Source organism: Mesoplodon densirostris, chromosome 5 (assembly GCF_025265405.1).
Source record: "Mesoplodon densirostris isolate mMesDen1 chromosome 5, mMesDen1 primary haplotype, whole genome shotgun sequence".
Taxonomy (NCBI): domain Eukaryota; kingdom Metazoa; phylum Chordata; class Mammalia; order Artiodactyla; family Ziphiidae; genus Mesoplodon; species Mesoplodon densirostris.
Genome location: NC_082665.1, coordinates 43182624 through 43326802, shown reverse-complemented (window position 1 = coordinate 43326802; position 144179 = coordinate 43182624). Strand labels below are relative to the sequence as shown.

The 144179-nt window shown below is 36.4% G+C and overlaps 3 protein-coding genes across 5 annotated transcripts; 1 reads left to right on the top strand and 2 right to left on the bottom strand.

Annotated features, from left to right (window-relative positions):
- Positions 1 to 3661: 3661 nt before the first annotated feature.
- Positions 3662 to 56873, bottom strand: NSUN3 (NOP2/Sun RNA methyltransferase 3). Of its 2 annotated transcripts, XM_060099810.1 has the most exons (7): positions 56744 to 56873; positions 55824 to 55933; positions 47302 to 47358; positions 47015 to 47184; positions 38532 to 38686; positions 37670 to 37791; positions 3662 to 5521 (listed from the first exon to the last, which is right to left on the bottom strand). In XM_060099810.1, the coding sequence occupies exons 1-7, from the start codon at positions 56756 to 56758 to the stop codon at positions 5251 to 5253; spliced, it is 900 nt and encodes a 299-aa protein (XP_059955793.1). In that variant the 5' UTR covers positions 56759 to 56873; the 3' UTR covers positions 3662 to 5250. The 2 variants fall into 2 exon arrangements, with proteins under 2 accessions (XP_059955793.1, XP_059955792.1); XM_060099809.1 differs by having other exon boundaries at positions 3666 to 5521; positions 47015 to 47358.
- An 8011-nt stretch (positions 56874 to 64884) lies between these two features.
- On the bottom strand, positions 64885 to 140225 carry ARL13B (ADP ribosylation factor like GTPase 13B). 2 transcript variants are annotated; one of them, XM_060098634.1, is made up of 10 exons: positions 139859 to 140225; positions 124563 to 124633; positions 117505 to 117754; positions 87244 to 87349; positions 86020 to 86222; positions 82503 to 82617; positions 79113 to 79338; positions 76576 to 76692; positions 75542 to 75610; positions 64885 to 65614 (listed from the first exon to the last, which is right to left on the bottom strand). In XM_060098634.1, the coding sequence occupies exons 1-10, from the start codon at positions 139915 to 139917 to the stop codon at positions 65538 to 65540; spliced, it is 1293 nt and encodes a 430-aa protein (XP_059954617.1). In that variant the 5' UTR covers positions 139918 to 140225; the 3' UTR covers positions 64885 to 65537. The 2 variants fall into 2 exon arrangements, with proteins under 2 accessions (XP_059954617.1, XP_059954618.1); XM_060098635.1 differs by lacking the exon at positions 75542 to 75610.
- On the top strand, positions 105451 to 106335 carry STX19 (syntaxin 19). Its single transcript, XM_060100262.1, has one exon. It carries the CDS (start codon positions 105451 to 105453, stop codon positions 106333 to 106335), a length of 885 nt encoding a protein of 294 aa, XP_059956245.1.
- Positions 140226 to 144179: the final 3954 nt, after the last annotated feature.

The window sequence follows — 144179 nt, the reverse complement described above, 5'->3', positions numbered from 1 at the left end:
ATAAGAATGAGAGAGTAAGAAAGCTGGAAGAACAGGAGGTACTGAGATTAAATTTTCCTAAATAGAAAATTTTTAGATCTGTGTTGTCCACTAAGGTAGCTACTAGGCACAGTGACTATTTACATTTACATTCATTAAAATTAAAAATTATGTTCCTCAGTCACACTAACCACATTTCAAGTGCTCAATAGCTATGCATGGCCACCATATTGTCCATATTGGACAGGGTGGATAAGACATCTCCATCATATAGAAAGGTCCACTGGAGAGTGTGGCTTTAGATAATGCCAAATTCTAGGAAATTTCCAGGAGTGTGAATTGAAGACATATAGAGACAAAAGCCATTGGGGGAGAGGTAGTAAAGGCATCAGGAAGGTGGGATATTTGATGGATTTCCCACAGAGGTGTTGAATTCAGCCTGTGGCAGGAGTTCCAATGGAGAAGATATGAGCTAGATGCTAAAGTCCTCATTGAATGTAGTGGGTGTGACCAGATAGATGAACGTGTAAACTTTGTTGGGAGTTGTAATGTGCTTCCTAGGAGTATATCCGAAACCCTTTAGGCCTATCACAGTGTCCTTTGCTTTTGAAACATGCTTGACTGACTCAATCTAGACCCAAGCCCAGAGTGACGTGCCAGATCCCACCTAAACCACTCCTGAACCATTCCCCTGGTTCAAAAATCACCTCTGTTGAAACTATATCAAGTTGCTTCAGCCAACTCAATACTATGGGGTGAAAAAGGAACCTGCTGAGTTAACTCTATACAGTCGGGTTAACTAAACAGCTGAAAATAATGCATCTATGGGCATAGCTATAGCTTCAATGCAAGATTTAACAAAGACTATCTGTACGAGGATATATGACAAAAGTAATCATTTTGAAGAACATGGGTAGTTTGTGTATGTCTGTTGTGTTTGTTAAATACATTTGTTATAATCTAGGACTTACACTTAAGATTTTTTATGATCAAGAGGGATGGCTATCAATGAAGCTAGTTATATTGGCTTTTCATAGCTAAAAATATCACACAAAACAATTTCCAGTGTCATCAGAGCTAGGTGCCACCAGCCTTCCCTTTTCTTAAGAGTTGACAGCTATGAGCTACAAACCCACAGTAATCCTGCACTGCTAACATCAATTCACGAGTCAGCACAAGTTCTCTGGTCCTCTCATTCCTCTGTCCCTCACCCCAGAGATTACTGTTAATACCAGAATGGGGACAAGGTCTACCATTTTTCAAAGGTCATTAACACCTTGTTTGGATGACTAAATGAGCAAACCTCTCTATTACTTAGTAAGTGTAAGCTAAAATAGGCCCAGTCCCTCTTTTCTCCTGTCACCATTGCTAATTCCTCCTAACTCTTCTCATTCTTATTAATATCTGCAGTTTTACTCTCACTTGTTTTTAAGAACCGGGAAGAAACTGGGTGCTACTGTCCTGTTTCTTATTTTTCAATAGGCTATACATTTTTAGACTGTTGATTCTGCTAGGTTATATAGTTATTTGTATGTAATGGGCTCTTCCACAGCAATATGCAGCAGAAAATTCCTTTTGATAAGCCATAGCAAGCTTAACTGAGTCATGACGTATGCCATCAAACAGCTTCCAATGAGGCAAACAGTACTCTTCCTAAGGTAGCATATGTTTCACCCAGTTTCAACATGACTATAGGGCCTCACATGACCAAAGAAATTACTTTCTTCATTTGTGAAAAGTTACAGAAGTGTATGGAGTTAATATTTGATTGAGCTAATTGAATTTTAAAGAGGTATATGTTCTAGCAGGCTTTCTTCCTCCTTAGATCTAGTGAAACCTATTTTTTAAAAATCTTAGCACTGAATTAACAAGTCAATTTTTTAAGTTTGTTCTTTCATTCTGTAGTTTAATTACTCCCTAATGAGAATCCCAAATCAATTCTTTTTAAATTTTCATTTTATTTTAAATGTCATATAATAGGTAATATTAATAGAAATGACTGTCAAGATAGTATTTCTGATTCTCTCCCATTGACTTTGCAGCCTGAAGCCATTCCGAATTCTGACATTACTTTTAATGTTTTCAGGACAGATGCTGTTAGGGCTTTCAGCACAAGCAGTAGATAATCAGCAGACATTTAGTTAACTTGTGAAGCTTCATCTGAATATCCTTCAGTTACCCAGGGGATCTGGGTGATATTATAGCTCCAATGTCAGCCTGAAGAGTAACATCAGTAATGGGCATCATACTTACTTCCCTCCCCAATGCAGCAATAAGGCAAGGCAAAGAAGATTGTAAACCATTGATCTGAACTATATAAATGGGCTGAACATAAAATTGTGTTGTTATATTCATCCCCAAAGCAAAATTTACCTAACATATAATACAAGTAGTCCCATTCAATTGCATCAAAGGACTTCTTGGCATCTAATAAAATTGTTGCTATTGGTTCCAGTTTTCTCTTTGTACTCCAGATGAGTTGCATTAGCCTATGCAGATCATCTGATACTTATCTCCACATATAAAGTCTTCTTGGATAAGGGCCTATTAGATTTGTGATTACTTTAGTCATGTAGCAAGTGTTCTGGTGTCTATTATTTTATGCCTAATATCCTTTTATCCTTGTATAAAAGAATATTTTTCATAATACTGTTAAGGGGGGTAACATGCCATCTTCAGGATAAAGCCATATGGATATGCAATAGGATAAAGAACTGTAGGCTGCCTTGATTCTAAGCCACAGATAATGTTTGATGCTTTAAAAATTCAGTACAAACCATTTAAATGCATTACTTTTATTCATAGTCTATTTCTGAAACTAAGGGCTGTTCAGTGTGCTGATGGCAGAAAGAAGTTAATGTGTTGGTAAGCAACCTAAATTTTATAAAGCTATTTTGAAAGTAACTCAATGCCACAGAAAGTAGTATCAATTACGCCTTGCTTTTCAATTGACATTGCAAGGCTGCTCCAAATTCCTATTCTTCAGTTCAGCATCTGCAAAGAAAAGGAAGGCAGAGAATACCTCTATGGGAGATTTCTGGGTATCGCAATCACAAGAGGTACTTCTTTAAAACACAGCCTGAAATATTTCAAAATTGGATTTTTTCCCCAAGTATTAATTAACCCTTTCATGCCCTGAGAATAGAGAATTGCATACAAGGGGAAAGCTGAGCAATGGAGAATAAGGGTAAAGCCAGTTGATAATCTTGAGGGTTCCTAGAACCTGTATCTTGTGAGACAGCATAGAGTAGTGAGAAGGACCTGGCCTTTGGAACCAGTTTTAATCTTGGTTCCATTCTTTACTTACCAGAGTAGCTTGGCAAGCTAGGAGCAGCACTAAACTTGGGTTTTCTCAGTCACAAAATGTGGTCATGATACTCAGTCCTGGAGCTGTTTTAAAGTTCAGAAAAGATAACACATATATATAAAGAACTTAATCAAATATTTAACACTCAATGAATGTCAGATGTTTCATTATAGTTATTGATAATAATAAAATGAGCTATATGTATATCTATATTTGCATTTTTCAGTAATCATAGAAAGGTCTAATCCAACAGCACATTGAGTATTCAGATTAGGCTTCATGGCATTATGCTGGGAAAATAATGACATTCAACAAAGTGCACTGTGAAAATTTACTTTGTGATTAATCTACACAGAATAAATGTACTTTTTAAACCTATAGCATCTGAAGACAGGATTTCAAACTGAAAAAACAAACCAATAAACACACACTAAAAAAACACACACACATAATAAAAGTCCTTTCCGTTATTATTAATCTTCTGTATTAACTCGGTATATTTGATTGAGTCCAAGAGATCCAGCTTTTCTTCAAATATGTTGGTTAGATATAAAGGAAACAAAACGGTTAATGCAATGAAGGTATAGAAATAACATTCTTCCTAGGACTTCCCAGTTAAAGGAGCCCAGTTTTATATGCTTGCAAAAAAAAAAAAAAAAATAGTAAATGAGCCAAGATTCTCTAGTTTAAATGTATAGAATGTAATAATTCAAAAGGATTCAGCTTCAGCAGAATTTTGTATTTCTATAGTCAGAGTTTTGTTTTTTTTTAAAACTAATTTATAAGTAGATAGAATCTTTTGAAATATGCTACATAATTTTTCTTAATAGTTGGAAAAATATGTTTGGTCTCTGAGTAAAGCAATTTCTAGAGAAAACACATGATCAAAACCTGAGGCTAAAACCCTAAGTACATATACAGAAATGTACACAATATTCCCAGGATATGTATAAACAAGGAGAGCCACTTAGTAAATGGTATTGGGTTTTGGTAATAGTATAATCCACTCTCATTAGGCATCTCCCTTTTGTGCATTAGTATGTGACATCATAGTCTCAGATAACATTTCATAACGCAATGAAATAAAATGCCCCTCCAGATTGCAACTGTTAGATAATCAGATTCTGTAGTGTTCATTATGACTGCAATTATGTAGCAAAACTCTCCAAATATAGTTCAGTTATTGCGGTTATTAATCATTCTGGTTTTGTTTCAAGTACTTGCTTTATAGCCTGCTGGATAGACTCCATTATTCTACTAGCTGAATGTAGAAAGTCAAACATGTGCATGTGAATCTGCTGTTCTAATGGCCTTTCAACATAATTTACCCTTTCAATTTGTATTTGTGAATACAAAAAAAAAGTGGAGAAATAAAGCTGGTGTCAATAGAGTCACTGACCTTTGCAGTAAACAGAAGATAGTTCTTAACAAAAAACAACTTGGCAAATAAGAAATCTATTTTCCTAGAACTAGAAATAGTGCTGCTTAAGAAGTTAAGTCTCAGAATAGCAATCAGTTCTTATAGAAAAGAGGGGGAAAAAACCTCGAAGAATCTATACATTTGATAAGGAAAAAAACGATAAGAGGGCCAGAAGATGTGCATTTTTAGAGGTTCAAAGCACCAACATTACAGATAGAAGGTATTTCTAAACATTTTATGCACAAAACCATATATTCTGATTAATTTAACTACAAAATGCCAAGTAAAAGACAGATTTATTATACGGAACAAACACCATCTGCACCATCTTAAATCATTACTGTAGATGTGTTTCTAGGAAAAAAATATACCTGAGAAGTTCTGAGATGCTAAAGTATTAACTAAATAGGATTCCAACAGACCCAGGGAAAGTGACTCCATTTTATTTAAATGTTAACACGTAGAGAGCCTACATGTTAAATAAATATAATAATACATTGATATGCTATCGATGTAATGGTTCACAAAATGCACATCACCAATTTCAAGGAGTCCATGATTTTTTCAATTTGGCTACATACATTGGGCCCCAGGCTTTGCCCTTATCTGGAATCACCAATAGCCCACATTCCTGGCCAGTGGGAGCAAATGTGAAGTCTTGGGAGCAAGTCCTTGCCATTTCCTTAATGTCCACAGGCATGATGTTACTGTAGGAGTTTAAAACTTCACTGATCACATCTTGATTTTCTGCCTTGGAAAGTGTGCATGTAGAGTACACAAGCAGCCCTCCAGGACGTAAGGCCTTAATTGCAGACCTGCATGTAATCAGGAAAATGCAAAAGATTGGTTACTACATTAAAAAGGAACTATGGGGGCTGAGGGCAAGTAAGCTTACAGACTTGAAATTAACCCTATTCTGACTCTGACTGTAATAACTTTGGGTGTTTTCTAGCCTTGCAACTATTTCTTTCTAATGTATCCTTGGATGACTGGGAAAATGATAATAAGACCAATCAACATGGGAAAGACAGAGAGTATGTTTGACTGGTTCATTGTTTTGTTCTTCTAAGGACAGGAGGATGGAGGCAGAGCATGGAATAATGGGTCTGTCTTTGAATATACTGAGTGGTACTAATGGGTAGGTGGGAAGGAGCATCTGAACTTCAGGAAAGGGGTTAGGGCTCAGTGATAGATGAAGTCATGCGAATAAACAAGATTTCCCAGGAAAAGAACAAGGAAAAAAAAAAAAGTGGACTGAAGACAGAGAATGCCTATATGTAAAGAGAGCAGAACTTAGAAAAAATTTAGAAGGCTTCTCCAGATAAAAGTATAGCTTTAGGGAAAAGATGGGAAGACTTTTTTCCCCCAAGGGGAAGACTTGAACATATTTGTAGATGCAGATCCAGGAGAACAGTCCCAGGACTTCAGGCTGCAAATGGAGGAGTTAGCTTCAGAAAAGATGGGATTCCAGCTCTTCATCTGAAACAACAAGGGAGCATGAACAGGGAACCGAGACGTTCTAAGGTAAATGAAAGTTTACGATAGACAGCCTTGATAATAAGTGTGGAGGGGGAAGCAAGGTCATCTACTGAGAGAGAAAACTAGAAAAGTTTTAGTCCTGCTGCTGTGGTGATAACCCCAGAGCAATTACTGATCAAGAACTTTTTTTTTTTTTTTTAAAGAAATCATGTTCCAGAACCTCTACTGGATTTAAAAGTACAGTCAGCCCCATCTCAACCTATATTTAAACAACTAGAGCATCTCCCAATAACTAAGGTTTATAATGAAGATCCACATCATCAAGGCAAGTTCAAATTCTGTCTTCTATGTTCGATCATTAAAGTATTGAAAAATTCTAACTCAAGATAAGCAAACTGATGACGATTTTTTTCTCCTTTTTCTGTAGACATCCTTAAATATAATGTGTAATAAAAAATGTACTAACTCAAAACAATAAAGTAAAAAGGATAGAGAGAACCATTAACTAACAGTGAATTTCAACACATTACTGAAAGATGATATGCAGACAGACAAGTAATAGTGAATGAAGAGAGTAGAGACAGCACTATAGCCACAGAGGGCATAATTTTACCTGCAGAACTACAGAGGGGTTTGGGACCTGGAAAAGCCAGACGAAATGTGACAGGAGTAAAAAGTGAAAACAAAGATATTAATTCAAAGCATAGATGAGAAACCACAGATTTCAGACTCCCATATATGGCAAGTCAGGCAGCCAAGTAAAAAGTTGGAAGTTTTTTTTTTAACTGAAGTATAGCTGATTTACAATGTTGTGTTAATTTCTGCTGTAGAGCAAAGCAATTCAGTTATACAGTCTTTTCCATATTCTTTACCATTATGGTTTATCACAGGATATTAAATATTGTTCCTGTGCTATACAGTAGGACCTTGTTTATCCATTCTATGCATAATAGTTTGCATCTGCTACTCCCAAATTCCCAATCCGTCCCTCCCTCACCTCACCTCCCCCCTGGCAACCACAAGTCCATTCTCTATGTCTGTGAGTCTGTTTCTGTTTCATAGATAAGTTCATTTGTGTTATATTTTAGGTTCCACATATAAGTGATATCATATGGTATTTGTCTTTCTCTTTCTGACTTACTTCACTTAGTATGATAATCTCCAGGTCCATCCATGTTGCTGAAAATGGATTATTTCATTCCTTTTTATGGCTGAGTAGTAGTATTCCATTATATATATGTACCATATCTTCTTTATCCATTCATCTGTCGATGGACATTTAGGTTGTTTCCATGTCTTGGCTACTGTCAATAGTGCTGCTATGAACATAGGGGTGCACATATCTTTTTGAATTATAGTTTTCTCTGGATATATGCCCAGGAGTGGGATTGCTGGATCGTATGGCAACTCTACTTAATAGCTTTTTGAAGAACCTCCATACTGTTTTCCATAATGGTTGTACCAACTTACATTCCCACCAACAGTGTAGGAGGGTTCCCTTTTCTCCACACCCTCTCCAACTTTCTTATTTGTAGACTTTTTAATGATGGCCATTCTGACTGATGTGAGGTGCTACCTTGTTGCAGTTTTGATTTGCATTTCTCTAATAATTAGTGATGTTGAGCAACTTATCATGTTCCTGTTGGCCATCTGTATGTCTTCTCTGGAGAAAAGTCTATTTAGGTCTTCTGCCCATTTTTTGATTGGGTTGTTTGGGTTTTTTTTGTTGAGTTCTATGAACTGTTTGTATACTTTGGACATTAAGCCCTTGTCAGTCGCATTGTTTGCAAATATTTTCTCCCACTCTGTAGGTTGTCTTTTAGTTTTGTTTATGGTTTCCTTTGCTTTGCAAAAGCTTGTAAGTTTGATTAGATCCCATTTGTTTATTTTTGCTTTTATTTCTATTGCCTTTGGAGACTGACCTAAGAAAACATCGGTACGATTTATGTCAAAGAACATTTTGCCTATGTTCTCTTCTAGGAGTTTCATGGTATCATTCTTACATTTAAGTCTTTAAGCCATTTTGAGTTTATTTTTGTTTAGGTGTGAGGGAGTGTTATAACTTCATTGATTTACATGCAGCTGTCCAACTTTCCCAACACCATTTGCTGAAGAGACTTTCTTCCAGTTGTATATTCTTGCCTACTTTGTCGAAGATTAATTGACCATAGGTGTGTGGGTTTATTTCTGGGCTCTCTATTCTGTTCCCTTGATCCACATGTCTGTTTTTGTGCCAGTACCATGCTGTTTTGATTACTATTGCTTTATAGTATTGTCTGAAGTCTTGGAGGGTTATGCCTCCTGCTTTGTTTTTGTTCCTCAGGATAGCTTTGGCAATTCTGGGTCTTTTATGGTTCCATATAAGTTTTTGGATTACTTGTTCTAGTTCTGTGAAAAATGTCATGGGTAATTTGATAGGGACTGGATTTAAACTGTAGATTGCTATGGGTAGTATGGCCAATTTAACAAGATTAATTCTTACAATCCAAGAGCAGGGAATATCTTCCCATTTCTTTGAATCATCTTCAATTTCCTTTATAGTTTTATAGTTCTAATTATATAAGTGTTTTACCTCCTTGGTCAGGTTTATTCCTAAGTATTTTTTGGCGGGGGGTTGTGATATTAAAAGGTATTGATTTTTACATTCCCTTTCTGATATTTCATTGTTATTATAAAGAAATGCGGGGCTTCCCTGGTGGCACAGTGGTTGAGAGTCCGCCTGCCGATGCAGGGGACACGGGTTCGTGCCCCGGTCCGGGAAGATCCCACATGCCGTGGAGCGGCTGGGCCCATGAGCCATGGCCACTGAGCCTGTGCGTCCAGAGCCTGTGCTCTGCAACGGGAGAGGCCACAACAGTGAGAGGCCCGCATACTGAAAAAAAAAAAAAAAAAGAAATGCAACTGATTTATGTATGTTAAACTTGTATCCTGCTACCTTACTGATTTCGTTTATCAGTTGTAGGAGTTTCTGTGCAGAATCTTTAGGATTTTCTATATATAGTATCATGTTATCTGATATAATGACAATTTTACCTCTTCCCTGAAAGTTGGAAGCTTTTTAATCTAAGAAAGTTGAATAAACTATTTAGGGAGACCTAAGGCACCCCCCCCAACCAAAGACCTCTACATTCAGCAAATCATAAAGTGACATCACCAGGCAAAAATTATCATCCCTAAAATAAACCTCCTAGTACTTTACTGTCCCATTATTAAATAAAAATGTACAGTGAAGGATTATTAAGGGTGAGAAATGCTTACGCAATATGTGAGATCAAAAGTAAAAGAAACAAACAAAAAATGGCCTACGAAGAAACAAAATTCAGGGAGCAAAAGAGACATAACAAGACCTTATAAATGTAGAAAGATCAGCAAAAATACAGGACCTACAAAACAATAAGAGAATGTCATGAAACAGGACCAAGAAGAGGGCTCTTTGAAATGAAATACATGTTTATCAAAATAATATTTTATAGAAGTGTTTGGAAGTTAAGGTTGAAAAATCTTCCAAAAAAGCAGAACAATAGATTGACTGAAAATGACACAGGGAAGATTAATCAAGCAGGTCCAAATTTCAGTTAACAGGAGTACTGGAAAGATAGTACAGAGAACTGGGGGAGGGGGACTTGAATTAGTGAAATAAGAATTTTCTAGAGATGAAAAGAAATTTTCAGATTAAAATAACTCATCAAAAGGCTAGAATATCCATTATTATTTATTCAGCATCTATTACAAGCATTGTTCTAGATGTTGGGTATACACTGAAATAGAACAATAACGATAAAAAAAAAACCCTCAGTTTCATGAAGCTTACATTCTAGCTGGGGGAGAAAGACTACAAAAATAAGTAAGTCTGTCATGGACTGAACTGTGTTCCCCTCAAAATTCATATGTTGAAGCCCTAACCCCCAATACCTCAGAATGTGACTGTATTTGGAGATAACATCTTTAAAGAGGTAATTAAGTTATTAAAATGAGGTCATTAGGGTGGGCCCTAATCCAGTATGTCTGATGTCCTTATAAGAAGAGGAAATTTGGACACAATTACAGAGGGAAGATCAAGTGAAGACACAGGGCAAAGACAGCTATCCAAGCAGAGAGGCCTCAGAAGAAATCAACCCTGCAGACACCTTGATCTCAGACTTATAGCTTTCAGCACTGTGAGAAATATCTGTTGTTTAAGCCATTCAGTCTGTGGTACTGTGTTATGGTAGTCCTAGCAAACTATACATATGCACATACATATATAAACACATACACACACATAATATATACACATACACACACATATATACGTATGCATGTGTGTATGTTTGCACCTGTGTTTTCCCCCACCAAGCAATCCTCCAATTTTCTGCAAACACTGAATGCATGTCCTACAATTTATTTCAATTCTGACACTAACCACCTGGTCCCACAAGACTGTCCTTCGAATGCCAACTGCAAGTCCAAGTCTTCGGCACTTCTGACACACTGGTTATAAAATGGGGTTCCCACAAACCCCTCCTTGGGTTAAATAATTTTCTAGAATGGCTCTTTTACTTACTATGTTACTGATTTATTATTAAAAGATACAATGCAGTAACAGCCAGATGGAAGAGATGCACAGGGCAAAGTATGTCCTCTCCAGGCACACCACCCTCCCAACACCTCCTCTCCACCCTGAAAGCCCTGCAGATCTCTTCAGTGACATTTTTTTAGAGGCTTCATTAAATAGGTGTAATTGATTAAATCATTGGCCACTGGTGATTAAACTCCATCTCCAGCCCCTCTCCCATCCCTAAAGAGAGGGAGGGGTGGAGCTGAAAGTTCCAACACTCTAATTATACAGTCAGTTCCCCTGGCAACCAGTCCCCCATCCTTAGGGGCTGCCCCAAAGTCACCTTATTAACATAAACTCAGGTATGGTTGAAAGGGCTTGTTATGAATAATAAAAGTTGCTCCTTTCACCAAAGCCAGATATTATAACAAAAGATGTTCCTATCACTCTTATCACTTCGGAAATTACAAGGGTTTTAGGAGCTCTGGCCTGGAACCAGGAACAAAGATGAAATATATATTCACAATATCACAGTTTGCTTATTTTTTAATTTAGTGATAGGTTCTATAAAGAAAATTAAATCAAGGTAAGAGGATTAGGAGTGCCTGGATGGTAACAGGGATTGCAGTTTTTTTTTTTTTTTTTTTTTTTTTTTTTTTGCGGTATGCGGGCCTCTCACTGCTGTGGCCTCTCCCGCTGCGGAGCACAGGCTCCGGACGCGCAGGCCCAGCGGCCATGGCTCACGGGCCCAGCCGCTCCGCGGCATATGGGATCCTCCCAGACCGGGGCACGAACCCGTATCCCCTGCATCGGCAGGCGGACTCTCAACCACTGCGCCACCAGGGAGGCCCGGGATTGCAGTTTTAAGTAGGATAATTAGAATAGGACGACACTTCAAGAAGTGACATCTGAACAAAGACCTGAGAAGAGAAGGTAAGGAAGTGGGCCATGTAGATATTTGAGGAAAGAGCATTCTGCACAAAAGGAGTAGCCAGTGCAAAGACCCTCAGACATGTTTGAGGAAGGAGGAGGCCAGTGTGGCTGTAGCACAGGGAAGAAAGTGGTGGTAGGATGAGATGAGATCAGGGAGTTAAGAGGAGAGGGTGCAGAGGGTCTGACACAACACTGTCAAAACTCCAACCTTATAGTGAATGAAAAGCATCCACATTTAGATGCATTATTGTTAAATTTTAGAACTTTGAGAACAAAGGAAAAATGCTAAATGCCTCCAGAGAGAAGAACTGGTTGCCTCTAAGGGTCCAGGAATCAGACTGGCATCTGTGGAGTAGGGTACTCCAAATCCTGGGAAAAAGGCAATTTAAAGTTGATGCTATGGGCTTCCCTGGTGGCGCAGTGGTTGAGAGTCCGCCTGCCGATGCAGGGGACACGGGTTCATGCCCCGGTCTGGGAAGATTCCACATGCCGCCGAGTGGCTAGGCCCGTGAGCCATGGCCGCTGAGCCTGCGCGTCCGGAGCCTGTGCTCCGCAACGGGAGAGGCCACAGCAGTGAGAGAGGCCCGCATACCGCAAAAAAAAAAAAAAAAAAAAAGTGGATGCTATTTATTGCCACACTGTCAAATAAATATATAGGAGGGAGACAGAAACTTTCAGATATCTGATGACTCAGAAATTTTATCTCTAGCAGAATGAGGAGGTAAATCAAGAAAGAATAGAACTGTGACAAGGAAAACAGTGAACGCCACATAGGAGAACAAATGAAGGGAGTGAAGCCCCAGAATGATAACTGCATGGGAGCCCTTAGAGGGTAACTACTCCAGATTAGAAGAAGAGGGAGACTCCAGGGAGAAGTGAGAAGGGAGAGAAGAGATGAAATGACTGAAAACTGAGAAAACCTTGAAGATTTGATACATGCGCCTGGGGTGGGTGTGTAGGGGGGAGAAGAAAAGAGAGAGAGAGAGACAGTCCGTTCCATCTAATCTGATTATAAGAAAATTTTCCTCTCAGCATCATTCTGATCACAACACTGAACCAACAGAGAAGGAAATTTAATTCTAATGTATTAGTCCATTCTGCAGTGAACAATAAAACAACATATGTTGATTATTGGTCCTCAATGTTCAGAATCATTCCATAAACTTATCTTAGTAATGTTTCAGAACAGATGATAAAATCTCAGAAAGAATACTGTCAACCTTGACAACATAAACATAAAGGTGCAGGTATAAGACACTGCGAAGTAGAGGGGAGAAATGTAAGATGGGGCGGGGATGTAAATATTGTTATACTACAAAAAGAGAAACCAAGAGCTATTTCTCTATTTCAAAAAAGAAAAAAAGAATAAAGCTCAAAATGTGTTTAGAGAGACTTTCTACCACTAACAGAACAAGAAATGTAGATCTAAGTGTGAAGTACTAAGTTTCCAAGCTGACTGAGGGAGAAACTGTAACAGGGTGAGAACACAGGTTGTAGAGTGCTGTGAAGAGGTAAGGGAGGTATAAGTGAGATAAGTCCAAGCAAAAAGTCAGGGCAGGCACACCTCGGAGATATGGCAGGTTTGGTTCCAGATCACAATAAAGCATAAAGTGAATCGCAATAAAGCAAGTCACAAACTTTTTGGTTTCCCAGTGCATAAAAAAGTTATGTTTACACTATACTATAGTCTATTAAGTGTGCAATAATATTATGTCTAAAAAAATGTACATACCTTAATTAAAAAACACTTTATTGCTGAGAAATGCTAACCATCATCTGAGCCTTCAGCAAGTTGTAATATTTTTGCAATAGTAACATCAAAGATCACTGATCACAGATCACCATAACAAATACAATAATAATGAAAAGTTTGAAATATTGTTAGAATTACCTAAAAGTGACACAGAGACACAAAGTGAACAAAGGCTGTTGGAAAAATGGTGCCAACAGACTTGTTGGACGCATGGTTGTCACAAACCTTCAATTTGTAAAAACATAGTATCTGAGAAACACAATAAAACAAGGTGTGCCTGTAGTCAATGTCTAAAGTTGATAAATGAAGTAATAAAGGATAAACATATTATTTAGAGGTTTAGGAGTGACCTGAAGAATAAATAAAGTATAAATAATTGTAAGTGGTTGCTCTGAGGAGCAAAGCTAGGGGAAGATGGGGGAGTGGTAGGGGTAAATTACTTTTAACTAAAAAGTCATTTATATTTTTAATATTTTACCCATGTCATGTATTTCTACAATAATACAAATTAAAGGGCAGCTATGACAGTGGTATAAATATTAGAAAATTTCCCATAGAGGTCAGTTGTTTTTCGTTCTTTTAATTTGACTATTAAGGGATTAACTCTCTAGAAAACTCATTCCCTGAGGTCCAGATAACTAAAATTGTATGGTATCCAGTATTTCTGGTCTTCTCATATATCCACTTACTGATATAAAAAAAAACTGGGAGGTGACTACCAATTTATAGTAGCTTACCACTGTAAGCCTACTTAACCTTCAGTGTTTACGGTTAATTCCTAAAAAAAGTTTTTAAACCTGTCTTCTTACTTGTCACTGTCTCCTAAATATGCTCCACAGAAACTTTTTAAAAAGGCTCAGATCTAGACACCAGAGATGTGAACTGTTAATGGGATAACAGCCTATGGGAGGAAGAATGATGGGCCACAAAGATGTCCATATCCTAATCCCCAGAACCTTTAAACATGTCACATTGCATGGCAAAAGGGTATCTGCAGATGTGATGAAATTAAGGGTCTTAAAATGGGAAGATTACACTGGATTATCTGAGTGGGCCCAATGTAATTACAAAGATCCTTATAAATAGAAAAGGGAAGCAGGAGAGTCAGAGAAAGAAAGGTGATGACTGAAGCTAAGGCTGGAGTGACAGGAATGCTAGCCAAAGGCCACAAGCCAAGGAATGTGGGCTGCGTCTAGAAGTTGGAAAAGGTAAGGAAATCATTCTCCCTGTCTTAGTCTGTTTGGGTTGCTATAACAAAAATGCCACAGACTAGGTGGCTTAAACAATAAACATTTATTTCTCATAGTTCAGGAAGCTGGGAAGTCCAAGATTAAGGCACCAGCGGGTTCAGCCTCTGCTGAGGATACCTGCCTCCTGGTTCATAGATGGCCACTGTGTCCTCCCATGGCAGAAGGAGCTTGGGAGCATTCTGAGGGCTCTAAGGGCACTAATCCCATCATGAGTGCTCCACCCTCATAACCTAATCACCTCCCAAAGGCCTAACACAATCATCTTTGGGATTAGGATTTCAACATATGAATTTTCAGTCTACAGCACTCCCCTAGAGCCTCCAGAAGAAATCGCAGCTCTGCAAACACCTTGATTTTGAACCTATGACCTCCAGAAGTGTAAGATAATAAATCTGTGTTATTTTAAGCCACTAAATTTATGGTAATTTGTTATTAATAGCAGCAATAGGAAACTAACAAACACCTGGTGACGGCTTTTCACTTTTTTTTACAGTGACGTACTGAGGCATCGGTAGATTTTGCTAAAACTGTGCAAGTTACACCTACACTCATTTTGGATCATTTTCTACTGACTATAGCAATGAGAATAAGATTTTCTTTTAAAAAAAAAGTTAGATTATTGTGCAAGGGATATATACAATTTGAATGGGGGTATCTTTAAAAGGATTTATTTTGATCCTAGTTCCACAGTTAGCAAAACCAATGCCTAATCAAGTAAGTATGATTCTTTCTCATTACAGTTGTACAAAAGTACATAGAAGCCTCATCATTTACAAACAGTATGTTCCGGGCTGGATGCAAATTTAAATTAATTTCTATAATGTTCCCAACGTTGGCTGATTCTTCTGCTCTGTTTTCATCCCAATACTCATAATTTATCTTTCTAAAATTAGGTTGGTATAACTTAACTGGCCACATTAATTTTTTTATTAGTTTCTGCTTTATAACAAAGTGAATCAGTTATACATATACATCTGTTCCCATATCCCTTCCCTCTTGCATCTCCCTCCCTCCCACCCTCCTTATCCCACCCCTCTAGGTGGTCACAAAGCACTGAGCTGATCTCCCTGTGCTATGCGGCTGCTTCCCACTATCTATCTACCTTACATTTGGTAGTGTATATATGTCCATGCCTCTCTCTCGCTTTGTCACAGCTTACCCTTCCCCCTCCCCATATCCTCAAGTCCATTCTCAAGTAGGTCTGTGTCTTTATTCCTGTTTTACCCCTAGGTTCTTCATGACATTGTTTTTTTCTTAAATTCCATATATATGTGTTAGCATACGGTATTTGTCTTTCTCTTTCTGACTTACTTCACTCTGTATGACAGACTTTAGGTCTATCCACCTCATTACAAATAGCTCAATTTCGTTTCTTTTTATGGCTGAGTAATATTCCATTGTATATATGTGCCACATCTTCTTTATCCATTCATCCGATGATGGACACTTAGGTTGTTTCCATCTCCGGGCTATTGTGAATAGAGCTGCAATGAACATTTTGGTACATGTCTCTTTTTTTTTTTTTTTTTTTTTTTTTTTTTTTGCGGTATGCGGGCCTCTTACTGTTGTGGCCTCCCCCGTTGCGGAGCACAGGCTCCGGACGCGCAGGCTCAGCGGCCATGGCTCACGGGCCCAGCCGCTCCGCGGCATATGGGATCCTCCCAGACCAGGGCACGAACCCGTATCCCCTGCATCGGCAGGCAGACTCTCAACCACTTGCGCCACCAGGGAGGCCCACATGTCTCTTTTTGAATTATGGTTTTCTCAGGGTATATGCCTAGTAGTGGGATTTGCTGGGTCATATGGTAGTTCTATTTGTAGTTTTTTAAGGAACCTCCATACTGTTCTCCATAATGGCTGTACCAATTCACATTCCCACCAGCAGTGCAAGAGTGTTCCCTTTTCTCCACACCCTCTCCAGCATTTGTTGTTTCTAGATTTTTTGATGATGGCCATTCTGACTGGTGTGAGATGCTATCTCATTGTAGTTCTGATTTGCATTTCTCTAATGATTAATGATGTTGATTAATCTCAACGTCCTAGGGCAAAATGTTAAGAGATTCCTGTCAAATGGTTGTTGCTGTTTTGCTGCTAATGATTGCTGTTTAAATACCATTTTTGCCCTTTTGCTTGTAGTAGTTACAGATTTCAAAAATACCATAATTTTGTATTCAAAGATCAAGGAAAACAGGTAATACGGAAAAAAAAAAACTCACTCCCAGAGTTCATATAGCCAAGACTTTTCTATACTGAGAATTATTTTATTCCATAGTGTCTAGGATAAATCATTTGCTTGCATAACCAGTTATATATATTTTGAAATAGCCCATAAGAACCAAGTAATTATTATATTAATTAATTAATTTGGATAGGTTTCATCCAAGTCATGAAAAGAAGGATTTTTAAAAGGCTTTTTAAAAATTGTCCTTTTTTTAAGGACAGTAGACAGTAGGGTGTGAGAAAGGTTGTGTTACTTCAGGAGAGAAATTATGACAATCAGAACAGAAGAAATATACTGTTTAGTAGGTCTTAACAAGCCAAGTAAGAAATTTTAAATTCTGGAGGGGGAAGAACATTTAAAAGTTAGACTTGAATAATACTAATAAACTGGCAAAGTTGTGGTAATGACCATATAAAAACATAAGTCAGGATTAGAGAAGGAAAATAAAAAGTGCTGGATCTGGGATCTGGTAGAAGGCAAAAGGTTGCTCTATGCTTGTGTAAATTTTTGTGCCATGTAGTGTGTTTTTTTTTTTTTTTTAATAAGAGGAGGTAAAACTAAACAACTAACTAAGCAACATCCATTCTGGCATAATGGTATCCTCTGCTAACCTTTTTCAAATGAGCTGTGTACCTTGGCTTCTCAAGGATTACATGTTTCACAGCTTAACAAGATCCTGAATAATGGGATATTTTTCACTTGTGCTATAACACTAACTATATTGCATGAAATTACAAGTTGAATTAAGATGGGCATCCTTTACTACTGAATTATAACTGATGGTAGAGAGATGGTCAGCAGCGATTTCTAATCATACTCCTCAGTAGAAGGCAGAAAAAGATGTTATGACTAACTACAGTAGATGAAGAAAAGTATTGTTTTTATCAGATTAGGTGGAAGGCTAACCTAATACTTTAGGTATTTACTGAAATGGGAACTAGTAGACATTATCTTGGGTTTTATATATTATTCAACACACAATGTCCAGCTATAATGCAGAGCTGGGGAAGTACTTCTAAATGAAGCAGAGTTGCCACATAATACAATCCCCCTAACATTTCCCTGAAACACATATATTCGCCTCAGAAGCCTCCCACCTAAGAGCTCATCAGGCTTAACCCTACTTGAAGTATGAAATAAGATTCTATCTCACAATAGCACTGCAGGAAGTAAAGCTGATCTTGATTAACAGTATAGGATAAAATAAGAGTGGGAAATGCTTTTACCACAGCACCCCTAACAGGAAAAGAATGATGGCCTTCTTGCCACAGAATGTACACCAGATACCCTGTTGCTTTACAGCAGATACTAGCTGTACAAATTTTTCCACATCTTTGTCTTTCAGTATTATGGAATAGGCTGAAATGCATTTTGCACTTAAACCACCTAGTTAATGAAGCAGCTCAAAACAAAACATATTCTAAAAAAGAAAACATTAAACAGAATATAACGTTAAATTAAATTTTCCCCATTTACAAATAGAAAACCTTAATTGATTTTTGGCGGTTCACAGAGTAGACCTGAATGGCGCTTCAGATGTACTATCTCTTACACGCCATCGTGAAATCCAAAAAGCTCTGCAAACTACAGCTTTTTTCTTAAGTTTGTGTCAGATTCATCTGGCCTCAACATTTGACCTAAATTGATGTAAGGCTATTTATGGTCAAGACTGAGCCCACGTGGTAAAACTACTCGAACGTTTTGCTGAAAACATATTAAAGTTTGATTACAGGGTGCTGCCCCAGATCCTACTGAGGGAAGTGGGTGATGTGATATAACAAATACATACTATATCACCTTAAAAAAAAGCAGAATTCTGAGCAGAATCCATCAGTATTTTCTTATTCTAATATAAAGTAAGAAAAACAGCTGGACTGTTTTGCATTCTTTCAATACACTAAGGGTTCTTCCCCATTACCCCCTCCCAAAAGTGTTTTGTATGTCTGTATTTTTTAAAGAACACTTTATACAATCAATAATGAAACTTTTTTCAGAAGTTCATTTTGTTATTTTTTTCAGTGCTTTTCATTGCATTTCTCTATCCTTTAAAGATCTTAAGAGAAAAACAGAGAATCAAGCCCCAAGAGCCATTTATAATACTGGCTTAGAAACAAGGTGAGAACATGTTGTTTTCCCAGCAAAAAAAAGGGAAACCACATTTACATTTCCAGACTAGTTCACACAGTCTTCCAACTACCAACAAATAAAGTATAATGACCAAGGAAAAAAAAGAAAAACAATTACCTGATTTTAACACCTTGAAGAAAAGTAAGTATTGCCTTAATGAAAACAGAAGTTCAATGACCTTTAAAAACTAAAAACAAACAAACAAAACAAACAAAAAAACCCCTCAAAAACATCTTGGAACCCTGACAGTCATCAAAGTTCCAAAGGGAGGGTATTTCAAACCTAACCAAAATTGAAAACATGATGCAGGGTGTCCTCTTTTCCTCTGGCAAATCTGAGTCTTAGAGAATGCTATTTTTACAAATAGCTACTAAAGCAACCCTAATACATTTTAAAAAGATAAATTCCATTTTCTGGTCTATTCTTCTGGTCTTCGATTAGAAATTTGGCATTCTGTTGGAAGGGTCATTGTTAATTAGATCACTAAATTTAAGTGTTTTTTGCATTAAAAAAAACTGAGCCCAAACTGAGGAAGAAAACACACAGCAATACTGCCATCTTTTGACCAAAGCAAGAAAAGTGATTTTCTCCCTTTACATGAATTCCTTACGACTTACCATTAAGGGACAAGCATCGTCTTTTTATGTCTTCCGGTGACATGTTTGAAGTTACAGGCACAGCCTCTACCACAACTTCTGGTGCAGAAGTAAAACAATCACAGATGTCTGTATTCTTGAAAAATTCAGATTACAGGTAAACACTACTGTGATTAATCTACTTATTCCTCATCTTTCTTCATGACCCTTCTGTGTCACCATTAAAGCATCAAGGCAACATCAACCATTCTTTCAGATGTAAATATGGGGAAGTAATCAAGTGAAATAGACTTAAAAATCCCTTCACTGACATAATATTAGCAAGCTTGTACCCTTCATCTTAGAAACTCTAGCATTAAACATTTTTTAAAACCAAGTAAGAATATAATAATTTTTAAAACTTAAAACGAGCATAGGAGCATCAATCCTGCAATTGGTCCCTTGTAGCCATTTAATATTCAAGTAATGTTTCAGAAATTCTCTAAAAGGCTACTTTATAAGGTTACTTGCAACTTACATAAAAAAGTTATCTAATTAATAATGTGAAAAATATATGAAAACTACTTGTGGTCTTTGTATCTTACTGCCTGAATGACAAAAACTAAATCCAAAACTGAAAAAGGTGAAATGCTTCCAGAGGACATTGCACACACATATTCTCCATGAGGAAATTCTTACTCTTTCTTTAGGGTAGAATATTCCTGAATTCATGGGAATGTGGATTTGGTCCAAAAATCAAATGACATGCTGATTCCTATGTTAACCAAGTGAGGAACAAGTCATCAGCCTAATTAATAACGCTACCTTATGTTTATTTGGTGCTTAACTTAAAGAGCATTTCACAGATGGAGTCTTAATAAAACCTTATGAGGTATACAAGGTAAATAGTCTGACCCAATTTATCAAATAGAGAGTCACAAAGACTCAGTGACTTGCCTGAAGTTACACAGCTAATTAATGCACCTTAATCTAATACCAGGAAAAGGACTGCAAGCTTTACCACTGCTGTATACCCTGGAGCAAATTATTACGATTGCTAGAATAAGTATGGAATCTGGGGCAATAAGAAAGAGGATGCTACATGCATACATTTTATCATCCCAACTGCCCCAAATACTCATTGAAGGTAAAGAATAACTATAGACCTTTAGGCACTTTTAATAAAAAGGAACTAAGAATTAGTAGGTCTGAAGCTATGACTTTAGAATCTTGGCTACCTGCTCATTTTATAGAGCATGCAACCTTTACCTATTAAAGTGCTATTATTGCACTGAATTTATGATGAGGTAAATGAAAGCAAATACCTCATGCTGAGACATAATTTGAAACTCTTCATCTCAGACTGACATCAAAATCATAATTTTAAAGAATTTTAACAAATTAGACTCAATGGTTAGAAATTCAAAGGCAGTTACTCCTTCATTAAAATTTCAAATAATTTGGAATAATTTGTAGCTATTCCAAATTCCAAACAATCTGGTAAATTCCTTTAACCAAAGTTTGTTTCCAACTCTCAATGATATATTAAAATATCTGTTTTCCTCAGAAGCTTACTGATAAAATGAGTACAAAGCTAGCCTAAGTTAAGAGGTTTATTTTTGCATTCATCTCACTATACTATTTGATTCTGTCATTCATCCTCAACTTCGAGAAACTTTCTCTCACTTTGTCTTCCTGGACACTCCTCTTTCTTTGTTCATCTCCTACTTCTCTGAGGCCCCCTTTAGCCTCCTTATCTACCTTTCCTCTTCTTCCTATCCCTTAAATATCAGTCTTCCCTATAATTTTATCATTGGTTTATCTTTTTTCCTAAAGTTAGATGTTTTACATATGTTGTCTCATTCAATCTTTCAATCAAGTTATTATTCTCACTTTGCAGATGAGGTAACTAAGGCAAGAGGGTTAAGCAACTTGTATGAGGCCACTCAGTAAGTGTTGCACACACATAAGTGTCCAAACCAGGATTCAAATCCGTGCAGTAGAGTTCTACAGTTTTCCTTGACACCTTCCTTTTCTTCCCACTCCAGAGCCAATCAACCACCAAATCCTATTAATTCTCCACTGAAAATATCTTGCAAATCTGAGCACATATCTGTATTCCTCTCCCATTCACTCAGTTAAGGCCTTTGTCATCTACTTCTTGATTACTGTGAAATCTTTCAAATTGGTTCTCTTGCTAAAGGATTTTCTTATTAATTTTCTTTGCATACTCCAGTGTTATCTGATCAAGGGATTTCCAGCTTGTGACAGACACTTCTAATTGCTCAATATCTGTTCTCACTTCCTTCTATAGTAATCGAATTTTTAACTGGGTACAGCTAAGGCTAATTTCCTAAACTGCCTTTCACTAAAGGTAGTCATATGTCTAAGTCTGACCCATAACAAGTGAGTCGAAGTAATGTGAGGTGTGCTCTTTTGCTCTTTCTTACTACTTGCGATGCAGATTAAACAGTAAGAGTTGGAATTGTCACTCTGGACCATAAGGTAGAAGACAGACAGGGCCTGGATCCCTGATGATTCTCTGTCCCATCTCTCTAGATGCTTAGTAAGTTCTAATGTTTACATAAATTATTTTTCAGTTTCCTTTTGACCAGGAGAACTTTTATTCATCTTTCCAGGCCCACTTCAAAGCTCACTTAGTCTCTGAAATCTTCACTGACTCCCCATGGAATTCCTCCCTCTTCTGTTTTTCCCAAGCAGTAAATTTCCAGCTCCTTGAAAACAGGGTTTATGCTATATTCATTTTGTATTTTTTATATATAGCACAACTGGAAAGTATCTTCTCAAAATATATATTTTTTAAATAAGTGAATGAATAAATGTTACCTTAATCAAGAGGTGGGTCAACAAGAGAACTTTTCAGTGTAAAACAAAGGAATATACTGAATTGCAACTAACACTCAAAAATTTCTGAGTAGGGAACAGCTCAAGCAACCTACAACTCTTACAATATAGAACAGATAGAAATAATAGAGGCCAGAAGCTTCATTTAGGAAAAAGAATAATAATAAAGCTTTTGCCAACAAGTAATTTATAAAAATGAGAAAAAAAGATTTTTCCTCTTGCCAACAATAAACTCCTACAGAAAGTAATCTGTTAATGAAGGTTACTGCTTAGCAATTGTGCTCTCATTTCTCATTGAGTGGAAAAGTTTGGTAACTTTTAGTAAGTTAACTTGACTCTATAGAAACCATGGTCACTATTTTAAAATTGAGATATGTGGTACCAAAAATGCAGTTAAGACATATTTAAAAACAAGTATTATCCCTGACACTGCCTTTCTAGTAACATAAGGGAAATTAACAAAGGAGGCGGCGGGTGGGGGGCGGGGAGGACAGGAAGTCTGATTTAAAAGGAAGGAAAGGGAGATGCAAGAGGGAAGAGATATGGGAACATATGTGTATGTACAACTGATTCACTTTGTTATAAAGCAGAAACTAACACACCATTGTAAAGCAATTATACTCCAATAAAGATGTTAAAAATATATATATATAAGCCTAATTTGATGTACCAATAGAAATATGTTGATTACTACAAAATTTAACAAATGGTAAAACTATAACTTTAACCAACTGTTATGAGCTCCATAAAGCTTTTATCTCTAAGTTGTTTCCTTTTTGTCTGCCCCCAACCCTAGAAGTTTAATTCCACAACATTTCATATCTTTTCTTCCTTTAACCATTTTGGGGAGTTCTGTTTCATTTACTTTTTCTTACCATTTCATATATTTTCTCCCATGTTTCATTGTTGGCTTCTAGCATTCCTTTCCAATTTTCTATTTTTGTTCCTTTTCAGCAATTCCCATTTCTTTCATTTTCCCACTGCCTGTTTCTCATCATATCACTCTGTTTGTATCAGTTTACTACTTCTGCTGGCAAACAGCAGCCTGGGCAAGAAATCAAATAAAAAACCCCTACCACTATTATGTTCTACAACCAAAGAAAACATTAAGGTGAAAAGTTGAAGTTCATGTACAATTTATCAAATAAATGCAGATGCAAAATTAAGTTTCAGGTACTTTAAGCATCTAAAACACAGATATTTCTAGGTGAATAGTTACCCAGTGCTATCATCAGTTTTAAAAGTATAATTTTGCAACCCTTGAGGGTAATCTTCACTATGCTCACAGTAAGTAATCAAATTTCTAGATATCAAACTGTTTATTATCAAAGAAGTTCTGTAAATTCAAGATAAAGAAACATGACCAAGCTTGCTATTTTCAGAAACACCATATCCAGTAGCTATTCCTTTGTCAGCCTAAGAAACAAAACTATGCTGATAATTATCTTCTCCCTACTGGCAGCAAGTTTTTACCTTGAAGAAGAGATATTTTTTATGTAATACTGGTAGAGTAGAGTAATGACACTAGACACTCCTGAAATGGATTATAAATGACAAGTTTTAACATATTTATTATCAGTTTCTACTTGTACAAGATGTACAAGTTTAGCACATCTTCCCAACAGTTAATTACCTCATTTAGATGCTATGGGAGGGTGGGTTAGGAATTAAAAGCTCTCTGCTAAGACTGAACGTGAGGAATCCAGTTTCGTGTTACTTAAATTAGAGAAGAGTGACAATAGATGACGTTAGGCCTGCCAAACTTTAAGATAGGGTCTTTGATCTACTATCAGATATAGTCTCTTCACTCATACAAAGGAAAAGAATTAAAAAGCTTTCAACAAAACCAGCAGAATTGACTTGATTTTGGCCCACGGCAGATGTGTTTATGAATGAATAGAGATTGTTTATCACTGGTTTAAAAGAGTTTTTCAGACTTTTATTTTATTTTAATAATTTTTTTTTTAGTAACAAGAAACTTCTTCAAATAAAATCCTATAGGTTTAACCAGATGGAAATATCATGGCTCTACTTGGATTTGCTGTGGTGAACTAAGAGGCTCTCCTGGTCATGGCTCCCTCTTCCCTCAGGATGGCTCCAAAAACAATGCTACAGAACCCCTATATACTTACAGACTAGAGTTTGAAAACCACTGTCCTCTAAATGATTCTTTGCAGGAAAATAACAGCTATCTCCTACTAAAGAATGTTATCATTTGACTCCTGCAGTGGCCAGGTTATAAAAGAATTAAAAGCCCATAAAGTTTACTAAAGGCATTTTAGTGACTCCATTTAGGTCAATAGTGTGGCAAGTTCAGATACCTGTAGCAACTGTCAGAATGAGGCCAAGGGACAGGAAAACCCTTCTGACAGAAGAAAAAAGAGTCACAGGGACTCCTGATGGATAGGCTGGTTAAATCTTGCTTTTTCAGCCTTAGGTCAAATCCTTTGGATGGTAAAAATTATTGTTCCCAGCAGAAAGAAGATTCAGGGGAGGCGAAAATAACATAGATCACCAAGTGACAATTAGGAATACTCAAATGACAAAGAAGCACTTCCTCCTGAGTTAAAAATAGCCAGGTCACCCTCTGGTATACTTCCCAGTCACTATTTAGAAATCTTGAAAAAAAAGTTCAACATTTTTAAAATAGAAAAATTTATGTGCTCCCATTTTTCAAACACTTATTATATACTTATTATTAAACTTATCTGCTCAGTTTCATTTTGTTTGACATCCATTAGAGGCTTTTCAAGTTATCAAGAAAAAATAATTTAAATTCTTGTTAACAATGATATTTTACAAACTGAATAAACTGTGATAAGTTAATGAAATGCTTAAGTATCACTTTATTTTGAACACCTTAGTGTCCTAACATTTATCCACTGATAATCATTACTCACCTTGAAAATTTCAACAACTTCCTAATTAGCTTTCCCTTCTCTGTTTGCACCCTTGTATCCAACCTCTATACGGAATTAAGAAATCTTTCTAATATAAATGTAATCATGTCACTCCTTTACTAAAAATACTTTACCAGCTCCCCACTATATACTTAACAGTTATGTTAAGTTAAAGAATAAGCTATTCAACTTAAACATTATTCAAAAGCACAGACAATTAAAACAAATAGAAGCAGTACTGTCTAGCTCAAGACTAAGTAGGAAGAATAGAGCCCCACTTTTTCTTTTGCGGTTCACGGGTCTCTCACTGTTGTGGCCTCTCCCATTGTGGAGCACAGGCTCCGGACGCGCAAGCTCAGCGGCCATGGCTCACAGGCCCAGCCACTCTGCGGCATGTGGGATCTTCCCTGACTGGGGCACGAACCCGTGTCCCCTGCATCGGCAGGCGGACTCTCAACCACTGTGCCACCAGGGAAGCCCGAGCCCCACTTTTTAATAGCCAAAATAGGGTGGCCCCTCAGAGTTCTAAAGTTAGTAGGAAAACCACTAACAAAACAAAATTTGCATGCTACTAATAACATGGCCTTAAATATATAAAATGAAACTCGACAGAACTACAAGGAAAAAAGTACAAATCCAAATCATACACACCTCATTTAATAATTAACTGAAGAACCAGGTTTTTATAAGTAATATCATAGAGGATTTGAATAACAAATGACCTGAATGAACGTTTATAGAACACTGTACTAATAAAGAAATATAAAATTCACATTTTTCTCAAAGCAACAAAAAATATTTACAAACACTGACCTAATATGTGGCTATAAAGCAAGTCAAAATAAATTTCAGAAGGTTGATACAGCATATGTTTCCTGATCATAATAAAAATAAGAACATAATAAGAAAGATAACCAGAAAATCCCCATATGTTTAGAAATAGAAAACAAACTTACAATAAAAAATATGAACAATGTTTTGAATACTGTATCTTGAGAAAAAGTTGACAAACCTCAGGAAAGATTGATTAACAAAAATAAAAAGAAGACATTATAAATCCTACAAATATTAAAAAGATAACAAGGAGATACTATGCACAACTCTATGGCAACAAGTTTGTAGACTTTGATGAAAGGGGAAAATTACTAAAAACACAAATAAACAAACAAAATCCCTCCAAACTCATGGAAAGAGAAAACTTAAGAGTCTTGTAACCATTAAAGAAACCTTATCAATGGTCAAAATTCATCCCACAAAGAAAACTCCAGCACTACATGGCTTCAACTGCAGTTCTATCATACATATAAGGAAAAAAAATAATAACTGCAATGTTACATAAACTATTCCAGAGTATATAAAGGAGAACCCACTCCTCAATTCATTTTATGAGGCTAGTATAACCTTGATTCTAAACTCTAATAATATTTCAAGAATGAAAAATGATAGGCCAGTCTTACTTACGAACACAAATGGAAAAATCCAAAGCAAAATACTACCATACAGATTCTTGAAAAATTACATATATCTATTTCTATATATTACGTAATTATGAAAGTTTTGTTGAAAATCCATAAGAATCTATAGACAAATTTTTAGACTTAATAAATTTACCAATATCATGAAATCATGGAAAATGCCTAAACTCTCCAAATTGATAGGCTTAATGTAATTCCAATCAAAATTTCAACAAGTTTTTCAGGAAACCTGACAAGCTGATTCTAAAATATATATGGAATCTGTATGGAAACACAAAAGACCCCGAACAGCCAAAGCAATCTTGAGAAAGAAGAATGGAGCTGGATGAATCAGGCTCCCTGACTTCTCAGACTATATTACAAAGCTACAGTAATCAAAACAGTATGGTACTGGCACAAAAACAGAAATATAGATCAATGGAACAGGATAGAAAGCCCAGAGATAAACCCACACACCTATGGTCACCTAATCTATGACAAAGAAGGCAAGAATATACAATGGAGAAAAGACAGTCTCTTCAATAAGTCGTGCTGGGAAAACTGGACAGCTACATGTAAAAGAATGAAATTAGAACACCCTCTAACACAATACACAAAAATAAACTCAAAATGGATTAAAGACCTAAATGTAAGGCCAGACACTATAAAACTCTTAGAGGAAAACATAGGCAGAACACTCTTTGACATAAATCACAGCAAGATCTTTTTTGATCCACCTCCTAGAGTAATGAAAATAAAAACAAAAATAAACAAATAGGATCTAATTAAACTTAAAAGATTTTGCACGGCAAATGAAACCATAAAACAAAAAGACAACCCTCAGAATGGAGAAAATATTTGCAAATGAAGCAACCAAAAAAGGATTAATCTCCAAAATATACAAACAGCTCATGCACCTCAATGTCAAAAAAACAAATAACCCAATCAAAAAATGGGCAGAAGATCTAAATAGACATTTCTCCAAAGAAGACATACAAATGGCCAAAAGCACATGAAAACATGCTCAACATCACTAATTATTAGAGAAATGCAAATCAAAACTATAATGAGGCATCACCTCACACCAGTCAGAATGGCCATATCATCAAAAAATCTACAAACAATAAATGCTGGAGAGGGTGTGAAGAAAAGGGAACCCTCCTACACTGTTGATGGGAATGTAAATTGGCACAGACACTATGGAGAACAGTATGGAGGTTCCTTAAAAAACTAAAAATAGAACTACCATATGACCCAGCAATCCCACTCCTGGGCATATACTCAGAGAAAACCATAATTCGAAAAGATACACGCACCCCAATGTTCATTGCAGCACCATTTACAATAGCCAGTACATGGAAGCAATGTAAATGTCCATCATCAGAGGAATGGATAAAGAAGATGTCATACATATATACAATGGAATATTACTCAATCATAAAAAAGAATGAAATAATGCCATTTTCAGCAACATGTATGGACCTAGAGGTTGTCATACTGAACAAAGTAAGTCAGACACAGAAAGACAAATATATGATATCGCTTATATGTGGAATCTAAAAAAAAAGGGTACAAATGAATTTATTTACAAAACAGAAATAGAGCTGCCACGGATGTAGAAAACAAATTTATGGTTACTAGGGGATAAGGTGGGGAGGGATAAATTGGGAGATTGGGATTGACATATACACACTACTATATATAAAATAGATAACTAACAAGAACCTGCTGTATAGCACAGGGAAGTCTACTCAATACTCTGTAATGGCCTATATGGGAAAAGAATCTAAAAAAAAATAGATATATGTAAATAAATAAATAAATATATATATAGAAATGCAAAGGGGTCAAAAATAGGCAAGATACTCTTAACAAAACAGAATGAAACAAAAAAAACAAGGGAAGATTTGTACCTATTTATTATGATGCTAATATTGGGTTGGGCAAAAAGTTCCTTCGGTTTTCAAGTAAAAATAAAAGACACATCTTTCATTTTCACCAAGAACTTTATTGAACAACATATTCACCGTTTTGTTCCACTACCTTCTGACATTTTTCAGGCAACTTCATAATTCCATCTTCCCAAACTTTTTATCTTTTTGGGCAAAGAACTGTTCCAGGTGCCTTTTACAGTCTTCCAGGGAATTGAAATTTTTTCCATTAAGAGAATTTTGTAAAGACCTAAATAAATGGAGATCCAAAGGTGCAATGTCTGGTGAATATGGCAGACGAGTCAGAACTTCCCAGTCAAGCTGTAACAGTTTTTGCCTGGTCATCAAAGAAACATGCAGTCTTGCGTTATCCTGATGGGAGATTATGCATTTTCTGTTGACTAATTCCACATGCTTTTCATCAAGTGCTGCTTTCAGTTGGCCTAACTGGGAGCAGCACTTGTTGGAATTAATCATCTCATTTTCCGGAAGGAGCTCATAATAGAGGACTCCCTTCCAATTCCACCATATACATAACATCACCTTCTTTGGATGAAGACTGGCCTTTGGTGTGGCTGGTGATGGTTCATTTTGCTTGCCCCACAATCTCCTCCGTTCCACATCATTGTACAGTATCCACTTTTCATCGCCCATCACAATTTGTTTTAAAAACGGAATGTTTTCATTATGTTTCAGTAGTAGAGAATCACATGAGGAAATACGGTCAAGGTTCTTTTCGCTTAACTTACATGGAACCCAAACCTCAAAGCGATTAACATAACCAAGCTGGTATAAATGATTTTCAACGCTTGATTTGGATATTTTGAGTATGTTGGTTGTCTCCCACATGGTATAATGGTGATTGTTCTCACTTATGTCTCGATTTGATCACTATCTACTTCAACTGGTCTACCAGACCATGGAGCATTATCCAACAAGAAATCTCCAGCACGAAACTTCACAAACCACTTTTGATACATTTGATCAGTCACAGCACCTTCTCCATACACTGCACAAATCTTTTTTTTTGCATTTCAGTTGTGTTTTTACCTTTCTTGAAATAATAAAGTATAATATGCTGAAAATGTTGTTTTTCTTCTTCAATATTAAAATGGCTACACAAAAAATTCACCAATTTTTATAAGTTATTTTTAAATGCACTGTGATATGACAACTGTCACAATACAATCTAAAAAAATTGTTTCGAATGAACTTAAAGACAACTAAGCACTAGAGCCTTCTTAAGAAAAAACCGAACGAACTCTTTGCCCAACCCAATACTATGGTATTTAAGTTAATGTAGCACTGGCTCAAGGATCAATAAAGCAATTAAGTAGAATGAAGTCAGACCCATGCTAATGTTGACATTTGATTTATGACAGAGGTCACACTCAGAGTACTAGAAAAAGGACAGACTTCTTAAACAAGACACAAAGACAGCATTAATCATAAAGAAAAATATAGGTATAATAACTTACATAAAAAGTAATAACCGGGGCTTCCCTGGTGGCGCAGTGGTTGGGAGTCCGCCTGCCGATGCAGGGGACACGGGTTCGTGCCCCGGTCCGGGAAGATCCCACATGCCGCGGAGCGGCTGGGCCCGTGAGCCATGGCCGCTGAGCCTGCGCGTCCGGAGCCTGTGCTCCGCAACGGGAGAGGCCACGACAGTGAGAGGCCCGCGTACCGCAAAAAAAAAAAAAAAAAAAAAAAAAAAGTAATAACCTATCTTTGTGAAAAACAAACACAAACAAACAAAAAGAGTAAAAGGGCAAGCCACAATATGGGAGAAGGTATTTGTACTATAATGTCAGAAACTGTGAAGGGGCTGATATTTCATCTTGTTTGCAAGCTTTTTAGTTAGCCCACCAGTTTCATGGATGTTGAAAGAAGACATGAGACTACTGAATCAGAAATGATGGACAGTTAAGTACTCACAACAATAACTGTAGCCAAGTCAAACAAGGTTTGAATTTGCCCTGTTTACCACTGGTGCCTGGTGGTACTCAATAAATACTTACAGAAAGAATAAATGGTTAAAGGAAAACAATCACCATCCTTGCCTCAAGTTTCTATAAAGGAGGAGATTCCTCCTACCCTACCCACAAGGTAGCGGGTAGGCAGTTTGCTGGAGTGAACAATTCAAGAGTCTCTCTACCTATGTACTTGAGCCTCTTCAAACAAGGAGAGAAGTAGCAGCTAATGCAGTCAATGAATGGCATTTATTATTATTATTTTTACTAGTGGATAGAGCCAAAATGGAAAAAACTCACTATTCGTGAGCATCACAACCTCTGTTGTTCTCTTGGACCTGCCTGAGCTCTGTCACATTGGATCCTATCCCTTCTTCTTCTTTTTTTTTTTTTTTTTAAGATTATAGCCAAGAATTTTTATTCTATTTATACAGGATTTTCCCACATTAAGAAATTCTTAATACTTTCCCTTCATCCTCTTAATCATGTTTCTATGCAGAGTCTAAAAGGGGAAGAGCTATTACTTTCTAACAGTTGGCTGGATGAGTTGAGTTCCAAGACTTAGATGTGGGACTGGAATAAGAGCCTTGCACTTGGTACTCAGGTCCAAATCATGTTCCTCAATTTAGTTTCATCAGAGACGGCTGGCTGGGGTTTAGGGATGAGCCTACACAAAGGACTGGACTGTCAAATCAGATTCTCATGAACCAGAGATCTTACCTACTATCTAGCTTTACTAAAATAATTTCAAGTATATAAGCAATCAACTGGCACAAAAGAAGCAGGAACATCCAATGTGGCTTCCGAAGTGTTGCTTCTAACTCAGAATGTTTTCTAGCTCAGAATAAAAGATGATTTCTATAAGCAAAGTTGACAGGTCACCTCACACAATGGGGAACATTTAGGTTATATCACATCTCTAATATACCTTAGGGAGCTGAGGTATATTGGAAGACATTCTCCATTCTCCAGGAAGACATGTCTCATAAATCTACAGATTCTAGGCTGTGTTTACCACAGGCGATCCTAACCAGGGACACTCTGCTGAAAGTATGCCACGAGTAAGTGTTCTCCTCTTAGCAAAATTCATTAGTCTATTTACCAATAGGAGGTCAGTTGTCAACATGTTTAACTGGGTCACCTGCCTTCTTTCTTTCTGTGGGAATGTCTCCCTGGAAATCAAAAGAGAAATGGATCACAGGCCAGCTGCTAACTCCTTCCCCAAAGAGTTATCAAGCTCTTGCCTGGATCATTAAAAAAGCTGATGTTTTAATCCCCATTAGGATATGTTTTTGTAACTATTTCTTGCATTAGTGAGATTCCATCATTAGAAAGAGCAGTCTTTGATAGTCTTAATTACCTGAATAAATGAATGAATGAATAAGTGATTTAATATGATGTAGCCATTTAAAAAGTATGTTTTCAGAGACTATTTAATAATTAAAATGTTCCTAATAAATTAAATGGAAAAATATATCAAATTATTTATCACTATGATTTCCATTATTGTAAATACTATATTCAAAGGAAATAAGTCCAAATAATAATAGCTTCTTTCAATGGATGGCTTATTTTCTTCTTTATATTTCTTTGTATATTCCAAATGCTTCATGAGACTAGATTACTTTCATGATTAGGAAAAATTATTAGAAAAATATCTTCAGTTTAAATATTTATCTATTGCTTATTTTGTAAAATATATCTTCTTATTCCCACACCCCATCTTTAACCTGAGCAAAGTTAGGTGTCCCTCCATTTGCATCCTCTGCACCCTAACTATTCCTTCTATTACCAAATTCTTACCGTATTTTATGATAATTGCCCTGAGGATCTTGAGAATAAGAATCACTTCATATATATTTTAGTATCTTCAGTGCCTAACAAAGTTCCTGACACAAAGTAGATATTTAACAAATGTTGATAAAAGCTTACTTTCAACACTGTATTTTACACTGTCAATCTACCCTTGAAACATATTTCTATGATTTAAAGTATAATGGCTATAAACTATAGCTATGGATGTCTTCTCAACCCTTTACAACTTCATTTAATGTGGAATATTTTGATCTATCAACTCTTATAAAAAAGAAACATGTACTTTGCCCAAACAAATTACAGCTTTTTAATCTCAGCACATCTGACTCCTGCCACCTAACTTAAAGAAAAAAGAAGGAAGAGGAGGAGGAGGAGGAAGAGGGGAAGGTGAAAGAGAATTAGTAGTAGTAGCAATAGTAGTAGTAGTATTAATAGTGGTTAGCTTTTGTTTTCTGGATTCCAAACATATGACTAAGCATATGAGGGATAGTATGCAAAGTTAACTGAATTAGTTAAACTTTAAAATGAAAATATATATATTGCTGAAAGAGTGGTGGAAATCTTCCATTCTGATAGAACATTATGTCCAAAGATTACTTTTCCAATATGTACATATAAACTTTTTGGTCACTGTGTTGATGAATGATGAAGACCATGCTCCAAAGGCACAAAGTATCCCATACCTCAGCTCAAAAGCATGACAGAAGAGATGTTGTTGATTTTTTAATGTTTCTTTTAAAACATAACTCTTGTTGTAAGAGTAACACTTTTTAAGGACTCTTATCTGGATGATTTTTACAAATTTTCAAAACATTATCAAATAATCTAAGCTTCCTTTTTCAATGAGTTCACAAATTGGATTTTACTTGTCAAGTAGTGAGAAAAGAAAACCAGAGAGGGTCAGTATTTTAAATGTGATTGATTTGAAAATGGGTGACATGATACACTACTGCAATAAAATACTTATATATATATATATATTTTTTTTTTTTTTTTTTTTTTTTTTTTTTTTGCTGTACGCGGGCCTCCCACTGCTGTGGCCTCTCCCGTTGCGGAGCACAGGCTCCGGACACACAGGCCCCGCGGCCATGGCTCGCGGGCCCAGCCGCTCCGCGGCATGTGGGATCCTCCGGGATCGGGGCACGAACCCGTGTCCCCTGCATCGGCAGGCGGACTCCCAACCACTGCGCCACCAGGGAGGCCCAAAATACTTATATTTTTGTTATAAATCATACTCTTCAGTTCATGCTTTCTCACCTAAAAATCATGTAAACTTCTCTTGCACAAACTTAGCCACTTTCTAAAAAGACTATGTATATATCATTTTTAGCATATTATCCCACTTTGTTTTTCCTAATATATTTAAATAAAAATGAGGCAAGAGAATCTGATTATGTAGTGTGCACATACATAGTATGTAACAGAAATGACTGGTCTCAGAAATTATTTTGAGAAAAGATAATAAAGGTGTACTTTCAAATGGCACTTCATTAATAGAACTGGCTTACACTCAATTATTCCTTATATCCTTGTCCCACTTTTTCATCTTGTGAAGCATGTGAGAGTTGTATATAACTTATATGTTCATGTTGTATAGTTAATAGAAGATTCTAATTTTTCCATCTCTGTATGGATAAACTGAAGAGTCCCCAATAAGTGTACAATAAACTCATATGGTTTGGGATTTCCTGTCATCGTGTGCCTTCCAATACACTTTTCATGCCAAAATAAAATCAGATTACTATTTTCACAGTTATATATAATTATATACATGCATTACCTTTTTTAAAGAATTTCTAAAAAACTATTACATATCTACATTACTCCTTTTAAAAAGTTTAACATCAAGAAACTTCTATTAAAGTGTTGATTTTCACTGATGTATCACATTCATAAAAACATGTGTAAGATTAATGTTTGGCTGTAGAATATTTGGTAATAGAATATTGGTTTTTCAGAAGCTAAAATTCTGAATACTATGCAGGTTGCCTATTTAATGTAAATATGAGTGACTTCTGGTAAAGTGAATGAATAATAACCATGGAAGCTATTTTGTATCTTTGAGCACCATATCTGTCAGCAGACATGCAGAAACATACAAATTGAGTCTTCGACAAAATAGTATAAACAAAAAGCTTTCCTTATTTGCCACTCAACTATCCTTCTTACTTCTTTTCTCCCTTCTGAGTGCCATCTTCTGTCTATAATATCAAGCTAGGCAATATTTGCTTGCTTGCTTTCTAATTGTTCTTTGCAAATGCAAATAAAGATCTGCTATCAATCCTTTATACTTTTGACTAAAACTCATACACATCAATGTATTTATTCTCTTGCATGTGCTTGCATTTAAAACCTATTTCTTACTGTGGAATAAAAGGACTGCCTTTTATTAAAGGATGACAAGGCAATAACTATATGAGGAAGATTTGGAAGAAAATAAGAGAAATTTCTTTGTATGTGATATAGTAAAAGTGCTATACCTGATGAGAAAATTACTATAGTCTCTATTGTCTTTTTTTGTTTTTTTCATTTTTTGGAGTCAGGGGCAGGAGATAAAAGAGATTGTGGCTGGCATTATCGCTTTTTCCTTTATCTTTTTAACCCCCAAATTTGTAGACGTTAGGGAATTAGAACCATTATCTGTGACTATAGCTTGTGTATCACGCTTTTTCCCCTTTATCATCATAATCACACAGCCAAGGGGCTCAGAGTTTCAGCTGCCTCAAGTGACTCCTAAACCTCTCACACAGACCAGGCATCAGAGGCAGGGAATGCAGAGTAGCTGCTCAAGGAAAAGAATGGGAGGAGGCTGGTGTGAAGGTCTTTCCCAATCACATATAATTACATGAACACCTACACCCATTGTGATTGAGATGTCAATTTTTCACCCTGTTAGTATGCTACTAAAGTGATGTGATGCTAAAGCCATTTCTTTTGGGGAGTAAGATGATGGGAGAGAGGGGTAGACACTAAAGAAGAGCCTCACTTGTTAGGGCACAAGACGGTGTGGATGTGAGGTTTACTCAGATACATGATTTTTGTGATGATGATCAAAATGCTATACGATGTTAAGGGATATGTATTAAATGGGGGAAAAAACTAAACTGAAACTAAAACCATGCTTTGGTTATGTAAATGCAATACTAATCAAAATAAATCATGTGAATTGCTTTACATTTATGCCTAATTACCACGCAGTACAATGATTATGTCATTATTTTTGTCAGATTAACTTTGCTATAAATTTAATTACATGTGTAAATTCTAAATATTCAGCCCTTGTAATTTAGTGTTTTTAAACAATTATTTACTGAACCCCCTTCTACATGCCAGATACCAAATTGCATATTGGGAATAAAAACAATAAGACAATCCCTTCTCCCATGGGGCTTACAGTCTTGTTGAAGAAAGAGACAAGTACTAGGTAGATGTCCATCAGAGGAACTGACAAACAATATATTTTTAAATGAAGGTAAGGACATGAGGGGAATACCAATCCCAGTCCTAGGGAGTTAGGTACGGCTTCAATAAGGAGATCTCATAGCTGATTCCCAAAGAACCAGCAGAGATAGCCAAGAGAACGGGGAGAATGAGTTAGAAGAAGAACTCTTAAGCATAAGAAACAGGAAATGCACTGGCCTCAGAATAAGGAACCATATTCAAAGAAGATGTGAATATCATACTAAGGAATCTGAAATCTTAACAGTAACGGGGAACCACTGCAGACTTCAAACAGGAGAATGACATGATCAGATTTACATTTCAGATCAGATTTGGCTTACTGTGGAGAGTGAAGAGAACAAAGTAGGTTTACAAGGAAAAGACTTCAAGAAATATTAAGAACAAAAAGGAACCAGTTTCAGAACATGTTCACACAATAACAGCAGTTTGGTTTTTTTTTTAACATATTTCTCTCTATATATATAGTTTTCATGAGAGGGAAGAAAAATGATATCCGCAGGAAGCCTGGTTGCTTACAGCTTAAAAAAAAATTAGAGGTCACAATGCTAATAAGCCACCATAAGATTTAGTGTCTGTTGGTGTAAGGCATCACAATGGCAAAGCCCGAAGTAACAGGAATAATTAACTAAAGAGCCAGATCAAGAAAGTGTAGGTAAGAAAAAAAGACTTAGAGCTGGATCAGTGCGACACCCCAAGAGGTAGAAGGGAAAGGTGGCATAGAATCTTCAAACTATCTCAGGTTTACAGTAAATGAAAGGCTGACCTTGGAAGAATACAAACAAATAGTCTAACTGCCAGATGAAAAATGTTTAAGAACCCGCTGGTTGGTGCTACCTGGAATCACCAGAATGAGCTGAGACATAATCTGGTACAAAAACAAGACCATGTATTAGTACTGGTTGTAATACTTTGGTAATGGCATATGTTCACTGTGGTGAGTTAATCAGAAGTTGGAAGTAAAGCATGTTGTCAGCAGTGTATATAAACTGTCACTCATTCTCATTCCACATGTAAGATCATTCCACATGTAAGAAGTAATGAGTGATAAGTTATCACTTAACTATATTTTAAATAGTTCAAAGAATTTTTGTTCCACATTAAACAGTAGGAATTACTTGGGACTAGGTTGTAAGTAAAAATTTCTTTTGAAACCAGGATAGGATGTCCCAAAATGGCTCTGTTCTGAAGAAACCAAGTATCTCTCGTGGTCATGCACTTCTGGAAAATTCTTAGAGGAGAGATAAGTGCTAACAACAAACTACAACTTCCTACTCACCCAGAACAATGTGTTCATTACTAAAAAAAAAATGTGTCCTGGTCCAAAGCTACTCTTACGGGGGCTGCTCATATTCTGGTGAAAGAATATGGTGATGAATCCTACGCTCAGGATGGTCCTGATAAGCAAACAGCTTTAAACCACAGTAAAATCATTTGTGTCCTTTAAAAGACAATGCACAGCAACACTAGATTTCATTGAGGGGCTGGGGGTACAGAGGGGGCAGAGGTGACATTATAATACAAGAGCTGAAAGGGAAGAGGTTGAGAATTTTCTGGGTGCAGACTTTGGAGGATTAATTATTGACACCTACACAGGAAACCCTCCATTTGGGAGCTGCCCTGTGTCATGTTTTCTCATGCCTACTTAAATTATATTAGAAACCGAAGTAAGCTTTTATATTAATAGCCCTCACCTTAAGAGTTCTATCTGTAGAAGAGGCAAATTCCTCCTTTGGTTTATCCTACAGGCTGCATTCTGAGAATCAGAAGAGAACAACCAACTTCGATCATTTGAACACGGAGCATCAACTAACACCTACAGAAAAAAAAGGACACGTAATGCAAATATGAACTGAAAAGATATCCTCAGACACAAAGTATATAGGGAAGCTAAGTATATCATGACAAAAAGTAGCAAATAAATAAATTTATTTTAAAACCGAAAATACACCTTGGTAAGTTCTTTATGACATTTCTTCACTAATACTTGACAGAAAAATTTCCTGTGCAATTTCAGTGTTTGGGTTTTTTAGGGGGGAGGGGGAATGAGAGGACTAACAGTCTACTAATCTCTACCAATATTTCATATTTTGATGACAGCAAAAACTTTTACAAAAGTTACTCATTTTAAACAGATGTTACTATACTTCTGAATTCTCAGCATTTATTTTTAAGAATAATTCAACTTCAGTTTACTGAAATGCTTTCTTTGCCTTCAACTGTCATACTCTGATATGAAATGTTACCCAATTAAAGCAATACTGTGCACATGTTTGAGTACTGACCCAAATAATATCTGATCTCTTCCTGAGTATCTTTGAGGTACCTGGAAATAAAAAGCATTCTATAATCCCCAATCTCAATGTTTCCACTTCCTTTGAACATGCTGACCATCAAATGAAAACTGCTTCCATGTTCACTTTATCAAAGTTTCCCAGGGTATTGAGAAATTGTATGAGGCTATGTCTGGAAGCAGATGGAAAACAACAACAACAAAGCAACATAACAGTGGTATCACTGAGAGTCTATCAGTCTGTCACAATGTAATAAAAGTACCTTGTCAAACGTTTCAGGCTGGGCATCTCCCATTTCTCTGCCATCCAATTCAGATACTTTAATTACATTTACCAAAGGCTGTGGGATGAAAGATTCTAACGTCTGCCTCAGCCACCTCAATCTCAGACTATCGTATTCATTACAATGAAGATAACCTAAATGTAAAGGATTAAAAAGTTTTAAAACAAACACAACGGAATTGTTAAATTTCCACTTTTGATCAAATAAATTTCAGAAAGAAATTGGTTCATCATAATTACGCAGAAGGGCTCAGAGGTAAACATTATGATTCTCTTATGTTTAAAAACAGAAATACACTCACAAACACTTCATAAAACATTTACCATAGTCATGCCTACAGAGCCTCTCAGAAGCTCTCACCATTTACTCATTCAAATTTCATTTTGAAGATGAAAACCTTTAGAGAATTATGGATTCCTAAAGATATGCTATATAACCAATACCTCAGACACAGTTCTCTCCTAAAGCTCTTAAGAGTAAATGATATATTCGTAAGAGTACATGATATATAAAGTTCCTTCTAGGACAGAACACCTTCATTTTAAATAAACGAAATGTGGTATGTGGAAAAAAGCATGTAAAATGTAATTGGCTTTATGATAAGAAAGACATGGGCTCAAATTATGAGCTGTGAGACTTTGGGGAACTTACTTAGCTCTCCTCAAGAGTCTCAGTTTCTTATCTGGAAAATGGGGACTGTCCCTAGTGAAGGGGTTCAGAACACACCACTTCGAAGTATGCTGCTTTGACATACTGATTATTTTGAGTTAAAGGCACCTGAATAACAGCTGATGCACGAACGGCATTTTGACCTTTCTTTTTCTTCCTGAAAGCAGGAGGTGTACTCCCATGTGAAAGATACCCTGCCTATACCAAGAGGAAAGAAACTTTCTTATCACCAGAAACACAGAGTCAAGGCCAAGAGAAAAAAATCTGTATGCTTGACTCCTGTTACTCTGTCTTATGTTGGTCATAGCCAGAAGCCCTAAGAGGACACAGGAGAAATTTTACCACCTCTACCTTACAAAGTGGTTGTTAAGATTAAATGCTACACCCTAAACTTATACAGTACTGTATGTCAATTACATCTCAATGAAACTGGAATTAAAAAAGTAACTGTGATATTTTAGTAACATATCTAGCATAGGACTGCAAAAGTAGTAACAACAACTGTTTATAATAATTACTAACAATTCTTGAGTCCCTATTAAAGGATAAGCACTGTTCTAAGACTTTACATGTAGTAACACATTTAATCCTCACAAACGTATGAGATAATTTTCTTATGGTTTCTGTTTTACTGATAAGGAAACTGAGGCCAAGAGAGGTTAAGTAATTTGCCCAGGTTCACAGAGCAGGAAACCAAGACACTTGGTTCCAGAGCCCTACTTACTTTTAAGCACCATGCCATGCTGCTTCTCAGTAATAGAAGGCATTTAGCAAATGGTTCTCTCCCTAATAAAATAGTTGTTTTGTTCTTCCTTTATTTAAATATATATTTATTATGTAGTGACATAAACTTCATATAATATATATTTAAAGACAAGCATATTTTAAATGCATAAAAATATAAAGAACATCAAAAATTATCTAAAACCCATTGTCTTCAGATAAACACCATCTAACATGTTGATAAATAATCATACCATATTTCTTTATGCCTATATGCACATATAAAACTTATATAATGGAATTATATATTTTTGTAGTGTCTTTTTTTCACATTACTCTTCATCTACCCCCTCCACCAACTGCCCAACTACCCCATATACATATGCTTATATAATTGTCTACATACCCAGGATTATATTTACACACTTCTCTATCCCATTACTCTCCATATATGCCAATATTTCAAAGGCAATACCACCAAGTCAATCAGTAGATATATAAATATTTCCTTTTTTCTTTCTTTTTTTTTCTTTGCGGTACACGGGTCTCTCACTGTTGTGGCCTCTCCCGTTGCGGGGCACAGGCTCCCGACGCGCAGGCTCAGCGGCCATGGCTCACGGGCCCAGCCGTTCTGCAGCATGTGGGATCTTCCCGGACCGGGGCACGAACCCATGTCCCCTGCATCGGCAGGCAGACTCTCAACCACTGCGCCACCAGGGAAGCCCTATAAATCATTTTTAAAGGCTGCTAAATAGTACACAGAAAAAAATGTGTCCTCCTTTATTCAACCATTGCTAATTGTTGGGCATTCACACTATTGTCACTAATAATAACATTCAATAAGCATCTTTATAAAAGTGTACTTTCATAATGTGCTTTTATTATTAACAGGATATTACCAGAGGCATAGATAGGTTTGGGTAGGGGAATGTTTAGTTTTAGTAAATACTACCCTGTCCCACCACCAAACTCTCACAGAAGTAAGTTTTATTATTAGTCTGATATGGCTTGTTATGCTGTAGTATAATCCTTGCTGTCTAACACAATTCTTTTCATTTGTCTATTCATCATTTGGTTTTGCTTTTCTGTCAACTGCCTATTCTTATCATTTGACCTTTTTTTTCCCATTGCACTATTTATATTTTTCTTACTAACAGGTAAGATGTATTTTCATATTTTGAATATTAACCCTTTATCTGCCATCTGATTTGCAAATGTTTCCTAAATTGTCTTCTGAATTTATTTGTAGTGTCTTTTTAAGTACATAAGTTTCACAATTTTTTTAATAGTCAATCATATCACTTTTATAATTTCTAGGTTTTTTATCTTATTTAAGGTGGTATTTTCAACCATTAGATTTTCAGGTCTAATTCAACTAAACATTCACACAGGCCACACTGGGCATCATCCTACACAGGACAGAAACTATGCCTTTTGCCAAAAGGGCAGGTGAGACATTGCTTTTTCTTAGAAGGCCTTGTGGCAGTCCACACAGGTGGTAATTCAGGTGCAAGAAGATGAGCCTCATGTTGGGCAGGTGCAGGAGCTGTCCTGGTTTAAAAGCCTCACATCCCACAGGAGCCTATACCTCTTCTAACAACTCCACAGGCACAGCTTCCAGGGTCCCCACAAGGGACATGCCCATTTACAAGAGTCACTGCACTCAGGCCCAAAGCATGGCATCCCCATCAGGTCTTTAGGGTTTATTTACTCTTTCTCCCAGTGCACATTCATTTTACCAGTCAGAGTCATTTTTATCAAAAGCCTAGAAACAAAGTGACAATTTCTGTCAGGTTACCAGGGAAACAAATCGAGAGAACTGAAGGTGAAATTCTAATGCAGAGTAGGAAAACTTTCTGTAAACTCTTTGCTCAAAAATATCTGTGTAGGGCTTCCCTGGTGGCGCAGAGGTTGAGAGTCCGCCTGCCGATGCAGGGGACACGGGTTCGTGCCCTGGTCTGGGAGGATCCCACATGCCGCGGAGCGGCTGGGCCTGTGAGCCATGGCCGCTGAGCCTGCGCGTCTGGAGCCTGTGCTCCACAGCGGGAGAGGCCACAACGGTGAGAGGCCCGCGTACAGCAAAAAAAAAAAAAAAAAAAAAAAAAATATCTGTGTATACGTGTGTGTGTGTGTATACACACACACACACACACACATATATTGTTTTTCTGGTTGTCACTCCACTTTTAAAAACTTGTAATGGCTTCCCATCATCCACTAAATAAAGTTCAAACACCTAGCTTTAATTAAATGTCTGTAATAGTGAGACCTCAAGAGAATTGTTCAATTTTAACCACTACCTCAATTATTTCACCAAAATAGTCTGTGCTCCACCAAACTTGACTGACTCGCCTATTTCTCAAACATACTATGTACCTCTCCTATAGTACTTAACATAGTTTATGTCATAGCAGAGTCCATGTGCATTGCTTACCTTTGCCACTACCAGGGCTCCAAATTTCTATATGGAAGGAGCTCAAGAGATGGCATCAATTTTGTTAGTGGGGAAAAGAGTAGAAAATCACCTTAAAGCTGCATTTGTACAGGTAGTACATTCTTTTTTATTTAGTTTACACTGTTTTTTTGGGGGGGTGGTTTTTTGGAGGATTCACTAATGCAGCTTATGAATAGTTGTCTGAAAGCTCTTGTCTTAGCCTGAAATCCTAGAAAACAGTCTAAGACAAAAGTTTACATTATAGAAGGGGTACAGTCCCAGGGACACAAGAGTGAGAGAAAAAAGGAAGTAAATGATGCAAGGAGGGAGCACAAATATAAGAGCGTTTGTAATAATGCTAGCTACAGCTTCGGTCAGTCTCTCAGGATATGTCCATAGTCTGAAATTACTGACCCTTGTCAGAAACTGGCGTTTAGCGAAGCAGAGACGAAGAACAAATAATCTACTGGCTTCCTCCTGTATCCAGCCTCTCATTGGTTAAAGTCCATTCCAAGAGTTGATAACTCCCACACACTTCAGGTTTGTGTTATCTGGCCCCTCCGGGCAAGTACTAAGGAAGCCACAGAGTCCCTAGCCCAGGTGCAGCAAGCACTCAGGTGTGGTGACCTCTACTTGTCAGTTGGCACCCATCCAAAGGCATCCTCAATCTGTGGCAGTAGCAATAGCAGCAGAAAACTGCAGGATGGCCTGAGCCTTTGCTAGGGTTTCTCCAGTGTGGAAACAATTCAAGCAGCTCAAGCCTTAAGGTGAAGGGTAGCAGGAAAGGTGAAGCCAAACATATCTGTGATGATGTGTAAACCAGGGCCATGACAACCCCCAAAGTCATACCTTGTCTCCACCCTAACAATACTAGGAGCCTCAAAGGAAAGAATCACATCTTAATTTCATTCCATTTCTCTCTTTTTCTGATTTAGATATTTTACATTCTACTTCTATTCTTTTAGTGGTAACCCTAAAGATTTTAACATGCATATGTAGAAGAAAAATCTAAATTAAGGCAATCGCCACCATTTTTCCTAAAAGATATAAGAATCTTATAACACTTCCTCTTAAATAAGATGCTATTGACATTGTGTATTTGGGATTTGGGATTTATTTGGGCTTACATTTTTTTTTTTTTTTTTTTGGTACGCGGGCCTCTCACTGTTGTGGCCTCTCCCGTTGCGGAGCACAGGCTCCGGACGCGCAGGCTCAGAGGCCATGGCTCACGGGCCCAGCCGCTCCGCGGCATGTGGGATCTTCCCAGACCGGGACACGAACCCGTGTCCCCTGCATCGGCAGGTGGACTCTCAACCACTGCACCACCAGGGAAGCCCGGTTAAACTTTTAAAAATATATAACGTAAGGCATCACAATCCAAGATTCATATATATACTAAGACTCACTACATTGAGACAGAATTTCATGCTTAAATTGTCAAAAATAAACCAAATCTTTTTTTTTTTTTCAGCTAAGTAGAAAAGGGGGTGAATTTAAAAAATTCTTGAACAAGTCATTGTGGTTTTTCAGGAATAGCATTTTGGAGTCGTGGCTTTATGTTTTATTTTTTTACTACATGTTCCAAAATCGTCATTGCTAGTATGATTTCCAAAAAGAAGGTGCACCTAATGCAGGGAGTTCTAGGAGATGAGGGAGCAGGAAGGAGGGCAAAAGCAATTTCAGTAAAGAAAGGAGTCTTTCTAATCTTCTCTACCACCAAAGGCCAACTAGATGTAAAAAGAGTATTACTGACAGCAAAGAGAATTTCATGCCAGCCCTCAGTAAGAAAGTTGATGAAGCCACTCCATCAAGCTGGGTCATTCTTAATATGTTAATGCTTTCCTACTTAGAACTGTTTTCTCTTTTTCTATCAACACCAGGACATTATGAAGGCTATGCTGACAAAAGCAGAACAACAAAAAACAGTGGACAATCCCTCACTGTGCTGTTAGGTGGGAGCAGCCGGACCAGAAGAGAAGTAGACTAATTTTTTAATCATCCTAAAATACGAGCTTTTTAATCATTCAAAGCTGTGAGCCTCCTGGCCCAGAATAAAGGCCAGTACTGATCTAAAGAAATTCAGTGGATAAATGCACACTTAGTGCCATCATTTTAAGCTTTGCTTTTAAAAGCTTTTTTTAGATGGCTTCTGCATTCCAAATTCAAGCACTGTAGCTAACCTAATTTGGGCTTTGAGCATCAGCATGAAGACATCTGTACTTCTTAGTAAACCATTATCATTAGCCCTTCATAGATGAAAAGCTACTTTACTTGGAACACTGCCTGTAATTCATTGCCCTTGATGTAAGAACAGGACGATTCTTCTGCACTTCAAACTCCTAGAATATATCTGTTTGCCCTTGGATTCCTAATCTGGAATTTCCTTACCATAAACATGTAAAACATTTATAGCCTACTAATGAGGATAATCTAGGATCAAAATGTCTTCTTTTCAAAATGGTACCCAAATTTGGCATTTCTCTTCCATCGTTCACAATACTAAAAATTCTATATTCAAAATTGACGCAACAAACAAAATAAGAGTACTGTCAAAGAACACACAGTGAAAGTAATAACAAATACTCCTTGTAACACGATTCCATAAAATTTCACTTTCAGCTCAAATTGTAAAAATAATAAAATAACCTTACAAAATAATCTCTTTCATTGTGATTTCTTACAAAATAATACAGCAAGCTTCAATAATAGAGTCTTAACCACAATTTGAAAACACACAGTATGGTTTCACCTAAATATACAGTTAACTGATATATCTGTACCAATGCCTGGTACAACTGGAGTCACAGTTCTCATAAAAATGTTTGTAATCTATTTCAATAGGAATGTTATCAAAGGAAGATATAAAGTGGCAGTCCTCAAACTAGCATATGCATGCCCTGGGGATACATAACAACTTTTTAAGGGATAAGTAGGCTTAGATAGTTTCAAAAGAATTAATTTTCAGATCATCAACTTCTTAAAAAAGGAGAACACCTCTGGTCAGGGCTTCTCCTAGGATAATGACCCTTCACCAACTTTACAAATGAGGAGCAAGCTTCCCATCCATCCAGTATCTTATTACAAGTTGTTCCAGGGCATAGAAACCTTCATAGCCCTCCAAACAAAGGCAGTTCAGCACACTGGTGCTTTGGCTGAGAAAGTGCATGTGTCTCCTAATTAGGCAACACAGCCGTTTTAAATTGAGATGGTTTCTAATCCTTTGCCTTCTTCAAAATCAAAAACAGACCTAAAGAGTGTTCACATAGTAAATGATTAAAATAATGCTTGGTGAAAGATATCTTTGTGATTTAGAGTTGTAATTCAGGAGTTTAAAGAACTAGTGAGATTACTATAACACAATTCCCACCATCTTTTTATCTATGTGAACAGCATTTGCACTTATAAAAACAAAACCGTCAAACAAACAAAAACCAGACAGAATTGATGCTGAGCCCTGTCTTATCTAACCATAAGTAATTTTCATTCAGGGAAACCTAAAGTAATAGTTTAAACGTCCCATCGTCTCATTAAGAAAATATAATGAATGCATTACTTTTAACAAATATACATATATAAATGTATATTACATACATTTCATCATTTTTGTACTACTAATAATAGTAATGATAAGTCATTTCAGAAGAACTTTTAAAATCTTTAGAATTATACTGTCCAATACTACATCTACTTGCCACATGAGGCTAGGAGCACTTGAAACGTGGCTAGTCCAAACTGAAATGTGCTATAAGTATAAAATGCACACCAATTTCAAAGACTTTGTAAGAAAATGAGAATGCAAAGCATCTCATTAATAATTTTTATTTTGGTTACATGTTCAAATAATATTGTGGACTTATTGGGTTACAATGTATTATTAAAATTAATTTCACGGGCTTCCCTGGTGGCGCAGTGGTTGAGAGTCCGCCTGCCGATGCAGGGGACACGGGTTCGTGCCCCGGTCCAGGATGATCCCACATGCCGCAGAGAGGCTGGGCCCGAGCCATGGCCGCTGAGCCTGTGCGTCCAGAGCCTGTGCTCCGCAACGGGAGAGGCCACAACAGTGAGAGGCCCGCGTACAGCAAAAAAAAAAAAAAAAAAAAAAAAATTAATTTCATTTGTTTCTATTTTTAATGAGATTGCTCAAAAATGTTCAATTATATATGTACCTCATGTTATATTTCTATTGGACAGAACTCTCTTAGAACCTTATGGTCCAATGATACAACAATTGATTTTAAAGGTACATGTTTTTAAATGTATATTGTTTTAATGTATATGTTTTTGTTGCACAGAAGTATGACAAGGATATCAATACAAGACTCTCAAATGTAAAGGTAACAATAAATTTTAAAAATCTTTATCATTAGCTTATCAGCTAATGACATTATCTGATAGATTTGTGTTCACAAAATGTTGTAGTTTTGTTCCCAATTACCCGCCAATTAAGTAGCTGGAAAAAAAATGTTATTTACACTATTTCCTCAGCTAATATTTCCATTCTTTTCCACACTATCCTGGATTTTAGGCTTTCAAAGTCTACAAACTCAGTCTTACATTTCTCCCCGCATACTTTAAAAGTATTTTGTAACATGTGGATATTTAAAAGTTGTCAGTTATGAAAAGAAAAGTACATTACCTGGATAAGCACACTGTAGCAGAGCTATCGATTTGCCTCCAGGGCCAGCACACAGATCCAGAACCTTTTCCCCATCCCTCAATTCCAGAGCCAGTACTGGGAGAAGAGAGGCAGCATTCAGGAGATAGTATTTTTTTAGGTTTCCAATTTGGTGTCTTTCTGAAGGCATTCTGTGTGGAGTTCTGCTAAGGTAACATTTCAGTGACTTAGGATAGTAGGGTAAAGATCCTTGAAAGAGTGAGTGATAGCCCTTCAAATGTAAATCCTTTTCCAGTTCAAAAGGATAATTGAATCGGTTAAGAAGCACAGCATATTGCCAACATGATGGAGATGTTAGTATATCCCTAGAGAGAAAAAGAAAAACAGAGGGATATTAATATTATACACAGCAATACAATCTTATATGACTAAGTGAGGGAATGTGGTCCTAGTTCTACGCTTTACTTACCTGTGATTTTCAGAGCCAGGAGTAGTATTACAGACTTTTTCTTTTGCCTCAGGCTCCCATATTGCTCAACACAGTACTGTTATGTTCCTGTCTATATTTAAAACTTTTGATATTTTGTTCATCATGGGTTTTTTTCTTTTGTATCAGTTTTGGTCATTAAAATAGTATTTACCTTGGTTACCAAGCTTTAGGGGCTCTGCACCAGAGAGGAATGCCTCACTTGCCTCAGTCTAGTCCCTCCCTGCAGATTATCTTGCCAAAAAAACATGGCCTGTCTTTAACATACCTCGAAATCCATCAAAATAGATTTTAGTCGATCACTCTTTGCGCAAGGAAGCATTTTTCTTAGAGACAAAATTTAAAACCTGAGTCTATTAATATTAAAGGGAAAAGTACTCATTAAAGGGTGTTTAAAGGAATGAGTGTTCAAGTTTTGCTCCGATGAAGATAATCGTATGGAAAGCTAACTACAGTGAACACTACAGTAACAGAGTTAATAAGGCAATCAGTGGCTCAGATGATACAAAACCAAGGATGGTTTAAAAATCACTCATGGATTGATGGTGCAGGCTTTCCCTGCCCCCACCTCTCCAACAGATTTACCTTCCTAATTTTTTACTTGGGCCAACAGTTAGATTTGTTGACAATCACAAGCTCACATCAACTGACAAATGATACAGCAGGAAATATTTATTTACGAGCTGACCTTTCTAGGGGAGTTCTTTGGAAGCCTCATTAACCACGCTCAATTAAGTAAATTCCAGCTGCTACTCACCCTGGTGTGGCCTATGTGAGGAATGGCTGGATTGAAATGTAACAACTGTGACTCTGGATGTGTGCCATGTGAATTTCAGTTGAGGCTAACATGTGAAATTGCTTTCTCTTTTCACTGCCTCTTACTATGATGGTGCATCACAGAAGCCCAGTGTTTCAGCTATACCGGAGGATGACAGTCTCTTTAAAAACATGCTTCACAAACTTTAGCGTGCATCACGTGCCTGTAAGAGACTGCTGGGCCCCACCCGGGGCTTTCTGTATGTCTGAGGTAGAGCCTGAGAATTTGCATTTCTAGCAAGTTCTCGGGTGATACTGATGCGCTGATCCCCAGGACCACACTTTGGGAACCAATGCATTACACTGGACCCTAAAAGGAAATCTATGAAGGCCACGGTTGTAAACCTTATGTCAGTCCATCCTAATCTTACCCTCTAAACTGGATGAATATCTATCCAGAGTTTTGAGTCATGTAGTAACAGGGAAATAATGCTCAGAAACATAATTTTATTAATACAGACTAAAGTGTCTTGGCTTTAAATCATGTGTCCATCCCTTAGCTAACAAGGGCTAGACACTTTCAACTGGCTTTATACACTTTCAATTGGTTAATATCTGGCAGGGCAAATCTCCATCCTTTTTTCTTTTTTTCTTCTCAATTTCCAAAGCTATCTTAGAATGTTTATTGTTTCAGATGAACATGAGAATCAACTGGTCAGTTAAAAATATTTTATAAAATATTTGTATAGATAAATAGATAATAACTTTGACTAGGATTATATTAAATGCACTAAATTTGGGGAGAATTAACATTTTATTGTATTCACTCTTTCCAACTTTCACCACAATATGTTTCTCCATTTATTCACATTTTCTTTCATATCCCTTAGTAAAGATTATTAATCTTGCATATTTCACTTAACCTTACTGTATAAAAGGATTGTTAGTTTAGGAACACTACTGATTCTTGTACATTATCCAATATGTTAAATCTTGAAGGATAAGGAGGAATTAGCCACAGGATGAAATGAAAATACAAATTCCAGGGCAAAGGCCATAGCGGCCATAGCACGTGTACAGGCACAAAGGTATGACGGACAGTGCATTTGGGGAATTAAAAGTAGTCTAATGTGGCAGAAGATTATATGGGTCAAGTATAAGATAAAGTTTTAAAATATTACCGTATAAATTTAAAATTCTTATAAATGAGAAGTCATTGAAAGACTCTGGGGGGAGAGCCTCATTCGATTTAAAAACATGTACTTATGGCAGAGTGAGGCAGGAATCTTCAGAAATTATTCTATCTCATTCTTCAACTAGATAAAATAAGCCCTTGCTCAGAACAAATAAACTTTCTGATCCCTCTTAACCTACACCCAGCCTACTGAACTGCCTGAATTTCCTGGAGCAAGTTTTCTTTAGCCTTTACCAGTCTCAGCATAGACTGTTCCCTCTGCCTAGAATGACCTTTCCTCTCTCACCCCCTTCAGCCTGACTTAACTCTCCTACTTGCTACTCATGGGGCAGTTTAGGCTTTATCTCCCCAGAGAAGCCTCTCTATCTACCACCCAATCCACCCATTCCATCTCACCCTGATAATATTAATAATAATAAAAATTACTGATCAGATGCTTACTATGTGCTTTTTGCATGCTTACCTCATTTCACCATCACAACAACCATGAGGGGCAGCTATTATGCTCATTTTAGAGGTCAAGCTAACTGAGGCTGTCAGAGATTTGGCAACTTACCCAAGGTCACATCACTGTTTAAAGAGAAGTCCCTGATTCAAAATCCGCTGGCTTTAAAGCCTAATAGGAGCGTGAGGCCCTGGTACTGTAGCACAAGTGGTATATGACAGGAAGGAGAAGAGAATTTCTACTCCAACCCTCACCTAGTGCCAGTGGCCCCGTTCTCCCTGAAGCCTGACATACGCAGCCCTTGGGAACCAGCTGCAACAGATCAATTCAATGAAGTGACTGCTAAGGCTGCTCAGGCTGGTACTTCCCAGCCCTGAGAAAGCAAAGCTGTGTATTAACGTGGGTCTCAGCACCCACCTGCCAGTAACCTCGTCTTCCCCCAACACACACACACACCCTCCAGCGCTTGCATTGGTGGGATGATGCCCTGATGCTGGTGGCTACTCACTTCAAAAGCTCTGATGGATGGGCAAGTAGCCCAGCAGACAGTGGAGGAAGCACATATTAGAAGACTCAAGAAGACACTGGCCAGGCGCCACACTCCAGGTCTCCTCTCAAGAGGAGGAGTCTGAAGCTGCGTCACTTAATAAACTCCAAGGCCAGAAGTGGAAGCACACCAGCAGTCAGCAGAACGGGGACCTAGAAGATCAGTGACCTGCAAATATTTTGCTAGTACTTCCACTGATACCATTTTGAAAAAAACTATGTCAGGATGGTGAAAGTGTGACCCTTCTTGTCAAGTGGGACAAAGACAATGTAGAAGGGCAGGTTGGTAAAGGGGAGTAAGTACCCCCTTAGGCAACAGGGGAGCAGAGTAATCTCCTGAAAAAGCATACATGAAAGCCGAGGATCTGGAAGTTGATTGCTATAACTTGCCTGTGCTCACATATCCCTTGAAAATTGCATAATATATTATTTGGACAATGTTTGTTATATGATAACATGATTTTCAACTTTTCTGTGATTTTCTTTTCTCTTACTATTCTGTTCTCCATTCTACCTTCCTAACGAATGATGAGGATGAAATATTATCTTATCTACACATCACTAAGCACAACTGCTTAGTTCTGTGTAAATGCACTGATTACAGAACCCACTAAACGTTCATGGTTAAAATACAGAAATCCCTTTTGTTTTACTGCTATTATTACCCACTAGAGGGCGCTCATTCAATCATTTTAAAAGTCTGGTTTAGAAATCAAGACTAAATCAGCTCATGGAAGTGCGTGCATCAAGATATGTTTTCGTGCCATTTAATTTCTATTCTTCAGAGAGTCTAATGAGCTGATTGCCTCCTACTCTTTCTTGACATTGTTTCCTCCTTGTTTCTCATGGAAGGGTAATCTATATCCATATTTGTTAGCCACAGTACCTCACATTGGAAGTCCCGAGTGGAGGTTTATGTTTGGTGGAGACAACAAAAGGCTGAAAAGACTGCACACAAGGAGTCCTTTATGTCCCTTATATCAGGAGACGTGTCCATACACTCCCAAGACTGGGACTCCAGACCCTTCACAGCAGCACACTTGGTAGAGGAAAAGGCACAGACTTTCAAGTCACAGGCTTAGACTGGCCATAAACTGAGACACCTGGAAATTTTTCTAACCTCTGACTCTAAAAGAGGCTAAAAGTTACTACTACACAGGGTGTGCACAGATTTTGGTTGAAAATGTGTGTAAAGCCAAATAAGGGTCAAAATAGAAATCTAGATACTAGTTCATTTTTGTTTTCCTCAACCAGCCCACTCCACCCCCACCCCCCCTTCACAGATTGTGGTAATGCAATCTGGTTATACAATATTTTTTACTGCTATATGTGAACTATGTGACCTCTGGGTTAATGAGGAGAATGTTAAAATATATATATATATATATTTACAGACAGGCCAGACTTAACTATGGCTTTTTTTTTTTTGCCTTCCACAAAGTGCACACAAAATTTCCAAAGTTCATAAAGATTTCCAATTAATCCTCCCCTCATATATATTTGAGGGCAGACTATACATAATCCATCTTTGTATTCCCAATGCTTAGCACAATGCCTGGTATATAAACACTGCCTAAGTTGTGAATACATATGTAGGCCACTTGCACAAGTCTTAAGATACTGGTTCTTCAAGACCCTCCCTTGACAGGGAAGAGACGGGTCAGTAAATTATGACAATACAACCTTGAACGAATTACAACAGCTGTATCATCAAAATGCAGTGGAAACACAAAGGGCAGAACTAATTTTGCCAAGTGCATATGGGACAGCTTGATGAAGAATAACAGTAATAGTAATAAAAATTATTCTCACATGTACTGAGGGCTTACTATACGTCAAACAATATTCTAAACACTTCATTTTTATATGTAAATTCATTTTCTCTTTCCAAATAATTATATGAAATAGATACTATTTTTCCCACTTTACAGACAAGGGTAGTGAGGCACAGACATGTTAAAGAACTCTCCTAGGTCACAAGCTACAAGATGCACAGGTGGGATCTGAACCCCCACTTTAACCACTGCACAGAGGGAAAAAGGAGAGCGTCATTCCTGGCCCGAAAAGATGATGGAGCCTGTCTAGTCATGATAAGACATTTGGTCCAAATGTAATACTGCAGACAGTGGGGGAGCAGGGGAGGCTAGTATTCCAGGAGTGACACGTTGCAATACGGCAGCGTTGAGAAGCAGCATGACAGAGTGGGTAAGGCAAACTCCCAGGGCTTTTCCAAATGTGAGCTGCGTATCACTGGGCAAGTTACTTAACCTCTGCATGCCTCCGCTTTCCTATCTACAAAATGGAAATAATAATAACTACCTCGAAGGGTTGTACAGGATTATGTTATCAAATGTAAAGTGATTAGAACACTGTCTGGCATATAGTGTCATAAAAGTGGATGCTAAACTAAGCAAACAAACAAACACTAAAGGGGAGAGACTATGGAAAAGGGCTGTTGCAATATGTCAGGTAAGAAACAATGAAGGCCTAACTAAATAGTAACAGTGATGATAAAAAGGAGATCCAAATTAAGAAACTTCTCAGGTAAAAGCAAAAGCACCTGGTGGGCAGTTAGATTTTGATGGGGGCAGGGCAGTGGTGTGTGGTGGTAGTACAGAGTTAGGGAGACCCCAAGACCACCCTTACTTCTGACACCGACTAGTAAGTTCAGGTTCCCCAAGACCACTCTCAGGTTAATTATTAGCTAAAAGCTATTTTATTAGCTATATTATAAGCTATAACTCACTGTTACACTCATGGTTATGGTTACAGCTTATTACAGTTAAAATCACACAAGGTAAGAGATGCAGGATGCAGAGTGTAGGACAGTTCAAAGCATGAAGCTTCCAGTTGTCTTCTTCAGTAGAATCATGGACAAGGATAACCTTTCCCTGTAACCATGTGTGACAATATGCACAGGAGTACTGCCAACCAGGGAGTCCTGGTGTCTAGATTTTAGTGGGGCTCAGTCACACAAACATGACTGACTACCCACTCAGCTGACCTTCAGTCTCCAGCCCCTCCGGAGGTTGGAGGCAGGAGCCCTAGCTGATACGGTGGCCCAGAGCCCGCACCTCACATCACGTTGTTACACTCCCCCATGTTGCCCAAGCCCTCAGGCAAACAAAGACTTTTAGGCAGAGCATTCCAAGGGCTTAGAGATCACCTCCAAGGAGCTGAGGGCAAATGTCAGACCTACCTCTGAATAAGGTTCATTCTTCACTAAAAGGTAGTAAAAGTGTGGAGGAAGAAAAAGGAAACTGAATGGATAGTGATGCCTTCAACTGAGATAGAATATGCAAGCAGCAAATGGCAACATAGGTTTGGTAAGGGAAAATAATAATCTGCTTTTGAGTTTGCCTGGTACGAAACTAAGTAAATTATCAGGAAACACTTAAGCTTGGCAAGGGCTGCATCACTTGAGATGAGAGCACACTGAGGGAAGTTTAGAGTCATGCCATGAATGGGCTCACCTTAAGGAGAACATGTAGGTAACAAGTAGGGCAAAAGTTGAATCTGGGTAAACTCAACTTCAAAGGACTGCTAAGAGTGTGATGGCAAGAAGAGTTTTTACAAAACGATAAAATTAAAATAAACACTAACCCTACCCCACTACTACAGAAAACTAAAAGTACTGAGTAAATTATTAGCTTTCTAGATAGCACAAAAATGCACTCACCTTTCCCTGGAAGTACATAGACTCTGCAAGCACAAGACTACGTCTTGCAAATAAATAGTTAAAAAACAAAAGTATTTCTGTCCTTATTTCTCCATGCCATCCTCCATGCTCAGACTACTTTCTAAGCTGAGAAAGCCTTTATTCTGCCTATGGCAAATTTAGCGCATGTTTATGCAAAACTTAAATTACCATGAAAACTCAACAAAAAGGTAGATGAAGCAGAAGGCATGGCTTATTAAATGGACTGCTCATTTTGGTTAGGGTCAAATAATAATTTATAAATCTGTCTGAGCACAGTAAATAGAAAAATAACTCGTTACAGGGTCTGAGCAGCCAGATAAAGTCTGAAGACAATACAGCTCTTGAAATTTTTTTATTTTTTAAATCATCCATTTATGCCTAATTACATCACAGGTATGAGAGGCATATAGAATAGGGGTTAGCCGTGGGAGTTCATGAACCAGAGAGCCTGGGCACAAATCCCAGTTCTGCCACTTACTAGCTGAGTGAACTTGGGCAAATTACTTAAAAGTCTGTGCAGTTCCCTCAGGTGAAAAGTGGGAAACAAACTTCAGAGGTTTGTTCTAAGGGTCAAAAAGTCAATATTGCCTGGCACATAATAAGAATGCCATAGGTGTTTGGTTATTTGGCTATTCTATTTGAGTAACTCTGCATACTGAAAACCTCATGAATTAATTATACACTTCACTATTCATTCCTCTTTCTTCTCTGTGATAGAAGACACCCATTTAAAAATCTAGTTTTGAAATAAAACTACAACTATAAACTACATTTTCACGTTACAGTATTTAACAAGTTTCTAAAACAGTTTGTCTAAAATTATTTCAGAACCACTTCATACTTTATTAAATCACCAAGACCTGGCTTTTCCTCAGGTCTCTGCTGGCACCATCAGGATTTGTTAGATAAGACTAGGTACTCCTGCCTATTTCTATTGGTATATTTATGGAATTAGAAGTTTATATAGTTTTAATCATGCGCCTCCTCCTCCATGAACAGACTGTCTGAAAACTGGTCCTGGGGATTGTCTTGCTCTTTGTATTTCAGTGTATGGTATACTGTATCAGGCACTCAATGTAAAGAAACCATAGAGCAACATACCAACCAAACACAAAACTCACTAAACATACAAATCGAACTTCTCTCACATCTAGGCATTAAATATTTCTCATTTCTGTTTTCTATAATACATTTAAATAATTTGTGTGTGTGTGTGTTGGGGGGGCACAGGCATGTGTGTTCAAAACACAGTCAGCTATAGATATGGGGAAGAAATATGATTAGCAAATAAAGTGACTTCAGCTAAGATAAAGCAGTGTTGGCTTTAAAGACTTGTTGCATTATCTCCTGAATTTCAGAACTAGTCAAATATACTCAAAATTTTTCTTTCAGATTTTTGTTACAGTATAATTAATTTTGTAAAACTGGTGGGCAGTCCTGTTTCAAAGATCAAAGCAATTTCTTAAGGCAAGGGCATAACAACTTTTGCTTATAACAAAATTATCACTACAAAGTTTTCTTTCTACCCTTTCCATTTTCCCATGAGCCCATCTATTTCCTCCTCCTTCTCCCTTCTGAAGCCTCAGCAGGAAATGGAAACCGGGTTTAGATTCCTTTATCTTTTATCTTCACAGCACCCCTCCCCCAGATGGGTTTATTTCTTGTTCTATCATAAAGCATCAAGAGATGAATTATACTAACCTTACTGTATGCCAGGCATCTCCAAGTTCTCTGGAATATTCCTTTTCAAAATGATCCAATACAACTTTGCAAATCTGTTTTGCAACCTTCCTCTCTGATTTTGCTTTCAGCTATGATGATAAGAAAAGGTTGCTGACACACTCTGATGTTACCAATTTACTGAACTTCAACATTATCAGCACAGTCTTTTTTCTTAACAACACTTTTTTTCCCGATAATTACTAGTTCTTACAACAGGAGTTGTACCTCACACATAACAAAACTGTATTGACTATCTACTTATGAAAAAAAGGTTTCTCCAAATGATTATTGCTCAAATGTAAAGCAAAGGGTAAAGCAGAATTGCGGTGTTAACACAGGAATGTGTGTCAAAGGAACAAAATTAACTTAAATAAACCACTCTAGATGTTAACATTAGGGGAACTGGGTGAAATGGGCACAGGAAGTCTTTATTATCTTTGCAATTTTTTTGGAAATGTAAAATTATTCCAAAATGAAATGTATTTAGAAGAAAAGTCACTCTAGTTTCCTGTGGAAACGTCCTTGCAGTTCTATTTCATTTACTAAACCAAGAAAAGTTTACCTATGTAACAGATATCCTTTAAGCTTCCAGGACAGTACAGAGTCTCAGCCCTCCAAGAGCTTGCATTGTGCTCAAAGCTGAAAGGAGTGGATATTAAAGTCTGCAGGCGGGACTGCAGACAGGTTATTTGAAGCGGATGTGAGTCTTGGGAGAAAACGACAGAGAACGCTCACGAACAAGCGTCAAAACTCTCGGCATTATTCTCGAGCTTTGGACTGAAGACAGAGAAACCCAGAGATCACAAAGTTCCCACATCCCAGCCCCCTCCCTCGCCACGCCGTCGGTCGATAAAGTTTCTGGTTCAATCACAGGAACCCGGCTGGATCCCAGCCCTCACCCGGGTCAACATCATTCCGTCAGGAGAAGTCAAACAAGAAGTCAAAACCACCGGGCATCTTAGGCTTGCAGGGAACCAAAAACTCAGCTCGTCTTCCGAGTTTCGCCGGAATTCTCTCCCATCCCTCACTTTTCCGGTTCAACTTCTCGCGAGATTCTGCTTTGCCTGAGTTATCGAAATCTCGCCAAAAAACCTAGGTCCCGCGAGAGGCAAGCGCAAAGTTACTTCTGCCGGTGGCTGAAGGAGGCGGTGCCTACCTGCTCCGGGGGCGTGGCTGGGGCCCGTGGGCGGAGCCTTGGGCAGCCTGTCCTCAGAAAGTCGTGCCTCACGCTAACAGTCTCTCACTGCTGTGTGCTTGAGCCTCAGTAAAAGGATGGAAGTGTTTGTCACCATTAGGTACATTGTATGATCTTTGTTCTAAGATGTTCTCAGAAGCGAAGCTAGTTACTGTTAATCTACCAAATCCGAAGACCCCCGTTATCCCAGATATTCAGGACTCAAGATAAAAGAATGGATATGATGAAAAAGATATTGTCACGCATTTCCTAGAGATGGCCCATTGGGATAATATCTCTCTTTTAATGGGGAGGGTTAAAGGATTAAATTGATTGAAATACACAGGTAAAGCGTCTAGCATAGAGACTAGGGAATAGTAAATGCCCAAATGTTAGCTGCTACTGTGTATTATTTTCACTATCTTGATCTTCATGATTATCATCAAGTTCTGATACCAAATGCCTGACGACCAAAATGACCTTACACCCTACACTCTACACCCTAAAAAATGACCCTCCTCACCCACCTTTACTAGGGGAAGTGTTACTGGTTCTCAGGAAAGTAGTCCCTAATATTTAATGACCATCATCATTTTGAGACCCTTGATGCTCCAAATATCAGTATAGTGTATAATATAGGTGCAAATCTTAGGACCATGTAAAAAGATAAATTTCATTACCCCAAATGTGATTTGAAGCTGAATATATTTATTTATTTAAACAGGTTACCCAATAATCTAAAAATGAATTTAGATTTGGTGCAAAAGAAAATATAGTACTAAGGAGTGAGATGATTAAATGCACTATTTTGTTGAAAGTTTAAGGAAAAGTCATTAGTCTACCTTTTAGCCTCAGAGATTTTATTTATTTTTTTCTGTACTCATTAGATTGCTGCATTTAGTGAATCAGTGTGGTAGTATATTTGCAATGTAGACATAAAAATCTTTAAAGGAGGTAGTAGAAATCATATTTACTATTTTTCTATTAGGGAAAGGGGATATGTTATGCTTGGAAAGCGGTCATATTTGTTCTATTATATTGTTTTGTGACTTCTTTAGCACATTTCTGTTTTCTGAATTTTAAATAAACTAATGCTCATTGAAGAAAAAAAAAGTTTTAAGCCTATGAGAATGAAAATCATGCGTAATGCCACTAGAGATAATCACTATTAACATTTTGGTGTGTTTCTCTAATTTTATGCATTTTCAAGTTTGATAAGACTATGTATAATGTATCCTCTTTGTTTTGTTTTTTTGTTTTTTTTGTTTTTGCGGTACGTGGGCCTCTCACTGTTGTGGCCTCTCCCGTTGCGGAGCACAGGCTCCGGACGCGCAGGCTCAGCGGCCATGGCTCACAGGCCCAGCCGCTCCGCACCATGTGGGATCTTCCCGGACTGGGGCACGAACCCGTGTCCCCTGCATCGGCAGGCGGACTCTCAACTGCTGCCCCACCAGGGAAGCCCTCCTCTTTGTTTTTATAAGCATTTTCTTTATTAAAAATTCTTCATATACAGTACATAATTTCTAGAAGTTGCATAGTATTTGAAGGTATGGAGGTTAACATACTTACTAGCTATCCTATTATTGATAGACATTTTTGCTCATGAATCTTTGCATGTCTGATAATCTTTTAATTATGTCCTTAGTCTGGGTAGGTTTTCAAATCTTATTATTTTATTTCTGTTGTAAACTATCTGCTCATATCCACTTATCTAGAGCTGTCTTAGTGCTATTTATATTTATATTTATATTTGAGATGTTAACCATATCACATTTTCAACTACTTTGCCAACTTTTCTTACAAACATTTGATTTTAAATGTGAAAATAGGGCTTCCCTGGTGGCACACTGGTTAAGAATCCGCCTGCCAATGCAGGGGACATGGGTTCGAGCCCTGGTCCAGGAAGATCCCACATGCTGCAGAGCAACTAAGCCCATGCACCACAACTACTGAGCCTGTACTCTAGAGCCTGAAAGCCACAACTACTGAACCCTGAGTGCCACAATTGCTGAAGCACGCGCACCTAGAGCCTGTGCTCCACAATGAGAAGCCACTGTAATGAGAAGCCCACGCACCTCAACAAAGAGTAGCCGCCACTCGCTACAACTAGAGAAAGCCCACACACAGCAACAAAGACCCAACGCAGCCAAAAATAAATAAATAAAATCAATAAATTTTTTTAAATGTGAAAATATTTTAAATTTTTATGCAATCAATTGTTTCAGTTTGTGATTCCATTGCTTGGAAATTTCTTCCCACAGAGGGGAGATACTTCTGTTTCTTTCTCCCTTTTTTCTTTAGTTTGATCTTTCTCATTTCACCTGCTAATCTATCTAAAATCAATATCAGTGTATCATGAGAATATTAATGGATTTCCCCTGACAGCAAATAGCTACTGAAGAATAAACAAAGCTCCACACTGAGTTTTATGGAACTGCTTTACACGCAGCTCATATAGCTCAATATCAAAAAAACAAACAACCCAATCAAAAAATGGGCAGAAGACCTAAATAGACAATTCTCCAAAGAAGACATACAGATGGCCAAAAGGCACATGAAAAGCTGCTCAACATCACTAATTATTAGAGAAATGCAAATCAAAGCTACAATGAGGTATCACCTCACACCGGTCAGAATGGCCATCATCAAAAAATCTACAGGGGCTTCCCTGGTGGCGCAGTGGTTGAGAGTCCACCTGCCGATGCAGGCGACACGGGTTCGTGCCCCAGTCCGGGAAGATCCCACATGCCGCGGAGCGGTTAGGCCCATGAGCCATGGCCGCTGAGCCTGCGCATCCGGAGCCTGTGCTCTGCAATGGGAGAGGCCACAACAGTGAGAGGCCCGTGTACAGCTAAAAAAAAAAAAAATCTACAAATGCTGGAGAGGGTGGAGAAAAGGGAACCCTCCTACACTGTTGGTGGGAATGTAAATTGATACAGCCACTATGGAGAGCAGTATGGAGGTTCCTTAAAAAACTAAAAGTAAAATTACCATATGACCCAGTAACCTCACTACTGGGCATGTACCCAGAGAAAACCATAATTCAAAAAAACCGATGCACCCCAATGTTCATAGCAGCATTATTTACAATAGCCAGGACATGGAAGCAACCTAAATATCCATCAACAGAGGAATGGCTATAGAAGATGTGATACATATATACAATGGAATATTACTCAGCCATAAAAAGGAACAAAGCTGGGTCATTTGTAGAGACCTGGATGGACCTAGAGAGTGTCATTCAGAGTGAAGTAAGTCAGAAAGTCAACTACCATATAATAATGCATATATGGGGAATCTAGAAAAATGGTATAGATCCGGGGTCCCCAACCCCCGGGACACGGACGGGTACCAGTCCTCAGCCTGTTAGGAATCGAGCCGCACAGCAGGAGGTGAGCAGTGGGCAAGCCGTGGAAAAATTGTATTCCGTGAAACCGGTCCCTGGTGCCAAAAAGTTTGGGGACCACTGGTATAGATGATCTTATTTGCAAAGCAAAAATAGAGACATAGACGTAGAGAACAAATGTATGGATACCAAAGGGGAAAGGAATGGGGAGGGAGGAATTGGGAGATTGGGATTGACACGTATAATTTATTGACACTATGTATAAAATAGACAACTGATAGGAACATACTTTATAGCACAGGGAACTCTACCTAATACACTGTGGTAACCCAAATGGGAGAGAAGTCCAAAAGGGAGGGGATATCTGTATGTGTAGGGCTGACTCATTTTGCTGTGCAGTGGAAGCTAACACAACATTGTAAAGCAACCATACTCCAAAAAAAATTAATAAAAATAAATACTATGTAATATTTTTTAAAAAAGAATAGAAATGGCTAGAGGCAGGCTTGTTTCTGCAGACATGAGATAAGAAATTAAGTTGACACAAATACCAGAAATTGTACTAGGGTCTTTTAATTATTATTGTTATTGTTATTATTATTATTTTTAAAGACTGAGGCAGCTTAAGAATATAAGGACTTACTGCTATGCAGGAAAATAATTTTTACATACCTAAGCAATTTTATTGTGAAGTCATTTGATATAAGAAGTGTTTCAGAATAAACTTTATGAATTTTCATATTTATATAAAACATCTCTCAAAGCCCTTCTCGTTCAGGTTTATGCATCAAAAAGGTAAAGACAGGATTCGTAGTAAAACAATCTGACATCAAGAGAGTGTAAGCTCCTTAAATTTAATAGCAGAAAAACACATCAAAGCAAGAGAACAAAGCATAGTTATAGTTAATACCATCAAAGCAAGAGAACAAAGCATAGTTATAGGCAATCTTGAACTTCACTTTAGGTGAGTAGCTAGTTAGCTGAGGCTCTCATTTTTTTAATCATAGTCCTCCAAAGTGGTGTGTACAAACTCCAGCAGACAATCCACTGGGACTGGGAAGTGAATATAATAACTTGTATTTTTATTTAATTTTTTCTAATCTTTAAAATAAGTTTAGGGGAGTATATGCAAAATACAGGAGAACATGTATATAATTGTTAAGGGCTGAAACTTTTCCCCTCAAAATTCATGTTGAAGCCCTAACTCCCCCCTCCCCCGCCCACTCTCCCATCCCAGTACCTCAGAATGTGACTGCATGTGGAAATAGGGCCTTTTCAGAGGTGACTAAGTTAAAAGGAGCCCTTTAGGGTGGGTCCTAATCCAATCTGACTGGTGTCCTTATAAAGAGAAAATTTGGGTACACTGAGACACTAGAAGCAGCCATCTGTAAGCCAAGGAGAGAGGTTTCAGACAAGGTTGCCAACACCTTAACCTTGGACTCAGGCTTCAGAACTATGAGAAAATAAATTTCTGTTGTTTAAGCCACCCAGTCTGTGGTATCCTAGCAAACTAGTGCAGTAACTTTATATTTAATGTATACTAAAAATGCTTACTGAAGAGGATGTATAAAATTTGGAGACCACTGGTTCATTTACCCAGAACATAAATTGTTTCCTCATCAGCACACAAAAGGAATTTACAACTCATGCTCTAAACTGGCAAATGATTTTCTTCATATTTTCCCTTTAATATAAACGGATCCCCTTCATTAAAGGAAATTCATTTCTGATTTACTACTTTTTCTCAAAAAAATAGTCTTCTATTATTGTTTCCACAAAGACAATGGATTATTGCTATTTTGATAATTTATACCATTCTTTAATGTAAGGTTTGAAATATACGAATTTATTTTTTGGATCCACTGGAATGTATTTCTTGATAAATTAGAAGGTCATTATTAGCAGAATCTCAATTGCAAAGTATACTTCAGTCAGAGAAAAACTTAAATAGTAAAGCCAAGGATAACAAAATGAATAACCTACAGCTTTATTTGTATAAGCAGTTTCACTTTTGATATGTTTTGCCATCTGGAAGCATAGTATTTCTTTAGTGTGGAATGGGAGAAACTAAGTAACATAAAAAGCGTAGCATATAGAACCAAGTTTCAAATAAAATAAAATATTGCCATAGTAAAAGAACACTTAGTAAGAGATCAGCCTCAAATATAATGGCATATTCAATTGTTGAATGTTTCTCGACTATTCACAGAAAGTTTTACAAATTAGGTGAATTCTATTCCATCATTTGGCACTTAAACGAGCATTTCATTTTAAACTTGCAGAAAACATGGCAATTAATTTTTACAAAATTATGAATTTGCTTCCTCCATTATAAAAGTAGGCAAATTACAAAAAACTAGTTTGAAAAATTGAGGAAAACACACGACCAATAACTAAAAAATTCAGTATTAGCATTTTGCAGTATTTCTTTCTAGTGTTGCTTCTAAAAATAGTTTTCTACTTAAATCAACTACATACAGAATTGTATATATGTTATATATGCATTTTACACATATAAGTATAGAGAATTATCTTTCAAAAAAGTGAAACTATCTTTTGGTTAGTAGCTTTATCTTAACAAGAGACAGACATCAAATCATCTAGAAACATAAGGTGATATGATGTATGTTTAACTGAATTTAAAATGACAATGTTCTTTCCCATATATATAAAAATGCATGCAGAGAAAAAAGTTTTTCATGTAAAGTAACAAAAAATTTATCATTTTAATCTATCGATTTAAAATGTCAACAATCATATTTTTAAAAAGTCTTTATTTTGTTACCAAAAAGAAATCATTTAAGTTTCTCAAATGAAAAGCAAAACAGCATACTGATGAAATTATTTTTATTGTGTGAAAATGTCGTAATTCATAATGATTAAGAATAAAAATGCAGCATATAACAAAATAGGCATTTACTTGTTAAAAGCCACCTGGATTTACAAAACTTTAAAAATATTTTTAGAATGATTTAAGAATACAAATTAATTTTTGAGACAGTGATATAAAACATTTATTCCATTTTATCATATATTTAATTTCAAAATCTTGAAAATAATTTTTATTTATTTTTATTAAATGAATTCAGTAATTATTGTACACTACAGTAATCACTGTTAGGAAACAAAAATTTTAAAGATTTATATCTATTATCAAACTAGATGAATATTAAAAATGGCAAAAGTGTTAGTTTAGGTTTTAGAAAATGAATAAATGTAAATTTTACAAAAAGGAACCAAAAAAGATATACAAACAAGTTTTTTCTCTAAAATCCAATTCAAAATTTACATTGTCTTCTTGTGTTGCTTTTCCTTACACTTCAGTCACGTATCAAATTTAGGTTGTTATGAATTTTGTATCTGAAATAGAATGCTTTTTCTACTCAGTGTGCTAAGTAGGTCCCATGTACAAAACTCCAAAAAACTGCATATGATGCTGACTACAGTAATAAGTGACCTGATTGATAAACGCGTTCAATGAGTTAAAAAATGTGAATAAAATGTGATGCTCTAAAGGAAAATTTTAAAAGTAAATAATCGTATTAAATTGTCTTAGACATACTTAATCATGTTATTGTCAGATACCAGTATAAGTCTGTTATCAGTACAAGTTGCCAAACTGACCAATTTTAACAAGGTGATTACTGTTTAGGGCAGGGGTCCCCAACCCCCGGGCTGCAGACCGATACCAGTCCTTGGCCTGTTAGGAACCGGGCCACAGAGCAGGAGGTGAGGGGCGGGCGAGCAAGTGAAGCTCCATCTGTCACTCCCCATCGCCCCCCATCACTCACATTACCTCCTGAACCATCCCCCCCCCCCACCGTCCGTGGAAAAATTGTCTTCCACAGACGGTGTGTGAGGGGGATGGCCCCTGGTGCCAAAAAGTTTGGGGACTGCTGGGTTAGACTATTTTCACGTTGATGTAAATGGATGCTTTTAATTAAACATTTGAATCTATTATTCAAAATATATATCTAAAAGTTTGTCTAAATGCCAGATGAGGAAAGAATCCTATAGATGCCGTTCTTCAGTGCAAGAGAAGTACTATTATTTTAAATTAAGTAATTATTTTGGAATTATTTCTTTATAAATGTAATTTAAACCAACATTTCATTCTTATTTCTTTAGTACCCAAGTATTTCCCGGTTATAAAATAAAGTCTCTGGACTACAGTAGCTTTTCTGGTCTTTTTGCCTTTAATTTCAAGGCAAAAAAGAATTAGAATAACCTAAAAGAGTCACTGAAGCTTCTGATAGAACAAGGGAGTGAGAAGGAGCACCCTGATCTCTGAAAAGATCTAATCTTTGAAAGAGGTGTTTATTGGGACTTTTAATAATATCTCAGAAAACATTTTTATTAATTTAAAAGGCATTTAAGTCAAAAGGTATTGCAAGTGTCTCTCATTTATTGGGAACATCACCAAAGAAAAACAACAACAAAAATTCAATTAATTAATTAGTGCTTTCAAATAACATTATTTGGTAAAATAAAAATCTGAGAATCGATTTTAAAAAGATATCTTAAAATAAGGTAAAATTAGGATGTATATTTCAAGAACAGTACTACTATAAAACATACCTCAAACCATATAAATATATCCTGTTTGTATAGTTCATGTCTGTTAAGTAAATCAACTCCATTTTCCAGACACAGTTTAAACAAAGCATCTATAGAAAAGTGCACAGTCAATATCTTAGTAATTAAAATTCTTAAACCAAAGTTTTAGAAAAATATAAAAAGTTAAAAATTTATGTTATAAATTCCTAAGAATTCCCTTTCCATGCACATATATCTTACAAATGTTTAAGATACAGAAATAAAGACTATTAAACAAATAGTAAAGAAAGTGTACAGAGTCCATTGGCTCTTTTTCTGAACAGCTTTTCCTTCAGGAATATGCCCATGAGTGGGGATGTATAAATCAGAGTCAACACCAATTTTTGCTAACTTGGTCCAAATGCTTGTCCCATTTGCTGGTCATTTTGCTTCTTTTTTTTCTTTGAACCATGAAGACCATGGGTAAGTAATTATCAAAACAGTCAGGTCTTTGGCTCACTGATACTGCTACGGTTGTCTTGCCCCAGTCATTGATGTTCAGGGTTTTTCTCCTTTGAGAAAGAAGGTCCTCCAGCTCATCTTGCCGACCTTAACAGAGCACGTCCACATGAGTTGGTTATGATATGATGTCGTGAGAATCACTGTTAGGTCTCTGTCGCACAGCCAGGGGAGGCAGTGGCTTCCCGTAGAAGTCTGTGCAAAGAAGGGATACCAAAAGTATACAAGTCTTATGGTAAATCAAGATTTCTGACACAATTCATTAATTTCCGCCTTTAAAAGAGTAAGACACTCTGACTTTACAGGTGAAGCAGTGGTTGGGGAGGACAGGGGAAAGAAAAGGCAGAATCCAAAAAAACTTGAATAAGTTCAAAACACAACCACTAGCATAAATTCATAACTCTAGGTTATAAATTAATCTCTACTTGATTTAATAAAAAGCTGCACCTAATGTATATATTATTATTATTGTTTCCAATTAAGTGTTCACATTAGAGCAAAACAAACAACAAACATCTAAAATTTATGGAACCTATTGCCAAAGCCCTGATAAAATCAGTATTTGTACAATCCATGTCCTTGTCCAATGGTTATTACTTCTAGGAATTTGCAGAGAAAAATTCATTAATTATCAGAGTGTTCTGGTACATAGGAATCTTTTACAATGATGCTTCAATATAGTTCATTGATTTAGGGCATATCTGATACAGAAACAGTCTTAATTTGTACTTCATAATAAGTTCCTAGCCCTTAATTATCATAAATTTAGGTTTATAAATTTAATAGCATATGGAAACCTTCAGTAAGTATTTTCTGGCCTATTACCTTAAAATTATTCTAGAAGCACAGGTGTTCAAGATTACTTGAAATAAATATATTAAAAATATATTTAGGGGCCCATTTCCAGTTCTGCATGTGCCAGAGTTTAGCTAAGCTACTCCATGGTATTGCTGCCTCAGCATCTATTTTGTCTGGCCAAGTGGCCTGTGGGGGCCTTAAATACATACTAGCACCTCATGCAAGAACATGCTCTAGAAAACGGCCTGCAGAATCACAGGTAAATGCTAAGTTCCTGATATGACTTCCCCAATGGCCTTCGTGATCAACTGTCTCCCTCACCTTCCCTTAGATAATACCCCAGAGGAACTTACCAAAATTCTGCTGTTTTGGTTTAAACTGACCAATCTGGCCTTAGCCTGGCAACCCCAAAGCACTCCATCCACAGACCCCAATAAAGGCATGTGGCCCAGGTACTGCAGTTCTCTCTGCCTACACCTTGCCTTGACCTCCCACCTCCCACTGTGGAACCCTTGAAGCATGTCATGTACTTCCTCCAGGACCTGTGAGTAATTTCTCTATTTCAATTTCTCTTCTGGTCTTTTTGAACTGAGGCCAGGGGCTCTACTTAACAAACATTAATTTAGCAAAGTCCTAACAGCACTTAAGAAGCTTAGAAGTCACTCCATACTAACGAGAAGTAAAGAGCTGAACAGACTAAAAAATCACCAGTTCTTCTGGGATCCATAAGAGAGGGGAGGTCACAAAACAAACCACTACCCTCAATATTGGAGAGACAGGCAAACACAGGAAGTCTCAGTTTACCAGGCCAGACATTCATGAATGGAAAGTGCTGAGGGAACCAGTGCTCACGTAGGAAAACCTGAAATGTGATTGACAAAATGCTGGATGCTCAGTGTGGACAAGCCTGAGAGTTAAAACCTCCAGGGAAATTAAGTCATAAGGGGGACAACCACCCCCCGCCCCCGATATTGTGAGATTCAGCTCCAGGAGCCTGAACAAATTCCCACAGTAAATACTGGAGAAAAATCCCCTCCTGCTCACAGCAGAGCAGGGGAAAAGGAACCATTATGAAATACCTTGGAGTATTTTGTTCTTAACAAGGCCTGCACTCAGAGGAAACAAGTTAACCAGAGCCTAACCCGCTGGGGTATTATCAGAACCTAACCCACCTGGGGAATTATCAGAACCTAACCCACCTGGGGAAGAGCAATAACCAATTCCAGCTGACCCTAGCCATGCTGTACCACTTAATGGGGGAGAAAAAAAATTTGAGAAACTCTTATGAAGTTAACAGTCCAGAGGCACAAGCTCACTAAAAGACTTGAGACCTAATCACAGTAATATAGAATGCTTCCCCTGCCACCACACAGCACCATGGCATTACTAAAGGCCTATTTACAGTAGTTCCTTTCACCAAGTACATCATGCTGGACTATCAAGAAAAAAGTCCAGAAGGCAAAAGCACAATTTGAAGAGACAGAACAAGCATCAAAACAAGATATGGCACTGATACTGGAATTATCAGGCCAGGTATTTAAAACAACTATGACTAATCAGCTAAGGGCTTTAATGGATGAAGTAGACAGCATGCAAGAACAGATGGGAAATGTAAGCAGAGAGATGGAAGTCTTAAGAACCAAAAAGAAATGCTTTTGGAAAAAGAGAAAAAAACTCTGTAACAGAAATGAAGAATGCATTTGATGGGTTTATTAGTAAACTGGACATGGCTGGGAAAAGAGAAATATATCAATAGAATCCTTGAAAACTAAAAAGCAAAAAGAACTGAAAAGAAAAAAAGAGAACATCCGAGAACTGTTCAAGCACCAAAGGTCTAACATACATGTAATGAGAATACCAGAAGGAGAAGAGAGAAAGGAGCAGAAGCAACATCTGAAGCAATAATGACTGAGAATTTCCTCAAATTAACGTCAAACACCAAACACCAGAGTCAAGAAACTTGGAGAACATTGTGCAGGATAAATGTCCCCAAAACTACATCTAGGTGTATCATTTTCACATTACAGAAAATCAAGGAAAAAAAAAATCCTGAAAGAAGCCAGGGGGGAAAAACCACTTTTCCAGTAGGTGGACAAAGGTAAGAATTACATTCAACTTCTCCCCAGAAACCATGCAAGCAAGAAGAAAGTACAGTGAAATTTTTTAAGTATTTAGAGAAAAAAAACTGCCACCAACCTAGAATTCTATACCCTGCAAAATTATTCCTCAAAAGTAAAAGAGAAATAAAAACTTTCTCAGAAAAAAAAAAACTGAAGGAATCTGTTCCCATTAGACCTGCCTTGAAAGAGATGTTAAAAGTTCTTCAGACAGAAGGAAAATAATAAACATCAGAAACCCAGATTTACATAAAGAATGAAAAAGTATCAAAGAAGAAATATGTGAAGGTAAAATGAAAACTTATTTTTCATATTCTTAATTGATCTAACAGATAACAGTTTGTTCAAAATATTAATAGCAACAATGTATCTGATTATATATACTTATATGCATATCTTATGTACATATATGCTTATATATAAATGCTTATATATGCTTATATATATGCTTATGTATGCTTATATATAAATGGAATGGATGATAGCAATGAAACAAGGGACAGGAGGAAAGAATTAGGATTCTTTGGTTATTATAGGTATTCACACTACCCATTAAGTTGTATAGTATTATTTGAAAGTGGACTTGGATTCGTTGTGAATGTATACTGCAAACTCTAGGGCTGCCACTAAAAAAAAGGCCATGACAAAGGAGGCAAGAATATACAATGGAGAAAAGACAGCCTCTTCAATATATGGTACTGGGAAAACTGGAGAGTTACATGCAAAATAATCAAACTGGATTACCTTCTCACACCATATACAAAAATAAATTTTAAATGACTAAAGACTTAAATGTAAAATGTGAAACCATAAAAATCCTAGAAAAAAACATAGGCAGTGCACTCTATGACATCAGTGTTAACGATATTTTTTGGATGTCTCCTCAGTCAAGGGAAACAAAAGCAAAAATAAACAAATGGGACTACATCAAACTAAAAAGCTTTTGCATAGCAAGGAAACTATGAACAAAACGAAAGCCTACTGAATGGGAGAAGATATTTGCAAATGATATATCCAATAAGGGGTTAACATCTGAATATAGAAATTCATACAACTCAACATCAAAAAAACAAACAATCCAATTAAAAAATGGGCTAGAGGACCTAAAGAGACATTATTCCAAAGAAAACAGACAGATGGCCAACAGACAAGTGAATAGTTGCTCAACATCACTATCATCAGGGAAATTCAAATCAAAACCACAATGAGATATCACCTCACACTTGTCAGAATGGCTATCATCAAAAACAACACAAATAACAAATGTTGGTGAAGATGTGGAGAAAAGGGAACCCTCATGCACTGTTGGTGGGAAAGTAAACAGCACAGCAGCCACTATGAAAAACAGTATGGAAGTTCCTCAAAAAATTAAAAATAGAACTACCATACAGTCCAGCAATTCTACTTCTGGTTATTTTTCCAAAAAAAACAAAAACACTAATTCAAAAAGATATGTGCACCCCCCATATTCATTACAGCATTATTCACAATAGCCAAGATATGAAACAACCTTAAGCGCCCATCAATAGACGAATGGATAAAGAAGATGTGATACACATACAAACGCGCGCACACACACACACACACACACACACACACTCACTGGAATATCACTCAGCCAGAAAAAAAAAAAAAAGGATACCTTACCATTTTGACAACATGGATAGACTTAGAGAGTATTATGCTAAATGAAACAAGTCAGACAAATACTGTATGATATCACTAGCATGTGGAATCTAAAAAAAAACCAAATGAACAAACATAAAACAGAAACAGTCATAGATACAGAGAACAAACAGATAGCTGCTGGACAGGGGAGGTGGGTAGCAAGGGCAGTAGGGTGCGGGGGGGATGAGTGAAGTAGGTGAGGGAAATTAAGAGGTACAAATTTCCAGTTACAAAATACATGAGTCACAGGGATGAAATGTACAGAATGGGGAATATAGTCAATAATAATGTAGTATCTTTGTATGGTGATGAAGGTGGTCAAAAGGTACAAACTTCCAGTTGTAAAATAAGTAAGTACTAGGAATGTCATGTAAAGCATGATTAATTAATTAACACTGCTATATGTTATATATGAAAGTTGTTAAATCTGAACAGTTCTCATCACAAGGAAAAAGTTTCTTTTTCTTTTGTTTTTATCTGTATGAGATGATGGATGTTCACTAAGTTTATTGTGATAATCACTTTATGATGTATATAAGTCAAGTCATTATGCTGTATACTTTAATCTTATATAGTGCTTTAAATCAATTATATCTCAATAAAACTGGAAGGAAAAAATAAAAAATAAATAAAATAATGAATCTGAATAAATTTCAATGTAAGAAAGAGAAATAGAAAATTACCTTTAGGCAAATACCACAGTAATAATTATTGCAGACACAGTCCAATGATGGAGGCTAAAACTAATAGGCTAAAGTTTGTGGAGAACAGAATATTTTCATAATCTCAAAGAATCACTTCTATTTACTAATTACAAAGTGGGAAAACAGTAACATTTTACAATGTGGTAAATACCACCTTATCCAAATGATCAAGGTTAACAGCACCAGTAATGAGACATACCAACATCATGTACCCCCTATTTCAAACATTTTGAACATCAGTTTGGTTAAACAGTCAGATTTGCTCTTGTGTCATCAATTTGCAGCCTCTACCAGAGTGTACCATACACAATACATGATTTGCCACAGCTATATCATTGCTTAACAAAAAAACAATTTTAAATAATAAACTGTATACTCTTGCCTCTTTAAAAAAATTAGGAGAAAACGATTCTTCAAGCAACTATAAATTTAAAGCAACTACTAAGCTGCAATGATGCTCTAACAAATCTTAATGTAATAGTATAATATAATGAATTCCAAGTATGGATTTCAAAGCTGGACAAACCTAAGTTCAAATCCTGATTTTGCCACTTATAGCTATGTGACCTTGGGGTATAGGTTCCTCACACAAAAAATTGTCCATCTTACAAGGCTATTAGAAGAATTAAAATGAGATAATGTACCTAAAGTGCTTAGCAATATGCCAGTCACATAGTATATACAGTTATTACTACTGCTATAATTAAAATTATAACAGAGACAATTATTTTGATAAATTTAAAGTATGCCTTTTCTAATTTCTTGATTTCAAAATTAATGAGAATTATAACACATAACAGAACTCAAGATTAAATCAGAATGAATACCGTTTCTATTATGTTTTACTTGTGGAATTTAAAAGTACCCGACTAAAAAGGTAAATCACATACACATGGCAAGAAGTATCTTTTTCCCTCCCAAGAAATTATTTTTTTTTGCAGTTGATTCTGTATTATTTCAGGATAATTCTGTATTTAATTCTGTATTTGATTTAATTTAATCATCACAAGGAAAAAGTTTCTTTTGATTAAATGTGATTCTGTATTTAACTGCCAGAATTAAATCATACTACACAAAATAGGTTTCTTATTGCCTTAAATGTAGGGGATATAAGTTGATCATAGTGCCCAACTGATATGACCAAATTAATTGACACCCATTTTTATAAAGGGTTTCAAACTTTTTAACATACAAAATTTAATCTTGATTCATATTTTAAGATTTGCAAATATTCTTTAGTTTTGCACTTGGTATTTTTGGCTAACAGAATCTTGGATTTATTTCTCATAATGTATAACATGTAACATGTTGATGAAGTACAGATTGAGAGTATTTACAAAGTGAAGAATGCATCTGTCTTACCTGTTACACAGAGTGAGGTTTACAGAAAATAAAAGAAATTAGAAAAGTAATAAAATTAAATTGCCATCAAGGTAAATGTCTCTAATCAAAGAATGGATAAGAATCTGCCTTAATTCCTAATTTGACTACAAAATATTGTTTTTCATCTCAGTAAATTTTAAGTGCCAAACCCAAATGTAGTTAACTTTTAATTATTTACCTTTGTTTGTCATATATCTGTTGTCTACTTGCCATCAACCACATTCAAATAAATGTGAACAAAGTTAGGGAAGAGAAGAGAATGAGATTATAAAATTGGCAACTATCAGCATCTCAGATGAAAATCTTATGATAAACACTAAAAACTAATTTAAGCTTTTTAATTAAAATTTTAAATTTATTATACCTACTTTCTTCTCCATTAATGAAAGCACAGTTGATTGTACATCTTTTTTTACCTAGATAAGGTATACTTTGCCTTAAAATTTATGAGAAAAAATAATAAAGATATTTTATAACTTGTGAAGTTAGGATGTCTAATTCTTTGCTCTGAGAAGTTAAATTTATTGATACATACTTAAAATTAACTGATATATTAGAACAATGGTGGTCTTAAACTTAACTAATTGATTATAATTCTTTCCCAGGAGTTCTAATTTAAAAATAAATACAGGAAAACAAAGAAAAACAAAGCAAAAACAAACAACAAAAAACAAACTTTTTAGCCCATTTTCAACCTCTTTTTTATTTGCTTGTAACTATAATGTTCCCCCTAGATGCTACCATTAGTTCTTTTCTCCTTATTCTACATACTTTCCCTCAGAAACAGGAAACTATCATTCTTTCAACTGCATTCATTCAGTAAACAATTACAGAACACCTATTACAGAACAAAGCGTTCCTATTGTGTGATGACAACTGAAAAAAAAAACAAACTACCTACATACCCTCCCACCCGCCTGTGTCCCTTTTCTCCAGAGCTCCAGAATCTTATTTGTACTGGCTTATAGAAATTTCCAAATAGATAAGACTACAGACACCTCCAGAGCAGGTTTCCTTCCTCCTCATGTATTTTCAGTCTTAGAAATAGCACCAACCTTCTAGCTCCTTAAGCCAAATAATTTCCTGTTCCTCTCTCCTTTTAGCCCATACATCCATTCATCATACAGTACTTAAAACTGTTCAAATATTCCTTGCATACATTTTTATTTTCAATTCCAATTCCTATTCCTCACTTCTCACTCTCACTACTGCAAAAGCTTCTAACTGGGATCCTTACCTCAGGTATGACCACAATCTACTCTATACTTTACATTGTGACAAAAATTATTATCCTCAACAATAAATCTTGTAATACTATTTCTCTGCTAAAAATGTATAGTGTCTCCTGTAAAATTATAGCGAGTCCAGACATCTTAACATACATGTGAGGCCCTAAACAATCTGGCTATAAGCCATAATTCAAGGATCAGCACTTTCTATAACTTTAAACTTCCTCTTTCTTACCCATTCTACCCACATGAACCTAAGCTCTAGTCACAAGTAACTTCATACTATTTTCCAAATAAGCGATGTCTTTTCCCACCTCTCCACCTCTGAATAGTCTGTTTCTTCTACTTACTGACTCTTCTCATTCTTCAAAGACCCAGTTCTAATACCACTTTCACTCTAGGCAGTTTGTGCACAGTACTCCAATTGTACACCATAGAACCTTTTACCATATATTGTGAATTGTCACATATACTATAGTAAGCGGGAGTATTATCTTTTCTGTTAGACTAGGATCCCCAGAAAAGTAGAATTTACGTCTTATTCATCTTGGCATCACCAATGTTTTAGGTGGTGTCAGATATAAAACAGTTGTTTGTTGGATGCCCAATTCAGTAAGAAAAAATAGTACCTGTTATATGAGAAATTAATATTTTTCTCTATATACGTGTATTTATATATATTAACTGTGTTGTTAGAAACAATTAGGTAATGCTAATATATCTGTGTATAAATATATGCACACATGTATATGTATTTATACACATATATATTAGCATTATCTAATTGTTTCTAACAACACAGTGAATATTTAAACTGATAATATAGTCTAGCATACACAATTTCAGAGTGTAATAAAACAGGAATTAACCTATTATAGTCAATAAAAACATCATGATGTAAAGTCAGCAACCCAAAAGACATGTGATTTCACTGTAATTTTGATATAGTCTAAGGACAAACTTTCTGTCTTTAGAATTGAAAAAAATCTTTTAATTTTCACTAATGATTATGAAGAAATATTTCATTATTGACACAGTATTCAGAAAAAGAAAGCAACCAGCACATTTAAATTTATATACTTTTTGAATAAAATATTTTATACAGTTCAATATAATTTCAAATTATATATAATGCTTTTCTAAAGATTAAACTTCTGAATTTTTTTTTCCCTAGTAAATGGGTCTTCTTAGGAAACCAAGTTCTAGATCAGGTAAACAGAGCTATCAGAAAGGAAATGAAATGTTCTTGATAAAGAAGTTTATTGAGTTACTATTATATATAAAATTATCCTTCTGCATTTTAGAAATATTTTATTAAAATAATCTGGGGGCTTCCCTGGTGGCGCAGTGGTTGAGAGTCTGCCTGCCGATGCAGGGGACAAGGGTTCGTGCCCCGGTCCGGGAAGATCCCGCATGCCGCAGAGCGGCTGGGCCCGTGAGCCATGGCCGCTGAGCCTGCGTGTCCGGAGCCTGTGCTCCGCAACGGGAGAGGCCACAACAGTGAGAGGCCCGCGTACCACAAAAAAATAAAATAAAATAAAATAATCTGGGCTGATGGTCTGAAATCAGAACTTCTGCCTGTTGTATAAGGCAGTTCTCTACTCCCAACTGTCCTTTCTCTAGTTTTCCAGGTGAAGTTCTTATGCCCTATACTGGCTGTACTAAACCTTGTGTTAATTTCATCCAAAAAAAAGTGTTTTCTTTAATCAATGAAGCCTTTAGTAACTTTCTATTTAGCTGAACTTTATTTGGCTTACTGATTTGGTCTCTGATCTTACAAACTGTGTTACTCTTTTCTTCATTGTAATATACAGCAGCTGAGTATCATTAGAAGCAGAGAAAGAACAATTACGTGGCATTATCATTGAGTATATTGAGCATATATAGGACAATGAAGTTTTTAACACTATAAATGTACTGTCTCATATTTAAGATATTTAAAAATCTTTCCCTTTCACAACTATTTACACTAATATATAATGGATAAACACAAGCTCTGACGGTCTTTACCTCTGTATTCTAAGGTAAAGGTCAAATCAAATTATATAGAGGCTGAGGGCACCTAAGAATAAAAAAATAAATAAATGAAAAAAAGTGGAGTATAATGAAAAAGGATGGTTGTGGATTTGAAAGGCTTCCAAAAGTAAAAGTTTGTTGAAGTAATGAGGTAAAGAAAAGTGAATGTGATACGTAGAGCTTTGAAAACTGATCCTTTTGCATTACCATTATGACGTGTTTCACCAAGAGGCTCAAGTTTTGGAAGTCTAGTGACTTTGGGGGTTCCCCAGCCAACTAAAGAAAAAGAAAAACATTTAAAAACACTGTTAAGCAATACCTCTTTAGGTCTGTTGAGAGGATCCCTTTCTTGACAGGAATGTATATAACTTCAATAACAATTCATATATACTGAATGATGCAGTACTGAATAACCATAAACCCATTTTAAATGGCTTCTATTTAAAAATGTAATTATAGGTTGGTAATATCTGCTTAAAGTTTTTATTTACCTTTCGTTAAAAATATAAGCATCCTCACTACCATCATAAATAACCTTAGGCTATTATTCTAACCCCCAACAGAGACTAAAAGAAATGTACACTTATTAAATGGAATACTAGACATGAGTCTTATAATAATTCTCAAAGGAAAATGTTACCATCTAAAGTCTTCTAGCAGGGCTAAAAGGAAACTATAAATATATACATTTGATATTTATTGAGTATGTGAGGTACTATGCCCAGTGCTAAAAAATTACAATTATTGTGCAGTTAGTATGTCCCAGTGCTTTATATGCAGTATTCCACTTAATCCTCATAACAGCTTAGAAGGTCAGGATGAATGTTGGAAATGTAATGGAAACACACATCTTGGTTTCAAATGTTAACTTTCAGGATGAAAGATCTAATTTTTTAAAAGCTCATGTTAGCCATCTATTCCTTAAACTTAAATTCCTTTTAGCAATCTGGGTACTGATATTTCAAATAGGACTTGAATCCATTATAAGAGGTGCTTAGGTAAAGTTTTCTTATTAATTTTTACTTATTTTTTTACTTTCATAAAACATTTTTTCTGAATAAAAAAAGCAATAGATATTTACGTTGATAAATTCTGAACAAAGTAGATGGAGCAAAGAATTCTACCTTTTTCACAATTCACAAGATAATAAACATACTGAATAAAAACTGCATAATTTCTTTCTTTTTCTTCAATGTTTAAAGCAGTATTTCTAAATTCAGTATCAACATCAATTAACTCACCAGGAGGAGGAGGTGGGGGTGGTGTTGGACTCTTAGGAACAGAGTCATCTGTATTAACAGGTTCTACACGGTGGCTCCTTTTCATTCTTAGCTTCTTAGTTTTCTTTTTACTGTTATCTGTAAGAATATAAACATGAAACTTTATGCCTCTGTGAAGAAGTTACTTCTATAATAAAAACTAAAGAACAGAATTAGAATATTGATATTATTATTACCATAGGAATATATCTTCAATTCAACTTAAAAATTGTTACCAATAATGAACTGTGAACTTGCCTTTACTAAGAATAAATTTTTAAGTGATGGTTTATTGGATGAATGATTGATGAATATGACATAAATGGCAAAAAGCCATATTTTAAGTTCTATGAGAGGTGATTTGGAATACAAAAAAAGTCCATATTTCCAAAAGTAACTTTTTTTCCCCCAAATATCATACTAAGTAAATGGAATTATCTAGCTGCAGGGATTTCCATGAAACTCAGAATGACCTGGGGAAAAACAAGAGGTATTGGTTTGTCTCAATAGGATATACAGAATGATTCTAGGTGTAAGTTCAAAAATAATCCTTTGAAATGTGAAAAAACACCCCAATCAAATCTAAACACATTATCCATGAAAATAACCCCCAAATAAGATATGCCCAATCTAAATACATGTAACCAAAACTCACATTGTTAGACCTTACAGAATTTAATTTGTAATCTTTCTAAAAATAACTATTTACAGATTCTCACTTAAGCACATATGAACATTTTAAGTGCATCTGTGTTGTTGACATGTAAACTTTAACAATGTGAACCAGGATGGCATAGTAGTTAAATAACCAAACAACACAGTCACTGAAATATTTTCACTGACAATCCCAAATTGCTAAATTTATATATATAATACATTTTCTAAAATGGAAATTATCTGTTACACAACAAGCAGCCAACATCTATGAAACCTATAAAGCAATGAGAAATACAAATATTTTAGAAACATTATTTTTCTAAGTAAATTAGTATCACTTGAGACATTTTACTCTAGCTAGAAACAGAGACATCTTTTTACAATTAAAGCTGTAAGCTTTACAGCTGGGAGAAAGGAAAGAGAACCCCAGACCATATGGTACTTTCGGATGGGCAGTAGAACAGGGTCATGGACAAGCATAGGATATGAAGCAGAGGACCTGAAGTTGAGGGAAGTGTGTCTCAGTACAGCCACAGATGAGACGTATAATCTTAAATTACTCAACCTCTCCAAGGCCCTGGTTTCCTATTCTGTATAATGAGAATAATATACTCGAGGACTGCTATGGTAAATAACATAGTGCTGTGTTAAATAATATTTTCAAATCATCTACCAAATCATTTTGTTCTTTAACAACATATTAGTGTTTGAAAGAGTTCTTCCAATATATTGAGAGGCTACTTTAAGTCTACTTTTTGTTTTACCCTGTTGATAGAGCGATATGGGTACAAATGTGGCTACCCTAATTTCCCAAATTACAAAACTATAACTTTCAAATCTAATTATTTCTATGTAGCAAAATATCCATTTAGCTAATCTGCAGCTCAGGGACTGAGATCTTATTTTCATAAACTCTTTGATACTGTACAAAAATTCTTATATACCATGGAACCATATTGCTAACTAGGAATGGCAAGGAAGCAATGATTATTGAGTATTTCCCATGTGTCAGTCCCTGTGCTAGGAACACTATAGGGTTACTTTTATTATAAGTAAACCTAAAAGCCTGGTGAAAAAAAAAGATGACAACCCCATTTTAGAGAGGAAACGAGGACTGAAGAACACTATATAACGTAACATATATCTAGTAGGTGAGAAAATCTGGATGCTACCCCAGGATGTCTTGAGTCCAAAGGCAGAGGCTCTATGATACCAAAAGATGTGTACTTCCTGTTAAATTACATAACCACTTAGAAAAAGTAAAATAATTATGAATTGAAGATGTATAATATTAAAATAAGAGTACTATGGCCATTTGATAAAACTTTCAAAATGTTCTATTGATTATGTCTGCATCCTATAGAAATAACAAGTAAATAAAGGAAATGATACTGATCATAACATTATGAAAAACAAGAAATTAAGAAAAACAAAAAGAAAACAAAACAAAGAGAAAAAACATTAAGAAAAACAAAACAAACCTCCAAAAGCTTTAAAGGTTTTAAATACGTTCCAAAGATTCCTAGGGCTATGCAATATTCCCAATTTTTAAAAATGAATTTTCAGCTGAAATTCTTTTAGGTTACAAAGGACTAGATTTTAAGGCATCATGAATAAAAACATAAATTAGCAAACTGACTAATGATTACCTAAAATTCAAGAGAAAACCATGATAAACAATGCATTTGGAGATGAAAAATCTTGTGATACATTTTTAATGAAAATAATCATGACAAATGAAAGAGGTATTTTTAAGCTTTATATACATTATTTATGTTATATGTAATGTATAAAACTTAAAATAAATAAAATAAATATAAAAATAAATAAGTATATATATTTTTAATAACTAGATTTATCACCTGATTCTGATGACTGCTGGTCTGTCTCATCTTCATTTTCCAACTGCTGTGTTAATGTCTCCTTATAATTTTCTACTATTCCGAACTCATTGGTTTTTTGGCTACTGTCACTGATCTGGCTCTGTGTCTCTATTTGCTCATGCTCCATTTTATGTTTCAGGGGACAGCCATCACTGTCTTCCTCCACATTTTGCCTCTTTTTCTCTCTCTCAAGTTTTTTTTCATTCTGACAAAAATGAAATATATCATTTTTAATATAATAGTCATATCTAAGATAGTTTTAAGGGAGAAATCAAATAATCCAAGAGCATTCTTTAACTTCCAGGCAATGTGATATTTCTATTAAAAAATTATTTGTTGAATATATCATTAAAGCATGCTAATTGTCAAACATTCAGAAAACAGAGATAGTATAAAGAAAGAAAACAAATATTACCAGTAATTCCACAATCTATAGATGACCACTGTTTGATGTATAGTCACAAAGAGGTGCTTTTCTTTGCCTACCCCACACATGTACAGACATACACCATCCACAAACATACATAAATGTGATTGTCTATATATACATATTTATGTATATTTTTAAACAAAAAGAATTGAAATTTTAATTTAAAAATATACATTTCTTTCTTTGTCAATGAACCTATAAAGTGCTTAGAATATTGCATGACACATACATAGTAAAGTGTTAGCTATGAAAATATTATATAATGCTATATGTGTAAGCCATTACTACTTTCATCAATTATACAATCATTTTGAATGGTTCTATCATCTTATTTTACCAATATCCAATCAATGGACAAATAAGTGATTTTCAACCTTTCACTATTATAAGAAATATAATTATTGAATTACTTCTTTAGAATAAATTCCTAACAGTCTAGCTGTTGGATCAATGAGTAAGCACATTTTAAAATGTTCCATACTACAAACTTTCCTTCAGAAAAACTAAAGTAAAATTACACCACAGGCAAAGGGTTGAGAGAGTGTATTTTCCCATATCTTTTTTTTTTTTTTTTGGTCTCGCCACTCGGCACGTGGGATTTTAATTCCCCAACCAGGGATTGAACCCACACCCCCTACAGTGGAACCACAGAGTTTTAACCACTGGACTGCCAGGGAAGTCCTCCCCATGACATCTTTTTTAATGCTTTTTTAATCATTATCAATCTTTTATATCTCTGCCAAACTAATAAATATTTTTTACCTCAGTGTTGATTTGATTTATCATTGAATATTTTTAGTATCAATACAACTGAAGATAAGTTATTAAATATGCTTATTGCCATTTTAATTTTTTCTTTAAGGAACTACCCATGATAACCCAATGCTTGTTTTTCTACTAGAGTCTCATTATTACACAGTAATTTTTTAAGGATTCTTTTTTTGTTGTTCCCTGGCTCTCAAACATTTTTCATTAGGATTAGCTTGGGTTTTTTTTCTGTCTTTAACTTTGCAGAGCATCTCTTTAAATACTGAATATAATACAATCTACCTATTTTTCACTTTATGATTTGTGGCCTCATTGTCCTGCTTTGAAAGTTTCAACCTCCTCCAAGTGTATACCAATGTCTAACTGTATTATGTGAGTATTTTTAAGGCTTATTTTTTATACATTTAAGTCTTTTGAAATTTAATTTGGTATACAGTGTTCAATAATTTTACTTTTTTCCAAATGATTGTTCCGTTGTCCCAATATCCTTTTCTCCCAGATTTGAAATGCCACATTTATCTTACACTAAACGCTTATATATAATTTGGTTTGTTACTATTGTTTCATTGATCTGTTTGTCTATTCTGGAACCAATACCTCACCATTTTTATTGTCTGTGATAAAATCAAAGGAATGAATGTAAGGTAATATTTTAAAGGAGAAGTTTTATGGGGAAGAAAAGAAAATTTGCCTGGTAAAAAAGAGAGACTATGGATAATTTATTTCCATTTATTTCATTCCTTTACTGATGATCTTCTTAAAATTACTGTATTTTAAAAGCATAATAACTGTACTTTCCCCATGCCTCTAATTAATTCAGGGACTTCAATATAAGATATTCTGTGCTGTATACCAGTATTGTTCATATCTTTATATCGTGAAAAATACAATGTTGGTAGAAATGCTAAGGCCTTCTAAGTAATTTACAACCATGGTACTATAAAATAATTGGTCATTATTTATAAGTTGAGCTTTATTACACATATAGAGTAAATCAATGTTTCAAAGTGAAAAACCAAACTTGATTTTCTTTTCCTCTACCAATATTTTTAAAAGAATATAAAACTTGATAAACACAATATTTAATAGTATGGACACAAAACAATAGCTCAAGTTATTAAGACTGCTTTACTATACTTAGAAAAGCACACGCTTAAGGTAAATGCAATGGGGTTAATAAAAAGATTAAATACAGCTAACCTTCTAGTATCTAACTAACTTCAGACTAAATATCTCATACTACCAATTATTTTGCAAACACAAAGCAACACCAAAAACTCTACACTCATCTTCTTACCTGTGGAGCTGCCTCCCTCCTCAGCAGCAGCCCCAAGGAAGAAATAATTATCCACCTTTCTGGATGAGTACCTGTGTGGAAGGAGGCAGTGAAAGGGAAGAGGAATAGAGAACATACAGGCGGGTCCAGCAAGCCACCTGCCACATTAAGCTCTGAGGGAACAGAGAGGAGATTTAGGAAGCTCTACCACTGAGGAGGCATAGCTGCTGAAGGTGATTAAAGCAGGGCCAATGCAAACTCTGAACACCAGTAGCAAATGAAAACAAAGACACAGATACACAGAGAGACAGACACGGACACACACACACACACACACACACACACACAAAACCCTATAACTTCTTCATGATTAAAATCTACACATTAATTTTTGGTAAAACTTCTGACATTTAAAATTAAAATAAATAATATTCAGATATAAGAGAATTTATTATAGTCTCAAACATTAAGTATCCTAAGAAAATAACTAGAAAATCATTTATGTACTATAATGCACCATAAGCATCTAAATATTACTGTAAAGGGATAGTAATAGCAATACAGGGATAAAGATAATGTAAATAAGAGTAAACATACTATTATCATATGAAATAAGTGACAAAAAAAATTATCAGAACAGTAACTGTGATAGTTGCTACATTGAATCTTTATTTTCATTCTCAGTTAATTCTGAAGTCATCTTCCCTTTTTATACTAGATCAGAAGGTAAATTTGAAGAGGAAGAAAAAGCAGCAAACCTTTAACCCATCTCCCCCATTTAATTTCTTTTACAAATAATCAACCTCTGGTGAAATACTTCTATCTCCCTGCCTCCTTTCTGAACTTCCAAAGTTATAACTTAAGACATAAAAATTACATTTGCCACCATCCATACCTCAATGATTACAGATGCTATCGGCTGGAAAGGATTAACAATAGTCGGTTCTGGGTCCAACTCAGCCAGACCACTGGTTCCATCGAGTTCAGCCTGCTCTCGCTCTCTTTGTTCTCTGTTGTTTGAGGGAAAAAAATTGGAATTCCTTATGAGAAAATGCTGAACCATATTTAAGAACATTTCCAATAGGTTTAAGGCTATTGAGTTCAGTAATTTAAACATCTGGACATGGCTTTGAATTACTGAGAGATTTTCAGATATCTTTATGCAGGTAACAGGTCACTATCCCCATGTAAAGATTAATCATTTGAATTTTAAAAGAAAGAAATGCTGACAGGACTTCCCTGGTGGTGCAGTGGTTAATAATCTGCCTGCCAAGGCAGGGGACATGGGTTCGATCCCTGGTCCGGGAAGATCCCACACGCCGCAGAGCAACTATGCCCGTGCGCCACAACGACTGAGCCTGTGCTCTAGAGTCCATGAGCCACAACTACTGAAGCCCACGTGCCTAGAGCCTGCGCTCCACAACAAAGAGAAGCCATCGCAATGAGAAGCCCGCGCACCACAACGAAGAGTAGACCCCGCTGGCTGCAACAAGAGAAAGCCTGCACGCAGCAATGAAGACCCAACACAGCCAAAAAGAAAGAGAGAGAGAGAGAGAGAGAGAGAGAGAGAAATTTTTAAAAAAAGAAATGCTGACAAAAATGACATTCCCTATGACTGAGTTCTTAACGTCAGTGATGCATATTAATTATTTTTCTATGTAACAAGGGTTTATATTTATCAATTTATTAATTATGCTCCCAAACAAATGTTGTCCTCTTCACTGATGTTAACCAGATAAATAAGTCCTGTTGTTAACCTTCATCTTAAGAGCTGTGTCTAGTTATATATCATAAATGAACTAGATAACAACTGTTGCTTTGCATAAGTACAAGAGGCTATAGAAATAAGCTGTCCTATATCACTTAGATTAAATAAGTATTTCTATATTAGTCACCACTGAGACTTTTATTACTCTGTGATTTAAAGCTAATGTTGCCCCATAGATGAAGGTAATAAGTTACTAAAAGAAGCAGCTGAAGATAGAAACATAACTATTGTAGATCTGCAACTAGACTGTATAACAATAGTATATAGTATAACAATGTCAATGTTCATTACTACAGCACTTATTAAGTTCTATGATGGAAAGATATATACTTTCATTCTGAACCTAGGGAGCCAAAATTCAGAGATCTGCAATTTACTACTTCTGTGACCTTGGATATCTATCTGGATACCTGAGCCTCCGCCCTCCCATAAATGTGGATAAAATACATAGTTCATAGGGTTATTTCAGGTAAAGTAATATGTGTGAAAGCACTCTGCATATAAACATACTTACAGGACAGTCTTTTTTTTTAATTTTTTTAAAATTTACTTTTATTTTTGGCTGTGTTGGGTCTTTGTTGCTGTGCGCGGGCTTTCTCTGGTTGCGGTGAGCGGGGGCCACTCTTCATTGCAGTGTGCGGGCTTCTCATTGCAGTGGCCTCTCTTTTTGCTGAGCACGTGCTCTAGGCGTGCGGGCTTCAGTAGTTGTGGCACACGGGCTCAGCAGTTGTGGCTCGCGGGCTCTAGAGCGCAGGCTCAGTAGTTGTGGTGCACGGGCTTAGTTGCTCTGCGGCATGTGGGATCTTCCCGGGCCAGGGCTCGAACCCGTGTCCCCTGCATCGGCAGGTGGACTCTCAACCACTGCACCACCAGGGAAGTCCCAACAGTCATTAATGTTACTCATTTATTAGTAAGCAATTTCAGGTATCTGGTATTAATATACTATTTTCAGATAACAATAATAGCTTGTTTCACTGTTTTTTTCAAAAATATCCAAACCAACAAAAAAATCCAAACCTATTAGATTGTATTTAACAATAAAAAGGTTTTTTTTTTTAATTACTCCTGTCTAAATTTAATTATGCAGTCTCTTCTCAACAGAAGAGGACTCAGACCACAAGTGGCATGGCTAGGAGAAAGGAGGAAAGGGGAATGGGGTACCAGAAAAGCCTGCCATAACATGACCTGGAATATCTTTATGGAAAAAGTAAAAACTTGAAAAAAAATACTAATTAGATTTCTTTTACCCAACTCAATTTTTTTGTTCTTTTTGTTTTTCTAAGTAGAGGAAAAGCAAAGAAGCCTTTAGAAAAGTATGGCCATATATTTTATTTTTATAAATACATGGAAGGTATATTTGTATGAATGACTGGTTGTACTGAGTTTTATATCATGAAAATATACACTAGAATAGAAAATAAAGATTCTCATAGGAACTAAAACCTCATATGGTTATCAAGAGAGACCGAGATGACTGACCTGCTTATGTTATTGAGCCCTTGAGGACAGAAGAGTTATCTCTCCAAATATTTTCCTTTAAGTCCTATCTCTGAATTAAATGAAAGATACCAGTAATCAGAGGATTTCCTTGACAGCATAAAGGAGCACCTCACCAAGGGCAGTTACTGGGTTCTTGCCTACCAGGCTGCAACTGTTAAAGCAAATGGAAGGCCAATATTACTTAGGTAGATGGAAGACCACTTTGGATCTCACAGGAGCTCACTTAGAAATCTTTTTGTTTCTTCCCTCCCCTGTCATGTAAGTGGAGAAAGAGAGAAATCTTGGGATTAAGAACTAAATTCAACTTCTAATCAAATCTGAGTACTTTCTTCCAGCATTAACATTATTATAACTGATTCTGTGGTAGAATTTATGTAAACATTTTTTTAATTTTTATTTATTTATTTATTTTTATTTATTTATTTTTTTTTGCGGTATGCGGGCCTCTCACTGCTGTGGCCTCCCCCGTTGCGGAGCACAGGCTCCGGACGCGCAGGCTCCGGACGCGCAGGCTCAGCGGCCATGGCTCACGGGCCCAGCCGCTCCGCGGCATATGGGATCCTCCCAGACCGGGGCACGAACCCGTATCCCCTGCATCGGCAGGCGGACTCTCAACCACTTGCGCCACCAGGGAGGCCCTAAACATTTTTTTTAATGTAGAGTTTGCTAAACTTATTTTTTAAATTTCCCTTTAGGCAACAAATTTTTAAAATAATTTTAAAAACATGTGTTAAAACCTGAGATAGTGCAATTTAGTCCACTTTCAGACAAAACTAGTGTTGAAGATCAGATTTTGCTTCAGCTGGCTGATCCACTAACTGCTTACCTTCTATCTTTGCTGAGACTAATGAAGGATTTCTCAGTCTACTGACATATTCTTTGCTATGGGAAACTGCATCCTGTGCATCACAGAATGTTTAGCAGCATCCCTGGCCTCTTCCTACTAGATGCCAATTGTGCTATCAACCAAACTTAGAACCCTATCAACCAAACTTGTGCAGGTCTACAGAAATAAAAAATTTACCTGGTATCTTCCTTCATACAAAAAGAGGAACCTAAACAGACAAAACTAAAAAAATTATTAATAAAAGTATGGTGTTTTTGAGTTTTCATATGCACTGTGCTACAAAATTAATCTACTTACCTTTCTTCTCGTAATTTTCGTACTCTTTCAGCCCGCTCTCGGTTCTCTTGTTCCTCAAGAGCACGTTGTTCTGTTGTGTCTTTTTGGATGCGCTCATGTAAGGCATCAAAGTCTCTTGCAATGATATGCAGCAGCCAATAAAGGCCTTTTTTAATGGACTTGTCAATTTTCTTTCCATATCCCAAGACTGCTGAACAAGGTTCCTTAAAAACAGCAATTTGTTTGACTTAAAGATTAAAACTAAAAGATCTCTACAAAAATTTATTCATAAACCATTAAGATATAATTACTGGCGAATCAAAATTAATTAACCCATTAAATAAATGATATGAAGCACCTGCTTCAACTTACAAAACACCTTTGTAATGATCACTACATTAGTATGTACGTAGGAGTGGAAATATTTTGTGGATTATATCTGTAAGATTTGAGAGCAATTATGACACAAGAAGTTGACAGTTAAATTTTAAACAAACTCACTGACAGACAAAATTGAACTTACAGAAGAAAAATACCCTTACTTATTAAAGATAGCAGAAAGTTTTAATTTGCTATACCAGGGAATTTATGGCAGTGCGCTTTTTTTTCTTTTCTTTTTTTTTTTTTTTTTTTTTGCTGCACCACACAGCTTGTGGGATCATAGTTCCCCAACCAGAGATCGAACCTGCACCCTTGGCAATGAAAGTGCGGAATCTTAACCACTGGACCGCCGTAGAGTTCCCAGTAACCATCTTTTAAGATTGACAGACTAACAATCATTTTCTGAAACCAGAATAAACTATTAAATCCTCAGTCCATCTTCTCAAGACTGTATGATAACTCTCCTGATATAATTTTTCAAAATTCATTATAAACTTCTCCTAAGTATAAATTTTGTATTTATACTTCTACCATTTTATAAAATTTATAGCATGACATGTTTGTATAGCTTACAGGTCCTGTCAGCAATGTCTTAAACAAAGAGCAAACCTAAAGTCTTTGAAATCATGAAAGATAGTTTATAGAAATCAGTAACAACTAAATAGAAAACAAATATTACTGTAATAAATAATATCAAATGAACAGTGAGAACTGTTAAAAAACAGTGAGAACAGGTTAAAAAATTTTTTTAAAACACTAATAAATTATTTTGTTAGCTACTTACCCCCTAATTGCTTATCACCTTTACAAAAACTAAGTTATACCGAACATAATTCATAGGGCAGACGAACCCCCAAAACTTACTATTTGACATAAGCACTTGTGCTCATTGACCAGTTTCTCCAGAGACAGGCATTCAATCACATCAGCTTCTCCTAAAGCCCCTTCCTTATCTTGTTTATTTGCCAACCTAGAGAGACATAAGTAGTTTTATAGCAAATATATAATCAGACAGCCACTTAAAAGACGTTTTGACCATGTTCTTATTCCAAAGTTTTAACCCTACTGATTACAGAACATACTGGTTTTAGAGACTAGTGTACAATTTATTTCTTCATTTTTCCTTTTTTTGCCGCTAAAATAAGTTTGTAAGAATTGGCCTATAAAAGGGAAATCAGGTAAAGAGAAGTGTCAAAAAAACAAGCAATAGGTCAACAGGCCAACAAAAAAAGTACAAATAGAAAAAGAAGTGGACTAGTTTCCACAGCACTCAGCCATCAATTCCAACTTTCACATTAATTATATCCTTCTCTTAAAATACACTGCATCATGATGTAAAGGCTCTTATCCCATGTCCTTTTCTTCTTAAATACAATCTGTACCATGTTTTAAATACCCAAATATTCATTCAGAGCTTGTATTATTTGAGCTCACCTGTATTTGCACTGTGTGAATGTGTCCACATAAATGTGCAATTTACTGGAGAAGTGAGGCCACTTTTATCTAATTTACTTAGCATAGCACTGTGCATAGAAAACCTTACACTCAATTAGGAACAAATTGAGGCACAACAAATAAAAAAACAAAATAAGTTTAAAAAAATAGGAATTACCACAAAATACCATATTTGCCTATCAGATGGCAGAGGTCAAAAAGTTGAATAAAACAGTCTTGGTCAGGGTTTGATATATGTTTCAGGCAAATGTATATTATTTAATAAGTACATAGAAAAATAAATCTAATGAACCCTATCACCTATCTTTAAAAATTATGTTTTGTACCATTCTTGTTCATCTACGTATCTTCCACTTCCCCCCATCAGTCATATCACATCACCCCATAATTTAAAAATTTAAAAATATTACAATATCACTATCACACCTAAGTTCTTAAAAAATTTAATATTCCTCAATATCTTTTTACAAGTGCTATGTCCAAATCCAGATCCAAACCAGATACACATTACTACAATTTATTCTTTTAAGTGTTTTTGAATCAGTATCACCCCCCGACGCCAACACCTCCCATTCCTGCAACACTATGACCAACACTTCTTTTCCTCCCATGACATCTACCTATAAAACAAAACAAGTCATTTTTCTATAGAATCTCCCATGTTTAGGATTTGGCTGATATCTTCCTCATGAAGTCATTTAACATACACACCCTGTATTTCCTGTATCTAGTAGTTAAATATACAGGCTGAATGGCTTTCAAGTTGAAATATTTTGGCAAGCATATTTCATAGATGCTGCTAGTACTTAGAAGGCATTTAATATCTGAGTGCACCACTTTCAGTGATGGTTAAATGGATCCATGGATTCAGGCTGCAGTCAGCCTGATTTGTCCAAAATAAAGTTTTCCGTTAAACTTTCATCTAATGGTTTCAGCAACCATTAATGACCTGTGTTTAATACCATTATCATATAAGTGGCTATAAAATCATGACTTTCTTAGTTCTGTATTCCATCTGCATTAACTAGCTGGATTTTTGCTAAAAAGTAAGTTTTCATTAACTACTTGGTGACTCAAGTACAATTCAGAGAAAAGTCAAGATGAATATTTGATCCTTTGCCTTCATTTCCTAATTTTCATAATGAACTGATGTCCTATTAACCTCCAAAGGTGATCAAGTTGCTTTCTTTGGTTTGTGGGAGATATCATTATGGACTCATGGATTTTTAAAATATATTTGATGCTTCAACTTATTATAGTTACTGTTCTTTTTGAGGCTCAAAGTTACCCATTTTTGGTTAGTGGGAGTCCCTTTTGTGTTGGCTTCTGTTTTCTTTTGGTACAACTCCAAGAGTCTTTGATAGCTTCTTTGCTTTTTTGTAAGAAACAATGGTCTGGACCTGAACTCATCCAATTCCCTAAAGAGCCCTGGTTCCTTTTAGTATGAACTGGTATTTTAAAGACCACAATCTGGGCACTTCTGGACATTTATCGTTATTGACTTGCCATTGTTTCTACACTATTTCAGTGGACAAAGCTAGGAAAAATATAGTTTTTAAGAAAGAAAAAATTAAGTCACGAGGTCATACTGATTTTTCCATTTTAAATAAAATATTACCAAGTTTTTACTTAGCTTCTTAATTTGTATCTCTTTTTCCTTATGCTGAAAACTACAGTTCCTAATAACGCCATCGTTAACTATTTGCTCTCTCCTAAGAGTTTCAACATAATAATACCAACATTATTACTAAAAATAACACTACTAAATGCACATTAAGATCCCTTTGTGGTTATTCTTGAGAATAACCTATAAGATATATCCCACAAGAGATGCAAAATACTGATTTTAAAATTACTTGAAGTAATCCTTCTCTGTGTTTACGCCACCATCTAGATATATAACTAGGTTCATTTGTTTCAGGCTGCTTTTGTTTTTTAAAGATAGTTTTATTCTTTAAGATTTCATTTTTAAAACACTTATATGGTTCCAAATTAAAACTATAAAAACAAAATGAAATCAGAAAAAACAATTTTCCCTCTTTTCCACTATTCTTCCTAGTCTCCTATAGGTAAGCATTTTCATTAGTTTTTTTTCTTTATTGATTTTTATTATACTATTCTTTAATTGTAGGTGATTTACAATGTTTCAGGTGTACAGCAGTGATTCAGTTATACATATATATGTGTACATATATATACTTTTTCAGATTCTTTTCCATTAGTTTATTACAAGATATTGAATATACTCCCCTGTGCTATACAGTAGGTCCTTGTTTTTTTAATCTATTTTATATATAGTAGTATGTATCTATTAATCCCAAATTCCCAATTTATCCCTCCCCTCCTTCCCCCTGGCAACCATAAGTTTGTTTTCTATGTCTGTGAGTCTATTTCTGCTTTGTAAATAAGTTCATTTGTATTTTTTTTTTTAGATTCCACATATAAGTGATATCATATATTTGTCTTTCTCTGACTTACTTCACTTAGTATGATGATCTCTAGGTCCATGGTCCATCCATGTTGCTGCAAATGGCATTATTTCATTTTTTTATGGCCTAATAACATTCCTTTATTTTTATATATACATATACATATATATACATACCACATCTTCTTTATCCATTCATCTGTCGATGGACATTTAGGTTGCTTCCATGTCATGGCTATTGTAAATAGTACTGCTATGAACATTGGGGGTGCATGTATCTTTTTGAATTAGAGTTTTTGGTCTTTTCTGGATATACGCCCAGAAGTGGGATTGCTGGACCATATGGTAACTCTATTTTTAGTTTTTTGAGGAACCTCCATACTGTTCTCCATAGTGGCTGCACCAATTCACATCCACCAACAGTATAAGCAGTTTCATTAGTTTTTAATTCATCCTCCCATTGATTTTGTTTTTTTTAAATAATATAAACATGTACAGAGGGAAATGGTATTTTAAAGACCACAATTTGGGCACTATGGATATTCACTGCTATTGGCTGGTTAAGGGGTGTTTATGTGCATGTATCTCTACCCTCCTGTTCTTCCTCGAAAGTTAGATGCACTCTTGTGCATCAGCATGCTTTTTGTTAAAACAGTAAATCCTAAAATTACTCTGAGTAGTATAAAGAAATCTTATTTATTACTATACTCTTTATTAATGAACAAAATGTTCATTATATAGATGTTTCATCATGGGTTGTTTCCAATGTCTTGATTTTACAAAGAGGGCTGTGAGGAATAAAGTGTGTGAAGATGTTATTTCTTATTTTGGGAACAGACTCCAGGAAGTAGGACTACTAGACCAAAGAATAAATACAGATGTTATTTTGATAGATATTATAGCAATGTCCCTCCTCTCACTCTCAAATCATAACAACTCAGGCAGAGAAAAAGGGAATGTAAGAAAATTTAGTTGTGTGAGAGAAATTTTATTTCTGATTTTTCCTACAAATATTTCACTCTAGTAAAAATTAATTTTGAATTGTTATATTGATATAATAAATAGCATAACATATAGTGCTGCACAATTTCAGTTTTTGATATTGAAAACTATGAAAGAAACTTAAAAATAGCAGGCATACTAAAAAGAAAGGTAAGGTGGCAGGTTTAAAGACATGAACTCTTTTCTGGCTGTTGTAGTTCTGAAATTTGGTAATTTTCTCAGTTAAGTTCTTGGAATTCCTTAAAATAAGATGGAATTAAATCATTTTAAAGTAAACTGAACAAAAAGCCTTTACCCAAGGTTCTTTCCATTCCTATTTATTCCAAATTCCATACATTTAGCAAGTTTTCATACCTAAAGAAAACAAAGTAATCTTTGCTTAATTACAACCCCCCTCTTTTGTGAGTAATGTACTTTGCATGTAATATAGGACTGGAACTATAGAGCCTGTGCCAAGTACACCTTAGGCAGTTTAACAAGGACTTCCTGTTACCAACTAGCTCCACTGAAAACAAACTTCCTTTAATCTAAAGAACACGCAGCTAACAGGCAGAACTGGATTCCCCAGGGGTGAGGTAAGAAATTTATACTTCTCATTTGATATTAATAACAAAATGATAACTTTAACTTATTTGACTTCATTATGTGGCTTTCAATTAAGTTAACTAAATGAAAACCATACAGAAATTATCCTGTGAACTATAAGACAGAGACAAATAGAATTTGAGTAAAACATTACAGGTGGTACTCAGTTTTCCTCTCACAGGCAGGACTCCAACTGTGCAGGTGGAAAAGCAACAAAAGGAACAAGACAAAGGTAAACATACCACTCTTTTTTGTACTTTTTAATGTGAGATATCCAGAGACTGAAATCTGTGACATTTAAAAAGAGCCCAACAGATAATTAAAGTTACCTGTTTTGCTCAGATTTGGACGAGGCTACAGGCAGCTGATGTGCTCATATATACTACGGATATGCTGAATGAGATTTGGGTTTAGAGTTCCTAGAAATAGACCACCATAAACAAAAAATCAACTTTTTATTTTATGTCCTTTAAAAAAATGTCTTTTCATTTTGGAAACACTAGAAAGTCAGACCCTATAAAAACAAACTTAAAATTCTTCTATGAACAGACTATATAAATTAGTCATAAAATGTTTGCTTTAGAGAACACTTTTCCATTTAATTCTGAAAAGAAGTTAATGCCCAATATGACACATATGTATAATGTTTAAGAATTTAAGATAATTTTCTACAAGGCCTTAATTCCTTCATTGTAGTTTCCCAGAATCTTAAAAATTAACTTGAGGAAATTAAAAAATAATCTTGCTGTAAAAGGACTATTGTAAAATACCAAAGTAGTCAATTTTTTTTAAAGTACTCAATTTTGAAATGTTTCAGCTAATGTACTGAAAGTACTTAAATTATAAAATTTAATATCTATATTTGATTTCATAATTTAAACAATTTAAGTCAATATCATTTAAATGCAACATACATAGGTAGGTCTGATACTTTCAAAATTAAACAGTGTATAGAGGCTTAACCAAAACATGTTTTATTTTTTGATATTTCTTCAAAGTTATTTTACAATTGTTATGTTAGATTTTAATATATAACCCATTTCAAATCAAAATAATAATTATTATTACTAAATGTTTTAAGGTTAAACTTGAAAGTTGGCTATGTAATACCTAGAACACATTATATTTGTGGCTATGCAGTTTTAAATTTATATAAAAATAATTTTACATAAGTAGAGCTTACTTTAATCAGATAAGTGAGAGTTCAAAATTACATGAGTCTTAATATTTAAACAAAAATGGTCTTGTTACATTAAATGAGTTAATTTAACAATTAACTTATTTACACTAAACAAAAAATAGAATTTGAAAAGCACTGAAAGGCTGCATTACAAAAAAATGTCTGATAATTTAAACTTATATAGAATTTACACAATTTGTAATAATTTTTTTTAAGTTTGTTTTCTTCATTTAAGTAGCCAAAGAGGTGAACATTCCAGTAACAGCTGCTTTCACCTTGAACTAGGGAAATGTTGCAACATGTCTTCACACACAAAAGCAAAAGAATATTCTATTTTACGTTAAATAAAAACTGGTTACATTTCTTAAAATATTTAATCATTATAGTAACTATAAAAAGAAATGTCTTAGTTAAAAAAAATCTATAAATTTATAAAGTATCTATCCCAGGGCATAGTTCTTAAAGCACTAGATAATTTTTATTCATATTTCTGTTCCTGGAAATGTTCCCTGTCTGTAATAGAGTGGAGAAACTTTTATTTGAGTCATACAAGTTTACTTTCGTATTTCCCAAAACAAATTGTCAAACTTGATTACTATATTTATAAATTAGTGTTCTAACTTTCTTTTTGCAAATATCACATTTAAGCTCAAAGATACAGTTATTAACAGTAGAATTCAAAACTGTACAGCAAAGCAGTAAGTTAAACATGCTGAAAGATGGCTTACATTTGGATAGAACTCTTCGGATATTAAGAAAATAAATTTAAGGTAGAGAGAAGATTGCAAAAAATGGTAGTATCATCAATTTCACTTACCTAAGCAATTAAATGATTTCACAACTATGCACTTAATATGTTATGCCTTCTTGAACTCTGTCTCTTCCAACTTTTAAATTCTAATATGCTTAGATATCTCACTTTGCTTATAATTTATGAAGATATAAGATTAAACAGTTAAATTGGAAATAGTTATACATGTAGCTGTGTATATGCAACTACTGGAAAATGCAATTTATGTATAGCATGCACCTGAATACCTACATTAGGTCAGTTTCTGCACAGATGAATATAAGGATTTAGGGAACATTCTGAATTATGTTAACTCTGTAAAGATAATCACCTATGACTTTCAGTGAAGATGCACAGATACAGAAACTCCTCCTCTTGCTAGAAACGTAGAGAAGTGTTTGATATAATCTTAAGGGGGAAAAAAAGACAAATTTCTAAACTACATCATTACATGTGAAGTAAGAAAGGGAAATTTCCAGGTACCAGAAATGAAGAGGGAACACATTCATAGCCAAGGTGGAGAGTAGGAATTAACGCTAACTCCATGGGCTACAGGAAGAAAACACTTTTATCTTAGAGGCTCCGGTTTAGAGTTTGTTCATAATAGGGAACTAAAATTGAGTTTCCTATATGAAATAGTGGACCAGAAAAAGAACAGCCTGTATACAGACACAGGAAAATCTCTGTTGGCTTGTCCAGGAGTACAGCAGGGAGTGAGGTATTCACTCAGGCTACAAGATCACTACAGAAAAATTAGGTCCATATTTATACTACCTGGGCTATAGAAATCACTAGAGAAAGATCAGGCCCATACAGTCAGCCCTCTGTACCTGCAGGTTCCACATGCATGGATTCAACCAACCTCAGATGGAAAATACTCAGGAAAAACCCCAGAAAGTTCCAAAAAAGCAAAACTTGAAATTTCTACGTACCAGCCACTATTTAGATAGCATTTACATTTTATTTACAACCATTTATATACCACGTACATTGTATTAGGTATTACATGTAATCTAGAGATGATTAAAGTATACTTTTAAAGTATGTAAAAATATACAGGAGGATGTACATAAGTTATATGCAAATGCTGCACCATTTTATATGAGACCTAAGTATCCGTGGATTTTGGTCTCTGTGGGGGTCCTGGAACCAATTCCCCACAGATATAGAGGGAAACTGTATTTATACTACCTGGGCTATGATGGGCAAACTCCATGGGGCCCTAGTAGTGACAACAACAAAAATGCGGTTAAGAATGTATCCATAATGCAGGGCACTCAGGGCATTCTTGTATAATATAATTCCCCACTGAAGATAATCTGCTGACAAAGTTTACTAAATATACTTGCCCATCACCAAGAAAAACAATTGGTGGCCACAATAAACAAAAGGAATTATTTCTAAGAAACCAGAAATAACCTAATAATGTAAAAGGATCTTGAACATAAATATATTTTAAATGTTCAAAAGAAATAAATGAAGACATACACCAAGATGAACACAGTATAAACTTTACAGCTGATTTTATATAAACATCATTTACTATAATATGCATGCTATGATATACAGCACTGAAAGGAAATCTGTTTTTCCTTTAATATCAGTAACATATAGAGATCTATAGAAAAAAAAGATTCAGAATATTTACTTTCTTTTTGCTACTAAATTTATTAAGATTAATGAATATAAAATACATATCAATATATTTTAAAGAGTTCCTTAAAGTATCTTTTATTCAAATATGAAAGTGTGGTATTCCTTCATAAAACTGTTATCCCAAGAACACAGAAACCCAGGATAAGACCATCTTTATAAGGGAGAGTCAAATATCTTCATTTCCAAAATCAGTGACAGTAAAATTTTACTTCTCAAAGCACTTTGCAAAAGTATACTGTGCTACAATATCAACTTGAAATATTCTATTTCTTAAAAAAATGTTAAACTATGATGCTTCAGAAAAAGGCTTTTGATGACATTGTTCATTTATGTGTAATTAAAATGAAAAAAAGAAAGACCTAACTAGCCATAAGTATATTAGAGGGGGTTGTTTCAGGATTTGTTCCAAGCCATGCAACCAAAGAGAAAGTTAGAGACACTGTAGTTCTTGAGAACTGTGAAATTTATAAATTGTCAGGCTACTTAGCATTAGATAAGACTTAATTCTCATGAATAAAATCAAAATCTGTTTGGTTTTGATACCTCTCTCATTTCTCATCTGAGCCTCCAATACTATCACTCTTTTCTTTTCCCATATTATGAGGAACACAAGTCAATTAAAAAAAATAGTACAACAACATCATATCTGCTATATACATTATAGTTGTAAGAATTCATAGTAACAGGTTAGTATATGAATAGGAAACAGAAACCTGTGTACATAAATAGGAATGCAGTGTACCTTACTTCTGGTCTTATCTCATTCTATGACTATGAGGTACAGCAGAAGAAAATACAAGAATCCCAATCTCTACATGGTGTCAAGGATAGGATTCAAAATTTTTTAGATTTTCCGTGACACAGGTGTGTGGGATCAGAATCAATCATTATTCTTTTTTTTCGGGGGGGGGGGGTGCCACACAGCCTGCGGGATCTTAGTTCCCTGACCAGGGATCAAACCCATGCCTCCTGCAGTGGAAGTGCCAGGGAAGTCCCTGAACTAATACTTTTTCTTTTTCTAAATTGTAAAGTGCTTAATTTGGTCTGATTGTATGAAAAATCCTAATACAGCTGCTAACATAATTATTTTAGATCTAATATGCTATATTACCTGCTGCAAGAACTTTTTTCTTTTAAACATAGCATTTATATTAACAACATAATACAATATTTGATACAGATCAACTTCATTTGTAGCATGTTTCACTAGGATAATCTATATCTATTCACTATGAAATAAAGAAAAATAACAGATCTGCAGGCAAGTAGATGTACATCTGAATGTAGGCTCTGCTACTTTTTAGTTGTGTGACCTCAGGCAAATCACTCTACTTTTCAGATACTAAGAAAATTAGACGAATAGTTAATAAAGTCAACATCCAAATAAGGGCAATTTCAAAGAAAACAATACAAAGAAAATGGAGAAGATGAAGTTCTTTTAAAAGTTAGGATCCCCTCCAAAAGAAACCATAAGTACATGAATTTCCAAATTGGAAAGAGCCACTAAACATCTAGCAAATACATGCAAAAAGACGTTCCTAGGTCATGTTATTGCAAAATTTCAAAACATGAGGAATAAAGAGAAAAGGCAAAGGATTACATTGAAGGAAATTAAAAACAAAAACAAAAAAACCCACATCTTATACAAAATATCAGGAATCAGATGGCAGATTTCTCAAGGGTAACAAAGAAACTTAAAAGAAAACACAGCAAAAATTTCAAAATTCTAAGGGAACACAATTTCCAAGTAAGAATTACATCTGCAGAAAATATATCATTCAGGTGTAAGGACAGAATAAAAACATTTTCCAAAATGCAAGTTATCACCATACCTATGTTTTAAAAGGAAGCTACGGTATGCCCTCAAATCAAGGGGATAAACCAAAAATAGAGATGAGGAACAAGGAATGAGGAGAAAATACACAGAAGGAGAGAAAAATTCCAACACAACAGCTGTGTGGTAATCAGGTCAAGACAACAGCTGTGTGGTAATCAGGGTTCCAAGAAAGAAGCCTCAAAAGATAAAACAATAAAATGAAATAGAAAAGAATACCTGCTATATATACATCAAGAGAATATTTTCAGTTCAAATGAAGAGTTTTAGAATGAATTAGTGATGCATATGTACAAAATGAGGCAACTGAAAAACTTAGGTAATTAATAATTTCAAGAAAAATTTAAAAGTTACAAGGTTCTTGATCTGTGTAGTGGTTACATGGGTCCGTTCGCTTTGTGAAAAATCATCAAATTATACATTTATGTTTTGGGCACTTTCTGTATATGTATAAATACTTCAGTGAAAAGCTTTCTTAAAATAAAAATATACATCTCCTAGCTCTATCCACTGAAAAAGCCTAGATAACAGTGAAAAAAATTATTCTGAGAAAGGAAATATAACCCTAGTGATTCTGGTATATATAATATGATTCTGGTGTGATTCTGGTATATATAATATGTGATTCTGGTAAATATAGTATTTGGGTAGTCCTAATAACATAAACACATAATATTGACTATAACAAAAACTGTGATATAATTACATTGGAGGAAAAATTTGAGGGAAGGATGGGGGTGTAAGAGAAAGTTAAATCCTAGAATTCCCTGGTGGTCCTGTGGTTAGGACTCCGCACTTTCACTGCCAAGGCACAGGTTCAACCCCTGGTCAGGGAACTGTCCTGCAAGCTGTGTGGTGCAGCCAAAAAAAAAAAAAGTTAAATTCATATCTTTCATAGCAAAGATTATTTAAAACTGAAAAAAGTGTAAACATCTACATAAGCAAATTATCAAGAAATAGGGAGTTTAAAAGCAACATATAGCTAAGGAGTTGAAAATGACTGCCTTTGGGAATAAGGAACTGGAAATAGAATGTGGTGGGGCAGGCAGGGGTCAGCTGTATATCTTCATAAGCCTTGAAGTGGTCTGACTTCTTAAACTGTGTATCTGTATTAATGATGAAAATAATCACATTAAAAACATTTTTAAAAGAAAAGGCTTTGTTCAAATCATGTAGGGGGGGAGGAGGGAAGGAGGGAAGGAGGAAAGGAAGGAAGGAAGGAAAGAAAGAAAAGAAAAAGCTTATGGCTGTATCAAAAGCAACATGAGGGCCTCCCTGGTGGCGCAGTGGTTGAGAGTCCGCCTGCCGATGCAGGGGATACGGGTTCGTGCCCCGGTCTGGGAGGATCCCATATGCCGCGGAGCGGCTGGGCCCGTGAGCCATGGCCGCTGAGCCTGCGCATCCGGAGCCTGTGCTCCGCAACGGGAGAGGCCACAACAGTGAGAGGCCCGCGTATGGCAAAAAAAAAAAAAAAAAAAAAAAAAGCAACGTGACATCCGTTTTAAACACTTTTGGAGGAATCTATTTTCAGTATCAATATGGTAATACCAGAGGGAGCATACAGATAAGGAAGTGATAAACATTAAACCAAACAGAGAACAGTATGGAGCTATTCAAGATAAATCATTAGGCTAACTGACTTTAGTAATTACCTCCCTCTGTACTAGAAAGATTAGTCCTTATCAGAGGCATATAATAAATCATGGGTGGTACTTCTGCTTTCTCAAAGTTATCACATGAAAAAAAAGTTTCTACAATCACTTCCCAGTGTTTGTACGTGTTTTTAAAAATCTGTTCCAGCATAACCATCAAATATTTATAAAATACTGAATACAAAAGAGCGTATAGATGACCCAGCTTTACATAACATATACATTCTAGGAAATTTATATTATACATCTTATAATGAAAAAAGCACTGGTCTAGCAGCCAGGAAGTTTGCATTATTATACCAGTACTACTACTAGCAAGCTCTGGGTAAAACACTTAACTTTTCTGATTTCCTATTTCCCCATAAGAAAAATGAGAAATTGATTAGTTAACCTCTAAGGATTATTTTTGGAATCAAATTACAATATTCAATAGATGTGGAAGAAACCAGGTTCACCTCTCCTTTGGAGAACAGGTGAGGACTACATATCACTACCATCCTCCTTCAGTTGGTCGAGGAGTTGCAAAGGAAAGTGACACGCATCATTTCAGGCTACAGCATTTTAACGTCTATGAGAGACTCTCCAGTACTTCCAACTGCCCTACCAGCCTACCACAGCCAGAAAGGTGGAGCTTAGGTCTCTGAGAAACCAAGATGGGAACCAGTAGCCCCTGCTAACCCAACGTGGACATGAAATGTGAACGAAAAATACATCTTTGTGGTTGTAATCCATCAAAATTTGGTGACTGGACATTACTGTGGCATAACCAAGCATATCTTGACTGATAAAAATGGGACCAAGCGGAATTTTTCATAAACTGAATATTTAAAATTCACAAGAAATCCCAACCTAAATTAGTTTATAAAGCTAAAAATCTTTACCATTTATCTCTTAAAATCTGAATTTTTATATTAAGGATTATATTAGGTTAATTACAATTAACTAATTAATTATAAATAACTTAATTACATGAAATTATATATACATAACTTAATCTGTTTATTATAATTTAAAGGTGGGAAAAATATAAAAAATGTTAATATCAAACTTTCTGCACGTTTAATTGGTTGCTCTAGTACTGAAATCTTTCTCAATTAAAATCACTTTGTTTTCACTTTAATAAAGGACTTAAAAAAATAGTATGCTAGGACTTCCCTGGTGGCGCAGTGGTTAAGAATCCGCCTGCCAATGCAGGGGACACAGGTTCGAGCCCTGGTCCAGAAAGATCCCACATACCGCAGAGCAACTAAGCCTGCGTGCCACAACTACTGAGCCTGCGCCCTAGAGCCTGCGCTCTGCAACAAGACAAGCCACCGCAACGAGAAGCCCGTGCACTGCAGCGAAGAGTAGCCCCTGCTCGCTGCAACTAGAGAAAACCCACGTGCAGCAACAAAGACCCAACACAGTCAAAAATAAAAATTAATAAATAAAATAAGTTTATTAAAAAAAATAGTATGCTCACATGGTATTATATATTTTTTCTCTAGTTTGCTTATTTCCTACTTGTAAGGACAAAGGCCAGTAAATATCAATACTTTCCTAGAAGGTATGCCCAACACATGGATCAATATATTAGTGTTTTATATTGATCTAATTTCCTAACACCCCCTAACACCCAAAGTTTGCAATCTATATTGCCACCTTCTCATAGTCCTCCTTGACTAATCTTCTTTTCACAAATTTTCCAGGTTTAATATTATAGCTTATTATTTTTTCCCACAGATCTTAGTAAACCACTGGATCTGGTTAGTTTTGTTCCTAAGGTAAAGAAATTATTCTTTGCAAGTAAGGTAGAATACAGACAATGGAAAGGTGGGGAGACAGAGGGAATGAAATCCTTTCCCTTCTTAGAAGTCTCTTATTTGCATAAATTGTACAGACTGAAGCTTTTTACTTTTTTTTTTTTTTTTTTTTTTTTTTGCGGTATGCGGGCCTCTCACTGTTGTGGCCTCCCCCGTTGCGGAGCACAGGCTCCGGACGCGCAGGCTCAGCGGCCATGGCTCACGGGCCCAGCCGCTCCGCGGCATATGGGATCCTCCCAGACCGGGGCACGAACCCGTATCCCCTGCATCGGCAGGCGGACTCTCAACCACTTGCGCCACCAGGGAGGCCCAGCTTTTTACTTTTAATATAGCAAATCAGTGGTAAAATAAAAGACTGCAAGCTATATGAATTACATATTTAGGTAATTTAAAATAAAGAGCAGAAAACTGTAAGTGCATTACAGGCAACAAAAACTTGCTGTTAAATGTTTCCAACCAGTACTTAAAATGCTCAGCAATACAGGTACACAGCAAATGTCTCTGAGTAAACTGTTAATATCTATAAAAGACTTTTTCCATCAAAAACAGATTTCAAGGTCTTAGTATCCCTTGTGATCTGGCTTCTTTCCCAACCACTTCACTTACCTAATTGCCTCTTCTCAGAACTTATCTGAACTGGTCTCTATAGAGCATCTGATACCATTGAAGAAGGCTTTATAGCACAGTAAAGAGTGAGTCCTTCAAACTAGACTGCCTGAATTTGAATCCCAACTCTACCACGAGCTGATATCTTGGTTAAGTTACTTAAGATCAGGTCTTAATGTCATCATCTGTAAAATGGAGACCATGATAATACTTAATTCAGAGTTCTTAAAAGAACATACAACACACTTAGAACCGTGCCTGTCACATATTAAGAACTCAGAAAAATATGAACTATAAAGAGCTCAATATCAGAACTTGAATAAATGAGACTTGTGAAGGTGCTGGGAATACCAGAATGAATAAAGATCCTTGCCTTCATGGAGCTTATATTTGGGGAATAGAGCAGACAATAAAGTAAGATAAACAAGTAAAATATAGTGAAAAGTGCTAGGAAAAAAACTAAAGCTGGGAAGTGTGGTTGCAGTTCTAGATAGGGTCACCAAGGACAGCCTTACTGAGAGGGTGTCATCTCAGTAAGATTTAAAGAAGTTGGGGGAATAAGACAGCACTACATGGGGAAGAGCATTCCAAAACAGAGAAGACAGCAAGTGCCAAAGCCCTAAGGCAGGATCCTGCCAGGTTTGTGTGAGGAATAACCAGCAGAACAGTGTGATTGAGGCAGAGGGAGGGGGAGTTGTAGGAGGCATGGTCAGAAGGGCGAAAGGAGAGGTGAAGTCATACTGGACCTTGTAGGCTCTGGCTTTTCCTCTGAGAGATCACACTAAAGGAGGGCTTTAGGCACAGGAATGACATGCTCTGACTTACATTTTAACTCTTGTTTCTGTGTTAAGAAAAGACCAGAGGAGACGGGGATACAAAGGAAGAAACAAGGAGACCATATAGGAGACGACTGCAATAATCCAGGTGAGAAAGGATGGTGACATGAACCAGGGAGGTGGTTCCTGATGTACCCTGAAAAAGGGATTGACAAGATTCCCTGTTAGTTTGAATATAAGGGTGTGTGGGCAGGGGGAGGGGGGATGGGGACACAAAACAGAGTAGTCACGTAGTCCAGAATGACTCCAAAGTTTTTGGTAGGGTGACTTGGAAGAAGACTGGAAGAAGAGACTGGGAGAGGTGCCACTTACTGAGATGCAGCAGCAGTTTGGGAGTTGGAAGATCGGGAAATTATTTTAGACACAGACATTCAAATGGAGCTATTGAGTAGACAAGTGTTATGAGAACAGTCTAGACTTGAGATATAACTTTGAGTCATCAGCTAACGGACGGCATTTAACACTGTGAGACTGGAAAACAACGGTGGGTAAAAAGAGGACTGTGTGTGGAAGCATTCCAGTATTCAGCGGGAGGAAAGACGAGAAGAAACCAGGGAGGAGAAAATGATGAAGGAAGAGCCAAAGAGGCAAGAGGAAAGCCAGGAGAAACACTTAAAAGCGTTTCAAGAAGTAATGGTGGTTAAGTGCTACTGAAGGGTTAAAATCACCAGTAAGTCCTATTGCTTCTACCTGCAAAATATATCCCAGATGGTTCCCATTTATTCCATCTAGTTTCCATCCAGATCTCTCCTGGAGGTTATCAGGAAACTATTCTCTATACAGTGATCTTTTAAAAACATAAATCTTATGTCAATACCCTATTTATCCTTTCACTGTCTGCCACTGAATCTAGAATAAAATCTAAATTCCTTATTTTGACCCACAAGGCCCTTTGTGATCTGATCCCCACGTACCGTCCTGACTTCACTCCTCCAATGTTACTGCCCATATTAATTTCTATCTACATAAGCATTAATTTTGTTCTTAAAACATACCAGTCCTACTCACTGCCCTGGCACCCCATCTCCAATACTCAGGATGCACTTTCTTGGCTCTTCATCTTCTCAACATTTAGGTCTACACTCAAATAGCTCCTTAGAGAGGCCTTGCCTAATTGATCTATCAAGATCTAAAATCATCTCATTTATCTGTTTAATTGTGTATTGTCCATCTCCCCTCAGATATTAATTACTCAAGGACAGGTATTACTGAATACACACTATAGCATTTAAAACTTTGCATATAGTAAGCTTCAAAAATTATCTGACAGAATGTCAGTTCTTTAAAATCAAAGGAATATTATCAGGATATTAGTTTAACTTTTTATGTAATACAGGTATCATTTCTACAGTATCCTCGACTGGGTCATCATTCAAGAACATCTTGAACATCTCTAGTGATGGCAAGGTTTTTATCTCATGAAACAGTTCACTCCATCTTCAGACAGCTCTACATGTGTGAAAAGTCTTCTTTATACTAAACCAAACCTCACTTCATGTAATTTCCACCCACACTGCTCTTTGGAGTTACGCCAGGACGTCTAATCTCTCATATACAGATCTACACATTTTAGAAAACAGTTGTAGATATTCCCTCGACCTTTTCTTTTTCAGAACAAATATTTCCATTTCTTTCAACAACTCTCCATATACTATGGTCTTCCAATCTCATCCTTTCCATGACAGTTTGGAAATTCCCAATTTGTGGATTTTCATCTCATACTTAACACAGTCCCTCTCCCATTTGCTTTCAATAGCATAGAGTCAGTGGAACAAATATCTTTCTTAGTCAATCTAGACATCACATTATTATTCATGAAAGCATAATAACTATTCTGAGAGTTCTGATTAAAAGCTCAAAATTAACTAAAATCTCCAGTGATTTTCATAAGCACTGCTATGAACTCAAGGGTCTTCCAGTTTATAGATGTAGAGGTGTTTTCTAAACAACTAGGTGCAATACTTTACATCTATCCAGTTAAACATGTTTTTGTTATTTTAGTATAGTGTTCTGTTCTATTTTAATTTTCAAATCCCAACATACTAAAGAACTCTCCAAAGTTTGTGCCATCAACATGTTTGATAAGTATGCCTTCTATGACACCCAAATAACTGATAAAAATATTTGCATAAACATATCAAGCACTGAATCCCATAGCATAACAGTGTCACATTAGAGACCTTTTTCTCTAGTTGATACTATGTGTGGTTCAATGAGCTACTTATAACTCCCTAACAGCTTCCTCTTATCCACAAAAATATCATGAAAGGCATTTTAAATGTCTTTCTAAAGTTAAGATGTGCTGTGAAAAGAAAGTATTTTATTAACAAGGATTTCTTTTAATTTACTTCATGTATATCACTATATAATTATGTACATCAAATTGATTCCATGAATAACTACCAACACAGCATACAATAAGTGTCAATATTATCAGTGTCCCCCAAATAAGATTTTATATATTCTCATGTTTGTAAAAATATCACTTATTATGAATTGACAAAAATTTTTTCTAACACAGTCTGGATATCTTTGCAAAGGAAGGCTAATAATGAGAAATCAGCATGATCAAACCAAGAATATGTTTCTATATATATGCAATGGATAAGAAAACAAAGCTATGTCAAATAATGTGTTAGTCAATCCAGAAGCCTGAGAAATTTTGAGATAAATTCAACATTACCTATATTGCTTAAAGCTCTCATATGGAATCTGCCCTGTCGCTATACTGGTTTTAGCTGAACTACACACATTTAGCAAAATGAGTATTTTTTTTGACATTACATAGACCAAATTAACTGGGAACCATATCTTCAGTAATAAGGACACATTCAGAGTGACTTTTTAATCCTAAAAAGATATGGTCAAACCTTCCATTCTAAGATATATCTTCCTAAATCAAGAAAAATCGATTCTGTGGCAGTATCATGACACTGAGAACTTATTTGGGGGCAATTATTTCTCTGTCACTGCTTACTCAGCTACTTTACTCAGCTGTATGGGACTCATAGAAGCCCTGCATTATGCAAAGTGATTTACAAAATATTTTACATTACTTTTGCTATTTCAGTGATCTTTATGAGGAAATTATTGATTTTTCTAATTTTTAGTCATCTTTTCAGAAAACTAGGAGGATTTTTCCTGAGAGATAGACATAGCTATGTAAAGCCAACTGCTACTGGGGGGAAATACCAAATTTTTCTTTTTTCAACACAATCATTTTTGCTTTTAGGAGGACAGGGAAGATGAAGGACCGACTTCAAGAACTAAAGCAAAGAACAAAGGAAATTGAGCTCTCTAGAGAAAAGGATGTGTCGACTATAGAAGCAGAGGAACAAGGGGTGTTTCTGCAGCAAGCTGTTATTTATGAAAGACAGCCTGTAGCTGAGAGACACCTACATGAGATACAAAAACTACAGGAGAGTATTAACAACTTGACAGATGATGTTCAAAAATTTGGGCAGCAACAGAAAAGTCTGGTGGCTTCTATGAGAAGGTTTAGTCTACTTAAGAGAGAGTCTAGCATTACAAAAGAGATAAAAGTCCAAGCAGAACACATTAATAGACGTTTGGATGATTTAGTAAAAGAAGTTAAAAAGTCAGAGGATGAAAACGGTCCATCATCAGTGGTCACAAGGATACTTAAATCTCAGCATGCTGCGATGTTCCGCCATTTTCAGCAAACTATGTTTATATACAATGACACAATAGCAGCAAAGCAAGAGAAGTGCAGGACATTTATTTTCCGTCAGCTTGAAGTTGCTGGAAAAGAAGTGCCGGAAGAAGAGGTAAATGATATGCTTCATCAAGGAAAATGGGAAGTTTTTAATGAAAGCTTACTTCGAGAAATCAGTATCACTAAAGCACAACTCTCAGAGATGGAAGAGAGACACAAAGAACTTGTTAATTTGGAGAACAAAATAAAGGATTTAAGGGACGTTTTCATTCAGATATCTCTTTTAGTAGAGGAACAGGGAGAAAGCATCAACAATATTGAAATGTTAGTGAATGGCACAAAAGAGTATGTTAACACTACTAAAGAAAAATTTGGACTAGCTGTAAAATACAAAAAAAGAAATCCTTGCAGGGTATTGTGTTGCTGGTGTTGTTCATGCTGTGGCTCAAAATAAAGAAGCTATTTTAGAAATTTCTCCAGCTTTAGAATGAAGGATGTCCCATAATTTAGTGTCTTGTGTCATTTTTCTTCATTTCATAGAGCCATTCACATACTTTCATCACTATTAAGTTATAATTTTCCCCTTTCGCCCTTACCCACTAGAGTTACAGAAATTTCTAAAGCAAGTGACATAAAACAAGTCTTCATTTATTAAACTAAAAATAGCATATTAGCTTTAAACTCATGGGTTAACTACTGAAAATGAGGTAAATGATCTTAAGTTTCTAGACAGGTATCAAGCTCTATTACATATTTTTGTAACTTCCAATGCCTTAACAAGATGAATATCAGTAAGTGACAACTACTTAAACAATGCTTTAGGTTCATTTAAGAGCATTTTGGTAGTTAAGAATTGTATAAAACAAGACTTCAAGTGGCGCTCTATTAAAGCCAAATCAAACTAGAAGCTGTAACGGATTTTTTTTTTTTTTTTTTTTTTTTTTTTTTTTTTGCGGTACGCGGGCCTCTCACTGTTGTGGTCTCTCCCGTTGCGGAGCACAGGCTCCGGATGCACAGCCTCAGTGGCATGGCTCACGGGCCTAGCCGCTCTGCGGCATGTGGGATCTTCCCGGACTGGGGCATGAACCCGTGTACCCTGCATCGGCAGGCGGACTCTCAACCACTGCGCCACCAGGGAAGCCCTTCATCAAATCTTTTATGTTCAGATAGGTCAGTTAACTCAGTGGTCAACAAATCCTAGGAAAACCCAACTATGTACTTAATGAAGAGTCTAGTTGGTAACTAGGAGCTGATTTTAGCTTAAGGACTAAAAAGCTAAGTTAAGGCACTGTTTTCCTGAACTTGGGTCCATTCAGGACACTGTATTACAGATTAAGAGGGTTGGCAAATAAAGTAAAAAATAAAAGGCAATTGTATGTTTGGAAGTTTCTCCATCACTTTATTGTGAAGCCAGGCACTAGACTATGGGCTAGGGACACAGTCTGAACTCACATGGGGATAGTTTTGGAACTAACATTCTAGTGGAGGAAGCATATAACAAATACAAATATTAGACAATGTTAAGTTCTTGGCAGAGATTTAAAATAAGGATGATAAGATATTGTCAGAGTGGCTTCTTTAGGCTGGGTGGTAAATATAGGCCTCTCTAAAAGGTAATGTAAGTGAAGATGTGAGTGATGAGGACAAGGGAAGCACATATTCCAGGCATATGAAACAAACAGTACAAAGACTCTGAGAAGGGTATAACTTACTCCACTCAAAGAAGAATGAGCAGGGCTTCCCTGGTGGTGCAGTGGTTGGGAGTCCGCCTGCCGATGCGGGGGGCGCGGGTTCGTGCCCCGGTCCGGGAGGTTCCCGCGTGCCACGGAGCGGCTGGGCCCGTGAGCCATGGCCACTGGGCCTGTGAGTCTGGAGGCCTGTGCTCTGCAGCAGGAGAGGCCACAACAGTGAGAGGCCCGCATACCGCAAAAAAAAAAAAAAAAAGAATGAGCAGTACAGTTGTATCATAGTGGGAAAAGAGCAGTGAGGCAAGAGATGAGGTTAAGAAAGGTCAGCAGGGGCTAGATGTAAAGCTCTGTAAGTCTGAAGTTTACAGCAAGTGTAATAAAGGCAAAGCTGTTTTTTGGCCTGGGAGTAATGTTATGTAATTTATATTTGGGAAAAAAATCATCCTGTCTACTGTTCGGAGAACGGGTCAGAATGGATTGGGGGCAGGTGAGTCAAGGACAAGCATATAGGTATAGAAAACAATTAGAAGGCTAATGCAATAGTCCCAGTTAAGAGATGATGGAGGCTTGAGCTAGGATGGGAGTGGAGGTGGTGATGGTGGTAGCAGCAATACTAACACTCAAGACTAATAAAAAACATACTTGCTATGTCCCAGCATTGTTCTAATAATTTTAAAATTTTACCAACAAGAACACTGAAGTACAGCTAGGTTAAGTAACCTGACTCAGGTCACAGAAACTGTACACAGAGAACTTGGATTTGAACCTAGGCAATCTGATTCCAGAACCAGTTCTTAAATACTATATACCAAGTTGTAGCGATGGAAAACAAAATCAGACTAAAATGGGATAGATTTAAGAGGTAGAATCTACAGGATACTGATTAGATTATGATAGCTTTTACTGAGATGGGAAAAGACAGAGATGAAGGTTTCAACACTAGGGGTGAGAAGGAAATCAAGAAATTCTGTTTTGGCCAATAGAATCTGAGATGACCAAAAAATGTCAAAGTGGAGGTTTCTAAGATATTAGCTATATCAGTAGGAACTCTTGGGAGATGTCAAAGCTATAGATTTGGGTCCTCTGAGTAAATAAACAGTATTTAAGGTCTCAAAAGTATCTAGATGCAAAAAACTGCAAGCCCAGAAAAGAGCTTGGGATATTCTAAAATTTAGACTTAAAGCAGAAGAGGAGTTAACAAAAAAGACTAAGAAGGAACCATCGATGAAATAGGAGGAAAATCAAGAAAAGTATGCTGTAATGCAAAAGTGCTAAAAGGAAAACAAAGTTGAGGAAATAGTCAATTTTAGGTAAAATAAGAACAGCAAAGTGACAATGGATTTGGCAACATGGAGATAATTTGTTGACTCCAACAAGAGCAGTTTCAAGGAATTGTAGGAATGAAAGTACAAATGGAGCATGTTGAGGAAAGAATGTGATATAAATAAGTACAGAATCCACTACAGACAATTCTTTCCAGAATTTTGAATACTATAAAAAGGAGTCAACATGTGGAGAGAGATGTAGAGCCAAACGATTCCACAATACTTAAAGAAACACAAGAGCACATTCTGCTGATGGGAATGATCCAGAGAGAGAAACTCGATATAAGAAAGGGGAGGGGGCTTCCCTGGTGGCACAGTGGTTGAGAGTCCGCCTGCAGATGCAGGGGACACGGGTTCGCGCCCCGATCCGGGAGGATCCCACATGCCACGGAGCGGCTGGGCCCGTGAGCCATGGCCGCTGAGCCTGCGCATCCAGAGCCTGTGCTCCACAACGGGAGAGGCCACAACAGTGAGAGGCCCGCATACCGAAAAAAAAAAAAAAAAAAAAGAAAGGGGAGGAATAATATACTGGGTTGGCCAAAAAGTTCCTTCCGTTTTAAAGTAAAAATCAAAGACACATTTTTCATTTTTACCACGAAATTTATTGAACAACATATTCACCGTTTTGTTCCACTACCTTCTGCCATGTTTCAGGCAACTTCATAATTCCACCTTCCCAAAACTTTTTATCATTTTGAGCAAAGAACTGTTCCAGGTACCTTTTACAGTCTTCCAGGGAATTGAAATTTTTTCCATTGAAAGAATTTTGTAAAGATCTAAATAAATGGAAATCCAAAGTGCAATGTCTGGTGAATATGGCAGATGAATCAGAACTCCCCAGCCAAGCTGTAACAGTTTTTGCCTGGTCATCAGAGAAATATGTGGTCTTGCATTATCCTGAGGGAAGATTATGAGTTTTCTGTTGACTAATTCTGGACACTTTTGGTCGAGTGCTGCTTTCAGTTGGTCTAATTGGGAGCAGCACTTGTTGGAATTAATCATTTGGTTTTCCAGAAGGAGCTCATAATAGAAGACTCCCTTCCAATTCCACCATATACACAACTATCACCTTCTTTGGATGAAGACCGGCCTTTGGTTTGGTTGGTGGTGGTTCATTTCGCTTGCCCCACAATCTCTTCCATTGCACATTATTGTACAGTATCCACTTTTCATCACCTGTCACAATTTGTTTTAAAAACGGAACGTTTTCGTTACGTTTAAGTAGAGAATCACACACAGAAATACGGTCAAGAAAGTTTTTTTCGCTTAACTTACGTGGAACCCAAACATCAAAGCAATTAACATAACCAAGCTGGTACAAATGATTTCAATGCTTTATTTGGATATTTTGAGTATGTTGGCTGTCTCCCGAGTGGTATAATGTTGGTTGTTCTCAATTAATGTCTCGATTTGATCATTATCAACTTCAACTGGTCTACCCAACAGCGGAGCATCGTCGTCCAGCAAGAAATCTCCAGCACCAAACTTCGCAAACCACTTTTAACACGTTTGATCAGTCACAGCACCTTCTCCATACACTGCACAAATCTTCTTTTGCATTTCGGTTGCGTTTTTACCTTTCTTGAAATAACAAAGCATAATACGCTGAAAATGTTGCTTTTTTCCTTCCGGCTTCAATATTAAAATGGCTACACAAAAATTCACCAATTTTTATAAGTTTTTTTTTTTTTTTAATGCATCCTGATATGACAGCTGTCACACACAATCTAACGAAATTGTTTCGAATAAAGTTAAAGACAACTAAGCTCTACTAGAGCCATCTTACGTAAAAAACCGAAAGAACCTTTTGGCCAACCCAATACAATAGTAGAAAGGGGTGGGATCTTGGACAGGAGCAGAAACACTTCTTCCATATTACAGGAGGGAAGACAAAGGAATAAAAGCAGATAACTGAGCAAATTTGGTAGTGGAAAAATGAGAGAATTCTTATGTGAACAGGAATATGGCTATATATGTGTGTATATATGTCTCCTAACACTATTAAATAATTTTTAACTTATAAAATATAAAGAAATTGAAGAGTTTTCTACTGTGTCAGTTACAAGCATTACCGGAGAAAAAGATGTTTCCCATAGGTCAGCTTCAAATGTTTAAGGAACATTATAAAAAAAGATAAATTTAAAACTAGTGATAAACTCCCCAGCTAAATCAGGTGGTGAGAGATATTTCTTCTGTCCCTTCTACACTTGTGCTATATCCTTTAATGTAGTGCCTTACTGATACTTGTTTATAATTGTTCCTAAATTGTTTATCATGAAAACTGAAAATATCGAGTACTATTTAATATTCATTAGCATAATTATATCCAGATGGGTTCAGAAAACAGTAATTTTCTAGTAGCAGTTATATCTAAACATACTGCTTTCAAAGCAAGGCTTAATCACAGAAAGATTCATAGCAGAGCAATATATCACATACAATTTTCATTGTTATGTTTCAAAAGCACCCTAACCTAAGCAACATAAACATATTTAACTAATTACCTGTTGAACATTTTGTTTATTCACACACAAAAGGCACTAAAAGTAGCCATTTTTTCCTTAAAATTACTACCTTAAAAGAAAAAATTCTTAAGCATTGGAGGCACACTATTAGGAATCTACTGGTTCAGAAAGTATGCAATAATTATTTTGAGCACTTGGGCTCCTATCCTTACCCACTAAGCCATGACATTTTCTGTAATCAAAAGCTTCATGTAGGTTGAATTCACATATGACACTTTCAAACTGGCTCTCCTAATTCATCTCTACCTAGACACAGCATATCATCAATAGTAACTATTCATATCCACCATCACATGCACAGAAAACTAGTAAAGCACTGCACTAGATGCTTTAAGTACATTATTTTAGAATTCACATGACAACACAAGTATTAAAATCCTTATTTACAAGTGGAGACATAGAAGCTCAGGAAGATTAAGTAACCTACTCAAGGCCTGGCTGACTTCAAAGCCCATGCTTTCCCCTGAACCAGTAGATCTCAATTTCTGCTGTGCAGCAGAGAGATCTGGAGAACCTGTGAAAAAGCCAGAGGCATCCTTGGCCCCACCCTAAAAAATACAGCAGGTCTGGTCTGATGCTGATCCAGGTGATCCCTGGATAACATCTTGCCACCTGACGACACTGTCAACAGGTTTTTCTTCATTATTTTGTTTTACAATAGAGGGTGTTGGGACAGGGGAGGGAAAGGATGGGAACCTCTACAGGCTCTTTGTGCATAAATTACCTAGGAAGTCAACCAGCTGAGAAGCTTTACTGTAAACTACAGCTGCTATTAGTGAAGCTGGATGCCATTACAGACAAAAGGAAGCCCTCAGTAAGGAAATGTAGAGATGAGTCAACAATATAACTAAATAAAGTTGATGAAGATGACAGCTTGGTAAGTTTGCGCTGAAAGAAAAGAAATCTTAAGCCAATGGACCCTATAAATAAAGTGAGTAGGGGTTTCAGATGGTAAAAATAGTAAATTAAGGGACCCACCACTACAACTAAGGATCAAGTGATTAAGTGACATAAGTGACTTACATATTTATGGGTTTCCAGAATTCTAAAAAGGACCCATGTTCTCCTATTTCTTATTGAAAGGTCTGACTTATGAAAGTACATTTGACTCAAATTCTAAGAACAGTATTAGGATAACCCATAACCTAATTAACTTCTCTTGGGCACTTATAAGAAAGAATATGACTCAAAGAAACTTGCAGTTTCCCGTAATACTGTCTAGAAGAAAGGTGAGTCAAATAGGTATATAGAGGGTGAAGACAAAAGTCTGATATCAATAAAAAAAATTATCAATAATAAAACCCTACTTATTATTTCTCCTAATATAAAAACTCACTGCCATGTTTTTTTTAACCTCTTTGGTCATGAAATCCTTTAGGAATTTGATGAGAGCTAGAATCTGCTCCCAAGAAAAATGCACATGCACTCAGAATTGTGTATGTGATTTCAGAGGGTCCTGGGAAGCCACCCATGGTGCAAAGACCTCCAGGTCAAACTTTTTTTTACTGAAATGTTCATGACATCTAGCCAGATCATATATGAGATATTATGTTTTCTTTCCTGAGTGAAACTCCTATACATTTTTGTTGTGAAGCATTTAATTTGTGAGGTCCGACCAAAAGTTAAGTTAGGTCATATAACTCCACAGAAAAGCAGACAGTATATAATGAGAAAGTGGCACCACTCCAAGAGTTCAAGTATGCTAACACAAGTAGAATTGTTATTATCCTGGGAGGAAATTTTAGCTTGTGGATCTCCAGAGTTATTTCAGTTATAAGTATTAGGAGATTCAACCACAAAAAAATGAAGGGTAATTTACAATCGCTCTGAGGGCAACTTTCAAGACTGTACTAGAAAGAAGAGATGCAGAAAGAACATGTGCCTTCTTATATAACATTGGTATAACCTTGGGCTGCTGAAAATTTCAATAGGTTAAGGTGTTTAAAATACCTACTAGCTCAGCCCTTTCCACAAGGAATCAACAAATAGTACCTTTTATTATTAATGGAAAATTTCTACGGTGGATGTTGAGCTTAAATTTTGAAATTACTACTGATTTCAGTGCTGCTTATACCACTGCAAAAGTTGTTTACTTTTTCTCTTGGAAAGGTCTTCTTTATCTGTCAAGACTATCCAGTATTAGAGCTTTTAATAAATAATTAAATTATAAATGGTTAAAGCAAGAGTATGTATGTGGTGGGGGGAATGTGAGGGTGGGTAATATAACTCATACCTTAATTAATCAGAGTAGAGGTTCAAGTTAATCTATAGTAGACATGAGAGAAAAAAGACTTTCTATTCTAGGTAAATAAACAACTCAGCATGATAACAAAGCCAAATATTTGCATGGCATCCATTTTTACTTTCTTTAGAAGGAATACAAGTCACTTTTACCTTTTTACCAAAATGGATTCTTGGCATAAACTACACTAAGGTCCACATTATAATACACAGCTGAATACAATCACAGAATTACTATATTTTACAGTTACTTTTATTAAAGAAGAGTCATTTAACCACTGAGTCCAAAGAAGTAAAGTGACTTGTCAGGGTCATAAACAAATACACAACTTTTAGAATCCAGGCTTCAGATTCTCTGTCTTCTCTCTAAACCCATGTTTTTTCACCTTTTCACCACTTATTTCAGAGATTTTGACTGGAATATTATGCTGATTAAGCAGTAAATACTAGAGAACTGCCAAACAGAAATTCCGAGCTAATAAAACACCGAAGCCTAGTGATCTACAACTCTGACCTTTCAAGAGAACCCCCACGTCTGTGACATAAAGTGAAATGTGACTGAGCCTTCATTTGCAATGACACATGCTGTCAGACTGCTGTGCAGAATCAGGTCAGGCAGAGCTAGAGTGTCCAGGACCTGCTATCGTGGTCATCTACTCTGCTTCCCATAGCATGAATGAATCCTGCTCTACCAATCTGTAATTTCATGATTACAGACAAGATAATAATTCTTCAGGTTTCTTTCCTTCTCTTGAATGACTGAATCTTCTCAGAGGTCTTTTGTTGTTCCCTGTTTGCTCATTATTAGAGGGTAGGAAGAGAAAATTATCAAGGGGTTGAAGGGAGTTCTGAGAGGTTTTGTAGGTCCTAAATCACGTAGTTTAGGCTCAGACAGACAAGTGGTGATCGGAAGAAATTAGATGCCATTATAGGATTCTGCAGATGAGAGGTCCAGATGTCCGTGGGCAGGAAGGAAGCAGCTATGTGCAACAAGGAGCACTTGTTAGGAGCCAGCCTCCTAATTCAGGTAGCCTCCCCTACATCTCCACACCCACTAGCCCCTAGCACTCAGCTTACTAGGGCTCTACTGGACGCCCCTCCCACTTACTATCCAATGGACTTTTCAATGCCATACTTATTATGTGCTTGGGTTACATCAGTTAAAACACAGAGTTTCCTATCTGTGTGGAACTATGGAGGCAACCTGAAGGACTCCGAGCAGAGGAAAAGTAAAATGATCAAATTTGGATTTAAAACAGAGCTCTCAAGTACTTTATTTATTGTTTCACTTATTAAAGCATGTACCAATTTTGTAACTTGAAAAATATCAAATAAAGAAAAGGGCTCCTGCTAGCAATGTAGAGGAGAGCTTAGAGAACAGGCAAGACTGCTACTAGGGAGACTGGTTAGGAGAGTAATCAGTAACACAAGGGAGAAGTGAAGAAATGCTGAAAGGAGGTAACATTAAAGGGAATAGAGAGGAGTAAACAGACTCAAACGATATTAAGATAGTAACATCAATAAGACAAATTAATTGTAGGTCAGAGAGAAAAAGGTCAACAGGAGAACTTCCAAATTTGGGACTTGGGTGGATATTCAAGACGGATTTATAAACAGAAAAAAGAGTGGGATAGAAAATTTTATGTATTATATGAACACTGCATACGTTACATGTTTTACAAAAATATGCACAGGAAACTCATCAAAATGATAGCAGTGGCTGGCTCTGCATGATAGGTCAATCATTTTTTTTTTAACCTCATTCTTTCCTACATCTTCCAAATTTATTAAGAATATGTACTTTTTGGGACTTCCCTGGCAGTCCAGTGCTTGGGACCCTGCGCTCCCGATACAGGGGGCGTGAGTTCGATCTCTGGTTGGGGAACTAGAATCCTACATGCCGTGCAGTGTGGCCAAAAAAAAAAAAAAAAAAGAGAATATTTACTTTTTAGTAAATTTTGTATATTTTTGAAGCACACACATCTCAGAAAGTTTACCTTTATTAATAAAAGTTCTATGGTTGTAAAACTCCTTTGAGAAAAACTCACCAAATGGCAAACCATTCCATATTTCATAAACATATTATTGATCCCTAATTAATTCTCATGTCTTTGTGAGATCGCACTGACTATGAAATTATAATGTGAGCAATCATCCTAGTTGTGAGTTGTTTTTTTTCTTTTTTCCAATTCTGGAAATTCACTAGCTGAGAGAGGTGACAGAACTGAAAGCAGATATCTTGCTGACATTAGATTATTCAGTAAACACTGCAGACACAAACTGCATGCCTCTGCCTCAGGGCTTTGCCACATACATCTATCTGCATGACTGACTCTCACTCCAGTGTCATGTTCTCAATATGACCTAGTATGATTATCCTAATTTTAAGAGTAACATGCCCCTGTCACCACCACCACCATAGGATTCCTGATCTTCTTTTACCTGCTTTGTTTTCAATATACTTATCACCTAATGTACAATTTATTTATTACATTTTTTGTGTGTCTCACCCTCTAGAATGTAGGCTCCTGAGATCATACATGGAGTTTTATTGTTTTTGTTCCCAAAGGTATCCCTATCACCAGAACAATGTCTAGCACATAGTGGATGTTCAATAAATATTTGTTGAATTAGTACATGTATGAATGAATAAATGCATGAGAGAATACATGAACAAAAGAATAAATTAAATAAATATTGGGTTAAAAAAAGCACACTCAATTATTTTACAAATGAACATCAGTCATTAATACTTTTTACTTTAGAAGTCACTGGTTCTATGCTTAAACATTTATAGAGACTAATTTAGTCTATGGGTTCAAAGTTTACTCTTCGTATACATATCTATTAAAGTCTATTTCATATTCAATAAAGGTGAGAATTAATTATATATATATATCAAATAACTTCTTTAATTAGTTAAATGTATAAAAATTAAACAGTATAAGCTTAACAATAAATGATACAATAAAGTTTTACTTTTTGTAATCAGAGCTTCCAAACTGCCTCATTTTAAAATGTTCATTTATTACTGAGGACCACTGAGGAACTCTGTCTTACAATTTCTCAGTTAACCATGTGATAGGTTGCTTGGTTTTTTTTTTAATCGTTAGTAATGAAACACAAGAATGAGGGAAAAGGGACAAGAAGGCAAAATACACATTCCGCTTACTCCAATTTTAAGAGCAATTTAAACTACTTTCACTTTACTATGTCTCAAAGTTATAGCACCATCTGGTGTTTACTATGCAGAAATGCTATGAGGGCGGGTAGTGCAAAAGTCCTTTGTCACTTAATTTTTTTTAAATGTTTAGGCAGCTGGACAAAATGATGCTAAGCATACATCTAAGTTGATAATGGCACAGATCACATGTTCAGTTCGGAAATATAGTAGTAAAAACTGAGAAATCAACATGGCATTAGAAGAATAAACCATCTAAATAACTTTCAAACAAGAATACTCTTCAAGAAAAAAAGGACAGAGGCAAAACATAGATAAGTTATTAAAAGAGGAAAATAAATTGAAAAACATTTTAGAACCTTGTTAAGAGACCATTTGAAAAATCTGACAAAAGTAAATGATCCAATAAAACAAAGAGTTTACATTTGAAAACCCAAGAGATCTAATTATAAGATTTCTTCATTACGTAGCCTCTGCCCTTAACATCTACAGATAGCATGATAATAAGGCCTTGGTATATTAACAACTCCCAGTAAATTACATACACTTTATCATACGAGGGTGTGACAATTTAACTTATTCAGTATTTTGTTACTTAGGTAAATTTCTTTAATGACTTAATGCTGCTGTCTCTATGTTTACAATGACACCAACATTACTTACACCAATATAGGCTTTCCCGATATCCTAGGATGTCTTATCACTTCTGACATTGTCTCTTTTGTCTCTTCCATTCTCTCTTCATCACTCGAATCCACAACAAATATTACTCCATAAGATTCAGCATAGTAATTCTTCCAGATTCCCCGAATTCTTTTTCCACCTCCCAAGTCAAAGATGGTGACTTCAAACTTTCCTTGTCTAAGGTCAATTTTGGAAAATCCAACGGTAGGTGCTACATCTTCAGGATACTCTGTTTCAAATGATATAAAAGAAAGAATCTTTAGACTTTAAATTAATAACACTAATTTAACTTCACAACTTAAATGACATAATGTGTTATTCATCATACTTTAGTACTAAATGGAATGTTTATTATTTGCTTACACAATAAGCATTACATCTAAGCACACTAGTTTTGGGGAAAGGTAGATACTATAAAATATCCAACTAGAATTTACACTCCTTGCAGATAGGAATTTCTGTCTGTTTTTTTGTTTGCTTGTTTGTTTTTATTGATATAACCCCAGTTCCTAAACTAATGCCCACCATATAACGGGTACTTAATAAGGATCTGTAGAATAAATACACAAATGAACTCTTGCCTTTAAGGCCACTGACTCCTCAAGTTACAAACAATAAAAATTTCAACCTTCAACACCACAGCCATCCCCAAGGACCATTACAACCTCTGTGGAGTTATAAAGAAAAACTAAACATTCGGAGAATAGTCTAGAACAACCAAATAATGGGAGCAGCTATGAAGAGTATAGGACCTTTCTTTCTTTTTTTTTTTTTTTTTTTTTGCAGTACGCGGGCCTCTCACTGTTGTGGCCTCTCCCGTTGCAGAGCACAGGCTCCAGACGCGCAGGATCAGCGGCCATGGCTCACGGGCCCAGCACTCCGCAGCATGTGGGATCTTCCCGGACCGGGGCACGAACCCGTGTCCCCTGCATCGGCAGGCGGACTCCCAACCACTGCGCCACCAGGGAAGTCCAGGACCTTTCTTTTTTAATTAACTGAATTAAAGCTATAATTGCAATAAAGAGACTTTTAAGGACAGTTTGCAAATACAAAGAGTAGATTTTATTTTCTTCTACAAGAATAGAATACAGGATATTCTCATAAATTTATAATTGAATTTCTTTGGACTTCTGCATATGACAGCACAAAGAAGAAGGTACAGGATGTATACAATTATAACTGCCAAAGAGCGGTAATGACATTAAGAGATTAAAAAGATCACTAAGGTTCAAGACTTGAACTAGGAGCTGGGACCTAGGCCTTAAAGCTAGGTAGGATTTAGACAGTCAGATGAGTGACCTAAGTAATAAAAATGGTAAAAGCAAGATGCACGAACAAGTTGAACATTGTAGTTGGAGCAAACCCTTAAGCCCGAATGCACACTGAAGAGAGTTCTGAAGATAGAGAATTGGGAGCCACAGAAGGTATTTGAGCAGACCAATAACATAATTAAGGTGACTTAAGTAGTCTTCCTTGAGATTCCTCTTTGCAGAAGTCTCTAGAACGGACTGAAAATGAGAGTGATAGCCACTTTTTGGAGAGGTATGAAAATAAAAATAGAAGAATGGCAAGAGAGAACTCACGAAAGATTAACAGAACCAAGTGACTCAGTGGTTACAGAGAAGAGTTCAAACTTCATGTCTGTCTCTTCCATTCTCTCTTCATCGCTGGAATTCACAACAAATATTACTCCACTGTACTTTGTTTACAGCTGCACGGTCAATACAGTGGTCACCAAACTACATGAGGCTTTTAAAACTTAAATAAATTAAACTTAAATAAAATAAAAAATTCAGCTCCTCAGTTGTTCAAGCTGTATTTCAAGTGCTCAAAAGTCACATGTGGCTGGTGGCCCACCCTACTGGACAGAGCCAATATAGAACATGTCCATCATTATAAATAGCTCTACTGAACAACACTGGTTTAGAGGGTCTTATCATTCCCACATTCAGCAAAACATTTGCTATTACAAAGATAAATTTGAGAGGCATTTGGTGTTAGGCTTAGGTATGACTGAGAAAAAGACTTGCAATGTACCATTCCCTTTCAGCAAGCATCTTAATGCAGTTTACACTCTAGCTCCCTAGAAAGTTAATAGACATCACAAGTCACATTTTTAAAATACCTGCCTTATCTAGAAGGAGAAAAAGGCAAGTTTAGAAGCAATATAAGCCAGCCATGTATTCCAAAAACAGAATTAAACTAGACATTTAAAAATGTGGATCTAGTCCAGGCCAGAACTGGCTTCACAGTTAAAATAGGCAGCTGTCTTTGAGTTTGATTTGAAAGGTACCCCCAGGAAATTATCAGTGAAAATAAATCAACTATCCTGAGGAAGGGATAAGGGAAATAACACAGACAGAATACCTACTCAGTACCAGGACTTTGTTAGGCATTAGAATGCAAAGATGAATAAAAAAGGGTTGCTGTCCTCAAAGAATATCCAGTACAATTCAGAGAGAACTGTGTTATTCCCATTAATGGGAATAACACAGGAACCTATATGTTCTACGAACAAGTCTGGAGAGCACAGTGTGAAGGTATTATGAACTGCACTTTTATGTCCCTGCCAAAACTCATCTGTTGAAACCCTAATCCCCAATGTGATGGTATTGGGAGGTAATTAGGTTTAGGTGAGGTCACAAGGATGGAGCCCCCATGATGGAATTAGTGCCCATATAAGAAGAGACATAAGAGAGCTTGTTTCCTCTCTCTCCTTCCACCACATGAGGATACAAGTGAGAAGATGGCTGTCTGTAAACCAAGAAGAGGGCCCTCACTAAGTACCCGACCATACTGGCACCCTGACTGCAGTCTCCTAGCCTCCAGAACTGTGAGAAATACCTGTTGTTTAAGCCACTAAGTCTATGGTATTCTGTTATAGCAGCCCAAACTAAGATGGAGGGCATTCAAGAGAAAAAGGGTAAAGAGGAGCTAGAAGTGAGTCATGGCCTAGAAAGGCTTCAGAGAGGAAACGAAATAGGAGTAAAGTCTTAAAAGACAAAAAAATTATAACAAAGAAGGGAGAACAAAATTCCAAGCAGGGGAGCAATGTAAGCACAGATAAAATGATGGCACTATTCCCAGGAAACCAATTCATATTAAGTAATTTTTTCAAGGTTACATGGTAGACAGACCCAGGACTCAAATTCAGGTATTCAGGACTTTAAAAGCCTGTTTCTTTTGATACATGGAACACCCTCCCCAATTTCTCTATTCTTTCCTCTGGTTCCTACTCATAATTCTGTGTTTCAAGACAAGACTAAATGTTCAGGTTACAACCTTTTCTGTAAACCCTTCTCTGATGATTCCTTCCTACTTTCAGTATCACCTACACCATCTATTGTGCTATTCTGTGTTCTTGCTGGTCTCCACAATAGCCTATACCATCCCAATAGCTGGGAACTATCTTTGTATCTTTAGCACTCAGTACAAAGCATATAATTGCTCAATACTACAACACCAGACTGCTAGGACAGCTGAAGCTGCTGTCGTTATATCCATTCTTCCATATATTTATCCATCCATCCATGCTTGTAATCATTTATTGAGGGCCTGTTATAAATCAGGCATCATACAAGAACCAGGGGTACAAAGACATATGGTCCCTAATCCTGAGGATTTCAGTAAAGCATATGTGTTAAGACAATGCCTAGAAAGTTCAAGATATAATGAAAATATATAATCAATAACTATTTATTAAGCTTATGTTATATGCTAAGTACTATGCAAGGTCCTAGATATACAAAGATTAATAAAATTTATTAATATTTTCTGATCTTAAAGAGCACTTATAGAGGGAAAAAGAGGAAATATATACATAAACAAATAACTACAATATAATAAAGATGTGTTAATGTCAACAATGCTAGGGACCAATTTACACAAAGAATTTTCCCACCCAAAATAACAACAGTTCCTTAGAACTATTAGGAAATAACACTGGAAAGTCAGAGAATCCTGGATTTTTTAGCTGAGCACATGGCTGTTCAGGATAAAGAATGCAATCCCCAGTCTCTATGACAGCTAGGGGTGGCCATGAGAACAGGTTCTAGATAATGTGCTTGTGGTATACTATTAAATGTTTAACTGGCTTTGGAGGCTGTGGAACTCTGATAGGTAGTGTTTGCCAATTGTCATGGTGTAAATACTCCTGCTATGAACTATTTCAAATTACCAATATGAGGCACCTGAACATAGAGTTTGGAGGAGAGGTGCCTAACTGGCTCTCCTTGACTAATATGAGCCAATAAGAGCAAGTAACAACCGGCTCTGGAACACCACGGGTTCTAGCTAATGGCCTGTGAACTGCAGTGATGTGGTGGCTTCTGGTTCACATACTTTAAAAAAAGAGAAGGACAGCCTCCCTTTGTCCTTTACTTCTTCCTTCCAGCTGAAATGCACATGTAGTAGTGAGACACCTTGGACCAGGTAGGCAAAGGAGAACACTAGGAATGGCAAAGCAAATAGGAAAAGGAACTTGAGTCTCTAATACCTTAGAGCTGCTATGTCAACCCTAGACTACTTTTCCCTGTGCTGTAATATGAGAGAGAAATAAACTTCTATTTTTTTTTTTTTTTTTTTTTTTTTTGAGGTACGCAGGCCTCTCACTGTTGTGGCCTCTCCGTTGCAGAGCACAGGCTCCGGATGCGCAGGCTCCGAGGCCATGGCTCACGGGCCCAGCCACTCCGCGGCATGTGGGATCTTCCCGGACCGGGGCATGAACCCGTGTCCCCTGCATCGGCAGGCAGACTCTCAACCACTGCGCCACCAGGGAAGCCCTAAACTTCTATTTTATTAAACCACTGTTATTTTAGGCTTATTTGTTAGCACAATTGAACCTATATCCTATTAATGCAATCACTTTGACAGCCATGAAGAAGAGAAGCTGACTGAAGGAAGTGAACCTCAAGATAGGGAAAGTACTCTTAGATTACTAAGCTATAATAAAATTATAGATGAAACACTAAACCCAGGGTTTGGATGCAGACAACGGCAATACAGTGGGAGAGGAAGATTATCTCAAAAGAAAGGAGGAAATATACAATAAAAAATTTTAAAAAATTTTTAATAAAAAACAAAACAGAAAAGAGCCAGAAATAAGCTAAGAGAAGCCATGGGAGAAATGTTTTAGGAAGACTTCCTACTAAGGCATGGCCTGAACTAGGACACCAAAATAAGTAAAACTGCCCTTGGGGAATTTATTGTCTGGAGAGGTAGAGTAATACATAAAAAGAGGGGCAATTAAGTAGCTATACAAGTAGATACAGATAAGAGTAGACAAAAACAGAGGATGTGGTCAATTGTACTGATGGTGGTGTTACGGGGTGAGGGCAGCAGGAGATCAGAAGAAACTTCATAAAGAAGGAAACTATACGACAAACGAGCATCTTTAGAGATAAGTAGATAATCGGTCTTTAAGGATAAGTTGATATTCTCTTCAATAAGGCAAGTGGGAACAGCATAAACAAAATCACAAAGGTATCAAAAGGCTCAATTTGAAAACCTTCAAGTCATTCTATATAACTGGAATCTTTAAAAAAGAAAAATGGTAAGAAATCAATCACTGGAGTAGGCTGAAGAGTAAATACGAAATGAAAAACAAAAACAGAGCCACAGGGGAGCTCAAAGTTGAAGGCAGCTTTGGCTTTTTGTTCATGATGTGACACCTTGAACATTTTCTAAACTCAGAAAAAGAAACTAATGGAGGTGGGATTCAGAAGAAAAAGGCCTGATGGAAAGAGTTTGTTCTAAGTACACACAAATAATTAGACGGTCTGATTAGCACCTTCCTGGATCCTGCTCCCTTGAACATAAGGCTTTGAAGGAATGAAAGAGAAAACGTTTAGATAAGGTTTCATGGCCTGCAGGCCAAATCTGGCTAGCCACCTGTTTTTACATGGCCCTCAAGCTAAGAATGTGTTTTACATTTTAAAATAATTTCCAAAAAAAACCCAAGGATAATGTTTCATAACACATCAAATTTTAGGGTCTATAAATAAAGTTTCATTGGAACATGGCCACGCTCATTTGTTTACATATTTTCTATGGCTACTTCTGCACTACTATGTCAGAGCTGTGTAGCTGGGAAAGGGACCAGATGACTCTCAAAGTCTAAAATATTTACTATATGGATCTTTACAGAAGAAGTTTGCAAACCCCTGGTTTAGATGGTGACAGTGAGTGCTTTGCAAGGATATAACCTAGGTGACAGCATGAGGGGTACAAAAAGGCTTTAGAAGACTCCTCAAACAATAATATATAGTTTGCATCTAATTGGGGGGGTGACAAAATGTTTTTCTCTAACAGCAAATTTTGCAAGGTGTCAATTTTCTTTCATGAATTTCCATAAATAAAAGCTCCCTATCTGTCATGCATGATACCTACTTGCAAAATCCATTTTCAGGAACAAATATATGTTAGGTTTTCTCCCAATTCATACCCTCGAGATGCCTGGCTCATGCTACATCTTCTGGGTACATAACAAACTCATTAGTATAGTGCCTCTATATTGTAGTTACAAAGCATTAAATTAAGACTAAATAAATACATCCAATGAGATGTAATATAAATGACATAAAACCCTTTAATGTATCTTTAATGTAACTGTAAAAATTACACATCATGTTGAAAAAAAAATCAAGAGATGCAAAGAGAACTGTGCTGGCTAACTGTATTTCTACCTCCCTTTCATTTAGCTGTAGCCCTGTGACTAAATTCTGGCCAAGAAAATGTAAGTAGAAGATAGGGATCCTTAAAGGCAGGGGCATGTCCTTTTTTTACTTTTTCCTTCCTACTGGCTAGAAGACAGCTGCAATCCCTCTTAGCTGATCAAAAACCTCGAGGAGCCTCTGCATTCATTCAAATCTGAAACATAACAGGCTGGTACTATTAAGCCAGAGTCTATTCACCACATTAGCCTCAAGTATACTAAGAATATAAAGTAACAGAGTGCACAGTATATGTACCCGAATATGTAATAAAGCAATTTAAATAAATAAATCAGAGTAATTTAATAATAAATTTTTTCAGCTTACCTCCTTGGATTCCCTTTGCTGTTGCCGTTTTACCAGCATTATCAAGTCCCACCATCACAAGAGTCACCTTTCTTAAAACAATAAAAATTTGAAAATCACTTTGAGTCAATTAAGTATTGGGGTAAAAATAAAAGCAAATTCATTCATCCAAGCAACACTTAAGGAGCATCTACATGTACAAGACAATCTGCTGGATGCTAGGGGGTACAATGATGAATAAAATATATATTCAAAAAGCAAAACTCTTGAAAAATACCTGTAAAGTGTCATCCTTTTGTTCTCTAAGCAAAAAAAAAAAAAAAGGGAACTGTACAGTAGATAACCTGAAGGATAGAGAAGAAATAAGGGAAAGAAGAGAGAAAGCAAGGGAGGGAGATGGATCCTAGCACGAGTTATTTATCATGTCTAAAGACTCAATTTTCTAGTTAACTGAAGTCTAAGGATTAGCACAAATTTGTTTTTTCTTGTGAAATTACATAAGAAAAGAATGATTGTTACGTTCTTAACACTACTAGTATGCTCAACTGTTTTTATATATGCAGCACCTTACCAAGTATAAATCTTAAACATAGTATAGTAACATGATTATTAACCTAAGCGCTAACATATTTTGAAAGAGGGTTCCTAAATTATAAAGCTTAAAATGTTTCTGATGATATAGCTAAACTTCACAGAGGTAGAAAAAAAAATACAATCCAGTTCAATTTTACTATTGAAGAAACGTAAGTCCAGAGTCATAAGATAAGACAATGAATTGGTTACAGTCAGAACCAGAACCTAATTCACCTAACTCCTAGGGACTTCTCAAACCTGGGGCAGATTATAAAGGAACAAACCTACTATCCTGGTCCTATTATCTCAGCGATTCACTCCACCACTAAAGCTCATTTCTGTTCCAGGCTTAACTACTGCTTAGTATAAATGATGAGACCATCTATTAACACCATTTTGGGAATATAGAGAGAAAGCCACAGCATAACTGGGCCACATTCCCATGGGGTAGAGTCAGGGTTTCTACCAAGTACAGTCATTCTTCACTGGTGATCATTCCAAGGGTTAAAAAACAGAACTTAGATGGCAAGAAAGGGTGTTTTTTCATCTGTCTAGGCCTGGCTCTCTTGGATCTGGACTTCTTTATTGAACAAATAGTTACTGACCATCTTCTGTATACCATACACCAGTGTTCTAGGTACCTGAGATACACCTGTTTATTTAAATAACCACAACAACAATGAAAAACAAAAACTGATAGAGAAACCCTTCCCTTATCAAACTTACATTTTAGTTACAGGAGACAAACAATATAATACATATAAAAATAAGTAAATTACAGGTTATATCATATGTTAGAGGTGATTAGGTACTATAGAAAAAAGAATAAAGTAGAGCATGATACGGATTGTAGTTTTACATAAGGTGATCAGGGCAGGACTCACTGAGAAAGAAGGTAAAGTCTGAGCAAGGCCTTGAAGGAGGGAGTTACTTATGCAAATATCTAGAGCAAGAGAGTACAGCTGGGGCAAAGGCAAGGAAGCCAGTGGTAAAACCCAGTGAGACAGGAGCAGGGAAGAAGGACAGGAAGTCAGAAATGCATCAGAGGCCAGATAACATAGGGCCTTGTAGGCCATGGTGAGGACTTTGGTTTTTGTAAGTGAAATTAATTTACTCTTCATGTTAATTTCCTTTGTTATCCAGGAACCTTAGTCTTTTGTAAATGCTCCAACCATCCCTATATCCACCATGAAGAATAAACGAAAGTACGTCTATGCTTGAGTCAGTGGTAAGTCACAATTAGCAGCATCCCCACACCCCATTCCCAGTCAGTCAGTGGTGGGGTCAGTGGAAATGCCAAAGAGGCACACAGCAGAATATGAATTTACGGATCTGAGGTAGTATGTGAGGTCTGGGTACTTCTATCCACAGGAAAGTTTTACCTGTATTATCAACTTTGAAAAATATGTTTACTTCTTAAGGAAGCTTTGAGATATGTAGAGTATAACTCTACTATTTTGTTTGAAGAATTCATAACTTCCAAATATCAAAGAACAAAATTTAAGTACAAAATAATTTCTTAAATAAAATATAATAAATGACTATCCAAAAAAGATGGATTGTATAGCATTTAAACAATATTTTGGATAACTGAAGTTACTAGATATATAATGAATTAGACCATAATAGTAAAGCTAATTCAATTACTCTTTAATAATTTATTTCAAGATCTACAGTGCTTCAAACATCACCATGACCAAAACAATTACTTTCGGGGAACAAATCCCCATTTTCTGCTTGTTTGCATTATTTATTCTGTAACTATTGATTAGGCACCGATTACACAGTAGCAAACAAACATCCACAATCCCTAGCCATGATAAACCTTAGAGCCTAGAAAGAAAAGAGGCATTAGAGATTTATGTGTGATGACTGTTGTAAAAGGAAAGCACAGGCAGGCACAGGAAGAGATAGCAGCTGACCATGACTATTCTAGAAGTCGCAGAAGGCCATAATGCAAACATATATCGACTGGGTCAGCAGTTCCTAGGAACATCATGGATCCTTTTCCCATCCCTTATGAGCCAGAGTAAAAAATCTCAAATATACCTTTTTAAGGAAAATGGCCCTTCATTCTCTACTACAAAGGTAGCATTTTATGTTTTCCCCCCCTCCATCCTTGTCAAGATTTCAGTTTAAAAAAAAAATCACTGTCCAAATAATTACTTTTACACATTTTGAAACATTACTCTTAAAGCAGCTATCAAGAGAAAATGTTAGATTTTACCTTAAAAGCTTTCCTTTTTTAAACAGAATATTAGGTTCAAACAAAAAAAAGTTCTTCAAACATGAAAATCACTTTGGAAAATTATAATTGTGCTGAGACTGGCACGAAATGTCTCTCTGGATTCTATTTTTATTTTGACTACACTTGCAAGTACACAGTTAATCTTTAAGATCATTACGCCATATACTTGAAAACACAGCTTTGATTAAATATTTGAGGTAATTAAAGCCTTAATGAAAAAATATAACATTAGAAGTACAAATGAAAATCACAGCATGAATTACTGCAATGCCTGATAACAAAGCATTAAATTTATACTTTCAGAATAGAATGGGTTTAAAAGGCTAACAATCACCTAACACTCAAAATTCTATGGAACTCTTTAAACACTGAATATATTCAATCTAACACATTTTAAAATGTACATGTCATTATAGCTTTTTAAAATAAGATATATTATCACTGATTGGGAACAGTTTGGCTGTGATGCTATGTAACAACAGAGAAATAAAAAACTATGTTTTTTATTTAGTCTTATGATTATTGATCAAATACACTAGTCCTTCAATTGAAAAAATAATAAACAGTGTTCTTGGGTTTATAGTGTCTAGAAAGTTGACACTAGCAATAAAAGCAATCATTTAGCCATTTGGTCAGGCAGTAATTCAATAAAAGTACATAAGGCATTTGAGTACTATGGACACAAAAATGCCTGAGACATGATTTCTATCCCAGAGTGCTCATCATCTAATGAGAATGACTAAAATGTAAACAAATATTTGTACATTATGACACTATGACAGTTTAAAATGCTTATGGATATATACAAGATGCTAAAGGAATACAGAGCAAGAAGACTTTATTCAGTCTAGAGATACAGGAGAAGGTCTGGGAAGCTTCTTACACAAGGTGATGATGCCTCAGCTAAGTTCTTAAAATGTAGAAGTGTGCCGAACAAGGGGAGGGTGAAAATAGGAGGAAGGATGAAGAGGTTCCAGACTAAGAACACTGTCTGAGAAGACACCACACCAAGGAGGTAAGAACTGGCAGGGTGCTGAGTTGCTCAACCCAGGCATTAAGAGTACATCTCAGGAAAGCAGCCTTAAGCAAAAGGAGAACATGCTTGTTACATTCATACACAATCACAACTCAATACAACTGTGCATTCAGTCTAAACGGAACCCGACATACTTCTACTTAAGGAACCAGTATCATAATATAGGTAATAATGTGACCTTCCAGAAGTTGAAAGTGATCACTTAGCTCTTATTACAGTTATCCCTGAGTCTTGAATTATATACCAAACTAGAAAGGTTGACATGGAAAGGACTCTGTTGTAAGATGTACAGTATGTTTCTACTCGTAACAAGTAACATATAGGGATTGTGGGTACTCTGATATATAGCCACAAACTTGGTGTTAGAGCAGCCTGTGTTCAAATCCCAAAATTGCCATTTCCAAGCTATATGACCTGGGACACATTATTTAACTTCTCAGAATTTCATCAGTAAAATGGGATAATAAAAATATCCATCCCATAGGGATGTGGTGAAATTACATAAGACATGCAAGTAAGGTGAACAATGCTTGTGGCACACAGTAAGTGCTCAACCTATAGCTGTTCTATTACAGAATAAAATTCAAGACAGGGAGTCTACAAATGAGACCAGAGAGATGGGCAGGGACCAGATTATAGAGGAGGATTAATGGGTTCAGTTTTGCACATGTTGACAGTAGTGCTTGTCTCACACTGAAGTCTGAAGCTGGAGGAGAGACCTGGACTGGGATTATGAGACATCTATGTGGTTATTAAAACTATAAGAACAGATGAAAGAGCACAGAAGGAAGAAGAGCCAGGGGACAGGGGACACAGAACCCCAAGAACCTTTGAAGAAACCCTTAAAACTGTAGCCAGAAAGAAATGACACCGAAGAAATGGCAGCGATGGGAACAGTTTCCAGAAGGGTTAAGAGATGAACAATATCAAATACTACGAAGTTTTGTAAAATAAAAGTACCTTTTTGGTAATTGCCACAAATTAAGTACCTCAGAAATAAATGCTCTCAGCTTTTCCCAAACCCTGCAATACCAACGCTTTGAATTTATATGGCGTGTCTTGATAGTTCAAAGCTATTTTACCCTATCATTTATCTTCATGCTGTCCCTGCAAGTAGAGCAGATACAAGTTACCCAAGGTTACAGTGCTAATAAAAATTAGTTAACAGTAGTTTTCATGGGAAGTTTAAAAACAATGGTTTGTAAAAATAATAATTATTTTAAAGGACAACTTGAACCATCTCGTTTATCGTAAAATTTACTCACATTTATACACACACACACACACACACAGATACAAACCAGATAGCCAGGTAGTCTGGCTCATTTTCATCAAAATATTTTGGAATTTTTTCCCCACATTTCAGTCTATTACAATCATAACCTACTTCCTAGAGCTAAGAGAAGGTAATTACCTAGTAATAGGTAGATTACTAAGGTTATGAATTGTATGTTGTTAATAAAACCTAACCATGATGTTAATGAAAATCTAACAATGGCATTTTTCTGTCTAAAATCCTTAAACAGAATCAAATCCAAACTCTGCAGCCTCTTCTTCTGCCACTCCCCAGCAAGTCTTTAAGGCTGGGGTTTCTTCCCCCAGTCCTTCTTGACCATACATGTTAACACAGCAAATAAACCTTAACTTTTTCATGCAACTTTTCAGACAGTCTTCTCAACTAGAACTTGTCTTTACTCTGCAGCCCCAGGATCAGATGTGCTGAGCATACATCATGCATCTTTACTGAATGAAACAACATAAACATACTTTCTGATCCCCCATTTACTAAGTAAACACTAAGTAAAATTAAAATATATAACTTTAAGTTGAGAACATACTATAATGGATTTAATTTATATAAATCTTCACATCAAAGTAGCAGTTCAATATTAGAGAATGTAATTAAAATTACTTATTTTCTTACATCAAACTGACTGAAGTTTTCTGAATAAATTTACATGCTTATGGTTTCAAGGTAATAATTAACAGTGAGAAATATTTTTAAAACTAAAATAATTCTGAGTTTAAAAAAAAAAAGTAGGGATTGATTAAGAGAGCCAAAGACTGTTTTACATATTTTATCTCAGGGTCCCTTTTTATATAACAGATATAGAAATTAATATGTCTAAAATATAAGCCACATATTATTAGCACTTTGAACTTAGACTCAGAAAACATCTGAATTCTGAATCTTTTCTGAAAGACATTATTACAACCTTTTGAACATTTACAACTCTAAACTTCCTCATCTGTCAACTAAGGAAGACAATACTTCAAATGAGATAATTACATAAAAGCTATTTCTAACTTCAAAAATGTTATGCAAGTTAAAATAAAACACTTCACTGAAACACTATGAAGCAAAATTTAACACATCAAAATTAATATTACTTAAAATATTTAAAACTACATGGAGCAATTTAACAAATAACAAATACATATGAAAAGGGACTTGGGAATACTGTTTTATGATATATGTGTGAGAAAACAAAAAACTTACTGCAAAAAAAATTAATACAATGAAAAAATTTTACCAAAAACATTTATAGTGTGATTTTATTACACAAATGCACTATTTTCTGACATTTTAATTCAGATTGTAGAGTCCAGGATAATACTGCATCAAAATAACTCTCTAAATTTATGAAGCACTAAAAAGAGGGCAAAACTTGGGGTTATATGCTAGCTTTGAAGTCCTGATCAAGTGAAATTCTTAGTATCAGTTTGTTCATTTCTAAAATATAAAGGGATAATGTAAACTATGGACTTTAGCTAATGATATATCACTATGTTCATCAATTGTAACAAATGTACCCCACTATTGAAAGATGTTAATAATAGTGGAAACATTATTAGGGAAGGTATATGGGAGCTCTCTGTACTTTCTGCTGAGTTTTTTGTAAACCTAAAATTGATCTAAAAATAAAGACTTTTTTAATTGAAAAATAAAATAAAATATAAAGGGGTAGAATCAAAATATCTCTAGATCCCTTTCCTAAAATTCTGAGATTCTTACTATGAATAAACAGGAAGCTGTAGGGGGATAAAAACAAGTGTAAGATATTCCAGTTCTGCCCATGGCACATCAGATAATCCTTGCTAATCTGTATGTACAGCTTAATTAAGAACCACCAATTTCTATAAATAGTCTAGGATTTACAGTTATATTTACTTAGACCAAGGAAGATGGCTAATAGGGTGCTGTTTCCCCACTGAAAAAATTCCTAGCAGAGATAACATACCACATCATGGCATGTTTTACCAGATACCATACTGATACACAGAAAGCACCAATCCACATTGCTTACTGTGACATGTGAGTCTCTTCTTTTAGACTTGGCCACAGTGAATAACAATCTACTAATAAACTTGAATTAAAGCTTTGGTAGGCTGAATTGTGACAAGGAAAAACATAGATGGGTAAGAAACTAGTTTTAGCTAGTGGTTACCTCAGGGAAGGGATGGTGTGAGACAAATAAGGTGCGGGGAGCTTCAAGGATTTATCCATTTCTTCAGAAAAAAACTGAAATGTGATAACCAAAGGTTAATATTTGTAAAACCTAGGTAGTGAGCACATGAGTACTTACTATATTTTTCTTGTTCTTTAAATACTGGTAAAAATATATTTTTACTATTTTAAATTATACTACATAATTCTTGCTGCCAAAATTACTTCCTTTAAATTGATGTAATTTTCTGCCTCTCTAGGTGGGATATTCCTGAAATCACGCTCATGGAAAGCATAGGAAGCACAAATTTCTTCAAGACCCAGGTAAAATTACACCCTTTCCAAAATTCTGCTTCCAATCCTTGCTAGAATCTTGGAAATCATCTTTAAACTCATATATTCTATCATATGTTATATTATCATTTCATCAACTAGATGCTACTTGGTATAAATAATCAGAGTTCTGAGTATGTACATGATAATATGTAAGGGTGAGGAACTGCTGACAGGGTCCAGATATTTACTGAGAACAATGACTTGACAGACCTTGTGTTCTGTGCCCTGGATGAAGGCTGCTCCCTATACACAAAATAAATTTCAACAGAGATTCAAATGTTAAAAATTAAAACATAAAAGTACTAGAAATAAAAAGTATAGGTGAATATAATCTTGGAGTGGTGATGAACTTCCTAAATATTACACTGAAAGAATGATATATTTGAATTAAAAAAATTTAATGTTTACACTTCAAAAACCATCAAAAAATTTTAAAACATAACGAAAGAAAAATATCTGCAACATATACTAGAGTGAAAGGTTTACTAGTATAAACACTTAAAAACTTTTAGAAAAATCAATAAGAAAATGGACCTGTGCCAAAAGAAAAACAGCAAAGGGAATCACTGGGAAATTCTCAAAAGAAGAAATACAAATGTCTAAGGGAAAAAACTATTTTTTTTTTAGATGTTGGGGGTAGGAGTTTATTAATTTATTTTTATTTATTTTTGCTGTGTTGTGTCTTCGTTTCTATGCGAGGGCTTTCCCCAGTTGCAGGGAGCGGGGACCACTCTTCATCGCCGTGCGCGGTCCTCTCACTACTGCGGCCTCTCTTGTTGCGGAGCACAGGCTCCAGACGCGCAGGCTCAGTAGTTGTGGCTCACGGGCCTAGTTGCTCCGCGGCATGTGGGATCCTCCCAGACCAGGGCTCGAACCCATGTCCCCTGCATTAGCAGGCAGACTCCCAACCACTGCGCCACCAGGGAAGCCCGGGAAAAAACTTTTAACCTTACCAGTAATCAAGAAAATAGAAACTGAAAGCAGATAACATTTCCCCCATAACCTGGAAAAAATGAAAAAGTGATGGCTCCTATTTTTTGAGGAAAAAAGCACTCTCTTACCCTGCTGGTAGGAGTAAAAATTGGTTAAAAAAAACAAGAAGCCTTTCTGAAGAGGAATTTGGCAATATATATCACACACCTTAAACTTTTTCATATCATTTGATCTAGAATTCCATTTCCAAAGACATTTATATAAGGATGCTCACCAAGGCATTGTTGATAACAGTAAAAAAAAAAAAAATTTAAACATTCTAAATATTTAATAACGGGGATAATTAAAAACACTTTGGTGAATCTATTCAACACGTTACTCTGCTGCTATTAAAAAGATGTTGAACGAAAATATGTAATGATGTAAAATGATGTTAATTATACATTAAGGCAAAATAAATAAAAAGCTATGAAATAGCACTTTATTTTCTCATTATTGTTTAAAAAAATTTACACATACGTAAGAGATTCTACACCAAAATACAAAAAAATGGTAATCTCTGGTGGGTGAGATTGTGAGTTAACTTAAATTTGCCCCTTTCTGCTTAACTGTGCTTTCAATGTTCTACAATAAACATGCATCACCTTTAAATAACAATAAATATACATTATTTTTAAATGTTTTTATTTTTTTTTGAATTTTGTTTATTTTTTTTATACAGCATGCTCTTATTAGTTATCTATTTTATTAAACGTTTTTAAATAACAGCAGCTTCTGTCCACAAGACATCCTGTATGACTAGGCAAACTGAATAAACATTACAATACATGGTAAGTAGAGACCAATACAAGGGGCTAATAAGCAAACACAATGCAAGGTAAAGAATCTAGCTGGAATTCGAAGTTTCCTGAAGGAGAGAATCTCCCAAGTGAGATTTAAGTATGATTAGGAACAGTCAAAAGAGAGAAGGGCATTCAGGGAGGAATGGAGGGACCAGAGAACTTAAATACCCCAAATCTGGAATGACAGGAAGAAAAAGAATGGCTTATGATGAGTCCATATAGCCAGGCTCAGGTCAAATTGCAAGTATTCTGTAAGTAATAAGTTTGGATGTTATCCTGAAGGCAATTAGGAAAGACTTAAGGTTTAAAATCAGCTGCATACTGAAAAGATCATTGACAGTATGGAGCATTAATCAGAGGGGAACAGTGTAAAGTCTGTCAAAGAGATCTGGGAGAGAAATAATGGAAACCTTATCTAAAACGGAGCAGTGGGTATGAAAAGGCTGAAAGAGTGCAAGACACACAAATTGTATTAAGTAGGTATAAACCAAAGGATTTGATGATTTGAGATAACAGCACAAAGAGGTGTGCAGGATTACTCTTGGCTTCTGATGTGGGTAAAAGGAAGGCAGAAGCAATTAGGCATGAGAGAAGATGTAAGTTCAGTTTTGGATGTGTTCGGATTGGAGATTCTGTGGTAACTGGATATGTAAGTCTTAAGTGGTGGATGAGTCTTTGTGTTGGAAATATGGACTTGAGTGTCAATGTTGAGGTGGTAGCTGAAGTCTCTCTATGTGGTGCGACTGACCATAAAGGGAGAATATGTAGAAGAAGAAAAGAGAGCTGAAGACAGAACCTGTAGCAAACTTGGGAGTCGGATGAAGAAAGGCTAACTGGCAAAAAGAGACAGAAAAGGAAATAAGCGGAAAGATGAAAAAATTTAAATTCAGGAAAAAGAAATAAGAGAATTCCAAGAAGAGAGTGTTCTTAAGTGTCAACTGATGCCAAAAGATTGAAAAGCATCCATTGGATTTAATAACCAGGCAGCATCTGGTGTAGCAAGAAAAACTGAAGGGTCTGGGTGAAAGCCTTCTACTGCAGGAAGTTAAGGAATGCTTGAGAAGGGAGGAAGCTGAGAAGGTACCACTCATACATTGCCAATTGTTAAGTGTGGAGTAAAGGGAAGGAGGAAGGGTAGTGGCTGCAGGGACAGGGTTGTTTAGGATGGTAGACACAGAATAACAACCTCCCAAAGATGTCCACATCCTAATTCCCAAAACCTGTGACTATGTTTTCTTACATGGCAAAAGGAACTTTGTAGATGTGATTAAGCTAAAGGATCTTGGATGGGGAGCTTATCTTGGAATATCCAGGTAGGCCCGATGTAATTACAAGAGTCCTTCCTTATAAAGAGGAAGCAGGGGCTTCCCTGGTGGCGCAGTGGTTGAGAGTCCGCCTGCCGATGCAGGGGACACGGGTTCGTGCCCCGGTCCGGGAAGATCCTACATGCCGCGGAGCGGCTGGGCCCGTGAGCCATGGCCGCTGAGCCTGCGCGTCCGGAGCCTGTGCTCCACAACGGGAGAGGCCACAACAGTGAGAGGCCCGTGTACAGCAAAAAAAAAAAGGAAGCAGGAGAGCTCAGAAGAGAGAAGACGTTATGATAAGACGTTATGATGTTGGCTTTGAAGATGGAGGAAGGGGGTCACAAGCGAAGAATGCAGGCAGCCTCTTTCTTTGCTGGAAGAGGCAAAGAAAAACAGATTCTCCCCTAGACCCTCCAGAAAGTATGCAAGCAATCCTGCTGACCCATTTTAGACTTCTGATCTCAGAACTATAGGATAATAAACTTGTTTAAGTCACTAAGTTGATAGCAATTTGTTACAGCAGCATTAAGAAACATTTAATTTGGTTTATTTTTTAGGTAAGAGAGGCTTGAACATGTTTACGTACTAAAGGAAGAACTGAAGTGAAGCTCTGAAGACAGAAGAGAAAGAGATTTTGTATTTTTGATAAAATTGGACAGTAAATTTTTGGATAAAAGTGTAGGTTTATTCTTGTATCCCAGAAGTTCTTTCTGTGATCTCTGACTGAATGTTGAACCCCGAAAGTTCCCAGGAAATGGGAAGAAATGGAATTAAGCACACAGGTGTAAGAATTAGGCTTGGAAAGAAAAAGGAACCCTTCTTCCACTAACAGAAAGAGAGGAAAGGAAGGTTATCTATACTGATAAGTATAAAATGAATTGAAGAAGGTAACCTACTAATCAGCACTTATCTCCTAAGATCAGAGGTATTATTTACTGAGTAATTACTATGTGCAAAGCATCAAGTACTTGCATACATTTTCTTTCTCAAAATGTTGTAAAACAAAAATTATCCACAATTGACTGGGGGGAAAGTGCCAAAACTCCTAAGATTCAGATGCAAATCTGTTTGACTCAAAACACTATATTGAGAAATCTGGCAGACACCACAATAACCAAGTGACCAAGGTTAACAGCAGCAGTAGTAAGACATATCAAAATCATGTACCCCTTGATATTATGTACTGAAAAGGACATTTCACCTCCATGGTATTTCCTTTACCCATTTATGCAGCAACATCTTTGTAAGGGGTATTCAACAAAACAATTGACAGGTACTCTTCAAAGTCTCAAGGTTATGAAAGACAAGGAAAAACTGCAGAACCATTATAGATTGAGAGAGAACAGAGACACAACAAAACAATGTGGAATCCTTGATTAGATCCTGGACAGGGAAAAAAAAGCATTAGATGTTAAAACAAGTGAACTCAGAATAAAATCTATAATTCAGTTAATAGTACAGTACCAAAGTTAATCCCTTAGCTTTGATCACTGTATTATGATCTCAAAATAAAAAGTTAAAAAAAACCCACTATAGTGCACTGCTTCTACAGGAGCAAGCCACTTACTTATCTGTGTGTATAGCTTTTAGTCTATTCAAGGTTAATTTTACATAGCTGCAGAGCCTACGTTAGGTTCTGTCTGGTGGTTAACAATAGCAGATACAGGGTTCCTGAATTCCCTAGCATCCTGGTCTGACTCCTGACCTAGACTGGTACTTTTAACTCTTGACCTCTGACTCCTGCCTTGTCCCTATCACACGTTCTGAATATGCCATCTAATCCCTGATCCCAGTCTCTAGAATAATATGCTCGTTGGGAGAGAATCTAAATGAAAACAGGTGGGTAAATCCAAAGGGTGCAGTATACAGTGGTTAAGTCAGCAAAGTAATCTCAGAACATAGTGTATTAATAATGATCATCTTCTCTCTTACACACACTCACCTCTCACACTTACAAACATATCTTCATAAAATATAAATGTGGGGGACTTCCCTGGTGGTGCAGTGGTTAAGAATACACCTGCTAATGCAGGGGACATGGGTTCAATCCCTGGTCAGGGAAGATCCCACATGTCAAGGAGCAACTAAGCCCATTCACCACAACTACTGAGCCTGTGCTCTAGAGCCCGTGAGTCACAACTAATGAAGACCACGCACCCTAGGGCCCGCGTGCTGCAACTACTGGGCCCGCGTGCTGCAACTACCGGGCCCACGTGCTGCAACTACCGCAGCCCACGTGCCTAGAGCATGTGCTCCGCAACAAGAGAAGCCACAGCAATGAGAAGCCCATGCACTGCAACGAAGAGTAGCACCTGCTCGCAACTAGAGAAAGCCCGCGCGCAACAAAAACCCAATACAGCCAAAAAATATATACACATATATATGTATAAAAACATGAAGAGGAATCTCAATAAGGAACAGCACAGCCTAAAACTTAAAAAATACAGAACAAATACCTAAGCGCACAAAATTTGATATATTTTTAAAATCAGCTTGCTCACCTCTCATTTATTCCAGTAAATGGACTACTTCCTTAATATTTACTTAAGGATTTGCTAAGGAGTAATCAAACTATATAAAATACTATGCAAATATTATTCAGCCACTATTATGAACCAGGCATTGAACAAAGGTACTTAAAAGATAGGTGTAACCCAATTTGTTTTTAAGTCCTTTGACAGTTAGCTCTATCCAACATTGAGAGATTTTACCCATGTCCTTCATATTATGCCATGATCTAGATCAGTTAGGTCCAATAAAAATACACTGCAAGCCACACATATAAGTTTAAATTTTCCAGTTTAAATTTTCTAGTAACTGCCTTTTAAAACATGAAAATAAAAGGTGAAAATAAAGTACATATTATATTTTATTTAATCCAGTATATGTAAAAGTTATCATCTCAACATGTAATCAAACTGAAAAAAAGACTGATAATTTATCTTTTTCCCTTCTGCATATTAAATCTTCAAAATCCACTTTGTATTATACACTTACAGCATCTCAGTTCTGACTAGCCACATTTCAAATGCTCAACAGCCACATGCAACTAGTCACTACCCTATTGGACAGCTCAGATCTTGATGCTACTACTTACTAAAGAAGAAAATAAACTGAGTTATAGGGTTAAATTTCAATTCTGCTTTATTAATCAAATCCAATTATCTGTTTTACTTGGCAATCAATATATCCTCTGTTCTCTGAACTCTGTATTTTCTTTAATCATCCCAGAGACTATTATACTATAGCTACTGGGAGAAGCAAACACAAAGAATGATAAATTAAATTGAAAATCCCTTTGGAGTGCAAAGTTTTTGAGTGTTTTTAGTTAAAAGGACACATGCTACTACTGGGCTCTCTTACAAAAATAAAATATATTTTTTAAAAACCAGACATAGAGAAAAACATAAAGGGCCACCTATCATGAATAACCCTCCCATCTTAGTAGACACTGGGCAATCAGACCAGAACATGATTAAAACAAATTAAATCAGAGTCTACACACCCAAACACATCTTTGACTCTTAAAAGTTGATCACATCACTTATATCTAAAAGATTCACATCCATTTAAGAGTTAATAATGGGAGAAGAATTCAAAAGTTTCATTTAAAGCAAATTTCCAAATATAGGCATATAGTTTTCCTTATAAGTGTAGCTTTTCAGAGCCATTCTTTAAAGGATAGTTCATCCTTATGGCAAATACTTATTTGAAATGTTAATGATTGAAAACCCCAAAACTTTTGCTATAATTTACCCTTGGCCTAATTCTAAAGTAGAATTATAAAAAATCAACATTATTTATAAAGACCAACGAACTTAAGGTTTCTTTATTGGTTGAGCAGCTCAATTTTAAAAGCATCATTTTCACTGACTTCTAGCATAGTGCCTGGCACATGGTATTTTCTCAGCAAATGAATGAATACCAAGTAGCAGGCTCTAAATATTAATACATCTAGCATTCAAAATGAAACATCAAGAAGTGGACTCTTTCAACTAAAGGGTTTAATCTCATATAAAAATTGAAGCTACACTACAGTTAAGAACACTTTCCATCAGTTATTCTCATTTAATACAAAACTCCTAAAGCATAAATACTATCATTCTCATTCAATATGAGGAGGATGGGGCCAAAAGTGGTTAAGTCATATAATTATTAAGTAGTGGAGCCAGATTTCAAGCCCAAGTTCTTAAACAAAATGTGTGTGTTGGGAAGGGGTTTGTAGATGTCATAAAAATTATATTCCATTCTTCCCCATTAAAAAAAATTCCCATTACAAAAGTTTCAGAGGAAAAATACACAATTACACACACACACACACACACACACAATCCACAACTTTTTAAGAAATTAGGATCCATTTATAAATTATAACAATAATAAGCATTACGGATGAGAACTTAACTGCAACTAAACATTAAGTCTACGTTCTCCTATCGCTCCCTGAGGGGATATATCAAACTGGGAGGGAAAGCATCCCCTGCGGCCTGGGAGACTCGTCCAGGCGCAGAGAGGACAGGCGACGCCCCGTCCGACCCTTGGGGCGCAGCTGTCCCCCTCCCCCAGGAAGACACCCGGCCAACCGGCTCCAGCCTACCTGACGGGCTCCCGCCACCGCTTGAACCAGCTGCAGCAGTTGGCCATCAGACTGAACATTCCAAGCCGCTCCTCCCGCCACCTCCCATCCGAGCCCGGAGCGGAGATGGGCCGCTAGTTGTACTGGGCCGAGTCTTGGGGGCCGCCGCCGCTGCGAGGCGCCCCTGACGAGGATGGGCCCGGAGGAGAGGCCGGGAGGGAGGTGAGGGCGGTCAGTCCGAGAACCAAGGCCAATAACCGCGCCGACCAGCGAGCGGAGGACTGCGCTCCTCGCCCATGGACAGCGAGGCCAAAGGCGCAGTTTCACAGACTGGGGAACGGTTTGCGGGGCCGACGAGAGAAAACCCCCGCGTCAACGCGCTGACGTTCCTCCCAGGCGCGGAAAGCCCTCCCCACGCACCGCCCATATACTTCTCCAATCATCGTTCGACGACCCACCGCAGAGGGCTCTGAGTGGCTAAAGCGGCCCGGCTCCCCGCCCCCGCCGGAGAGGTGGGAGGGAGAAGGGGGAGTGGTCTTGAAGAGGGAGGGGGGAGCTGAAGGTGGTTCTCGTAACTAGGCAACGGAAGCGTCTAGAAATGAGTTGAGGGATTTCCGACAGATCTTAGGCTAAGACCGATCTGCATACCCATCCAAACTGTGTGAGGGTGCTGTCCTCGTCTGTCTCCAACCCCAACTGAGATCCAGAGATCTCAGGTCTTGTCCATGTTTTGTTTTGTTTTGTTTCATGAAGCAAGGATGAGGATCCTGTGGAATTCCAGCCAACTCTGGCTGCACAACTACAGAAACAATACTCTGGGGCAATTAAGTTAAGAACGAGGGGAAAACTCATTTGCTAACTATCCAATAGTTCAGATGAGAGTGAAGTTTTAATCTGTATAACGTTTATTGCTGTTTGTTACATAAAATGTGAAATGGAAATTTATGATATTTGTTGTGTGTGGGGTTATGTTTACAAAAGAAATAATATGCTCATTGTAGAAAGTGTGAAAAAGACTGAAAAAGGAACAAGATGAAGAAAATAAGATCTCACACTCACCACCCAAAGATAACCAGTGTTAATATTTTGATGTATATTCTTTCCAGGATTTTTGGATACATAGATTGCTAGCTATTTGGTTTCTGCAAGATGGAGAGCATGATCTACTGGCTGTTTTGTAACATGCTTTATTTTATTTAAAGAGATATGTAATATGTGCTTTTCCTTTATATTCTTTGGAAATAAGTAAAGGACAAATACATTCCTATAGGGAAAAAATGAATGCATTATATGTAGGGACCCGTGTGTCCATTTAGTCTCCACTTAAATATATATTTTCAAATCCTGGTAAAAGGAGAGAGGGCCCTGGGAAGCCCAGTGTATCCAAGAGAAAATAATGGTTTGGGATTAAGGTAGATCTAGTTTTAAAATTATTTTCTGTCTTTTACTAATTCGTGTAACCCTAATTCAAACACATATACATCTCTTACAGCTTACTGGGTCTGAACTTAAGTACCCTATCTGTAAAATGACAATGAAAACACCTACTTTGCAGGGTTGCTAAGGTGATGAAATGAGAGAAATAAAGCTCAGGTGCAATTTCTAACAAATAATAGATAGCAGATTTTTGAAGTTGGTGTCACCTGTCCCATAAATATTTATGGTATATATCCCCCTACCTCTGTCTCCAAACTGCTAGGAATCTTGTTCACTATTCTCATTGTCCTGCCTTGATAACTTCAATTTTCTTTCCAGTTGCTCAAGGCTGTATGACCTCATCTGGTTTTCCTAACTAACCGGCCCTTCCTCATCAGTGCTAGACTGTCTCTGCCCAGACTGTCCTGTCCAGACACTATAATACCTCTGTAACTACATTTAATATAGTTAACTCTTCTAAAATTCTTTCCTCCCTTGGCTTTTCACAATTATGTGCTCTTATGGTTATCTTCTGATCTCACTGGTTATTCCTCTTTCATCTTCCTATATGTATTCTCTAAGATCTGACCTTATCCCTCTGCTTTCCCTTTTAAAAAACATGTTCTCTTGGAGAGTCTAATAACTATTTCTGTGCCCGAAGAGCCCTACTACACTTACTATCCTTGAGCATTTCTGGAACTATACTCAACCCCTGCTCTATTTCATGTCTTCCTTAATTCTGTTAGTGATACATTACCAAACATTTCTGGTACCAACATACAGTTGGTAATAGTCAGTTAGTTAACTAGCTGACTATTCGTTTTTCAATATATTAAGTGGTTTGGTAGACATGTGTGCTGCTCACTATTTCCAGTTCTCTTTTTCTTTTACAAGCACATGTGATAGTTATTCCCACCTTCTTGAAGTCATGGGACCTGCTTTGTTCAGTGAAATGTGAATGTAGTGGTTATATCACTTCTTGGTGAAAGCATTTAAGAGCTGGTCCACAATTCTCCATGTTCTATCATCCCTTGCAATGGTAACTGTGGAAGCCTACTTTAACTCTGAAGTACTACAATATAAAAACAGCGTGGAATGCTGAGCCAACACATGGAAGACAGCTGCCTAGAAAGTCCTGTAGTAGACTTCCTATGAACAAGAAATAAACACTTATTTTAAGCTACTATAATTTTGTGGCTGTTTGACTACAGTGCAACCTAGTTTGTTCTGAATGAAAAAAACAATCTTGCTGTCATCATCCTAATTAAGACTCTTGTTTCATCTCCCAGAGATTGTTGAATTTGCATCCTAAGTGTCACGCGGTTACTTTTTTTCTCCAGTTTTATTGAGGTAAAATTGACAAATAATATTGTAATATATTTGAAGTGTACAATCTTATGCTTTGATATATGTGAAAATGTATGTATACATATATATGTATATGTATACATTGTGAAATGATTTCCACAATCAAATTAATTAACACATCCACCACCTCACATAGTTACCTTTCCTTCTTTCTCCTTTTATTTTTGTGAGAATTTGCTACTCTCTTAGCAAATTATACTGTATACAATACAGTATAATGAACTATAGTCACCATGCTATAGGTTAGATCCTCAAAACTTATTCATCTTATAACTGAAAGTCTGTACCCTTTTATCAGCCTCTCCCCATTTCCCCACCCCTCAGCCCCTGAAACCCCTGAAACCCATGAAATCTCCGTTTCTATGAATTTGACTTTTTAAAAACTCTACATGTAAGTGATTACATGCAGAATTTGTCTTTCTCTGTCTGGTTTATTTCACTTAGCATAATGCCCTACTGCCACACATAAATGTGCAACATAGATAGATAGATTTCACATGTTCCTTATCCATTCACCTGTTTTTTGTTTTTTTTTTTTTTAGAATCATCATTTCACTTCTTCAGGCAAAGCAGTTCAATTCTGTCTCACTCACTGCAGACACCTAGCAAAGAAAACAAACCTATGTGAAAGTCTCCCTGCCACTTAGCACAACTCAAAGGCCAGGACAGGGGAAGCAGAAAGAACACTCCACCCAAGCCTGCTCCAAAGATCTTCTCTATTACACACACGAGAGAAATTCCGCCTCGGGTCCAGGGCAGCTGAAACGGCACTGCTGCTAGTTAGTGTCTTGTCCTGGAGCATCCTTTTCGGCCTCAAACTGAGGCTGAGACTGTACCATTTATAGAAATTTCATCATGAAGATCCTTACACTCAGTATCTTTGGATGATGGTTTTCATGTGACTTTTTTCCAAGTCCACAGCCAACATCTTTAATCTGCATCCATGCGACTCATTTCAGGGTTCCATTCACTAGTTTTAAGCTTCAACGTGCACGTCGGCTTCTCACTGTCTCTGCAGATGCCGAACAAAGGCCGCCGCCAAATGTCCGAGGTTGCCGGCATAGCTCGGACGAGCCTGAGGCCGCCATGACTTTCTGCCACGAGACCGATCCCCCCATTCACCTGTTGATGGACACTTCGGTTGTTTTTTTCATTGTTGGCTCTTGTAAATAATGCTGTAATAAATTTGGGAGTACAGATGTCTCTTCAAGAGAGTGATTTCATTTCCTTTGGATATATAACCAGAAGTGAAATCGTCAAATCTGCTGACTGGGAAATAACCTCACAACATAACAGCTGTGAGTTGAGTTTTATTCAAGACTTACTGAGGACTGTAGCCCAGGAGACAGCCTCTCAGATAGCTCTGAGGAACTGCTCTGAAGAGGTTCATATATATATGAATTTTTTGGCTGGAAAATACATGTAGTCAAGCATACATCTTGGTAAAAGATTACTGCTAATCACATAAACATATATCTCCAGTTAAGGATTTTAGTGCTTGTCTATGTATAGGAAGATGCAAGAATCTGGGGTCATTGAAATTCTTCCTTAGATACAC

Bases quoted from the DNA above. Each gene is read 5' to 3' on its own strand.
- NSUN3 (XM_060099809.1), bottom strand. The intron at 38,687-47,014 runs GTAATGTACTTT...CTTTACATTTAG, and splicing joins GCTACAGTGTGCTTATCCAG to GTTATCTTCATTGTAATGAA. The intron at 5,522-37,669 runs GTGAGGGCTATT...GATTACATGCAG, and splicing joins CTACAGATAGAACTCTTAAG to GTCTGCAATTAAGGCCTTAC.
- STX19 (XM_060100262.1), top strand. From the start codon at position 105,451: ATGAAGGACCGACTTCAAGAACTAAAGCAAAGAACAAAGGAAATTGAG.
- ARL13B (XM_060098634.1), bottom strand. From the start codon at position 139,917: ATGTTCAGTCTGATGGCCAACTGCTGCAGCTGGTTCAAGCGGTGGCGG. The intron at 117,755-124,562 runs GTAAGCTGAAAA...CATTTGAAACAG, and splicing joins AGCAAAGGGAATCCAAGGAG to AGTATCCTGAAGATGTAGCA. The intron at 79,339-82,502 runs GTATGGATGGTG...CATTTTTGTCAG, and splicing joins TAGCATCTGTAATCATTGAG to AATGAAAAAAAACTTGAGAG.